The sequence below is a fragment of the Equus caballus genome, chromosome 22, assembly GCF_041296265.1.
Source record: "Equus caballus isolate H_3958 breed thoroughbred chromosome 22, TB-T2T, whole genome shotgun sequence".
Classification (NCBI taxonomy): Eukaryota; Metazoa; Chordata; class Mammalia; order Perissodactyla; family Equidae; genus Equus; species Equus caballus.
Window position 1 is genome coordinate 1,416,269 of NC_091705.1, and position 119,225 is coordinate 1,535,493.

General features: G+C 49.0%; 2 protein-coding genes and 1 pseudogene across 8 annotated transcripts; 2 read left to right on the top strand and 1 right to left on the bottom strand.

The window, feature by feature from the left end:
• Positions 1-3,107: 3,107 nt before the first annotated feature.
• On the bottom strand, positions 3,108-55,760 carry LOC111769928 (disks large-associated protein 5-like). 7 transcript variants are annotated; one of them, XR_011430657.1, is made up of 9 exons: positions 38,713-39,022; positions 36,410-37,564; positions 35,523-35,575; positions 32,627-32,787; positions 30,721-30,945; positions 11,871-11,963; positions 6,731-6,947; positions 3,983-4,164; positions 3,108-3,339 (listed from the first exon to the last, which is right to left on the bottom strand). XR_011430657.1 is itself a non-coding variant. In XM_070246998.1 (8 exons), the coding sequence occupies exons 5-8, from the start codon at positions 30,904-30,906 to the stop codon at positions 3,293-3,295; spliced, it is 543 nt and encodes a 180-aa protein (XP_070103099.1). In that variant the 5' UTR covers positions 30,907-30,945; positions 32,627-32,787; positions 35,523-35,575; positions 36,410-37,564; positions 38,713-39,022; the 3' UTR covers positions 3,108-3,292. The 7 variants fall into 7 exon arrangements, 2 of the variants coding, with proteins under 2 accessions (XP_070103099.1, XP_070103100.1); XR_011430659.1 differs by lacking the exon at positions 3,983-4,164 and adding an exon at positions 5,275-5,321; XM_070246998.1 differs by lacking the exon at positions 3,983-4,164.
• Positions 7,224-9,616, top strand: LOC100147162 (PWWP domain-containing protein 2A-like; annotated as a pseudogene).
• On the top strand, positions 54,604-108,456 carry ACSS1 (acyl-CoA synthetase short chain family member 1). Its single transcript, XM_005604714.4, has 14 exons — positions 54,604-54,999; positions 63,447-63,543; positions 81,460-81,659; positions 89,060-89,235; positions 89,633-89,785; positions 93,322-93,469; positions 94,731-94,868; positions 99,016-99,108; positions 100,275-100,387; positions 100,788-100,914; positions 101,662-101,789; positions 101,930-101,993; positions 105,476-105,594; positions 106,794-108,456. Exons 1-14 carry the CDS (start codon positions 54,672-54,674, stop codon positions 106,971-106,973), a joined length of 2,064 nt encoding a protein of 687 aa, XP_005604771.2. The 5' UTR covers positions 54,604-54,671; the 3' UTR covers positions 106,974-108,456.
• The last annotated feature ends 10,769 nt before the right edge of the window (positions 108,457-119,225 follow it).

Below are 119,225 nucleotides of genomic sequence, written 5' to 3' on the forward strand. Positions count from 1 at the left end.
ATGGAAAAAGAAATATGTAGCAATATTAATACTGTGTTGGAGTCTCCCAAAGCTTTCTATACTTCCTAAAATATTTTTTAAGACAAGAAATAGAAGTAAATACTATCCTCAAATTAACCTCTCTCTTCCTGGGTTTCATAAAAACCAGGAGATGCCACAAGGAAATCATTCTCCCATTTTCTTACTTCAGGAAATAAAATATATTCAGGAAATGAGAAAAGCAGAAAGAGTTTACCCATAGATGACCCTTGACCCATAGGCAATTACTGTTAGCATTCTATTTCTTTTGACTCCTTTTAAATCCTATTTTGTCTTTAAACTATACTTCACTGCTTTCAAATCAGTATTGGAGACCGACATGAGACTATCTCCCCATAGGTTTTCTTGGTTTTTATGAAGTCTCTAAATTTGTAGAGGGGAAAAAAGTCATTTCTTAATTAAATGTATATCAGATTCAAAAGTTTAATAGTTCCCATTGTCAACATTCTTAACTATGCCTTTCTGCCCTTCCTTTCTCCCAGCAAGCCCAAAGAATAATAAAATTTCAAAACTAGGTTGTGGTCACACGACTTCATTTTATAGAAAACCAAAATATTATTGTATCTATTATTGTCTCTACAATACCATCTTCTCAAGTACTTTAAATTGCTCATTGTCACAGGCTGGTTTCCCCGGGAAGCAAAGAGATCAGAATGCAAGTGGTTTATGAGGGAGCGCTGTTGTGATCAACTGCTGTAGGGACAAGAAGGTACAGGATTGAGCAGAGGAGGACACGGGGCATGGATGCCTCAGCCCACCCTGCAGGTGAGCTGAAGCTGGGATGATCCTTTAGAGTAGTCAAGAGGGGGACAGGTCCTTATAGCTGAACTCTAGTCAACAAGTACCGGCCACCTGGGAAACAGGGCAGAAACGTGGTTGAAGGGTCTGTCTTCACCTGAGGCCGTTCTCAAATGGGATGATAACTGCGGGCTGTCTGTGCTTCTGATGACTAGAGGAGTTCATTCTTCAGTCCTTCAGAGGGATTGGGCAGCACATCACAGCACATTGTAAAAACTACATAAATCCCTTACCCTAACATCTGGTCTGGACCGCCCTTCTCCTATGGTTAAATGGAAGAACATAAGCTTTGGAGAAAAGAGGGAACTATGTTTACACAAAATAACTCCTCTGAGCCTCAGTTCCTTTGTCTATAAAATGGGCAGTATAGTACATCTTTTGTAGGGTTACTGTGGTTGCTAAATATTGTTTGCAAAGGGGTCGTCATGTAGTAGATCTTCAATAAATGGAAATGCCCTTTCTTTTTGATTTTGGAAAGGCTCTTGTTCTACTCAAGCAGTTTCCTTCCATTTGGTCTTTAAAGAGTTTTCTCATGCCTCATGATTCTAGAGTCCAATAGCCCAGGAACACTCTTTCTAGTTGTAGGAGACACTGATGGCTGCCTTCCCATTTATTCCCCATTTCCCATCCCCTACTGACTCCTGTTGATCTGCAGATGGGCAAGTGGCATCAGTTGGCCCAACCAAAGGGAAAGACACAGTTCTGCTGACCACCCACAGCCATCTTATGACCCTGAAAGGACCCCGCCTTGGAGAAGTCGACCACGAGGGTGACCAAATGAACTACGGACCGAATGTGGACCTTGATGCCATCACTGAGCTGCTGATAGTAAAGTGCCTCGAATCATCCTGATGACTTACTGTTAAGCCAGTTTGAGTTCACTTTACTGCTACTTAACAGCCAAAAGCTTTCTGAACGATTCAGTAGTAGATCTTATTAAACCTACCACAGAGAAAAACCTTGCTTACAGACTCTGTCTTACTCTCATCTACTTTATCCTCGAGGGCAAATATTATTTTATGTTGCATATTGTTACTTTGTACTCACCTCTTTTACATGTTCCTGGCTCTGCACCCTTAGTAAACCCTAACTTCTATATATATTTCTTTGTTCTGCATGTCTTGCTTGAATTATTCATTGACAGACTTAATGAATAAAAGCTACCTTAATCTCGGGTAAGACTGGGCATTCTGGGAACATTCCTCACACAGCCTCCCAACTGCTCACATGGACTTGATAATAAACACCGTCTCCCCCACAAGCCGAACACACCTTCCTTTGACAACAGAAGTGGATGCGTTTTCTTTTCTTGTTTGCAAACCCCTAATCTTGAGGGGTTATCCATCAAGTTCCTGCTTGTTTGGTCAACACCTCCAACCCTCAGCCCATTTGCTGACAGAAACAACTGGACCCAGGTCTGGTCACAAGCTTTAGCTACTCCGAGTCTTCTTGCTGCTCCATTATTCTGACGGTCCTGTCTTCTACAATCTCATAGGTGAGAGTCTTATAAAAGAACATTTCAAACCCATCGTGATTGATCTAATTTTCTTCAAAGGAAGAAGGCATTTCCTTCAAAGGTTGTCAGTAATGTCAAAGGAAAAAGGCAAAACTTTAATGGGCACCTCTAATAATTTGACCATTTGAAACAGCAGCATGTAAACTGAGTTCAGAATCCAGATAGCTCACCTAAAGAAACGCAGTACACCTGGAAAATGCAGCCTGCAAAGCTGCTCAACACCAGCAAATTTAAGAGTTCAAACTAAGAATAGCATACGAAAGGATGTAAATATTTCTGTCAAAGTTTAACATATTTTGATTAAACTGAAGAATGTTCATAAGCTGTGAACATACTTAGCTTAAAGTTTTGTTTTTTTTTAAAGATTGTCAACAGTTGTTATCTCAGTTGCCAATGTTTTTCTTTTTTCTTTCTCTATTTCTCCCCAAATCCCCCCATTACATAGTTGTATATTTTTAGTTGTGGTCCTTCTAGTTGTGACACATGGGACACTGCCTCAGCGTGGCCTGATGAGCGGTGCCATGTCCGAACGAGTGAAACCCTGGGCCACCACAGAGTAGCGCACGAACTTAACCCCTCGGCCATGGGGCCGGCCCTAAGCTTAAAACATTTTAAACAAGAGAGGCTAGGCACAGTGCATTTTTTATTCTGCATAAAGTAAAAAATATCTCCACTTCCTCTGAAAAACAGTATCATAGCTAAAATACACTATAGTAAATATTAACTATTAAGACATTACATAACACTATATACATGAACATGAATCCATATTCTTTAACTTTTCAGTATTCGAAGAATACACTGCAGCATGGAGATTATGAAAACAATGTTTTGCTTTTTTTTAATTCACAGTTCTTCTGGTTGATTTCCATTAGGAGGCGTTCGAGGTGAAAAGGCAATTAAGCCCCCACCAAAGGAAGAGTGTCTGGTGTGCTCCTGTCACCTCTCCTCCACCTGCGTGAAGGGATACTGCACCCCGGGCGTGGCTAGAGAACAAAGTCAGAGAAGTCACTAAAGTAACATTCAAGTTTCACCAACTTAGTCTGCAACATTGCAAGTTAATAGTGGATTAATTAATAACATAACATTTTTGTACCTAATAAAATTATTAACATAATGATTATGCTACTTTCCAGCAGATATAATGTCGAAACTATAGCTTTTTTCATTGAAAGGGTGATTAACACGTAAATGGACTCAGCAGCACATGCAGAATGAATAAAACTGAGGTCACATCTTAAGCCACTTATGTAGAGTCCACAAATCCTAACCCATAGAGCCGCACTTAATATGCCTTTTACTAGTCGGATCCTGTGGGATCCTTTGCTCTGTTCCCCCTCCAGCCCCAGTTCAGGCTCAAGTGAGGCCATGGAGCAAGTCATAATTTGGGTGTGAAAGGGACAGTGGGACCAACAAAAAACATATCAAAAAATCAAAATTCTAATATATACAGAAGTAGAAAAGAATTCACAAGGAGAGTAAATTATAAGGTACTAAGATTTATCAGCAAGATAATGTATAGATAACTGTGAAGTACTTGTAATCATATTACTAATATATGAAAAACAGAATATTGTGATTCATTAGCTTCCAGATTTACTTATAAGATCATATATTATCAGAACCTACCATTCTGAGTTCAGCTCTAGGAACAAGATGAAGTCAAGTTTCTATAAATGGGCCTTATGCCAAAATGCCTGACCCTCTGGTCTCAGCCTGCGATTAAAGGCAGCTGGAACCAAGAAGGACCAGAGTGTGGGTCATAGTAACACACTTCTTTCTGCCTCGGAGACACCAGGCCACCCAGAAGCCTGAAAACCAAGAAGGCATCTTTGAGAGCCAATGAAAGCCAAGATAACAGAGGTCCTGAAGGAACTGGTGGCTTCAGGAAGCCAAGCATTGGCCAGGCTTCATGAGGTTAACAACAGCTGCTGCTGTTTGATCCCACACTTGCCATAATGAATTGTTTACATTCTGAAATCAAAGATCAACAAACCAAGGCCATTCCCTGAGCCATTTTAGCAATTGCCCTGGAAAATTTCAAGGTAAGGCTGTACACCAGAGTTTCAGCCGGGCTACACATTAAAATGACCTGGCACAGGTCTACCCCAGATCGCTGAACTACAACCACGTGGAAGGGCAGAAAACCAGGGCAGCAAACACTCAGTGGGCAAGACAGCACTGCTGCATCGTGTCCGTGCCAGTGGCCCTGAACACGAGGCAGACGCTCTGCCTGAGACAGGCCCAGGGTGGATCAGGGAAATGGAGCCCTGAAGTTACAACATGCTTTAGGAACATAACATTCATATCCCCCTCCTCATGAGAGATTAAACGTGTGCCCCTGTGCCTGGACATGAGGCAACACGGGAGAGACGAGAGCGTCCACGGGAAGGCTGCCCAGAGGGCTGATGCTGGAGCTGGAGTTAGAGGCAAGAGGTCACCAAAAGTAAAGGCTGGGGGCTTCCAAATAAAATGGAACATAATTAGAGTAATCTAAGCAAATTAGAATGAAAACAGCCAATGACACCTGAAGCTAGGCTAGACATCGTGTCCCCAAGCGCATGCTTCAGATGGGTGGAAACCTTGCCTTACACTTTCCTGCATCACTTAGAAACACCTGCATAACCCGGGCCACATGTTAGATATTCATGTACTCAACCGACTCGTCACAGCACATTTGACACATAAGTCACATAAGGAAATACACCTTCAGAGCTTAATACTAAAACAAACTATATTTTAAAGTATGTAAACACGAAATTTTGTTCACATTTTGATAAAAATGAATAACAAATGGTTTCAGATAAAAAAAACAAGATGTAAATTTTAAACTGCATTTCAATTAAAAACTGAGTAATATTCATTTTATAAAACAAATCTAGAATATAAAAGAACTTTTCAGATTAAGTTGGAAAACTTACTGAATCAAGAAGATGGCATTCAGTCATGAGATTTTTATTATCAAATACTGCTGAAAAAAAGAATTTTTAACTTTTTAAATATTCTCACAGTCAAGGGTTATTAGAAATGGACAAAGCTTTGAAAGATATGAGAAGTTCCATATATCAAATGCTAAGACAAAAATATAGATTATCTTATGCTATAACAGTTTTTCAATGTTGTTAAATTTTTTTTAGTAAAATTCTCATCCTTAATTTCAGCATAAAAAGGGACTTCTACAAACAAATCTCATGCTTGTAACATTAAAGGTGCCCAAAACAATCTCAATGAAGAACCCAGCTGGGGAAGATGAAATGTCCGGCCAAGGTGATGTTTATTTTGCGTTAGGCACCAGCCAGAAGAGCACCACAGAGCAGCAGAAGAGAGGAGGCAGAACTATCACACGCTATATTATAACAGAAACGCAAGAGCCCTTTCCTAATGCATGACAATCACAACAAAGTAGGTAGGAGTAGGCATTAGGGAAGAAAAATTGGTCATTTGGAAGAAAGGTTTGACGATGTGTGTTGAAAAGGAGGAGAACTAAAAAAACTTCAGGGAATTTCTCTAATTCTGAGTCTTCACAAACAACGAAGGATCCCAAATAGTTTGGTCTAATGTAAAATGCTACTTATATCCAACATGGATTAGTATCTGCTGTTGATTTTTTTTTTTTTTTTGGTGAGGAAGATGGCCGCTGAGCCAACATCTGTGGCAATCTTCCTCCATTTTGTATATGGGATACCACTGCAGCATGGCTTGATGAACAGTGTGTAGGTCCGTGCCCAGGTTTCAAACCTGCAAACCCTGGGCCACCGAAGCGTAGTGCAGAAGCCCAGCCACTACGCCACCAGGAAGGCCCAGCCCCTGTTGTTGATTTTTAATAGGTCTACCACAACTGGGCTCTACCTCAGCTGATTTCCTTGGAATATTTTGAAATTAGCACATTTACTGTGTTTCAAAAGTTCTGGGCAAAAGTTTTGATACAAATGAAAATAAAACCACATCCACCTTCCATAAGCATCATTTTTTAAGCACAGCCAGAGAAGTGTGATGGTTTGGTGCCTAAGCTTCCTTTGCATCTGAAATTCTCATCCAGCCTGGCACCAACCTGAAGGAAATCACCTCACTCCTCATCATCTCCCTTCCCTCTTGGGACCTGTGACCTTCCTCCCAGGACCGTGGGGTTAGGGGCTAATAACAGAAGTGAAGTCACTTAGCAAACACAGAAAAGCAACTTTAGGAGATTTGTCACTTCAAGTAATCGAATCCCATCCATCAAACGAAATCTGCAAGTGTTTGGTGGTGAGGATGTGGTCTATTTTCCAGAAATCACAGACAGCTTATATCACTTCCTGTGAAAATTTTTTCACCTCCTGTACAAGCTCCTATCCAAGCCAAATACTTTTCTTAAGTAGTCTCAGCAGAAAAACTAACCTGAGAACGATTTAACGGGACTTTCGATTCTAAAAGATCCAGCGTCAAACATTATATGATCAACTTCCTTCGGCACCGCAGAGCCCACGGCCTCAGCACGCTCTCCCGGCTGCATCCTCTCTCTCACTGCCTTCTTCACAGCAGCGAGGCGACCCCCATCTGCGATCCCAGCACCATCCTGTTTTGGTTCACTCGCTATACCTGAAACAAATTTGTCCTACAAAGAGAAATTATGACATTTACTAAAGCAACTCGTTACCATCTTATAAGAAAAATAAATAAAGCATACCTGAAGTATTTCACACATCCGTCTTATACTTATCAAGTTCCTAGTATGTGCTAAACGTGCTGGGGGTCAAAGGTAAAGGACAAAGTTCCTGCCCTCAAGGAGTTAGTCTAGGCTGTTGTCATTTAATGTAAACAAAGACAAGACCCCTCAACATGTCTAAAAACTGATGGAAACTAGAGAACGAGGCTAACTGATGGGAGGAGAGGTCAATGAATAAGAGGTCTGAGGGAATGGTTTCAAAGTACAGATAAAAGATTAGTTTGATTTTACTTGTTCAGTAATCTTAACAGTGGCCTATAAAGTAAAGTAGGAGAGGACCAGGAGGAGGGAGAAGCCAGGAAGAAATGGCGGCAGCGCCTGCAGCGTCCCCCGGGGAGGCTGAGCCGGAGATGGAGCCCGTCCCCGCAGCGAGGCCGGCACGGACCCCCTCCCGGTCACGGCCACTGAGGCCGACGGCCAGCAGTCCTCTCCTCAGGCCGAGCCGCCGCCGCCGCCGGGGGAGCTCGCCCGCAGCCCGGAGGCGGCGGGGCCGGGGCTGGAGGCCGAGGAGAAGCCGCCCGCCCGCCGGGTGCTGGAGCCGCGGCAGCCGCGCTCAGGAAGGGCCGACCCTCGCCTTCCCCTGCCCGCCGCCCGAGAGCCCCCGGCCCCCGAGGAGCGCCCGGAGCCGCCGCGGCCCCAGCCCGCAGCCCCGCGCTCGTGCCGCCGGCGGGCGGGACTCCGCGCTGTCGCAACTCATCCCCGCTCGGAGGTGCGGGTCACGCTGCACCCCGTCATTGAGGACGCGCGTCGTGTCGTTCCGCCTCGGGGAGAAGCTCTTCTCCGGGGTCCTCACGGATCTGTCCAAAAGATAGGAAGTGCAGAGACTCCCTTTCACGGCTCTCCATTCTGTTTCCTGTAGCAGCACACACTCCGATGGTTTGGGCCCCGTGGGACCCTTGTGACAGTATTTCCCAAAAGGGAATAGAAGGATAAACCCGAAGCTATGCAGCTTCAAAGTAACACATTCCAAGAAGGGACAGAAGTCCAGCGAGAAGTGAGTGGTGCTGTTCCTGGGGATCCCCCTCCTGTCCCACCTCCTGAGCCGAGCTTGGCTGAAAGCCTATGGACTTCCAAACCACCTCCTCTCTTCCACGAAGGAGCACCTATCCTCCCCCTTTGTTTATCAGGGACACATATAACCAATCAAGACCTCAGCCACCTCCTCGGAAAATTAAGGGACCCAAACGAAAGATGTACAGGGAAGAACCTACTTCAGTAATGAATGCTATTGAACTACAGCCCAGGCAAGTCCTGTGTGACAAATGTAAAAACAGTGTTGTTGCTGAAAAAAAGGAAATTAGAAAAGGTAGTAGTGCAAGTGACTCTTCTAAATATGAAGATAAAAAACGGAGAAATGAAAGCATAACTACTGTGAACAAAAAACTGAAAACTGACCATAAAGTGGATGGGAAAAACCAAAATGAAAGCCAGAAAAGAAACGCTGTGGTTAAGGTTTCAAATATTGCTCACAGCAGAGGCAGAGTAGTCAAAGTTTCTGCTCAGACCAACACATGAAAAGCTCAGTTAAGTACTAAAAAAGTGCTCCAGAGTAAGAACATGGATCACGCAAAAGCTCGGGAAGTGTTGAAAATTGCCAAAGCAAAGGCACAAAAGAAGCAAAGTGAAACCTCTATGTCCAAAAATGCACATTCAAAAGTCCCTTTCACACGCCGCTATCAGAATCCTAGCTCAGGTTCCCTTCCACCCTGGGTTCGTCTAAAGCCACAAAGGTACAGGAATGAAGAAAATGACTCCTCTCTGAAGACAGGACTTGAGAAAATGCGGAGTGGCAAGATGGCACCCAAGCCCGAGGCTCGCTGCACCTCTACCCGCTCAGCAGGTGAGGCCCCTTCAGAAAATCAGAGCCCCTCAGACGGCCCTGAAGAGGCCAGCTGTGCGGTTCAGGACACAAACGAAGTGCTTGTGCCTGATGAGTAGGAGGAACCACAGACACTGGGCAAAAAGGGCAGCAAAAGCAATATCTCTGTTTACATGACCCTAAATCAAAGAAATCTGACTCTTCCGGTGCGTCAGTGTGTAGCATTGATAGCACGGATGAGCTGAAATCCTCCAACTCTGAGTGTAGTTCTTCTGAAAGCTTTGATTTTCCTCCAGGCAGTATGCACGCACCTTCCACCTCCTCCACTTCCTCCTCTTCAAAGGAAGAGAAAAAGCTCAGTAATTCCTTGAAAATGAAAGTCTTTTCCAAAAACGTCTCTAAATATGTCACAGCAGATGGCAGGACCATATGTGTAGGGGACATTGTTTGGGCCAAGATATATGGCTTCCCTTGGTGGCCAGCCCGTATTCTTACCATAACTGTGAGCTGGAAAGATAACGGCCTTTTAGTTCGACAGGAGGCCCGTATTTCATGGTTTGGGTCTCCAACAACATCTTTCCTTGCTCTTTCACAACTCTACCCCTTTTTAGAAAACTTCCAGTCATGCTTTAATAAGAAGAGAAAGGCCCTGTATCGCAAGGCTATCACAGAGGCAGCTAAGGCTGCCAAGCAGCTGACCCCTGAAGTGCGGGCTCTGTCGACATAGTTTGAAACGTGAACATGGACAGGAAGGTAGGCAAGAACCATTGGAAGGCACCACAGATCTCCTAATTTAGTTAGGAGTAACTTCTATGAAATAGCCTGGCCAAATCGGAGAGAGAAATTGCACTCAGTTGGCTGCTTTTTTTATACTTACCTTATAGCCATTTTTAGACTGAGAAGCTTAAACTGAACAAGCAATCAAATTTTGTCTTAAGGAAGTGAGATTTTAGCAGTATTTTTCAGTTTTGACGTCTAAAACCATACCAAGGCATAGGAGCCATAGCCTCAACTGAAAATGAATTTTTGCAGGGACTGTTAATTGCCATTTGTACCTAGCACTGTGTGTATGTGTATATATATATACAGACACGTACATATATGTGTGTGTATATACACATATATATATAAAATATAGCCTGTCACTATGTGACACAGGTTGCATATTCGGGATTGCAGTAAGGCTGGTGAGCTGGGGGGAATATTGTGGATATTTAATGACTACTTGCTTTTTAATTAACGAACACTTAGCCTTTCTATGTGCATAATGGTGCAAGAATGGCGCATAGGTGTCTGAAAAACTGAGATGCTTGCTATTCAGTTGCAGACTGGGTACCTAGCCCAGTATTTGAGACTGAGTCTGTCACAGCTGGCTAGGTTTGAATCATCACTCTCTCTCTTTCATCCAATGGTAATTTAACAAAAACTTTCAAACTTCTGGTTTGGGAATTTAGATAGCTTTGTCTTTGGATATGTAAATAGTCGATTGCTGAATTTGGTCAGATTTCCTGACTGGCTGTTCCTAAATTCCTAGGATACGTCCTAGTAAATTACACTTTATGAATTAATTGTCATATGTGTAATTGTTGCATTTTGGACGTACCTAATTTGATAATTTTTAAAAAATATTTTCATTTAAGGTATCTGTTTGCAGGTCAGAAAATGAGAAAATGTAATTGTGTAATGCTCTGAAATGTAAAAAAACAAGCTGTAAATAAAATCAACTAAATCCAAAATAAAATAAAATAAAATAAAGTAGGAGAGAAACACTGGGGGTAAGGGGCAGAATTACAAGGCTCTGATATAATGCTATCTTGACACAGCCATTATCTGCGTCGCTGGTGGTGTTATGTTCCCAGGACTAAGCACCAGATAAAAAATGCCCACAGGAGGTCCAAATGTCCCAGCATCCTTCCTGCTTAACAGACTTGAAATTCATTCAGTCAATCTCGTCACTGTCCTCAGGGCCTTTGTCATTAGTAAGACATTACCAATGTCTTACTAAGACATTACTTCATTAGTAAAATAAGGAGACTTCATTAGTAAAATAATCCTACCATAATCCTTTAATACTCTAACATCTTAAACTCCTAAGACAGAATTCAAAACACAGTTTTTATTTGGATTACACAGCGTAATAAAGTACCAGTTTAGAAACCTGATTTTACAACCACAGGCGTTCTTCTAAAATCCAAAAGAAAAAGTGGCAGGGCTCCAAGGTGGCTTGAGAAGTAGCAATCTGAACCAAAAGCTTGGAGTTAAAATATTTTAGGAAAAAAATTACTACAAATAGATAAGAATGGAATCTATCATGTCAACAAAGCCAATTTTACAGAGAAAACAGGAACTTTTCCATGATAAAATTTGGGAAGAAGAGAGAGAGTCTAAGAGTCATTGTTCCTCTTTTCTCCTTAGAAAGTTCCTTCATTTTGAAATACATCACACACAAGAGTATATAAAGCAGAGAGATGGCATAGCCTGTGGGTTAAGAACATGGGTTCTGGAGTGAGAAACCCAGCTCCACCTTGGGCACGTGCTCGAGTCTTCCTGGCCTCAGATTCCCCACCCGAGGATAACGGCACCCACCTCACAGGACTGCTGTGAGGATTAACTGAGTCCATGTGTATAAGGGCCTGGGAAGCATAGTTGGCACATACTAAGCATTATATAAATTATTTACTACTGCTATTATTACTACAAAACAATGGATAGGTACAGTCTAGAGAATAAAACACACTGGTACATACCACTCCTTAGCAACTCAGAAGCTCTCAGGGGGACCAAATCCAATCTCAGCCCCCGCCCCCCCCCCCGCCCCAGAAATGACCATCCTGAATTTTGTGTTGACCTTTCCTCACTCTTTCAAGACAATCAGGACATTGTAAGTAATAGATGACACGTTTTGTGAAATGATGAAAAACCTGAAGTTAAATGTTTCTAAAGCTTAAATTCATTAAAGTAAAAGAGTCTATATTAGAAATCCACAAATTTACCTGAAACACATCTTTGCTCGTATTGCTGGCTTTCTCCCATCCACACTCCTCAAGTATGGTCAGACTGTTGAATTTGTGGCGCAGATCCTGTATCTGTTAATAAATACAGCACAAGTTTATCAGATTAATGCTAACCATATTAAATTTACAAACTAATGAACAAAAGTTTCAAAAAAATTGACAATGACTTGGACTGGTGACATAAATTTAGACTGTCATTTTCAATTTAGTATTCAAATCACTTCTTATGGTAAAATTATTCATTGTTACTTTATGTTATAAACCTCAAAAATCTACATAAAGGATGTCATATGTGAATAACTCTCCTAAATTATTTTGATGACTAAAATGGTAGGAGAGATATCCTAAATTATACAGTGTGAACACAATCTCTCTCCCTTTTGTTGTTCTTGTTGTTGTTTTTTACAGTTTATGTATCCCTTCTCCTACTGAGGAACATATTCGTTGCTTCCAAGTCTTGGCAATTATGAACAAAGCCGCTATAAACATCTGTGCACATTTTTGTGTGGACACAGGTTTTCAGGTCATTTGGGTAAACACCAAGGAGCGTGTCTGCAGCATCGTATGGTAAGACTGTTTAGTTTTGTAAGAAACTGCCAAACTGTCTTCCAAAGTGGCTGCTCCATTTTGCATTCCCAACAGCAATGAATGAGCGCTCCTGTTGGAGCAGAAATCAATGAAATTGAAAATAGGAAATCAAGAGAGAAAAATCAATAAAACCAAGAGCTGGTTCTTTGAAAAGATCAATAAAATTGATAAACCTTTAGCCAGGCTAACTAAAAAAGTCAGCCATCACTGCTGATGCTATGAACATTAAAAATATAATAAGGAAATACTATAAACAACTCTATACCCACAAATTTGATAACTTAGATGAAATGGATCCAATTTCTTGAATGATATCAACTGCCAAAACTCATATAAAGAAAAATATATACTCTGAATAGGCCCATATCTACTAAAAACATCAAATCAATAATTAATAACCCTCAATGAAAGAAAGGACAAGGCCTAGATGATTTCACTGGATCATTTCTACCAAACTTTCAAGGAAGAAATACCAGTCTATAATCTTTTCTAGAAGATAGATGCAGAGGGAACACTTCCTAACTCATTCTGTGAGGCCAGAATCACCTTAATACCATACCAGATAAAAACATTATAAGAAAGGAAAACTAAATATCAATATTTCTTATGATCGTAGATGTAAAAATGCTCAGCAAAATATTAGCAAATCAATTCAACAATGTATAAAAAGAATTACACACCATGACCAAGCGGAATTTACCCCAGGTGTGCAAGGCTGGTTCAACATTTGAAAATCAGTTAATGTAATCCATCACATCAACAAGCTAAAGAAAAAAAATCATACTGTCTTATCAATAGATGCAGAGAAATCTAACACCCATTCATAATAAAAACTCTCAGCAAACTAGGAATGAAAAGGAACTTCTGCAACTTAATAGAAAATGTTTACAAAAAACCTACAGCTAACATCATACATAATGGTGAGAAACTAGAAACCTTTCCACTAAGATCAGGAACAGGACAATGATGTGCCCTCTCGCCGCTCCTTTAGAACATCGTACTGGAAGTACCAGCTAATGCAATAAGATAATAAAAGGATATATACAAGGCAAACAGATTGAGAAGGAAGAAATAAAACTGTCTTTGTTCCAAGATGACACAACTATCTATGTAGAAAATCCTAAAGATCAACATATAAACTCCTGGAGCAAATACATAGCCTTGTATCCTACAGGGTACAAGGTTAACATGCAAAAATCAGTTTCTTTCTTATATACCAGCAATGAACAATTGGAATTGGAAATTAAAAATACAATACCACTTACATTAGCACAAAAATTGAAATACTTAGGTAGAAATATAACAAAATGTGTACAGGATACACATGCAGAAAACTAGAAAGTTCTGATGAAAAAAATCAAAGATCCAAATAAATGAAGATGTATCCATTGTTCATGAATAAGAAGACTCTGTTGTTAAAATGTCAGTCCTGCCCAACTTAATCAACACCATCACAATCAAAACCCCAAAAAGTTATTTTGTGGATATCAACAGAATGATTCTAAAGTGTATGTGGAAAGGCAAAAGATAGTGAATGTACTATACTGACTGAGAAGAACCAAGTTGGCGAACTGACATTACCTGACTTTAAGACTTACGATAAAGCTACAGCAAGAAGACAGTGTAGTTCATGAAAGGACAGATAAACAGGTCAATGGATTAGAATAGAGAGCCCAGAAATACACCTATATAGTCAACTGTAAATAGTCCTTTAGTAATGTGATGATGAAGTGGGGGTGTGTGGGAAGAGGAAGTGTTCTATAGTCCTGTGATTAGGTCTCAGTATTTTAGTAAGCCTGTGCCTCAGCCATGAACTTGACAAGTGCTTCTCAGGACTATTTACAGTAGCTCCTTTTACTCAGTTCATCATGTCTGCTAACAAGATACAGCTACAAGGCATACCAACAGGCAAAAAATAAAATTTGATGAGACAGAGTAAACAATAGGACAAGATGTGGCAGGGATGTTGGAATTATCAGATTAGGAATTTAAAGTAACTATGATTAATATGCTACGGGCTCTAATGGATAAAGCAGACAGCTTGCAAGAATGATGGGGAACATAAGCACAGAGATGGAAATCCTAAGAAAGAACCAAAAAGAAATGCTAGAGATAAAGAAACACTGTAACAGAAATGAAGACTATCTTTGATGAGCTTATTAGTAGACTGAACATGGCAGAGGAAAGAATCTCTGAGCGTGAGGGTATCCCAATGGAAACGTCCAAAATTGAAAAGCAAAGAATCAGACTTAAAAATACAGAACAGAAAATCCAAGAACTGTGGGACAACTACAAAATAGGTGACATATGCATAATGGCAATACCAGAAGGAGAGGAAAGGGACAGAAGAAATATTTGAAACAATAATGATTGCAAATTTCACCAAAATAATATTAGACACCAAACCACAGAAGCAGGAAGCTCAGAGAATACCAATAGGATAATAGCCAATAAAACCTATGCCCAGGTATGTCATTTCAAATTACAGAAAATCACAGGTAGAGAAAAAGTCCTGAAGAACCCAGAGGGAATAAACACCTTACCTATAGAGGAGCAAAGACAAGATTTACATCCCGCTTCTCCTCAGAAACCATGCAAGCAGGAAGAGAGTGGAGTGAAACACGTAAGGTGCTGAGAGAAAAAACCTACCAACCTAGAATTCTGTACCCCGTGAAATTACCCTTCAAAAGTGAAGGAGAAATAAAGACTTCCTCAGACAAACACAAATTTAGGGAATTTATCACCAGTAGGCCTGCCTTGCAGGAAATGTTAAAAGAAGTTCTTTAGAGAGAAGGAAGATGATACAGATCAGCAACTTGGATCCATACAAGGAAAAGAGGGTCAGAGAAGGAGCAAGTGAAGGTAAGATAACAACTTTTATTTTTTAATTACTAATTTCTTTTAAAGATTTTATTTTTTCCTTTTTCTCCCCAAAGCCCCCCCAGTACGTAGTTGTATATTCTTCGTTGTGGGTCCTTCTAGTTGTGGCATGTGGGACGCTGCCTCAGCATGGCTTGACGAGCAGTGCCATCGCCGCAGCCAGGATTCGAACCAACGAAACACTGGGCCGCCTGCAGGGGAGTGCGCGAACTTAACCACTCGGCCACGGGGCCAGCCCCTTTTAATTACTAATTGATCCAACAAATACGTTTGTTCAAAATAATAATAGCAACAATGTATTCAATTATGTATGCTTATGTATACATAATATGTACACATATAAATATATGCTTATATATGCTTATATATAAGTTAAGTGAATGACAGCAATGATGCAAGGGAAAGGAGGGAGGAATGGGGGTTATTTTGAAGTGGGACAGTGTTATTGGAAAGTGGACTTGGATTAGTTGTAAGCATTGTAAAGCTGAGTGAAACATTAGTTGTAAAGTTGAAAACTCTAGGGCAACAACTGAAAAAAGTAAAAAGGAGAGAAAGTACAATTGTGTAAAATGCTCAATTAAAATCACAAAAGACAGGAAAAGAGTGGAAGACAAAACTAGGACAAAGAACAAGGGTAAAAAAATTTTTAAAGTAACAAATATGGTAGATATTAACCCAACTATATCAATAATTACTTTGAATGTCAATCGTTTAAACATATCAATCAAAAAACAGAGATTGGCAAAGTGGATCAAAAAACACAACCCAACTATATGTTGTATGTAAGAAACCCAGTTTAACATAAAGATACATATAGGTTAAAAGCAAGTGGATGGAGAAAAATATACCATGTTAATAATAATCGAAAGAAAGCGGGAGCAGCTATATTAATTTCAGACAGCATATTTCAAAGCAAGGAAACTTATCAGGGATAACGAGAGGTATTACATAATGATAAAGAAGTCCATACCCTAAGAAGACATAACAATCCTTAATGTATGTGCAGCTAACAAGAGAACATCAAACTATGTGAGGCAAAAGCTGATAGAACAGCACAGAGAGGTAGATGAATCCACTATCATAGCTGGAGACTTCCACACCCCTATATCAGAAAAAGACAGATCTCACAGGCTGAAAATCAGTGAGGACATAATTAAATTCAACAACACCATCACATCAACTGGATATCATTGATATCTATAAACTACTTTATCCAACAGTGGCAGAATACACATTCATCTCAAGCTCACATGGGACATTCACCAAGATAGGCCACATTCTGGGCCATAAAACACACCTTAAAATTTCTGAAAGAAAAGAAACAATACAATGTCTGCTCTCAGGCCACAATGGAATTAAGCTAGGAATCAATAACAGAAAGACAGCTGGAAAATCCCAAAGTATTAAATAAAACAACACACTTCTAAATAACACTTGGATGACAGAAGAAATCTCCAGAGAAATTAAAAAATATTTTGGATTAAATGAAAACTAAAACACAACTCATCAAAATTTGTGAGATGTAGTGAATGTAGTGTTTAGAGGGAAAGTTATAGCATCGAATATGTATACTGGAAAAGAAGAAAGATCTAAAATCTATAATATAAACTTCTATCTTAGGAAACTAGAAAAAGAACATCACATTAAACGCAAGATAAACAGAAGGAAAAGAATAAGAATTAAAGCAGAAATCAATGAAATTGAAAACAGGAAATCAATAGGGAAAACCAATGAACCCCAAAGGCAGTTCTTTAAAAAGATCAATAAACTTGATAAGCTTCTAGCCAGGTTAACTAAAAAAAAGAGAGAGGACACAAATTACTAATATCAAAAATAAAAGAGAGACCATCACTACAGTTCCCTTGGATATTAAAAGATAATAAAGGAATACTACGGCAATTCTGTGCTCACAATTTTGATAGTCTAGATAAAATTAATCAATTTTTTGAAAGAAGCAATCTGCCAAAACTCACACAAGAAGAAATAGACAATCTGAATGAGTCTGTATCTGTCAAAGAAATTGAATCAATAATTCATAACCTTCCAAAACAGAAAGCACCAGGCCCAGATAGGTTCACAGGTGATTTCTATCAAACATTTAAGGAAGAGTTTATACCAATTCTCTACAATCTCTTTCAGAAGATAGAAGCAGAGAGAATACTTTCTAACTCATTCTATGAGGTCAGCATTACCCTAATATCATAACCAAATAAAGACATTACAAGAGAGGATTACTACAAATCAGTATCTCTCATGAATATAGATGAAAAAATGCTCATCAAAATATTAGCAAATAGAATTTGATGGTATATAAAAAGAATTATACACCATGATGAAAGTGGGATTTATCCCAGGTGTGAAAGGCTGGTTCAACATATGAAAGTCAATTAATGTAATCCATCACATCAATAAAATACAACAGAAAAGCACATGATCATATCAATAGATGCAGAAAAAAAATGTTTGAAAAAATCCAATACCCATTCATGAGAAAAACTCTCAGCAAACTAGGAAAGGAAAGGAACTTCAACTTGATAATCAAGAACAGCTACAAAAACCTTCAGCTAACATCATACTTAATGATGAGAAAGTAAAAGCTTTCCCACCAAGATGAGGAACAAGGCAAAGATGTCTCCTGTCACCATTCCTTTTCAACATCATACTGAAAGTCCTTGCTATGCAATAAGGAAATAAAAGGTATAGTATTGGAAGGAAGAAATAAAGCCATCTTTGTTTGTAGATGACACAATAGTTCATGTCAGAAATCCTAAACAATTAACTAAAAAGCTCCTGGTACTAATAAGTAATTATAGTAAAGCTACAGAATACAAGGTTGATATTGCTTACCTATATGCCTGCAGTGAACAACCAGAATTTGAAATTAAAAACACAAGACTGTTTACATTAGCACCCCAAAAATGAAATAGTTAGGTATAAATCTAACATAGTATGTACAAGATTTGTATGAGGAAAACTACAAACCTCTGATGAAAGAAATAAAAAAACTAAACAAATGGAGAGATGTTCCATGTTCATGAATAGGAAGACTCAATGTTGGTTCTTCCCAACTTTATCTATAGATTGAATGCAATCGCAATCAAAATCTCAGCAAATTATTTTGCAAATATTGATAAACTGATTATAATGTTTATATGGAGAGACAAAAGACCTAGGACAGCCAACACTACTGAAGAAGAAAAAGTTGGAGGACTGACACTACTCAACTTCAAGACTCAGTAGGCTACAGTAATCAAGACAGTGTGTTATTGGCGAAAGAATAAACAAATAAATCAATGGAATAGAACAGAGAGCCCAGAAATAGATCCTCATATAGTCATCTGATCTTTGACAAAGGAGTAAATGCAATACAATGGAGCAGGAATTTGACAATTGGAGCTGGAACAACTGACATCCACGTGCAAAAGAAAAGAATCTAGAAACAGACATTACACCTTTCCCAAAAATTAACTTAAAATAAATTATAGAGCTAAATGTAAAACACAAATTATAAAACTTCTAGAAGATAACAAAGGAGAAACCTTGGGTATGGTGATGACTTTTTAGATACAAAGGCACAATCCATGAAAGAAATAATTGATAAGCTGAACTTCATTAATATTCAAAAATCTGCTCTCTGCTAAGCACAATGTCGGGAGAATGAGAAGACAAGCCACAGACTGGCAGAAAATATTTGCAAAAGGCATATCTGATAAAGGACTGTTATTCAAAATGGGCAAAGAACTGTTAAAATTCAGCACTAAGATAACAATCTGATTAAGAAATGGGCCAAAGACCTTGAGAGACACTCACCAAAGCAGATACATAGATGGCAAATAAGCATATGAAAAGATGTGCTACATTGTACGTCATCAGGGAATTGCAAATTAAAACAGCAATGAGATACTACCACACATCTATTAGAATGGCCAAAATCCAGAACACCGACAACACCAAATGCTGGTGAAAATGTAGAGCAACAGGAACTCTCATTCGTTGCTGGCGGGAATGCAAAGTGGTATAGCTACTTTGAAAGACAGTTTGGAGGTTTCTTACAAAGCTAAACATAGCCTTACTACATGATCTGGTAATTACACTCCTTGCTATTTACCTATGGGAGCTGAAGACTTACGTCCACACAAAAACCTGCACACAGATGTTTATAGTAGATTTACTCATAGTTGCCAAAACTTAAGAAGAAACCAAGATGTTCTTCAGGAAGTGAATGGATAAGTCAACTGCGGTTCACCCAGACAATGGAATACTATTCAGTACTAAAAAGAAATGAGCTTTCAAGCCATGAAAAGACCCAGAGGAAACTTAATGATGTATATTGCTAAGTGACAGAAGCCACTCTGAAAAGGCTACGTGCTGTATGATTCCAACTATGTGATATTCTGGAAAAGGTAAGACTATGGAGACAGTAAAAGATCAGTGGTTCGGCGGGGAGATGAATAGCCAGAGCACAAACAGAGGATTATTAAGGCAGCGAAAATACTCTGTATACTACTATAAGGGTAGATACATGTCATCATACATTTGTCCAAACTCATAGAATGTACAACACGAACAGTGGGCCCTAATGTAAACTATGGACTCCGAGAGTTAATGATGTGTCAATACAGGCTCATCAGTTGCAACAAATGTACCACCTGGTGGAGGATGCTGATGGTGGGGGAGACTGTGCATATGTGGCGGCAGGAGGTATATGGGAGATCTCTATACTTTCTGCTCAATTTCGCTGTGAATCTAAAACTGCTCTAAAAAAATAGTCAATAAAAACAAACAAAAACCTACTATGAGAAGGAGTCAGCAGAAACTACAAATGGCAGAATTTGCCCTCTGAATGCTTCAGATACCAAACCGTGTTCAGTGTGACTCTAAAATGAGTGCGTTTAAATCAAACAGAAATGAGAAACACCGCCACTGAACTTAAAAAACAATAGACTGTTTATAAAGCAGATTAGGCACAGTTTATGGGAGAATTAGGGAACGTCAAGTTAGAGCTGAGGCAAAAGACAGGAAGATGGAAAATATGAAAGAGAGGGCTAAGAGTCATGGAGGAGAGAACGCAAACGTCCCACCGAGGAATCTTTGGAGCTCAAGAAGGAATGGAGGAGCGGCAATATTAAAAAGGATAAAATCTGATAATTTCTCTGAATAAATGAAATGCAGGAGACCTCAGGCCAGGAATCAGTGAGCGCCCAGCAATGTGAGGAGTATGCAACGAAAGTCCCTCTAAGCAGAGAGGACCAAGGATATAAACCATCTCCGAAGACCTTTCCCCTTTGGCAGATGAAAGACTTGCTTATAACTGTGGCTTTAGTGATAAAATGTCTCAGTGTTTGCCATTTCCTCTCTCTCTAGGGAGCTGCCCTTTGAATAGAGGCATCTTTGTTGTGCTGAGGAAAGGCTGATTCAACGCATATGGCAGCCAGTGGATTTTCACTGTCATACCTTCTCCTTTTCCGCTTCCTCCTCTGTAATGAGGATTTGTCTAGTTGGTTTGAGGCTGTCTCATTAATTAGTGTGTTTGGGGGAGTGAGTTAGAATGAGTGAGGTTCCTCAATCAGACACGCATGCTGCAGGCCTTTGCTCGGGCTCATGGAGCGGATAGTCTGGGCCGTGCACCGATGGCTTGCTCCAGCCCCATCCTGCCCAGAGCCTGGGTCAATGCAAGTGCACACACCCGCCCGGGCCTCAGCTGTCATTTCTCTTAGGCTTCATGAGCAAAAACCCAACACGAACGAAAACACGGTTGCAGGGTGGATGCTTACTGCGACCCATTTCCAAACCTTTGTTGGAAGCAGTGAATAAAACAGCTTTGTAAAAGAGGCATTAGGCAGGAATAAAGCACACAGCCTGTCCCGGGGTGGGGTGGGAGGGCCAGTCTGAGGCTGGGCTGTGACAGCTCTGACGTGGGGCTCCTTTCTGCTCCCTCTAGTGCTAAGATTACCATAGAGGAGGCGTGCTTACAGCCCATCTTCCTTGGGCCAGGCTTTGAGTGCAGGCACAGGATTGGGGAAGGGGACTCTTGAGAAGGAGTATTGAGTGAATGAAGAGCAACTCAAGTTCTGCCAACAGGCACACAGTTCCTGTCTGTCCACCCATGGATTCGTTCACTCCGTAAATCTTGGCTGAGCCGCACTCTGTGCCAACCATGTGCTGGGCGTCAGGCACACAGAGCTGCCAGGCTGGCCCAGCCCTGCTCTTCTGAAGCTTACTGACTGTCTAGGTTTTGGTCTTCCCAAAGCTGACCTTGAGACAGGGATTAGGGTGAAATAGCTCATCCGGAAGGTGAAACTAGGCAGCCCCGGTAGGGAAGGGGGCAGGAGACAATGAAGGCTGTGTGGGGTTTTCTGGGGCTCCATCCTGATGGGGCCCTTGGAGTGACTGTGCAGAGCCCACCTCAGCCTTGTTGCCCTGATTAGCAAGGATGCTGGGGTAATCGTCCTTCACGGGGTGCTACTGGGGGCAGTCCCTCCCCACGATATCAGGCCTGGCCAGTTTACTCCTGGGGCCTGAGAACGTGATCAGAGAGTTGCAGTTGCTGAGGTAGGAGGCCATGCATGTGTTTGGGAACTGTCTACAGATGCTGCAGGTGCCCTAGATGGGCTGGTGGGCAGCCCACAGACAGTGCCAGCTACAGCATCTGGTAAGGGGAACAGGTAAAATGCAGTAAACCAGCAGGCAAATGAACAGTTACAATGGTGGGAGGTGCCTTGGAGGGAACCATCAGGGAGCTGGATTCAGTAGGAGAAGCAAGGATCTCCTTCAAATGGGGGGTGTCTGTGTCTGGGAGGGGTCCCCAGTGAGCAAGCAGGAACCTGCAGTCATACCTCCCTGGGAGACTCATTCTTGCCTTTGCCCAGAGCCTCAGTGGTGACGTGTGAGCCAGGACTGTGATCATACATGTCTTCACTTCTGCTAGCAATTGTTTAAAAGCACATTATCATTTGACATCAGATAGTTTTTTCAATTGCCAGTAGATGACCTAATGCTTATTGCTGGAAACGAAACTCACCAAGAGCTCCTGCTTGCCCTTAGTGATCGCTCCCATGATCTTTTGGCTGACATGGCCTGCATCATTGACCCTCACCCCACTCCATGCCCCAGCAGCGCACCTGCTCCGCCTGCCAGTGTCTGCCCCGCCACCTGAGGAGACCACGTAGACTCTCTCTGGTTTCTCCTCTCTGCCCCAGGGATCCCAGCACAGGTGCTGGATGCTGTGCCCTCTCGAGTTTAATTTGGTCCTGGTCTTTGACTTACAAATGGCAGGGTGGCCATGAGCCCTTTTGATGGGCTGAAGTGAGAGGAGCTGAGGAGGAAGAGGGGAGGGAAAAAAGAGGAGAGAGGAGAGAGACAGGTATAAGCTTGCAGAAGGGGGAGGAGAAATACATTCCTTGGGGCCAAAATGTTACCTGGATTCCTACCTGGGATTTCCCTATTATCTCAGGACCTAAAGAGAAGAGACCAACCAGGGGTGCTTGAGCGCCTCTAACAGAAAGCTGCCTCCAGCCCACAACACCATTGCTTGGCAGCAATTGGAGCAGTGCACAATTAAGACCTTTACAAGCCCTAAGCACTTGGAACAAAAAGAGAAAACAAAAGCAATACTAAACCCTAGACAAGTGTAAGGAACCCCTTGACATTGTCATTTTCCCCATCATGACTTTACTACTTCAGGCCTGACAGTCAGGGTTTGGATCCTGACCTCCCCACTTCCTGCCAGACTAGTCACAGCTCTGTGCCTTGCTTTTCTCATCCACAAAATGGAGATGATGATAGGACCTCCCTCATTATGGCTGTCACAAGTGTTAAGTGAATTGATATGTGTGAAACACAGCACAGCGCCCAGCACAGAGCAGGTGCTCCACTGTTGGGGCCAATTAGTTTTATTACTAATATATTTTTTGATATGTAACATTTTAAAATAAAATTTTCTCTCTTCTGTTTTTGGTGCCCTGATTTATCGGTTCCCTAACGTCACATCTGGCTGCTAACCACTCTCCTCGCACTGACCTTGAGCACTCCTCATGGTTCCTCAGAGCAGCTGAGAGTAACGGGGCGTTGTCTCCCACCACATTCATTAAACAAACGAGGACATGTGGTTCATGAAGCATTGCTAGAAGACCCTGGCTGTCAAACCTGAGTGGTCAGGATAGTACCCTGCAGGACTTGTAATCACATAGATTGCTGGTCCCACCCCCAGAGGCTCTGAGTCAGTGGGTCTGGCTGGTGTCCACAGTTTGTATTTCTACCATGTTCCCAGGTGCTGCTTCTGCTGCTGCTGCTCCAGGGCCCACACTCTGAGAGCCACTGGTCTCGAGTGAGGAGACCAGTCCAGAAGCCAGCTGAAATGCACTGTCTTGGAAGGTAAAGAGCATTTTTCTGGGGGATGTGATAATTAGTAAGACTTGGTCCTGGGTACCTGAAGCCAAGTGAAGGATGACAACAGATTCAGAAGAACTGGAGGGCAGGACAAGATGGCATAAGGAGCATCAAGTCCTGTAGGAGTTCGGAAGAGAGTTTCCAGCTGGGTGAGAGGATCTGGACTGGGCCTCCGCGGCCAGTGAGTGCGGTCCAGCACCTGGCCTTCAAGTGCAGTGTGGTGGTCTTCAAACACGTGCTCTTGCTGTAGAGAGGTGTCTCCTGTGGTCTGTCCCTGAAACCAGGTGTGCTGTGGCTGCTTAGACCACAGCAGGGCCCACTTGTCGATTTGGCACAGCAGGCATGGTGCCCAGGGCCCATACTTTTAGGGCTCATGAACATGTTTTAATTTCTTTTAAAATCAAAGGAAAGAAGAATTTGACAATAATGAATCCAGACTGGATTACATTTAAATAACATAGTCATAAAACGTAATCTTAATATTTCTTTGGAGGAAGGGGCCCATGAAGGCAAGAATTCCGAGGACCCTAAAAAGTCATGAGGTGGTCCTGCCAAGTGAGTGTGATGGGAGCGATGCCCTGTGACTTCTGAAGCTGGGTCAGCAAAGGCCACACAGCTTCCGCATGGTTCTCTTAGGACGCTCCCAACTGCCCCGAGTTGGCCTTGCTGGAGAGGCATGAGGCCCATCAGTTGTGGGCATGGGAGCCAGCCACCTCGGACATCCAGCTCAGCTCAGCCCTCAGAGGACCAAAGACAGATGGCAACCACACAAGGGGCTCCAAGCCAGAACAGTCCAGTGGAACTCTCCGCAAATTTCTGGTCCACAAAACAGTGACCAAAATAAATGGTTTATTTGAAGCAGGTACATTTTGGGCTAATTTTTTGCAACATAATTCTAACCAGAACGTTCAGCCAGGGAAGGGAGCTCAGAGGCTGGTGCTCTCGCAGGGTGACGAACAGATCGGTAGGTCCTGATCCCAGCAACTCCCGCAGTTTGGGTGAGTTTTATAAGAAACTGGGTCACTGACTCCTGATAGCCCATCTAGTCATTGAGAGCCCGGTGCGCAGAAGGAAGGAGACAGGAGTGTGCACTGCCTGTGGCAGTGGGGTGCTGCTGGGAATTTGAAGTTAGGAGCAACAGAGCTGTGCTTTACAGGGATTACTGTGGTGTGGAATAAAGATGGATTGGTGGGGGTTTGGGGAGGGGCACGGAGAAGGTGGGGAGACATCAGCAGTGGAAGCCAGTGCCTAGGACAGAGTTCTTGGGTGCAAACCACAGAAACGACATCCAGCCAATTTACGCAGCAAAGGAGTTTACTGAATGGCATCGTTTTTTTTTTTTTTCCCAACTGATGCAAGGCTGGAGAAAAAGAGCAGGGCCATGGTGGGCCAGGCATCTGTGAACGAGGCCGGATCCTGCCAGGGAACAGTGGGGAGGGTGCCAGGGTATGCAGAGCAGCCACTGGACACTCACCACTGCTACTGTACAAAAATCTCCACCTCCCCCTCGCTCCCTGGGTGGTGGCCATAGGGGACAACTGAATTGCCAGGGAGTGGGAAGAGAAAGCATCTGCTCCCTTGTTTTTGTAGGGACCATCTCTGTAGGACACCCCAAAACTGAGGTTTGGATACTGAGTAGCCCAGACTGAAACATAAGTTCTACTCCAGCAAGTGAGAGCTTGGCCTGGTCCCAGTATGGCGATGGGCAGGGAGAGGGGACAGTGGCTATGCGAGGATTTGAGGAGGGACTTGGGGTAGCTGGTGGCCCAGAGTCAGGCTTTAGCCCCACAGTGTTTGGGTTCAAATCCTGGCTCTGCCACTTGGCAGTGGGGCTGGCAGTCGGCACTTTATGTGACTATTTGACTTCCCTAGGTCTTTGCTTCCTCGCCTGGAAGACATGGACACTAACTGTATCTACCCTACTGTTGTGGTCAGGAAGAATCGTGGGCATTTTGATAAGGTGTTACAAAGGTAGCTGTCCACAGGAAGACTCCCAGAGGTGTCAGCTGTTGTTTTACTCATTATTTTCAGTAACTGGAGGTAGACCTGGGGCGGGGGGGACTGAGGAGTCAAGGATAACACGTGGGATTCTGTTTGGGCCGCTGGGAGTGGAGGTAAAGAAGACTTGGGGAGATGCAGACCTGAGGGGGAAGAGGATGCTTTCGGCACTGGTGGCTGCGTTTCCGTGCTTCTGGGAGACTCTGGGACAGATGTCCAGGAGGCCATAGGAGCTATGGGCCTGGGCTTCAGAAGCACATCCCAGGCTGGATCCAGGTTTGGGAGTTCTTGGCAGGCAAATGGTGACTGCACCATGGGATTCCATGTGAGGGAGAGAGAAGGGTGCTTCAAGGGAGCCCGGAAAACACCATGTGTCAGTCTGGGTTTCCTCAGAAGACTCTGAGTCTAGCACTCCAGGATCAGTTGTTTATCTGGGAGATGATTTTGGGCGACACCAGTACGGGTGTGGGGAAGCAAGATGGGAACAGGTCCCTAGAAACAGCAGAGACAGGGTCTGGATGCATGAGCTTTATTGGGGTAGAGAGGGCTCAGGGGTGAAAGAGGCCAGAGAGGAGGGGAGGAGGTGCGCAAGGATCTGCCCGTAAGGCCAGTTGAGCCTTGGCCTCATCCATGAACAGAGAGGGGTTTGGAGCAGAAATGGCTCTGCAGAGTGTAGCTGTTGAGGCAAGGGAGCAGCCCCCTCTCATGCCTCATGTACCAGCAGATGAACCATGTGTGTGGGTGGTGTGGCCCGGGTTAGGGGCTTCTGTTAGCAGAGGGTAATTCTCCAGGTTAGGGGAAAAGGTGAGCTGTTAGCAGCCTACATTGAGGTGGTCGGCCAGAACCCAGGAAACGGGGTCTGAGCAGGCTGCCCACAGCACTTAGGAAGAAAGCAGTATGGGATGTGATAATCAGCATCTAATTGATGCACAACCCTGCTGGGGGCCTCTGAGAGGAAGACAGGAATGCATGCCCAAGTTAGTCCACTCCAGACCTGGGCTGGGGTATTTATACTCCAGCTCCTGCCAGTCTCTTGTCCAGGGCTTCTCGGACGTGTTTATCCTTAGCAACCCTTGCTAGTGGGCAATGTGAACTCTGGAGACCAGAGAAAGTTCCAAGGCGAAGATGTGCAGGTGTGGACACTGGAGGCCAGGCAAGCCCGGCAGTGGCACGGTCAGAGTAGGAGACGTGGACAGGGCAAAATAGCATCAGCTACAGCCACCTTTAAATGGCCACAAAAGCAGCGGAGAAGGAGCAGAGAGGAGGGAGGAAAATCAGAAGAGGAATGGAGCCACAGGACTCCTTTGTGCAGAAACGGCGATACATTCTATTCACGCGTGTGCATCCCACTGCTATTGTATCTGTAATTTCTAGGGCCAGTCTGGCTAGGGGAGACTCCGAAAAGCCCAAGGCGGGTCTCTGCTGAGCCGCTCAAACCCGGTCCAGTCTCAGTCTGGCTCAGCGAAGAGCTGGGAGGCGCGAGGGGCTGGGGCGAGTGGAGCGCATATGCGTGGTTGGCGACAGAGAGGGCCTGGAAACCTTCCCTGGAAAATAATGAGCGGAGAAAGCCTCACTGATTAGTTAAACCCCGGATAATCCTGGCTGATGAAGGCAGATCCGGACCCCTTAACGGATTTAGGGTTCCAAACGGGTCCGGGTGGTGACTTGGGGCGGGGCCGCTCTCGAGGGCTGGCTCTGGTGCAGACTTGTCTGTGGGGGGCGGGGGGGGGGGGGAGGGCTGGGAAGAGCCTGCCTCCCCCCTGCCCGGGCGTGGAGGACTTGCCCAAACGTGGGCGCCCACTGCATGGTCCAGGCATCTGCCGGGCGCAGGTGACGCGCGAGCGGTGGCTGGCTCCGGGGCCCGCTTCCTCGCTCCTTCTCAAGTCTCCTGAGCGGCTGGAAGCCCTTCCCCGACCTGGGCCAACGCTAAGAGAAGCGCTTCGTCCTGCCCGCGCCGATGCGTCCCATCCGTCTGAGCCGAGGATCTGAGCTGATCCCGCAAAGTCCGGCGCTGGAGTGGACGCTCGACCCCCGCAGCAGCGGGGGGTGGGGGTGGGGGCATGGACTGGCGCGGCGGGGGTGGGATGGTGGAGGAGAGGCGCTTCTCACTGGGGAGGGGCAGTGAAAGTGCCTGCGCTCCCGCCGCCGGAAGAGGCCCCAGGGTTCAGCTCTCCCCGCACCCTGGTCTTGCCAGCGCCTTCCTGAAGATGGGGCGGGAGGAGGTGTTAGGAACTCCTCTAAACAGGAATTGCAGAGTCCCCTTAGAGCTCCAACCCGGGCTCCTTCTCTCCGGTCTCTGCTTCGCTTTCCTGGTTTCTCTCTCCCTGTCCGGTGTGAGCGGGTTAATAAGCTTCAGTTTCTTTCATCTGCAAAATAGGTTTTGTAAGATCCCTCCGAAAGGTTTGGAAAGCTGTGTGTTCTTGGCTCTGCGCGGCGCTCACCGTGTGGGGTGGCCCAAGTGGGGCTCCTCTCGCCTGGCCTTTCGGTACCTCAGGGTCCCTGGCCATCTATTTGCGGGCTGTCCTCTCGGTGAGCTGCTGCCTCCACTGGCACAGGCTAGGGGACGGAGTCTCCAAGACCCTGCCCAGGTGTGGGGGCGCCGTCTGCGTTCGGCCGCGAAAGCCGGTGAACCGCCTCTGAGACCCTCCGCTTGCGAATGACCCGGGTTGGGCCACCTTAGGGCCAATTGTCCTGCCTGCCCTGGATTCGGTCGGTAAATGTGTGGATCGCTAGGTTTCCTCCTTAACTGCAGCCCCAATTCTCATCTACAAACGACTACTCCGCCCGGCAAAGAGCCGGAGCACGTAGGCGGGTCCTGTGCTCCCCACGCCTTCGCCTGAACTCAGAGAGAAATTTGGGGAGAAATTCCTGGCGGAGCCAAAAACGACGCCAGCGTCTAAAGCCGCCCCCGACCCGGAGCAATTCACAGAGCAATTATCCCAAAGGAAAGTTATTGTTTTGCTAATCCCGAGAACAGCTTGCGAGGGGAGATTTGAGTCTTCCTCTAATAATGGAAAGTTAAGACCTAGCCTTGCAATTATCTTTATCGGAAGCCCCTCGTTTAATCTGCGTGGGTAGCAGAGGGCCGGCTCCAAGGCGCCGCGAGCCGGAGACCCGCTTGCTGAGTCGGGCTCCGGCCGGGCGTGCGCGCCGCTGGCGGCGCGGCTGGCCTGGGCGAGCGGCCGCCTCCCGCGGGGTGACCTCAAACTGCTGGGCCGTCAGGAGCTGCGACCGAAGAGATTCTGCTTCGGGGGCTCTGTGTTTGAGAAGGGTGGGCTCAGGGCTCCGGGCGATTCGGGTTGGGCGGGCTCAAATTTGCCGCACGCGAGCCCAGGGCGGCTCACCCCCGTGCTTGGGCGCCAACATTAACAAATATGGGCTTTTCACGTGAAAATCAGGCTCTCTTTAAATAATCGTTAAATCGGACAATAATTTGTTAGCCTCCGTGAAGAGAGGTGGGTCCCAGCAGACAGGCCCTTAATTTCCAGTTTACTGCCCTCCTCCCCTTTAGGGTTGCCAGATAAAATAGTGATACATATCATACTAAAATTGTATGTTTATCTGAAATTCAAAGTTCACTGGACCTCCTGTAATTTAGTTTGCTAAATCGGGCGCCCTTTCCCATCACTCTCCTCCCGTCTCTCTCTCTCCTCGTTCTTCCCCCGGCTGGTGTGGATTTTGCGACCCCCTACAGACCCGCCGTTAGAGCCCTGGGGGATGGACTTGGCTGGAGGTGGAGTGGGCACGGATTAAATAAACGGGGATTTTCGGGGAGGGCCCTCGTGGCTCCGCAGGTGGAGTTGGAGGTCTGGCGAGGGTCATACTGGTGGTAGCAGTGGGAGTGTGGCTGGGAGTGGGGCCCTAGATCTTAATGCGCGGCTGGAGGGTGGGAGGGAGGCTTCAGGGCAGCTGCGAGCCGGGCTGCCACCCAGAGAATATGGAAGGGAATCTGGAACCTGCGGCTTTTAGCTGACCGGCAGATAGCGAGGTCGCTGTCTCCTCCCTGCTTGGCTCCCACCGAAAACCGGGGTGGGGGTGGGCGGGGGGACAGCTGGAGAGGAGAGGGGAGAAGGAGGAGACTGCAGCTGGGAGGGCGGCAACCGAAGGGAGGGGAAGTGGTGGCGTCCCCATCTCGCGGGGTCCGGAGCAACGACGCGTCCGCGCCGGGCTGATTGGAGCCCTCCTGGCCTTCCGGGCCCGACGGGAGGTCCAGTCGTATAAAGCGCCCTCTGAGCTGAGCTCCCTCTGCAAAGGTGACCTAGGGAGGGTCAAGCCTAGCCGACTAAGAAGCCATGACGGGCCGGGACGCGCTTTCCGACGGGCGCTCCAGGAGCAGGGCGCTGGTGCCTGGTGGCTCCCCCATCGGTCCGCGCCCCCGAGGCTTCGCCATCACTGACCTGCTGGGCCTGGAGGCTGACCTGCCGTCGCCTGCCGGCCCCGGGCCGGGATCGGGCTGCGAGGGCCCGGCGGCCGCGCCCTGCCCGGGTCCAGGGCTCGGCGGCCCCTGCCTGGCGCGTGGGGCCCTCCCGCTGGGGCTCGGCCTCCTCTGCGGCTTCAGCGCGCGGCTGCCCGTGGCCGCTCGGGCGCCCTGCCTGCTCCTAGCCGATGTGCCGTTCCTGCCGCCCGAGGGGCCGGAGCCTGCTGCCCCGCAAGCCCCGAGCCGCCCGCCTCCCGCGCTGGGCCGCCAGAAGCGCAGCGAGAGCGTCTCGACGTCCGGTAATCAGGCCAGGCCAGCCCATCCCGCCCCTGCCCCTGTTCCCTCGGCCTTGGGCCGTGCAGGGGTAACACGCCGTCGCCCCCACCCCCAGCATCCCAGATCTAAAGGCAGCCGGGACCCTGGAGCCTGGCCCCGTCGGGGGAGGCGTGTTCTCGCAGCAGCATCCCCTGCCCCTTGCCTCTGCCCATCCCTCCCTCTCCTCCGGGATCTGGTCGCCGCAGCCTTGCGGATAACAGCGTCACCCGGCCCCGGACCTACCTGGGGATCTCGGCGACCAGCAGCAGTTACCCGAGGGCCTTTCCGCCAGCGCCCCGCGCGACTCTCGGCCTCTGGGAACGGCGTAGGTCGGAGGCCTGGGCCGGTCTTGTTGGCCAGCAGCACAGAACCCTGTATTGGCCGGCGCTCAGACGTTTTCTGAAGTGATTGAATGATTGACAGGTCCATGGAGGTCGGGAGGCCTGGAACTGTCCGTCTCCCGGGGTGCTGAAAAGGGAGTCCGGGTACCGTGCTTTTCTCCTCGCGCCGCCCTCGCTCCTCCCCACACGTGAGAAACAACCTCGCCAATTTCACTGTAATTATGCTCAGTGTTTTGTCGTGAGCCCGCCTATTTCCTCAAAGAAGTCGAGGTGGATTATGGGGAGACAGAAGGAAGCAATGAAATTCCGTAAAGGACAAGGGCCAAGAAATCAAGAGTTTTGGGTGTGGGGAAGAAAATGGAGAATTACGCAAGAAAACGTGAACTGAGAGAAACTATGTAGTAGAACCTAGAGCCTAGCATCCAGACAGCCAAGGCAAAAAGAGTCCGCGAGGCCTCCACTAATAATACGAGGGTGCATGCCAGAGCATCAGGCAAGCGGGCTTTCATCCTTTTGGAGGACTTTATTTCACGAGTCTTCGTGGAAGATAAAATGGATCCCCCTATTAGTTGTCTCACTAAAAATGCAGACCCACCTTCATAGGATGGGTTCTTTCCTTTGTGAGCACTGATTAAATGAAAGGCAAAATGCAACTACATCCTAGTCTGTGAGGCCATTTCTGGGAGATCAAGAGCAACACTATCCAATAGAAATATCACGCAGTTGTGAGTGCAATGAAAATTTCTCAAAGCCATATTAAAAAGGAAAAATAAACAGGTGAAATTAATTTAAATACTATATTTTATTTAATCCAATACATATAAAACATTATCATTTTACATGTAATCAATATAAAAAGTATGAATATTTTACTTTTGGGGACGTCCTAAGTCTTCTAAGTGCACTGACTATTCTCCAGTTGCAGTCGGGCTCAGTTTGGACGGGCCACATTTCACCTGCTCAATAACCTTATGTGTCTAATGGCACCAGCCTGGACAGCACGGATATTACAATATTATAATCCAAGCATACAGTTTTCTAGTGAGCTAACCGATGTAGGAGAAAAACTAATAGTGTCTTATTATTTTTGCCTTTATTAATTTTTTTTTTTTTTGTATTTTGAAGCACATATACTTTTTAACAGTGAATCTGACAAGAGTTTAGTCTTCTAACCTTCTGGCCTGTGATATAATGAATATCGAAGGACAAAGCATAGTGGAGCAAGGCTCCTAAACATTTCCAAGTGCGTCTATGAGTCATCTGGGTGCACTTGTCGAGAATGAGGCCCTGCACTCTGTGCCCAGAGATTCGGAATTGGTACAGAGGGGCAGGAAGTGCAGTTCTGAGAGAGGTTCTGATGTCACAAACCTCAACCCTCCCTTTGAGAAATGCTGGTATATTGGCTAAGAGGAGGACGTTGGAGGCAGAAGGTAGCAGATGAATTTGGGAGCCCAGTGGGATTAGGAAATGCAATTAGCGGCCAAGTAGCCTTGACTTCACACAGTCTGGGGTTTGAATCCCAACTTCATCATTTACTACCCACGTGATTTGGGGAAAGTTACTTAATCTCTCTGTGCCTCGGTTTTCTCCTCTGCAAAAATATAATAATAATAGCAGCTACCTTGGAGTTCTTTTAATTTATGAAGAATAACTGCAGTAATGCATGGACAGTGCTGAGCACCATACCTGTAATATAGTGAGTGCTGCAAATGCTAGCTTGTATGGGTCAATACTCACATTTCCTGACAGGTCCATAGCTTCAATCCTCAAATGAAAAATCCAGAAAATAAAAGGAAAAGTGTGCTCACCTTTAAAGTCCTCTCTTTCTCCTTGTGCTAACAGATGAGGACAGTCCGTCTGAAGACAGGAGTGAACTGAAGGCGTCCCCCACCCCAAGCAGGAGGAAGAGGCGGCGGCACAGGTATGGGGCCAGGCTGTCTTCCCTGACCCCTTCCTCGGGACTCAGCATCTGAAAATGCGTGGCTCTGCGTTACGGCAGGCCTAGCGGCCAACTGGTTGGCAGTGGGAAGGGAACAGTAGCCATTTAAGAACATATTTCTGTAGTTCCTGGGAGGCTGCAGGACAGTCTTTGTAGCGCTTTATAGACACAATTTTGTGTCTTTAAATGGGTCTTAGAATGAGTTGATGGAATTCATTGAGGAGAAAAAAAGAGCTAAAGAACTCTGTATTGTTTGAACTGAACTTCTGTACTTTCTAGAGGCTAACCAAAGGTAGGATGCTCAGCTATTAGGAGGTGGCCTTTTGGGGTGTGGACAATGGGAGAGGCAGGCACAGGGGTCCTCTAGGCTAGGAAGCCTGTGGCCTCCTGTGGACATGTGCCCACGTGTGTTTTGGGCCTCCCTGCAGTACTGTTTTCACTGCCCACCAGCTGGAAGAGCTGGAGAAGGCATTCAGCGAGGCCCACTACCCTGACGTGTATGCCCGGGAAAGGCTTGCTGTGAAAACTGAGCTCCCTGAAGACCGAATACAGGTGTCTTGGGTCCCCTTTCTCCTTTCCAAAGACATCACAGAGAACATCTTACCCTCACGTGCAGTGAGTCAACCCACAGCCACCTCTGAACAGCTCAACACATTCCCCTTCACAGCAAACTGAGGGTCATCTAGATGCAAGCACCGCACTGCTAGAACCTTCCTTTATGTTTATTCCCAGAGGATATCCCCGGTAACTCTCACGCCTTTTTTCCTTTTGTTAAATCATTCTTAAAAACTACACAATAATGGGTGCTGCAACTAGAAACTATATAAAGATATATCAGTGAAAAAAAATGACTATCCTAACACTACAAACCCTTAAAGAAACCAATGTAGACATGCTGATGTCACCTTTCTACATACCATCTCCATGTCAGACATTTATCTGCCCCCCAAAATGGATATATACATAAATACACACACACATGTAGAATTTTGTTCTTTGTTTTTACAAAAAGGAGTATCACATGTTACTCCTTAGTCTCTTCACTGACAACACATCTTAGACATTTGTCCGGGTCAGAAGATATGCCACTAGAGTAACTCACTCTTTTTTAACAGCTGAACAATATTCGATGCTACTCTTTAATGAAGATAATGCAATCCAATAACCTGAGATTAGAAGGGCCCGTTGCCAGGTGAACTGTTTCCCATCAGTGTGGAAAATGGGCTTCTTTACACAATGTAGGAATATTTAGATTTGATTTTTGTCATTCCTGACTCTGTGGACAACCTCAGTGGAAAGTGGCCACGCATTACCCCACCCTGTGACTTTTGAGTGAACGGTGGCACAGCTCCTGAAAGGTCTGGGTCATAGATGCCACCCCGAGCAGATGGTCGGCCCTTTGTAGAGCCCTGAGCTACAGACACCTCTAAGCATCCTTCTTCACTCTGTCTTCTCCTGTGTGCCTCTCTGCTTCCCTCTTGCCTCAAACCAGGTCTGGTTTCAAAACCAGAGGGCCAAGTGGCGCAAATGGGAGAAACGCTGGGGTGGCAGCAGCGTGATGGCGGAGTACGGGCTCTATGGGGCAATGGTGCGACACTGCATCCCGCTGCCTGACTCTGTCCTCAACTCCACTGACGGTGGCCTGGTTGGCTCCTGTGCACCCTGGCTCCTGGGTAAGGAAGAGGACCCTGCAGCAAGCATGAGGGCCAGAGAAGTAGGGGGCGTACCCATGTAGGGCACTCATTTGTAAAGCAAAGCAATGTAAATTTACTCAGATTCAGGCTCAGAATATCACGTCTGATTTTTAATTAATTACGAGGCTTGGAGTATCTGGTCAGTTGCCTTATTTTTCACTGGAACCGTGTAGACTGTGGAAAGGTCACATCAGGCCATGGTTTTAGGAAAGGAATGATATACTTTAATTATGTGAAATGAGTTTCCCAAATGTCGAATGCAATTAGCACTTGTGGAAACCATACCACTCAGAGGTCACGGTAATAGGAATCAGCACCGTGCAGGGCATGGAACCTGCAGTCAATGAAGCCCCTGCACACCGGAGTCAGAGGGCAGGTTCCTGGTCCTGGTCCTGCCCTTAACCACCTGAAGCGTAGCTCTTCTGTTCCTTAGGTTTTTGGTGCTAGAGCTGTCTACACTGGTGAGGTCCGAGCTTCAGGGCTGGGTGTTCTGAGGAGGCGGCACCCTTATTGGTCTGTTTGCTGTTACCAGAGACCAATGGGCTTGGAGAAATGAGTCACAAGACAGCACCCCAAGCAGGGAGGGAGGCTGCAGTTAGGGAGCTGGGGCAGCATCTTAGGTGGGGGAGGGGGAGGGTTTTGTTTGGCAAACATTTTCTGAGCCCCCTCCCACCTGACACTGTGCTGGGACTGGAGAGTCCAGTCATAAATATGGTGTCGACTTTGCCCTCAAGGATGGAAGAGACTGAGGGAGAGAGTTGGGCAGGGGGCCGAGCCCACCCTCTGAACCTACACAAGCAGGTGGGTGGCAGGGTGGGGGCCGATTGGGGGGCTAACTGGCACGAGGTCTGTGGCCATACAAGAAAGAGGGCCCAGTGCTGCCAGACACTGACTTTTTGAAAGAAGCTGGAAGTCTGGTTTTTGATGTGCAATCTCCAATTTTAAAATGTTGGTAACGAATTTTAAAACAAAATTTAAAAAATCGTCGTGTCATCAAAACAAGGCACCTTTACTGGCTGCACAGGACTGGCAGACACTAGTTTTCAACCCCTCATGGTGGGAGTTACCTACCTTACTCTCCCGGAGGCCCCGGAGACTGGCACCAAGGGCAACTCTAATGGCATCTGGAGAACAATGACAAGGAGGAAATTTACTTAGTTGTTTTATTTAGAGATATCTATTTTTATTTTTTTCTTTTCTTTTTTTGCAAGGGATGCATAAAAAATCCATAGGGATGATAAGGAAACCAGGAAGTGGAGAAAAGATGGCAGGACTCTGGGACTCTGACCACTTCAAGGAAGGTTCTAGCCCAAGTCAGGCAGGACCCCAGAAATGCTCAGACGAAGGCAGCCCTGAGAACGGCTTGGAAGATGTGGCCATTGACCTCTCCAGCTCCGCCCGGCAGAAGACCAAGAGAGCATACCAGGGGGCCAGCTCCCAAGGATGCTCAGACTCCGAGGCGCTGGAGGCGCTCCTGCCCGGGAGGGTGGGGGCTCTCTGAGGCCCACAGGTCCACCCTCGAAGGCTGGAAATGGGTGCCTTCCTCCCTGGTATTGTTCAAGTTGTCTAAGATGAATCATCTCAGTTGGATTTTCTTCTTATAGTGTCAGGATAAAACGCAATGCCACTTGCTTAAAGAAGACAAACAGGTGACTTAGGGAAAATTCTATTTCACTCTAGAATGGAAACAAATCCTTAAACACACTTGAACCAATTAATTTGGTGTAAAATTTTGCTTCTCGTTTGTAGAACTCGAGGAGGGAGGATTTAAAGTCCGAAAAGCCTATTTACCACTGGCGTCATGCGAGAGTGGGTTCAACACACTGTGCAGATTAATAGTTTAGGTCTGATTCGCACCCTGAATTTGAAACTATGGTTATTTAACCCCCAGAGAATCAGATGTCTTTATAAATAGTGAAGACCCCGCAGAGACATATTGAATGAATTATTATCTTTACCTTGAACTTAGCTTTGGATATTGCAGTTTCCTTGTTTGGCAACAATTTTGTGTTCTGCTGAGTGTCACTTGATAGGCTCTGCACAATGGAACTCAAACAAAGCAAGCCATACTTCCCTCCCTTCTGGGATAGCACGGGGCCACACTGCAACAGCTGCTGAGCGTGCAGAAACAGTGTTTGAAGGGCAGATGAGGCTTCTTGCTCTTTTAAAATTTCCGTCTGACAGCACTGTGGTGGCCGGGACTGCATGCATGTTTCCTTCCCTGTATTTCCTCTGCTGCTCATTTAACAATAAATGTCGTGTGCTGTGTTTGCTTCTCAAGGCACTCTTTCTGTTACACACATACACACCTGTCACCACTGAGCCCCTGACACGGGCTCCCCTCTCTCACTCCTTTTCAATCTCAGAACGTCTCAGGCTGTCATTCTTCAGCCTGCAGCTCTAATCATGTGTAGCTCTGTAAACGTCTATGGGGCAGCAGCCACGTCAAATTCACCCTCCAGAGTTCGGAGTCCGGAGAGAGCTTACATCTCATCGAGGGGGAAATGTGGACGTTCATGAAGAAGGCAGAGCAAAGAAGGAAAGCGGGGAAGCGCACTTTCGAGGCTTCCTCTGGAAATCAGCACGTCGTAAGGCTGGGCCTGTTCTCCCTTTCTCCAGATGAGAAAACAGAGGCTCCCTTCGTTTGGCCTCTTTTTCATCATCCTAGGCTAGTTCCATACTATTGTGAGAACTAAGTGTCACCTGTTCCTTACTGCAGAATCGGAAAACGAGGAGCCCTAGCTGCTTCTCTTCATTCTGGCCAGTAGGGATCATGGCTGCCGCCCGAGCCTGAACGGTGAAAGAGCAGGTGCTGGTGAAGAACTCTCAAGTCATGTTCTATCTGTCCTGTCTAGAGGCAGCAGACCAGGCTCAGAGCTACGCAGCCACACTTGTTCTGGACCGTCTTTGCCTACCAGCTGGCTCTCAGGTTCTCGCTTCCATCTCTCTGCCTTAGTTTATTCAGGGTTGAGTTTTGAGGAGGGAGCCAGTAACCTGTGCAACTTATATACATCACACTCATAAAATACAATAGTTTGCAGCCACTAAATAACAACAAAGCATATTTATTTATGTGGAATGATGTTCCTGAAATATTGTTGAGTGAAAAACCCCTAAATAAAAGGAAAAAAGAGACAAGTAGAAATAAACAAATATGTAAAGCAGAACAAAAATGAAATAAAGAAATTTAACTGGTTCTGCATAGAAAACATACAAATATTGGACAAATTTCTATGTAATATTATAAAGAAAAAGGAGAAAACAGGAAGAGGCAAAGAGAAAGGGACCAGAGCGAGTAACATAGACCGTTTTAAATGAGTCTGAAAATACTATTCACACCTGAAATGTAGATTAATACGTTTTAAAACCCTTCCACAAATGCATACATTTTCTGGAAAAATACGTATTACTAACATTGACTCCAGAATAAGCATGACATAGGAAAGATCAATAACCAAGAAAGTCATAAAACAATTATACCATAAACTGGCTCTAGACCCAGATGGCGCTCCACTAAATTCTAGAAGGTTTTCAAGGAAGAGTTCATTTGTATGGTAAAGTTGTCCCGAACAGGACACGGGTGGAAACGGTTCTAATGTGAACATAACCCCGGTTCTAAAACCCAACAGAGATAGTGCAACCCCTCCCCACAAAACTCTCTACTTAGCTCCATTAATGGGAATGTGAAAGTCCTAAATAAAGTACTGATGTTTAGAATTCAATGGTATACTGAAAATGATCTTGGAGTACAGAAGGTCCCCAGGAATGCAAAGATAATTTAATTTTGTGAAAGGAAATTATTTATACATTTTATTAACAGCTCAAAGAGTTTATCTTAATAGATGTTGAAAAGTATTCAATAAATGCCTATTTCTTCAAAAAAAAACCTTAAAAAGTAGGAATAGAAAGATGCTTTCTTAACATAAGAGAACTTATTTCAAAACGGCATCTTAATATTTTATAATGTATATGTAGATACTTATGGATATATATATATGCACAGTTTCTGAGCTCTGTCACATTCTAGCTGTGTGACCTTGGATGAGTTACATAACCTCTCTGACCTCTCAGTTTTCTCAGTCATAAAATGGGGATAATAATGAAACACTCTCATTTTCCCGAAGATTAAATGAGAGGACACGAGTAATGTACTTAACGCAGTTTCTGGCATGGCAGAGAAAGAGCAAAATAAATACTGACTTTTTGTTACTACTCTTACTGGCATTCCTATTAATATCAAGACTCAAATAAGAATACTTACTATCATCATTATTAAACAATCTGGGATCCACCAAGTGAATCTTGGAATAACAACTGGCTGGAACGCTCTCTGTAAACAACGTTTAAGAAGAGCTCCAGGAACACAGCAGACACCCCCCTAAGCGGGGCAGGTGTGTCAGCCGGGGGCGCTCCGTCCCAGGAGCTCAACAAGCTGTGCCCATGCAGGAGAACCGTTCACTGTCTCGTATGACTTGAATGTGAACACGGGGTCTGTCAGCGGCGCAGGCTCATCACCGGGAACCCGGGAAGCTTCCGTCCTTCCCGTCTGCCATTTTCAGCCTTTCCGCCTCAAGCTCGTCCTTGCAAGGGCGCAGGACGCCCCCGCAGACCGCCTCTCCCTCCTCATTGATCAGCACTGCTTGTCACGCTCAGGCCTAAACCAATCACCAGGCAAGGGGCCAGCGTTCTTTGTTTGGCTTAGACCAATCAAAATTCACTTCTGGCGTCGTGCTGTGGTCCCGCCTCCTGCAAGAGTTGCCCTAAATCTAAATCTAATTGGGCTCCTTTAAGGGAAGAAGGCGAGCGATTGCTGACGAGCCAAGCAAGAGGCCGGCCACGGGCAGGATGCAGACTAGCGCGTGTTACATTAAAAGAGAAAAAAAGAAACCTGTGCGTAAAGACAAGAAAGCAGATGACAATCCTTTAAAATGTTCGTAGCATTTAGCTTTGGATCATGGATAAATGAATACTTTTTAAAAATATTTTCTAAGTTTTGTAAAATTAGTATGTAAAAGTAAAACAGCTATTATTCGTATTAATGAAGCAGTGATGCCTCTCTCTCAACTTAGGGTTAAGTTCACAGAGGATAAAAACTCTTTTGAAGGTACGGTGTGAAAACTTTTTATGATGAAGAGTCCATGCTTTGCCTGCGTCTCCGGTCTGGTTCTCACAAGGGCCAATTTGATAAAGAGGAAAGGACCAGGCGTTTTCCACGTGGTCCTATTAAATCCTTGCTCAAATCATGCAACAGGTCAAACTGGAATCTGACCACAGACTGACAGCAGGACTGAATTATTTCCAGCTTTCAAAACTGTTGGCCAGCTGAAATGTGGCTGTAAAAGTTCAAAAGGAGATTAAAAAAAATTACAGTTTTAGCAAGGCCAATTTGGGAGGAGTCCTAATATGAACCAGGGTCGCACATCCAGCTGTCAGTAACAGGAGCCGGCCGTCAGTCCTGGAAAACACTTGCGAATTCAGGAGATGTTTCAGAACTGACAGAAAAACAGGCTATGGAGATCAACATTGTTTGCTTAGGTTTAGCAATATAAATACAATAAACTAAAACTCTGTTGTTCCCGGGACTCTACAAATTGTGTCCATATTTATTGTCTTTTTCAATTCTTCCAGCAGATGAGAAACTGGGCTGCAGAGAAATTAAGCCAACTTGCTAAGCTGATTCTCACATTTATAAGACTCAGAGTCAGGAAAGCTAAAACACCCTCGAAGATCAAGGTGGAGGGCCTGCTGTACCACATATCGATACTTTGATAAAGCTGTGATGATTACATCTGTATAGTTTTGGCTTGGAGGAGGCAGACAGATCAGTGCATCAGAATAAAGAGCAGGAATCCCACACACGTGTGGGTACAGAGGTTGGCCACCAAGGAAAGGGTTGACTTTTTGATGTTATTGGGACAATTACCTGTGTATATGGGGGAAATTGACATTGAACCTTGACTTCACACTTTACAGGAAAACACTTCTGGGTGGATCAGACATAAATGTGAAAGGCAAAACTATAAAGCTTGTAGATATTTGAGTTTAGAAGATGCTTTGGTTATCCCAAATTTGTGGCTTGAAACAATCATTTTATTTTGTTTGCAATTTTTTCAGCTAGGTTCATCAAGCCAGAGCACCTCGTTTCTTTATGTCTATCTACACATTATACATTTCTATATATTTTATAATTTTATAAATATATTTTATATATTTCTATATTTTTCTGAACCATTTGCAAGGAAGTTGCTTACATAATCTGCTCCTTTATCTTTTTTTCCCAGCCTTATTGAGACATAAACCACTGTGTACGTTTAAGGTGTACAAAGTGGTGATTTGATAAACGTATATGTCTTGAAATGTTACCACAATAAGGTTAGTTAACACATCCTTCACCTCACGGAATTACCATTTTGTTGTTGTTCTTGTGGTGAGAATATTAAAGCTCTGTTCTCATAGCAACTTTCAAGTGTTACAGCACAGTATTGGTAACTGGAGTCACCGTGCTGTACCTTGGACCCCAATTACTTACTCCTCTTATAGCTAAAAGTTTGTCCCCTTTGACCAACATCTCCCCATCTCCCCCACCCCTCAGCCCCTGGCAACCACCATCTGCTCTCCGTTTCTGTGAGTGTGATGTTTTCAGATTCCACAGGTAAGTGAGATCATACAGCATTTGTCTTTCTCTGTCTGGCTTATTTAACTCAGCATAATGCGCTCAAGGTCCATCCAGGTGGTTGCAAATGGCAGGATTTTCTCCTCCTTTTATGAGTGAATAATATTCCTGTGTATGTGTGTGTACACGTGCACGCACGTGTGTACGTCACCTTTTCTTCATCCATTCATCTGCTGTGGACGCTTAGGTCGTCTCCCTGTCTTGGCTGTTGTGAATAATGCTGCAGTGAACGTGGGGTGCAGATGTCTCCTCAAGACAGTGATTTCACCTCCTGCAGATGGATGCCCAGAAGTGGGGTTGCTGGATCAGATGGTAGTTCTATTTTTAACTTTTTGAGGAACTTCCATGCTGTTTTCCATAGTCACTGTATCTGCCTCTTTATATCTTAATACTGTGTGTATTTCCTAAGAATAAGGACATCTTGTTACATAACCTGAGTAGTTATCAACTTCAGAAAATCTGAATCAATACTTTAATTTAAATCTGAGTACCATATTCTAAACCTGAATAGAATATGGTATTCTAAATTGGAATACTATACTTTTATCTAATACAATATGGTATCAATCAGGTACAATATCTAATACTGAATTAAATACAGTATTCTAACCTGAATGTAACACTTTCATCTAATAAAACACTGTATTGACTACAACATTCTAAAAGTGAAAACAATACAGAATTCTAAATCTGAATAAAAGACTCTTTATCTAATCCACCATTTACATTCCAATTTTGCCAAGTGACTCAATAATGTTCTTTACTGCAATTTTCTTTTTCCACACAGGATCCAGTCTAGAGTCACATATTGCATTTCTAGAAGCACACTTTGCTTCAATGTAGAACATTCCTCAACCTTTGTCTTTCCTGACACTGACATTTTTGAAGAACACACATCAATTATTTTATAAAATTCCCCCTCAAATTGGGTGTGCCTAGTGTATCTTCATGATTAGATTTCAGGTTATACTTTTTTTTTTTTTTTTTTTTGCTAAAGAAGATTTGCCCGGAGCTAACATCCATTGCCAGTCCTCTTCTTTTTTTGCTTTAGGAAGATTAGCCCTGAGCGAACATCTGTGCCAATATTTCTCTATTTTTTGGATGTGGGACACTGCCACAGCATGGCTGATGAGTGGAGTAGGTCTGCACCCAGGATCTGAACCTGTGAACCTGAGCCACCAGTGCAGAGTGTGCAGAACTTTAACCACTTGGCCATAGGGCCAGCCCTAGGTTATACATTTTTGGTGGGAATACCACTGAAGTGAGCAGCTAAAAGGATGAAAAGGTTGACTCTGCGTGGAGAGGCTGGGGTGGGAGACAGGAGGGCAGGGGCTCCTATTATCTGCTGTACATCCTCCTGTGTTATTTGAGTTTTTAATGGGGACATATCATTATTTGATACAATTTTTTAAAAAAATGGATGCCTTGTTGGAAGGCACATATTTTGGAAGTAAGCAGGCATGCTAGTTGTGTTCCAAATCCTTTGAGTAGGCCAAAGGGGTTGCCAAGGCTGTGCATGATTGGGGACGGAATTCTGTCTGTCCAGGAGAGTGTCTCTCTCCTGTATTCTGGTGCTCACAAGCTCTTCCAGCAGGTGGCTAGGGATCCGCGTTGTCAGTGCTCTGAGGGTTGAGAGACCCGGTCTTCTTTCTGCTCTGTGTTTCCATGTTGCTGAGCTCATGCTGGGCCTGGAATGGTAGCTAATGAACTCTGGGCATTGATTCTGATATTGCTTTTGAGATTCTTCGGGCCACACTTTGGAAGCTGAGTAGGGGCTGCAAAGGTTTTCAGAATCCTGGGATTGTGACCAAGGGTCTTGTCGTGGGTACAGCAATTTCCCCAGTAGTCCCAGAGAGACCTGCCTTTCCAAGAATTGTTGCGAAATACTCTATTTTCCAGTTTTAGCTTCTGCTTATTCAGGCCCCTATTTACATGATTTTGTCAGAGGACAGGCTGCTTCAAACCCTGTTTCGGTGCATGACCACCTGCAGCTACACCCTCTCACGCTGCTGAAGTTTTCTCCTCGGGGAGTTTCTCATGCAGCTTTGTTCTGCCTACATAAGCATGCCCATATCCCTGTGTCATTGCTGGGAGCCCTGCTGCTGGACTTCCCTCTTGCAGGACCCCCAGACATGCAGACGGCCCAGCGACCTTGGAACTGGAAGCACTGGTCTCCCAGGTTTATTATATTCCTCCCCATATCTGCTACCTAGTTGATGAGAGTAAAACCACATTCATGACATCTAGGTCCAAGTTACAGATGTAGAAAGCTTTCTTACAGAAACACCTCTCTGTATTAAAGGGCTTTGACCATCGCTCTGAGGTCCTTCCACACAAGCCTCCTGTCGAGAGGGAACTGTAGATAGCCATGGCATAGTTCTGAGTCTTTTGGTTCCCCCTCCTTAAAAGTTCATCCAAGGCTGGCTGCCTTTTCTCTCCTCTTTCGAAAGAAAGAATGAAAGAGGGAGGGAGAGAGAGAGAAAGGGAAAGAAATATCATAAATAACACATAATCACAAATAACACATTGGTGCCACCTGCTGGCAGGCATGTTGATATGCTTTTGCCTTGCCTTGTAGCACAGCATCCATCTGAACGCACAGCCTGACCGTTTGTATGTAGAGGAATTTCCGTTCTTCTACGCCATCCTAACAACTCACCCTCTAAATCACCAGCTGCGTTCGTCTCCTCTTTGACTGCTGATCTTCGAAATGTCTTCGTTCACATAACGGCCCCATGAGCCACCCTTCTGGCCACTTGTTCAGTCTCATATTACCATTTCAGGACTTCTCTTTTGCTCCCTTCCACCGAAGACCGCCTACACCACCTCTTTCTCTTTCCCTCTTCACCACACGGTCAGTGACTAAAGCTGCGTTCAGTCCTGAGCAGACGCATGATGAATTCCCTTGAGATGGGGAGATTCTGGGATTTGTTAACATCATGTGTAGGGAGCCCCTGGAGGGCCAGGGATTCCATAATAATGCCCAGTGTAGGACCAATATCGCAGGGGAATAGGCACATGTGTGTGTGATGGGGGTGTGCAGAAATCCATTTACTTTACCAAGTAATACAATGAAAAGTCCTCCAAGAGATTTCTGATCGGGACGCTCCTGTGCCCCACGTCACACCTTCTCAAACATCTCTTATTCCAGCTTCAGCAACTGGCTTTGCAAGTCGGGCCACTGCATTGGGTACCTCTTGTTTCTGCCTGGGCTTCTCAGCCATTGAGGTGTGGATGCTTCTGGGAGCTGCCTGGTCCTCTCACCTGGGAAACATGGGTGTGCAAGGCAGTCCACAGCACATAAGGGCACTTGGGTCCAGCGGGGTGGGATCCCTGTGGGTGATGCTCCCTTTCCACTTCCACAATGGACGAGCCCACAGTGCAGGCTACAAAGCAATTTGAAGGGATTCAGGGGACCCAGCCCCAGTGGCCACAGGGGTGACAAACCGGAGAAATGAACCCTTGCTTTGGTGTTCCCTCCTTCTCTGTCTCACGCTCCCCAGTTCCCCACTCCTCTCCTTTCCCTGGATCACCTCCCAAACCAGGCCACCCGCTCACTCACCTTTAAGGGTCTCAGGTCGTATACAGGGTGGGGCAACATTCCTAGCCACGACAGAAGCATCATGGAATCTGAAAGAACTATTATGACCTAAAATCCCTTCTGCACACACAAACCGGTTTTACTGAATTCAGTTTTGTAACCAAAGCTTGAATCCAGCGAAACAGCCACTTTTGTAAATCTAAGTGATATCCAGTCACTCTTCTGATTTTTATGAGATGGTTTTTCGGGTTGTGTATACATGGCCTGAAAATATTATGAGGGTCGATGTGTCAGTTTCTCCTTCTATTTCTGTCAATTTTTGCTTTATGCTTTTGGAGTTATATTTTTAGGTGTTTGCAATTTAAGAATTCCTGGATCCTCTTGGTGACCATTTACCATATGTAATTTCCCTTTTTATCTCTCCTCTTGCATTTTGAATTACTGTCCATTTTGTCTGCTGTCTAACCGATATTTATTTGATAAACATTTCCATGCTTTCACTATCAATATTTCTGAATATTTACACTTTAGGTTTAGGTATGTCTCTTGAAGAAGTATCTAGTTGGGACTTTTTATCTATCCCAACAATCTTTGTCTTTAAAGAGAGAATTTACTCCATTTATGTAGAATATAACTATTGACATTTTGAAATTTATTTTCACTATTTTTGTATTTAAAAAGATTTCCCACCTTTTCTTTTCTTTCTTTTAAATTTGTTTCTCCTTTCTTTGCATCTCTCAGATTTTCAGACTTTCCTTATTCCATTTTCCTCACCGCTAGATTAAAAGTTACATATTCTGTTTTTATTTGTGGTTAATCTAGAAATTTTTTTTTTTTAAATAGGAATCTTTTATTTATTTATTTACTTATTTTTTTAAGATTTTATTTTTTTTTGCTTTTTCTCCCCAAAGCCCCCCGGTACATAGTTGTATATTTTAGTTGTGGGTCCTTCTAGTTGTAGCATGTGGGACGCCACCTCAGCGTGGCCTGACGAGCAGTGCCATGTCCACGCCCAGGATTCGAACCAATGAAACACTGGGCTGCCTGCTGTGGAGCGTGCGAACTTAACCACTCCGCCACAGGGCTGGCCCCTAATCTAGAAATTTTAACATGCGTACTTATTTATTTATTTTTGAGGAAGATTAGCCCTGAGCTAACATCTGCTGCCAATCCTCCTCTTTTTGCTGAGGAAGATTAGCCCTGAGCTAACTGCTGCCAGTCCTCCTCTTTTTGCTGAGGAAGACTGGCCCTGAGCCAACATCCGTGCCCTTCTTCCTCCATTTTATATGTGGGATGCCTACCACAGCATGGCTTGCCACGCGGTGCCATGTCCACACCGGCCAACCCCGGGCTGCTGAGGCAGAATGTGTGCACTTAACTGCTGCCCCACTGGGCCGGCCCATTAACATGCATATTTAAATTAAACTTAAAACTATCCCAAACATTGGAAGGTCCTCCCTGTCATCTTCTGTGCTCCTGTTGTTCAGGATTTTGCCTCTGTCTTGTTTCTTTTAGCTCCGTGATGAAGATATTATTGTCCTAATTTCATATCGCTAGTGTCTGTTTGGATTTACCCACAAGTGTAACCGTTTCCTTGGTCATTGTCCTACTTGCATTTCGGGTCTTCGTTTGGGGACGATTCCTCTTCCTCCTGGTCTAGAGGTCTAGAGTGGGGAACTCTACTGGTGTGTGTTTGCTGAAGTGTATTTTGCACTTGTTCTTGAAGGAGGATCTCACCAACTACTCTGTTCCTGGTAGACAGTTGCTTGTCTGTAACACTTCAGAGGTCCCCCACCTCCAGCTGTCGATGTGAGCACCATTCCTGGTCGGTGACCCTCCTTTTCTTTCTGTCTCTGAGCCCTCTGCTTCTCTGTGGTTTTCAACAGTTCCACTGTGACGTGTAGTAGTGCTGATTTCATCTATTTAACTTTGATTTTGTGTACTTTCTGAATCTGAGTATTGTCTTTCATTAATTCTGGAAAATCTGCAGCTTTTAACTCGGTAAATATTGCTTCTTCCCACTCTCTCCTTCTGGAACTCCAAATGTGTGTGCGTGCATGTGTGTGTGTGTGTACTCCACATCCCATGTCTTCTATCCTGTTTTCCAAATTTTCTGTCCCTTTGACTCTCTGCTACAATTCCTGTTTAATGGGGGGAATTTAATTAATTCCCAGCTATTACTGATATGATGTTTGGATCTAGCCCTTGACCTTATTTTCTATTTTCTAAGTTACCATCCTTGCTTGTTCCCTGCCCCACCTGACCCGTTCCTGCCTTTTTTTTGATTGACCAACCATTTCTGTCACCAATGGTTTTGAAGTTACATATTCTAGTTTTAGTTTTCTAAGAATTATCCGTACATTTTAAGAATATATAAACACGTTTCTATAAATATCTAGAGTTCACGGTGCTTATCTCATTCCCTCGGCCAGACATGAACTTTCGCGTGGTTTTCTCTCCTCTATCCTGACTTCTCCCTGACTCCCAACCAAACACCCGATGCTCCCCAGAGCGTCTTCCTGCCGCTCACGTCTCACCTCTCCAGGTCACTTCCAACTTCTCTGTGTGTTTTGGGCTGTAGCTTCTTCCCTTAATTCCATCCTGTCTGCCTCCCATCTGCCAGGAGCGCCTCCTCAGCATTTCTCTTCAACCAAGGTGTCAGGACTGAGTTTTTGTATCCCCTCAAAACTCAGGTTGAGATCCTAACCCCCAGTGGATGGCATTAGGAGGCGGGGCCTTTGGGAGGTGATTAGGTCATGAGAGAGGAGCCCCAGGAATGGGGTTAGTGCCCTTCTAACAGACCTCAGGGAGCTCCCTCGCTCTTTCGCCCCTCTGAGGACACAATGAAAAGCGTGCTGTCTGTTCACTGGGAAGTGAGTCCTCACCAGACACTGGATCTGCCGGTGCTTTGATCTGGGACTTCCCAGCCTCCAGAACTGTGAGAAGTAAATTTCTGTGTTTAAGTTGCCCAGTTTATGGTACCTTTTCTATAGCAGCCCAAACTGACTAAGACACAGGACTCCATCTTTTACCAGCTTACCAGATTTTTAAATAAATCTCGTCAGTTACTTCATATACCCAGGCCACCGCCTTGATCAACTCTCTCTCTGTCGTGTGTGCAAGAGCTCTCTCATTTGCTTAACGAGAGTGTCCCTCCCTTGAGTTCAGGACTGCCATGCTGCCTTGAACACAGTCGGTCTCCACTCTGTTGATGACTCACTGGAGACAAAGACTATTCCAAGGGCTTCACTGCTCAGGAAGCACTCCTGGACGTCCCTGGATGATGACTTGGTGAGGAGCATGTTGTGTTCGTCTCGTTGGCTTTCCTGTGGATTATACACGTTAGATCCCCAGACAGGATAGAAAGTAGCTTTAAAGGTAAGCGTGGAGTCCATCGCCAGGTGGCAGTGTTGGCCAGCTTTAAAATTTCTCAAACTCAGTGATGTAAGAAATTCAGGGGAGCCAGCCCCATGGTGTAGTGCTTAAGCCCGGCGCACTTTGCCTCAGCGGCCCAGGTCTGCAGGTTCGGATCCCGGGCGCAGACTTACACCTCTCATCAAGCCGCGGTGTGGGAGTGACCCACATGCATAATAGAGGAAGACTGGCACAGATGTTAATCCACGGCTGCTAATCTCAGAAACTCGTGGACATAATAGAGGAAGACTGGCACAGGGTGAATCTTCCTCACCAAAAAAAAATAAATAAATAAATAAATGAAAGAAAAGAAATCCAATTGATGATACTAGATTCCTTTTGTTTCCTATAACTCATCTTTCCATTCAATCAATCAATCAGTATTTATTGAGCTCCTGCTCAATCAATATATATTCTCTTGGATCCCCAGGGTGTACTCTTTGTCCCTGTTTAATCTCTTTTTAAGACTCACGGGGACTGGCCCCAGAGGGAGCAATGTCCCCAGAGGCGGTCAGCATGTTTGCTGGCTGACCCCTGTGCTGCCATGTTTTTTGTCTCAATGCCTTGCCCGGATCATAAACCCTCACACTTGGGTTGATTGAGCTGAGAGGCTGGGGAAGCCCAAGGGCTCCTGAGGTCACAGGCAGAGGCAGCAGCAGCAGTTTCAGCTGCCTTTGCCGCCTCGGGGCAGGAAGAGGGCACTGACAGCTCAGACCTGCTCACAGGCTGCTCCCTGGTTCTCGCCCTCCCCTTATAGCCTCTCAGGGAAGAGGCAGGCAGCCCTGGCGATCACAGCCATCAAACGCGGCAAGACAGCCCCTGGGCCGAGACCTCGCAGGGAACGCCACCGCTGCATTGGGACCTTTGGCTCAGACTGAGTGGACTGTATAGGCTCCTGCTGATGATGAACCCACAGGACAGACCATGAGGACAAGTGGCCACTGGGCTTTCTGGCACACGTGGGAAAGCCGCTTGCTGTTGAGGATGACTCAGTCTTGGTCTGGGAGTTTGCGTCTCTGAGCAGTGCTGAACTTGGCTGTCCCACCCCCTTTGCCGTCTGGAGTATAAGCATCCTCCTCCTGCTGTCACCTCCCCACTCTGAGTTGTCATTCGAACTCAAAGGAAACTCCGAGAACCAGCTGAGAGCACTGTTACTAGCTGCCCACTGCTCAATTTGTTATTTTATGTGAGTCAAAACCAAACCTTCCCAGCCAGAAACGGCTGCTAATCTCAGAAACTCGTGGACTAGAAATGCACCAGAACATTGATCCCTGGTTGCATGGAAGTCCGGGATGAAGTTGGTTGTAGTAGGGCCAGCTTTAAAAGAAAAACGCAAAGGTGTCCCTGACTCCACCACTCAGCTGCGAGCTCAGGTAGATACACGCCTCTGCTGGAGCCCGAAAGTAGTGTGAGAAACAGTGCTGCCTGGAGGAGGGGCAGTGCCCATCGGGCTGAGGGTGGGGGTGGAGGGCATTCTACTGAGATGGACACCAAAGAAAGACAAGGAGTGGGAAGAGGCGGGACCTGAGATCTCCAAAGCTGAGGTGCAACAGTCCTTAAATACATCTGCGGAGTCCCCCAGACATCTAGGGAGGCCCCTGCACATCCAGGAGTCACATTCAGGGAGTCCCTCCAACATCCAGTGAGTCCTCCCACATCAAGGAGGCCCAACATGTCAGAGAGTCCCTCACACGTCAGGGAGGCCCCCACACGCCAGGGACTCCCTCACACATCAGGGAGGCTCCCACACACCAGGGACTCCCTCACACGTCAGGGAGGCCCTCACACGTCAGGGAGGCCCTCACACGTCAGGGAGTCCCCCACACGTCAGGGAGGCCCCCACACGTCAGGGAGGCCTCCACACGTCAGGGACTCCCTCACACGTCAGGGAGGCCTCCACAAATCTGGGAAGCCCTCGCACGTCAGGGAGTCCCCCACATGTCAGGGAGGCCCCCACACATCTAGGGACTCCCCCACATGCCAGGGACTCCCTCACACGTCAGGGAGGCTCCCACACACCAGGGACTCCCTCACACGTCAGGGAGGCCCTCACATGTCAGGAAGTCCCCCAGACGTCAGGGAGTCCCCCACACGTCAGGGAGGCCCCCACACATCTAGGGACTCCCCCACACGCCAGGGACTCCCTCACACGTCAGGGAGGCCCCCACACGTCAGGGAGGCCCCCACACATCTAGGGACTCCCCCACATGCCAGGGAGGCCCTCACACGTCAGGGAGGACCTCACACGTCAGGGAGGCCCCCACTCATCAGGGAGTCCCCCACACGTCAGGGAGGCCCCCACCCATCAGGGAGGCCCCCACTCGTCAGGGAGGACCTCACACATCTAGGGAGGCCCCTACACTGGCAGAAGCTGTGATTTTATGGAAACAGAAGAAACTCTGGGTACTAAGTCTGGCATATCCTTATTGGGATGAATGTACCACTTGTAGTTTTAGAACTAAAGGATCCAGAATTTGGCTCCCATTTGTTCACTTTGCAGATGAGAAAACCAAGGCCTAGAGACGTGCGGAGACTTGCCACATGGTGGGCTGGGCTGATCCAAGGCTCTAGTCCAGGTCTCTTGGCTCCCTACCCAGTGCTCTCTGTCCACTAGGGTTCCTTGGGGGCTGACAAAGGAAGAAGCCAGGGTTTGATCCACAGTGACAGCAGCTATGGTTCAAAGTGCTTCCAGCTCGGCCCTCGGAGGGCCCCTCATGTGTCTGTGTGATCTTCACCAGTAATGCCAGCCTGGCCTTGAGCAGGGGCAGACTGTGCTGTTGCCCCAGCAAGGGTGTCCCCTCAGGAGAGGCAGCTTGGAGCCCGAGGAGACAGGGGCGTAGGCGGCGGTCCTTGCTCTGGCTCCCCTTGGCCCTGTGGCCTCGGGGAAGTTAGGGGACTGGTTCTTCCAGGTATCAATGACTACTAGTCATAGGAGATGGTCATTGTCTTCACCAGTGATGCTCTTGACCACTGTGGGTTGTGCGGGGTCTCACACAGGCCAGTAGTGAAGCCAAAAGTTAAGGTCCTTTGTGGGCTGTGGACGGCTGACCACCCCAGCCTTTCACGCGCAGGGAGGGTTAGAGCGCGTGAAGAGCCTCCAGGGTTTGGTGTTGCTGGAATGTGGTCAGTGTGTTGCTAGAGCTGACCGACAGCAGACCCCACCACAAAGCCTGGCTGCTCCACACTTGGCACCGCCCTCAGGTGGGGGGTCCCCCAGCTCCAGGAGGATGCCCTGTTGCCAACCCAGTGCCGTCTGAAGTCAGCGCTAGTTTTCATCTCCCGTCTTCCTGCTCTTTGGTGGTGAACCGTCTGGTCCTGGGGTTGCTGTGCGCTGTTGGGTCCGCCTCGCAGGGTGTGGGGTGGGGCATGCTCCTCCACAGGGATCTGGTGTGCCGCGGTGGGGGGACCATGGAGTCCTGCTGCTGAAGTAGGTGTACTCAAGCCTCCCTGCACGTCATCGTCACCAGTGAGGGCACGGGAACCACAGGGGAGGATGAGCCTGCCACCCTGTGATGCCACTCTCAGACTCCTGGCCAGTTGGGTCGTCGCCTTCTTCTGACCCGATTCAAGGTTCTGGTTATGGATTTTTTGTTTGCATTTCAGTTATTTGAACTGGCATGTCTTTCTGTACCACTCCCTCCCTCACCCCCAAACAGCGACCTTGAGCTCAGGAGCTGTGTCTGGTTCACCCTTGTCAAGCTGACAGCCCTCAGCACTGGGCCGCGCACATGGGGGGCTCCACAAAGGTCTTTGTGTGTCACTGAAGGGAAGAAGTGGGAGAATGACGGGAACAGGAAGGGCAGAGACGCAGGGACGAGGACACAGAGCGCTCTGTGGGTTCTCGGGGGCAGCCGACTTCACAGTGAATGGATGTGCGACTCAACGCGGGGTCTCGCGGTCTGGAGGCAGCTGGGTCTCCCAGGAGATTGGTTACCAATGAAGACTGTTTCTTAGGAGCATCCAAGTGCCACGAGTCTCCGAGTAACGTGGGTGGTAGGACCTACGAAGGCAACAGCAAAGGACTACACCCCTAAAGCTGTTAAAACTGTAAGCTCTGGAGGCAGGAGGCTAAGGCTCTTCCACTTGCTGGCTGTGTGGCCTTAGGTGGGTGTCTATCCTCTCTGTGCTTGTTTTCCCATGTGAGGTGAGGACCAGAGCATCTATCTCTAAGGATTGTGAGGCTCAGTAATCACAGCTGAATCACTGTCTCCAACTTGAGCATAAGGTAAGTCCCAGGCTCCTACTGGACACCTCCCAGTCCTTCCTACTCCTGCACCTGCCAACTACAGCTTTCAGCTCTGCTCACAGTAAGGCCAGGGGCTTCTTGGGGCGAAAATGTGACCAGCACTGCCTGGATGGCCCGCTGCTCGCTCAGAACTGCCAAGGCCCCATGGGCAGCAGCCCTGTGGACGTGGCTGGGGTGGGGGTGGGTGAGGTGTGGCTCCACCTGTGGCAGTTCCGGGAGATCTGTTTCCAAGACACAGCAGGGATGGCCCTGGCCTCAGGGGCTGTGACACTCAGGAGGGAGGTCCTCAGTAGCCTCTTAGGTAAGTCTCTTGGGCTGCAGGAAGTGCAGTTCTGTACCACCTGGCTGGTTCTGAAATGTTTCATGTACACATAATCAATTCTCTTTATCTAAACTAAAGGAAATGGGAGCTGTGTGCGTCTCGGTTTTAAAGTACAATGTACTGTGTGCTTTTTTCATTGTTCTCGCTGTGGGCTCTCTTCCTCCAGAAGGCTACACCTGCTCCCTTACAGCATGGTGCTGGGTTCCGAGAGAGCAGGGGCTGCAGCCTCGGGCCCGGGCCTGTCAGGGCAGCCCACTGCCACGGTCTACGGTGAAGCAATCCCGTCGGCCCAGATGCAAGGGGGAAGCAGGCCCCTCCTCTTGACAGAGCAGCAAGCTTTCGCACACACACAGGGGTGAGGTCTTGATGGCCATCTTTGGGACGCCCTGCCACAGCTGTGGTCCTTCTCCATGAACAATTTTCCATATTCTACTAAAAATGGGGATTCAGGCCAAGTGGTGAAGCATTCATGGAGGCGGGAGTGGGGTACCAGTGCTGCTCTTGCATCAGCCCGCCGCATGCTCTCCAGCCAGTCTACGTGTTTGGGCTCAGTTTTCTCATTTGTTCCACTAGGGGTTGATAATTGGTGAAGTTGATAGCGCTAGATAATTTTTAAACTAAGTAAAAAATGCAGGTCAAGCGCTTGGCACAGAGCAGGGCACATGTCCAGCGCTAGCTATGATCACTGGTTCTCCAGCCTCAAAACCCTCTCTCATCTGGCAGGAAAGAGGCACTCAACACCCACAGTGGCCTGGGGCGATGACTTCTCTGAACGCAGGGTCTCTCCCTCTGCAGATCTTTCAGCTAACGGGAAGGAATCTGTCCCAAACCCAAAGAACTCAACCAACCAGTTTTCCAAACCTCCCCCACGCAACTCCCTTGTTTATCATGTGTTTACCTCTTGGGTGTTGAAATGTTTAAGAATCTGGTGGAGACAGGTTTCCATCTATGCTTCCCGTCTTGATGGCAAAAACCTCCCTCCACTGTTGAGCTTGCCGTGCTCCATCCCAGGCCGGACGGCTCACAGACACCTCTCATTTGTTCTTCACTGTAGTTCCAGGGAGGGAGATACCACTCCCGTTTTCTAGAGAAAGAAAACGAGGCGCAGAGAGGTTAGGAGGCTGCCCAAGGTCACAGAGCTAGTACAGCCAGGGTTTGAGCCCAGGCTACAGATGCTGGAGCAATCGGAGAAAACGTACATGGTTCCAAATCAGCCGAGGTTAGTGTGGCAACTGCTTCTCTGTTACACTTCCCTCCAGGCAGGAGGCGACCCGGCGGGGCTGAGGGCGGCAGCTGGGTGCTAAGAGCACCGGACCCCAGACCACGCTCCAGATCCCCAGAGCCCCCTGGCCCGAGGGCCCCTGATCAGCCCGTTCAGCCCATGGGGGCTGTTTGTGTGTCTGGACCGTGGGCAGGCGGCCCGGCCGAGCGCGGGGTTCACGCTCAAGGGCGCACAGAGGGATGAACGCTTTGACTTCAGTCTCTGAGACGCCGAAGCGACGTAACTTCGGCAGTCCTCGGACCCCCTGTGCGCCTCGCTCCGCCGGCCGCTTACGTCCTGGGCCCGCTCCTTCCCGAATTTCCGACGGATCCCGGATCTCCGCCGGAGCCCGCGGCCCGCGACGCACGTGTCTCTGCTGTTCCTCGCGCCGCGCAGCCGTCGGAACTTGAAGACGCACAAACTGAAACCAAAACAGCCGGACGCCCAGCGTCAGGGCGGGAGCGCCGACAAGGGGGGCGCATAGCAGCCCCGCCAGGCCCGGGGACCCCGCTCCGCCCCGCGCTCCCCCGCGCCCCCTCCCTCGGCTGCTGCCCCTCCTCCCTCGCGGTCCCCTTCCCTACGGCGGGAGAAGAAGGGGTGGGGACCGGGGCGGGCTCCGGGAGGCAGCTGCAGAGCGGGAAGGGGCCCCCAGGAGTGGGTGGCGGCCGGAGGGCGGGGACGGGGCGGGGCCCGAGGAGACAGAAGGGGGCCCCTGCTCGCCGCCCGGCCTCGGGGAGCAGAGGGCCTCGGGGCTTCGGGCGAGATGGCGGCGCGCAGCGTGGGCCGCGGCGTCGGGAGGCTGCTGGGCAGCCTGCACGGGCGCTCGGGGCAGCCGGCACGGCCGCTGCGCGGGGGGAGTGTCCCGCGCCGGGCGGCCTCCGGGCTGTGGGACAGCGCCCCCGCCGCCCCAGCCGCGCAGCCCGGCTCCTACCAGGCGCTGAGCGCGCAGGCCGCCCGGGAGCCGGCCGCCTTTTGGGGGCCGCTGGCGCGGGACACGCTCGTGTGGGACACCCCCTACCACACGGTCTGGGACTGCGACTTCAGTAGCGGCAAGATCGGCTGGTTCCTGGGAGGCCAGTTAAACGTGTCTGGTGAGTAGGCTGCGTGGCCCCAGGTGCCCCTGAGGGGACTCACAGAACCCAGCTGGCGGCAGCCACCCCGGGGCAAGCGGGTGGGGGCCCCACCAGAGTCCCCTCCTCCAAGATTCTGCCTCTTGCGCTCTAAACCACGTCACCCTCGCCCGCATCCCGCCGGGTTCCAGAGGCCCCAGCCCCCCGCCCGCTGTAAACCCCCGTCCCGACTCCACCTTCCCAGCTCGGGCCGGTGTCAGCTTGGTCACCCAGCTGCTGGCCTTGCCCCAGCTGGCTCCTCGATCGGCCGACTCCTCCATCGATCGGTCGTCTCCGAAGTTTAACTACCGGCTTCCACCGCACCGCGGAGCGCAAGCCTGCGGGCAGCGGCGGGCGACACCTGGGCCAGGCTGAGGCGGAGGGTGCAGCGCCCCCAGGAGTCGGAACTTCCCCACTCCTGTCCCGGGACCGGAGACAAAACCCAAAAGCCTCTATCTGTTGTCTCCGCCAGCTGCCCTGCCGGCGAACCGCCTGGGGAAGAGAATCTGCCCACGTAAACAAATCGAGCTTCTGCCGGGGCCCGAGGGAGGAGAAAACCCCGGGCCAGCAGCGGCACTCAGTTATCTCCTTGCTCCAGGGCCTGTGTGCGGGAAGGAAGGAATGGCGAGGCCTCCCAGTTCTCAGTTTCAGCTGCAGCCCAAAGACCCACGGCTTGCTTTAGACCTGGTGGCCATTGAGGTCCCAGAAACCAGTTCCACTAGCCAGTCAGTCCTCTGGTATCTGCTGAGACTGAATCTACAACGGTTTTGCTAAGATTTGGGATTGGGGGGTGGGGAGAGTACACAGTGTCCCCACCAGCAAGGGGAGAATGCCCAAGAACTGGAGGCAGTGGGGCCAGACAGGATAGGCCTGGAGTTGGGGGGCCTGGGGAGGAGGGAACTTGCAGCCAGGGGTGGTGGTCAGCAGGGCTGTGATGTCAGGGACAACCAGTAACCCTGTAGGTGGGGTCTAGAGGGTGTGTAAGGGCAGGACCTGCAGATTTTCTTGGCAAGGTCATTCCCTGGCCACGCCCTAAACCTGAGGTCAGATCCGCCGGCTCACACAGCTCCACCATTTGCTGGCCCAGGTGTCCTCTCCTCTGAGCCTTGGGCTCCTCCTGTATGGACTGGGGGTAAGAAGCCCACCTGCTGGGCTGGTCGCGAGGATGAGTGCTAGAAGATATGGCACCTGCCCAGCACTTACTAGTGACCAATAAGTAGTAGCAATTTTAATTTATTATATTCAGAAATAGCCATAAAATTATAGGTAGTGTCTTGCAGTTACCTTTCAAACAAAGAAACTTAAGAGAACTTTGGACCGGATTTTTTTTTCATATTGTATATTACTTTGCTGGTTTAATCAAAATGAGTCATTACTAGATAAGGGTTTTCTCTAAAATTGAGTCAGCAGCAGGTGTCCTTGAACTAGTGGGAAAAAAAAACAAACCCTTCGGTTTGCAGAGTTGGTGGAATGTGCCCTTGAAAGAGAGGAGAGCGACTTGCAGCAGGAAGGGGGCAGACGGTGTGCAGCTCCTTTGGAAGCCGCCTGGGACTTAGGACACAGCCTGAGGCTGCTGTGGACGATCACATTGGCTCGCGCCCACTGCAATCTCTCTCTCAGATAAAACAGTGGGGTGGACCTCACGGGCTGGCAGCAAGGACCTTGTGAGCTGTGTGGGGTGTGGTCAGCAAGCAATTCTGCCTCCTTTTCCTTTCACTTATTCTCCTGAGGATGCAGCCTTTTTGGCTGCTTTAGCCAGAAACTGAGCTTCAGAAAACTGCCTTGTAGAAAAACAGCTTTTCAGCAGCATTCTCACTCCGGATGTGTATGCCCACCCGCTCACCTGTCAGGAATCTCTCTGCCCTTTCCCAGTGTCTGCACTGATGGCATGAACTACAGAACTGATGGCATGAAGAAGGACCTGGCCAGGTGCTGGCTGTCGTGGGAGCCCCTAGAATGTTGTGGAATGGGTGGGAGTGTTTTGGCCTGATCTGTCTGTGCGTGAGAGTGTGATGATGGCTTGCTCCGAAGGAGCGTCACTCTCGAAACTCCCATTATCCCTTCCGGAAGATCCGTACCAGTGGTTGTCACAGTGTGGTCCCTGGAATGGCAGCATCAGCATCACCTGGGAACTTTTTAGAAGCGCAAGTTCTCAGGCGCTATCCTAGACAGCCAGAACCAGAAACCCTGGGGTAGCCTGCTGCCGGTGTTGAGGACATCTTCCAGGCGCTCTGAGGCACACTTGAGGGGGAGAACCACTGACCTGGATACTCCAACGTAGGCAGATCAAGGCACTTCTAAAATGGGCAGAATTGGGATTAGTGAACTAGAGATGACTCTATGAAACAAACGAAAATGGTATGTGGGTGGTGTGGCACAGTTTAGTGGCTCCAGGTCTGTCTTTAGAGTCACACCTAGGTTTGAATCTTTGCTTTCCCCTTACCATTCCTTGCATGCATTCCCTCATCTGTAAAATAAGGTAATGTGTAACTGAATTCTGTTCTAGTTACTATTGTTGCATATCAAACAGCCCCCAGGCTTAGCGGCATTAAGACGACATCGGTTTTATTACTCACAGATCCTGTGGGTCAGGACTTTGGACAGGGCCTGACAGCTTGCCTCACATGGCTTGCTTCTGCTCCCGATTGATGTCTGGGGCGGGCGGTTGTCATCTGCCTCCTTCTCACTCCCAAGTCTGTGGCCTGGGCTGGGATAACTGCGGGCTGAGTTCAGCTGGAACTGTGGCCCAAAGCACCTACCCAGGGCTTCCCACAGCATGGCAACTGGGCCCAGGGGACGTCAGCGACCAGAGGTCCCAGAGACCAAGTCAGAAGCTGCTAGGCTTCTTCTGACCAGCAGTGTGTGACTTGGGGACACCCACGGCTGTCCTTAGCATCAAGTGAGAAATGCTCGTAAAGCACCCTGGACTGTCTTTAGCATGTACTCGCACCCAATCACTTGCCTTTGTTATTTATTAATGAATCGTGGGGGGAAGCTGTGACCTTGAGCCTGGCCTTCAGCAGTGCTGCTAAGAGCACTGCCTCCTCTGAACAGGACCACATGGGTTTGCATTTGATCAGCCTGGAATAGCTGAGAAGCAGGCTGGGGAGGGCATGCAGGTGGACGAACAGCATGGCTCTCGAAGCCCAGCCTGGAGCTCTGAGATAGCTGGGTCACCAGGTGTGGTCAGGGTGTCAGAGGTCCCCTGGGCAGGGGAGGTAGACCTCCAGCCCTTGCAGTGACTTGCTTCTATTATGTTTACATAAAACTGCTTTGCAGAGGTTCTTTGGAAAGCCAAGTTCTAAAAAGGATTCTTTCCAGTCTTTGCAGTTTGCCTGTGTCCTTCGCAGGGCTCAGCAGCTGTCTTTGCTCTGTGGTATGTAAACTCAAGATGTCAGGAAGTTGCAAGTACAGAACCGGAGGGTAACGACATGTGTTGCTTTCAAAACACGCCACTAAACTCTATTTTCTAAACACCAAGTTCTGAGTTGATTTTTTTAAAAGTGTATACATTCTTACTTTCAAGCAAGGGTGTAGAGAAACTATTTTTAACCAAGCATTGAACACAGAGGTTTCTTGGATGCTTTTTGGAACATTAGTTGCAGCAATGGAAACCGTTTTGCTGCACTCCTCTCTCCTCTCAGTGTGCCAGAAGGCAGACACAGTGAGAATGGCAAGGCGCTACTGGCCTGGCCTTCTTTTTTCTCTCAGTGGTTAAAGTAACTTGTCTAAGGTCTCTCAAGGAACTCTAAATGAAAATGTAACCCCAGGTCTTAGGAAGAGAGTCCTCCAAAAGAGTCTGAAACGTCCCCAGTTGTCAGAGGCATGACTGACTTTAAATAGCAAATGCTTCTGGAAAGTTGGCAAATACAATTTTTGTGGCTATGTAATATCTTAATGTGTGCCAGGGAGATTTTCTATTTAAAGAAAACCCATTGTGAGCCCTTTTGTGAATATTAAGTCCCTCATTTCTTTTGATTAAATTGAATTTCTGTATGAAGTTTCACTTAAAGTTGGAGAGGGGGAGGGCTGGATCTAAACCACCAACAAGAGTTCTTGAAAATTCCTACATACGTGAGCGCCACCTTTATAATGGAAAGGATAAGCCTTTGTAATCTTCATTAAAAACAACACCCCAAACCCCTGAACCACCAGCAGCGTTTGCTCAGCCGCTCGCAGGGCTGTGTCAGGGCTGGGGCGCAGACCTGCACTCCGGTGAACACAGTGGACTCTCATCTCCTCTCTTCCTCACGACTCCAGCGTGAAGTGGTTGGTGGTCCCATTGCACGGATGTGGAAATAAAGGCTCCAATTCATGGATAGTGACGAAGAGTGAGGAAATGCCCCAGTGCCACGGAGCCTGCATTCTAATGAGGAGATGGACCACAAATCAGTCAGGGAGCAAATCCATTCTGGGGTAACCTGTTCAAGGTTTTTACTGCCACAAGGGGAGAATTACGGTGTCATCCACCCCACCCCCATAATAAAGGAACCCTAGGGACGTGGTTCCTGCCCTCTGGAACCTCAGGGGAGGGTTTAGTAGAGCTCACCTTGTGTCCCAGAATGGGGACCACTGGGCAGAGGAAGCAGGCATTAAATAGTGTGAGCCACTGTTGATGAGTGATGGAGAGGGAGAGATCGTCATGTGCTGGGAATTTGGAAAAGGCTTGAAGCAGGAGGCAGGGCTTGAGCTGAGCCTTAAATTGTGCTTGGTCCTCGCCCAACTCTTCTTGGAAATGCTTGGAAATGGAATTTTCTTGTCCCACTGCCCAGTTCTTTGGTTGGAGCTATTTTTTAAATGGGGACATGTAAGAATTCCTTTCTTGCCTCCCTTCTTTTCTCCCTGCCATTGAGGCAATAGCAGGAACTATAAATATGTGTTTTTATACATACATGGCATTTTAGGGCCCTGTCACCCCACACCCTGCACTGTGCTTTCTCTAGGTGCCCGTATCATCTGAGTGTCATTCACGGAGCAGTGAACTGTTTCCCATGGGAACACTGCCACACCATCTGACCCCGTGACAAGAAACTCTCCAATGGTATCTAACTCTTACGGTCACTCCCAGAGTCAGGAGCCGTTACCCCCCACTATGGATTAGGAAAGTGAGATTTAGATTAAGTTACAAGTGCATTGTCTGTGGCTAGTGACTGGTTGGACAGGGGCCAGACTCAAGAGCGTGGTTTCCCCGTGACTCCAGGCTGCCATCCAGTGAAGGCGTGGCCAGATGTCCTACAGAGCAGGCAAGCATGTTTAATTACTTCTGTCCCCATAGGACAGGAGAGACCCTCTGGAATCTGGAGTGTACTTACAAAGGAGACGTGCGTGCAGACGTGTCTGTCCGTCAGCGTGGTCCTGCACCAGCAGCATGGTGTCGCATCAGGTCTTCTTCGAGGTGAAGATGCTCAGGCCCACTCCCACTGCTCATTTGGAGCCTCAGGGCAAGGCCTTTCCATCGCTGTGCTAACAAGCCCTCTGGGGGACTCTGGGGGCCTTAGAAGTGCTGATTTAGGCCAAGAAGAGACTTTCTTGAGGGACAAAGCCACAAAGAGAGGAAGAGGTCTATTCCCTCCCCTGGGCATGGGGTCAACCTATCGTCATTTGGACCCCAATGTCCCCCTCAGCTTGAGGACTGGAATGCTGTCTGTCATGCAGGCTTTGCCACTCTGTCTGCTCTGTTCTTTGGGCTACCTGCACTTGTACGACCGACCGTGAGCAGGACCTCTGGCCCTGCCCACGATGGCTGCAAGCTGTAAACATCTCAGGAGAGACAGAGGGAGGCATGAAGCGCTCAATGAGAGAGTGAGGACACGGAGGTGCAGACCCGCATGAGGGTGGGAACCAGGTGAGGGGCTGCAGTCAGGGAGTGGGACAGCATCTCTCAGGCAGGGAGAAACTGTGCAAAGGCCCTGAGGCAGGAAGGTGCTCACCCGAATGAGCAAGACCAGCGAAGAGAGGTAGTTCATTTGGGGCCTTGGTGGCCACTTGTCCAGCACCTTCTGTGTGAAGGAAGGCACCTAGCGGACACTGCACCTGGGGCTCAGTGCTGACCTGCCTGGATTCCTGCCATCTGTCGGCCCTGGGAAGAGATGACACACAGTCGGTCTCATTCTGGGTGCTGTCTGTTCTGTGGCAGGTCCTCTCCCTCCACCTGGCGCAGCTCTGCCCTCCTACTTGGTGTAAAGCAGGTGCAGGAGGCCCTGCTGGGCTCCAAGGCTGTGAGGGTCTTGCTCCAAGTCAGGCAGTCACTCTCAGAGTGAGAGGTATGGCCCGGGGCCCGGCTGCCCGGGAGCAGGCAATGAGGGGAGATGAGTCCTGGGTGAGGCGTCATGCATGTTCTGAGGCCCTTCCTGCCGCTTCCTGGCTGGACTTTGGGCGGGTCACCAGATCTCCTGGACACTGTTTCCTAAGCTGTATCTGAGTTGGCCACTTTCATGGTGACTCAGACGGTTCAGCGTAGAGTGGGAGAAGGTGTGCTGCAGCAGGCTTCTTGGATAAGCACGTGTGCACACATCTCCTGGGGTCTTCTTGGGGCAGGTCTGGGGTGAGGCCGAGTGTGTGCATCTGTAACCAGCTCTCCAGTGATGTTCATGTGCACGTGGGAGCGGCGCCTTCCTCCTGCAGGACCCCTGCTCAGTGCACGGCTGTAACCCAGTCTGTTGGTCCTCAGCTGGGCACTCCAAGGCTTGTCATGACCTGCTCAGGGGCACCACTTCCTGTTCTATCCATCAGGTCCTCCAGGGCCAGGCGGCAGGGGTAGGGGACAGGGTCTGCCCCTGCTGAGGGGTGGTCACCACCTCAGTTCTCAAGCGAGGGTGTGGACTTATCTGCTGATTGTTCCAGAGAAGCCAGAAATCCCTGGTTTTAGTGTGAACACTCTTGTTTTCTAAACTTGGGACCAGATTGACACACACACTGATGTCGGGTTTGTCACACAATCCAGGTTTGGCCACCCAGCTCCTTCTTGTCAGTTTGTCTTCTTGCTTTTCCTCTCTTCTATTTTTCGGGCATTCCTTCTCTTTTTCTAGTAATTCAAAGAAGTTTTCTGCATCAGTAAGTAGTACTGGTAATTTTTTCCATGACCTCTATCTTCCTTTATTAAATTTTTTGAGGTATAATTTGTACACCTGTTAGGAGCCATAAAGTGGAAATGAAATTTTTTAAATTATAAGAGTAAATGATAGATAAAATAACCCAAGAGGAAAAAAATGTAGTTCACACACACACACAAGCTAAAGTATGTAACTGTTTTCATGTGAGTCCCCTCAGGAATCGGGGGATCACGTGCTCTTTGTGGATAGGCTCTTCCATAACTTTGTCAGAAGGGCATTCCAGCAGGAAGTATTTACGGAAGTCTGTGCCTCACAGCAGGGAGCTCGCGCTGGTTACAGGACCTGTATTCACATAACAGCACTTTGACATCAGTCTTCCACTTGATCCTGATCATTGCCCTGGGAGGGATACGTGACAGAGATTACATCTCCCATTTATATAGTGGAGATTGATTTGGGGAAGATAAGTAACTGCCCTGAAAAGGAAAAAAGAAAAAAATTATATACTTGGACATGGGGGTGATCCTAAAGACCAGGGGGGCAGATAGCAGCTGGCCCCCAAAGCTATTCGTGGTATTTATTTTCCCCACTGATGGGGAAGTGGGTGATGAAAACCTGGCAGTGAGGGCTGGTTGGAAGGGGGCATGTGCTGGCATTAACCAGCCAGAGCTACGCTCCCTTTGAAATCAAAAGAGTAGTGAACAGGATGTTAGCAAGTGAACATGATCCCACTAATCTTCAGGTTTACAGTAAACTCGCAGAACTGACCTGTGTTTTGTGGGCAGTCATGTGATCTGAGCTTTGTTAGTGGAGGGGGAGAGGAGCAGAGCCTTCCGGAAAACCAGCGTGGCACTTCCCCATTGCTGCATGGCTTCTTGGAGCAGAGGCTGGTTTATAGGGTCTGTCTGGACACCTGAGAGCCTGTGTGGGTCCTTGTCCCAGGAGCTGCAGACTGAGTTGGGGGCGTGCTCTGTGCATGAAGTTTTCTCTCCAGCAGCTCAGGCTGCTTTGCTCAGCCCCAGCTGCCTAGTCCATCCCCAGGGAGCCTTGGAAACCAGGTGGCCAACTGGGTCTGGTTGCCCTGGGGTGGCCAGGCGATGCCAATGTGTGGCTGGGGTGGGACTACTGGCATGAAGCGCCTGCTTCACAGTGTTCACAGGATCACCCTGTATGTGTGAGGTCGTATTTGTATAGGATCGTCTCGTTTTCCCAGGCTCTGAAAATCACCCTTCTCCTGGCAAGGAAGTAGAACCTTGCCTTTCTCAAGGGAAAGGTCCACCTCTGGGGAGTGTAGCACGGGCCGCAGCAAACCAGGTCCTCCCCAACTCTGACTCGAAGAGCACCAAGTGTAATGTCCCTAAACCTATTTTTGTGCAGTCAATTGCCTGGACCAGCATGTTCAGAAGTCCCCGGAGAGCGTCGCTTTGATCTGGGAGCGAGACGAGCCTGGAACTGAAGTGAGGATCACCTACAGGTACCGTGTGTCCCCTGATGGCGGGCATGTCAGCGCCCAGCAGCGTCTCCTGGGCCTCCGCGTCTCTGAGGTAGACACTGGCGACAAAGCCCTCTGCCGGGCTGTGAATAGGAGCAGGATCGTCCAGCCTGGAGGAGGCCAGCCTTCTCGGTCACCTTGGCAATGCTTGGTGTCTTTAGATCCCCGCAGAAGGAACTGGGTCTTGGAAACAAGGATGAGGAGTGCTCACGGCACGGGGAGGCTTTGCACAGTCCTGTGTGCTGGGTTCGGTTCTGGGCGGGGGTTATCCGAGTATCCGGGGGCATGTTTCAGCTTTGGAAATGTTCTCTGGTCCCAGGAAAAGTAAACGTGAATGCAGGCTGAATAAAATACGTGCTGGAGTAATGACGGTCAGCCCTGCCTCCTACTTGTGGAGCACTTATGAGAGGAGGACAATAAATAAGACGGAGTCTTTTAAAGAGGGATACACCTGACATCTGTATTCTTTGATTCCTTAAACAAATTCTTCACATTCTCTGTGACAAGCGTGCTTCTGGATGTTGTGTGCATGTTGGGGGTTTGAATGAACGGCGAGTCCAGGAACAGTGGCCCTGGACTTCTGAAGCACTGTCCCCTGCCAGGACTGCCTTGCCCAGAGGTCCTTGTGGTCTGTCACTGTGGGCGTGGGTTCCCCTTCATCGAGGTGGAACCCCCTGCTCTTAAGCCTCAGCATACCTTTAGGACGCTATCTCAGACCCACCGTGAACCCAAGCTGTGTGTCCTATATCACCAGACCCCGCCTCCATGGAGAAGTCGTGAGCAGGATTACTCTCCTGCTGGGTGGCTTACAGCTTTTCAACAAGTTTCATTGAGTACCATTCTATCAGTCAGGACAGGCTCCGTTATGTTGTAGTGACAAACAATCGCCAAACACATGGCAGAGTGTGGCTGGGTGATCACTTTAGATTGCAGCAGTCAGAGAAGGCCTCCCTGAGGAGGTGACATTTAAGCTGAAGTCCTACTGACAAGAAGGAGCAGCCATGAGAACACTGGGGGAAGAACATCTGGGCTGTCCAGGGCCCTGAGAGGGTAGCACGGGTGTGCTGGGGACAGGGAGGAGGTGTGTGTGGTGGGGCCACAGGGGGTGGGGTCGGAGAAGGGGGTCCAGACCCTGGGACCTGAGAACAGCCATCAGCCTGTCACGAGTGACTTGGGGACCACTGGGCACCCCACGTTTCCTGTTTGTTTCTCAAACTCAGGTTTTATCACAGACCAAATTCACCAAACCTGGTAAAAGTGTATTCAAGTTGACTTTTGGATACAACAAAGTGACCTTGTTAACCTGCTGCCGCTTCTAGGGGGCACTGCCCTATTTCCCCTGCCCTCCCCAAACAACTTTGCCTCTCAAAGTCCATCACAGCCTTGACTGCCATTCATTGTATCCACCTCTCCTCCTGTGCATGTGACCTCCTGGCTCCGTGTGGCCCACAGACCCGCAGCATCGTTGCCTGGGAGCCTCGGGCCCCCAGGCGACGGAGGCAGAGCCCCAGGGGCCCTGTGCACACTGGAGTCTGAGGAGCGCTGCTCTAATAAACAAACTGGCTACACTGTTCTTTGCTATTATTGGCCCAACTTGGTTCATATGTGCTTCTTCAGTAAAAGATTAAGACGCTATGAGTTGGGGGTGGAGGAGCTAACCACTTGGATGCTGGAGATAGAGCAGGTCCGGCGATGGACTGACTTCCTCCCACAGCCCCTCCAGCATGCCTGGACCCTGGGGCGGGTGGGCCCTGTGCCATTCCGCCTTGGCCCTCGCTGGCCGCCGTGTGCATATGGAGCCAGTGTGCAGCTGCCTAGAGCAGTCTGAGCCCCTGTCGAGACATGTGGTTAAACATAAACCACGGGGGAGTTTCAGGGCTGCAGCGGAATGTTACAGCGAAGGACAAGGTTGGTCCCACAGCATCAAAGCAGCCCCAGGCAAGGGAGAGACTTAGAGCACAGGCAAAGGCTCTGCTATTTCTCTCCGAAGATAAGCAGCCTGAAGTGGTTTACAGACTTTAGCGGGGCTCGGGGCCAGATGACTATTTCCATCTACTGTGTGAGTAGAAAGAAAAGTCTGTGTACAGGTTGTCTGTAACTGCAGTGGGTTTTTGAGGGACTTGGGTTAATTATTTTCCTGGTCATTTTAGGTTTTTGACATGAGATTTTCTTCCTCTTCTCTCAGAGGAAAGCCACCTACACACTGCTGCTGGTTGTCCTGCCAGCACACAAGCCGCCACTAAAATAAGTGCTGTCCTGCCCCGTGTCTTGTGGTGGCACCCGAGGTGCCCCAGGACGGCCACAGGGCTTGTTGGCCTGAAGACCACATTCCGGACTTGTAGCCGGGGCCCTTAGGAAGCCCCGTGGGGTGCTGGCAGCAGTGCAGTTTCCTGGGGACCACGCCTGCCTTGTCTCTCTGAAGCTTGGGGTGCCCTGTCTCATTCCTCAGGTGCCACAGCCTCTCTGTGGGAGTCTGCTGAATTCGTTTGACGAGGCGCCTTTCTGAAGAGTCACTGTGGAGCTTGTAAGGTGGCCCAACGACCCCTCCCCCGATGACACTTGGTGGCACCTCCACCCCCTCACTGCAGTCGCCTCTGTGGCTGTGTCTAGGCAGACACACACGTGCACGCACACGTGGGCACACGTGTGTGCACCTAATGCAATCACACACGGACATTTTAAACGTGCTCATTCTCCAGACACATTTCTCCAGCTGCTCTTGTGTTGGAGGATCCGTCTTGGCAGTGTCTCCCAGGGTGCAGGGCGGCCCTGCCCGTCCTGGGAGCTGGGCCCGTCCTGGGAGCTGGGCCCTGTGATGACTTGGCTATGGCCTGTGGTGCACTCTTAGGTTGCCTTCAAGTGTCTGCTCTTCTGAATACTGGCGTGTATCTGTAACCTCACCTCCCTTGGGTGGGGGAGGCCTGGGAGGATCAGCTGTAGGAACCTTGCAGAGGCCCCAAGTCCCACCCTGTCCTCACCCCACCTGCCCCATCAGTTCTTTCCCTCTGCGACACCAGCTTCACCAGTTCCCAGGAGCCCCCTGCCAGACTGCCAAGGCTGTTGGGGTGCACTCACAGTGTGGTGGGCCTTGGGCTGGCGTGGCCACGTGGCCCCAGGGGTAGGAGAGCCTTGTCAGCAGTGGCTCTGTGCAGCTCTGTCCCGCAGAAGTGCGGTACTCACTTCCCACTGGGAAGCGAAGGGGCAGGAGCGCTTTGCCCGGCAGGGGTCAGCCTGGGATGGTCTGTGCACATCTCCCAGGGATGACGGCAGCCTGTGACCTCAGGCTGGAGCCAAGGCCAGAGGGCTGCCCCAGCCCGATTTCCAATCTCCCTCTGCCCATCGGTGCGTTCAGAGCTGGCCTGAGGAAACTGTTTCCTCATAGTGAACCAGCAGGACTGCAAACTGTGGGCCCCACTTGAACTGCCGGAGGCCTCCAAGGCCATGTGGGTGCAGATAACCCGGGTGGCTCCCCGGGCTGTGCAGCCAGATAGCACCCTGGGGACTGCTCCTTTCAACTGTCCACGTGAGCTTCTCTGGTATGGTGCCTATTTTACAGGATTGTCCTTCATGTCCAGTTGGAGTAGGCAGACTCTAGAGGCCCTGGGGATGGGGTGTGGAGAAACACGAATCCCTTTCCTTCAGGAAGGTGGAGGGGGTGGGTCTTGGGTAGATTCATGAAGCTTCAAGACCACTGCCTGCCTGTAGCCCAGGGGTCTGGGCCAGGCATTTTCAAGCTGGGGAGGGACACCAGGTGAGCAGAGCAGACTGAGGCCCTGTGTGCAGGGGTGTGGGGTGTGCATGGGTACCCTGAAACAGAGGACAGGGCAGGTAGTGGGTGCTGTGCTGGAAGTATTTACCAAAGCTCTGAACTAGCTCATCTTTTATCTGAGTTTCTCTGAAGACGGCCTGAATTTGAACCTGAGCCCAAATGTGACCCTTTTAATTAAGCTGGAACAGGTTTTAGCCCTGGCCAATTCTGTGACCCAGAGGCCCGCCAGCTGTGGGCCTCAGTGTCTTCATCTATAAAACAAGGGACCAGAGGAGACCAGCACTGCCCCAGCACAGCAGGCATGGCTCAGGGCGGTGGTCGCAACCAGCGCTGTGAAACACTGCAGTGGAGCTGGGCATCCGTGTGCTGTGCCAGGAAGGGCAGACGTTTTGCAGGCGCCTGCAACGTGAGCTGAGTGTAGTTTTCATTGTAGGTCGAGCCCCTGGGGGGGGGGCGCAGGGGGTGTGCGTGTGATTTCGCGGTTGTTCCATCTGGGCCTTCTTCCTGGGCAGGGGAGTTGTGCACAATGAGGGACCATGTCCAGAGGAGCAGAGGGGACGCCAGGACCCCTCCACCCGGCCTGACTCAGAGCCCCTCAGTATGCCAAGGGGGCAGCTTTCTCCCTGGGCATGCCAGGCCAGGCATTAGGTGTTGCTGAGACTCTATGTGGCCTGGTGCCTCATGTGTAGGGCCCACAGAGAATACAAGATGGGGCCTGGCCCTTTGGGGCACCCCTCTGGGGCAGCTAGACCAATACATGTGGGCTGAGGGAGCTGGGTGGGCCTGCAGCCTGGAGGCACCTACCCGGGAGGTTTGTTTGTGTCCTTGGTCCTGGGTGTCTTCGAACGTGGCCATTTGTTAAGGTCACAGATGTGGCCGGTCCCTGTGGGCTCCAGCGGTAGGAAGCAGGAAGCCTAACCAGGGACCCCCGGCTGGAGAAGGCCTTGGGGGAGTCCTGCGGAGGGCTGGGTTTGAGAGGCAGAGGAGGGGAAGGCATGCTGATGAAGGCAGAGGGGGTGATGGCAGGTGAGTGTGCCAAGGGCTGAGGCCGCCAGCTTTCGGGAAGGTGGAGGCCTGCGCTCTGCACCCGCTCTGCCCCTAGCTGTGGGACCCGCAGCAGACCCTCCACCTGTCTGACCTCAGTTTTCTCATCTGCAGAATGGAAACATGCTTCTCCTTCCCTGAGTGGCTGAGTGTTGAACAGCACATGGGCATGAAAGCCCAGAATAGTGTCTGGAGGGGCATCTGTTTTAGCTATAGGTCAGAGCCAGCTGAAGGGAGGCCAGCCGAGGATTTCAGATTTGATCAGGGGAAGGCATCAGAGTGGCCCTGTGGCTCCTGGGTTCCGGAGCGGATGGGGTGGCATGTTCAGGGTGAGGACTCCACCTGGGAGAACAATCGCCCGTCAGCTAAAAGGGGGCCCCTCCCCTTCTCGTGGGCCCAAACCTTGCACCTCGCTCTTTTCCTTACCCCCACATTAATTACTTTAGTGAGCAAACACCTTTATTAAAATATCAGGGCAATTGAGTGGGAGGGTCCTTAATAGGCATATAATGAGGTTGGGTGGGGTGCTTTGAGGTGAACCAGGGCCAGTGATCACCTGTCACACAGGGCAAAGTCGGCTTGTTCAGCGGGCTACCCTGGGCGAGGAGAGGCCAGTGACTCCTGGGCTCACGTGCGGTATCCCAGCTTCCCCGCCTAAGAGGAGGGCATGTCCTGGGCAGATCTCCTTCCCCTCTGACCTCTGAGTAACTCTGATCGCCAGACTTGGCTGGGAATCTGCATGCTGACTCCCAGAATCCGGTAGAAACCCTGGGTCACTTGGATGATGCTGGTTTTAAACCCGCATCTACCTTTCCTTAAGACTCTGCTCCAGATACTGAAGCTGGGAAGTGTTTTGAATCCTTCACTACGTGACCACACATTTTTGTTTGTCCTTTTGGGCAAGCTAAGGCTCTTGGAATTTCGTATTTTAGAATGGCCATATCTTGGGACTGCAGGAAGAATGACCCACGCCGAAAGAGTCTATCTTTATGTCCAGGGAAACCTTCTCGATGGGGACCTTTCTGAGAATTTTCTGGGGTCAAAAAGGGGTAGAGATTTACCTCAAGGAGCACACACAGGCAAACACCTCCTTGGGACTGGATCCCTGCTTTTGTGAACCCCTTTCTGCCATGTAGGGGTATTGGGGGGGCTGGGTTATGGGAGGTGGAGGGTGCAGCCTTGTAAGGGGGGATGCAGGCTGGGGGGGCTGCCAGCTGGGGGGGGCTGCCGGCTGGGGGGTGCGGGTTGCTGGCTGGGGTGGGTGCAGGCTTGGGGGGTGGTACAGGCTTGGGGGGTGCAACCCTGCAAGAGGAGGGTGCAGGCTGGGGGGGCTACAGGCTCGGGGGGGGGCCGGTGCAGGCTTGGTAGGCTCCCGGGGGTTTGCAGGTTCCCTGGGTGTGCAGGCTCATGGTGGGGGGCGGGGGGGGGGGAATGCAGCCCTGCAAGGGGAGGTTGCAGGCAGGCTCGGGGGTGGGGGGCGGGCAGTGCAGGCTTGGGGGAATGCAGCCCTGCAAGGGGAGGGTGCAGGCTTGGGGTCGGGGAGCAGGCTTGTGGGGGTGGGTGCAGGCTCTGGGGTGGTGCAGGCTTGGCGGGGGTGTAGGCTCAGGGGAGGCTGCAGGCTTGGGGGCCGGTGCAGGCTCGGGGGAGCGTGAAAGCTGGGGGGCAGTAGGCTGGGGCAAGGGGGTGGGGGGGAGTGCAGGTTCCAAGTCAGTGCAGGCTGCGGCTCCGGGCTCATGCAGCCCTGCAAGGGGACGGTGCAGGCTCAGGGGGATGCAGTCTCGGGGGTAGTGTAGGCTCAGGTGGGATGCAGCCCTGCAAGGGTAGGGTGTAGGCTCAGCGGGGAGGGTGCAGGCTCTGGGGCAGTATAGGCTTGGGGGTTGGTGCAGGCTCGAGGAGGGGTGGTGCAGGATGGGGGCTGGTGCAGGCTTGGGCAGGTGGGTGCAGGCTCTGGGGTGGGGGGTTGTAGCCCTTCAAGGGGAGGGTGCAGGCTCGGGGTGGGGGTGCAGGCTCGGGGGGGGGGAGGTTGTAGGCTTGTGGGGGTGGGTGCAGACTCAGGGAGGGTGCAGGCTCTGGGCGGAGGGGTGCAGGCTTGCCACTGGTTGCCTGGAGATGAATCTTCTAGAACAGGGTCTGTTGTTCCTGTTTTGTTTTCTTCCTTCTGCTTCTGGAGGGTCAAGACAGCAGGGTAAGCCTGACTCAAAGCTTTGCTGTGGGCTGTGCTGTGGTGTCACGTGGCCCTGCCCGATGTCCAGTCCCCATCAGGGCCTGCCTGGGACAAGGGGCACCAGGAACAAGTCCTGGGAAGGTTGTAGCAGCCATCCTGTAAGCTAGCTTGGGAATGGGGTGTCCCAGCTCTCTGTCCTCCTGAAGTCACACCTGACCCTGTGGCCTGAGGGCCAGCCTCTGGCTGATGAGGCAGGAGCTGATACAATGATCGTGGTTCATATTCACGGTCACCCCTTGTTTTAAAGCCCAGGACCTGATGCCCAGCCAGTTTCAGGAGCTCTCCTGCTCACCAGCTGGAAAGGCCAGAAATAGGGTTTGAATTCAGCTTAGCTTGGCTCTGGCAACGTGCTGAGGAACCTGAGTCTTTCATCCCCAGCCTGAGGGAGGAGGTGAGGTGTAAATGGAGCCCCAGTGCTCTGCAGCACTGACTTGATGACAGGCGCGAGGCTGGCGGTTCCTGGGGTTGTGTGCAGAGGCTGAACTCTGCTGTGTGCAGATGATATGCCCTTGCACTGACCAGGGCTATGTGTTCCAGATGTCGTCCCCCCACCCCCAGGAGAAGCAGACACACATTAAGTTTTTATGCCAGCTGGGGAGGAGGGGGTTCATCAGTGCCGGAGGGACAAGGGACAGCTGCAGGAGAAGGCGAGGCCAAGGGCTGTGGGGTCTTGGTGTGATTGTGGGACATCGAGGAGCAGGAAGTGCATGGGCTCGGGTGCCTTGGAGGCAAGGGGGGGTGTCACTGTGTGTGCCAGAGGAAGGGGTGGTGGATGGGTGCTGGCTGCTCTTCAGAACAGGGGCTGCCCAGCCTGGTGCTCCTGCACCCTTCATTCTTTCTCCTGACCCTCCCAGTGGCTGTCTTGGACCTCATCTGAATGTGGTAACAGTAGGGGGTAGGGCTGGGTGAGAGGCTTGACAGTTTCTCATCAGCACATCCAGTCAAATTTCCCCTGCGAAGCCTGGAGCAAGGTTTCTGGGCCGCTGGCAGACAGGGTGGATTTGTTTGCTCCCTGCCCGGGCCACCACAGCTTCATTCTCCCTGTTGGTTCTGCTTGGAAGGGGACTTGGGGAGAAAAGCCTTGAGCAAGTTGATGAAGCCTTGTGGACATGGAATTCAGAAGAGGCCATGCGGGGTCTTCACAGATGCAACCATCTTCAGAAATTCCCTGTGGTCTCCACACAGCCAGAGCTGGAGTGAGGTGTCACTGGTGGTATCAAAAGCAGTGACTTCCAGCTCTGGGGAGGTTTCTAACAACACAATACCCAGGCCCTGCTTGGGCCCTGCTGAGTCAGAATCTCCCAGTGGGGCCTAGGAATCTTTATTTGAAGATGCATCTCTGGTAATGAGGCTGCCTGCCCCAGTCAGCAGGAACGGATCCATCAGGATTCAGTTGCAGAAAAGGGAAGTCACTGCCGCTCTTTTAAGCAGAAAGGGTTTATACAGGGTGCTTACAAAGCCACTGCATGGAGGAGCAGCCTCTGGGCTGACTCCCAGCCCCAACCTCTGGCACAGTCAGAATGGACTCAGGAGACCCCACAGGCACTGCTGAATTTCCAAACTCGCTGCTGTAGCTTTGGTCCAGGGGTTGGGAAACCATGATTACTGCTGGTTCAGTGCCTCTCAACACCCTCGCAGCTGGTGGAACCTCTCCAGGAAAACCCCAGCATCGCCGGACCGTGCTGGCTAGCAGCAAGGCAGCAGCTTACCTTGCATCGCTCTTGCATGCAGCTACCTGGTGCAACCTGAGTCACATGTAGAAGCCCAGATGTGAGGTGTCTGATGTAGAGGATGCACCCTGGGGAGGCTCGACTAGACACCAAATGAGAGAACGCCATGGTGACCACAGGTAGGTCCAGTCCAGGATGGGTTTGTGGACCCATATTCTGCTTGATGCTTGACTGTTACATTATGGGGACTGGAGCTGTAGCTGCCCAGATCCTAGGCGGCTCCAGTGGGGCCTGGTGGTGATGAAACCCTCTGAGTCACTCCTGTGTGCAGGGGCCTTTGGTCACCGCAGCTGTTCAAGGTGTTCTCTAATGAATAGACTCTGGTTTTCACTCTGTAACTGAGTACTTCCACCCAGGGTGGGCCCGACTAGATGTAGATTCATTGCAGGCCAGGCCGTTTTCCAAAGGGATAGCCTTCAATTCTCACATTATAAGCCAATTGTTTTCCTGGACTTTACAACTAAACTGTAGACAGTTTTCCAGGCTGATGTTCTACATGAGGAGGTTTTTGGCATGTTATCAGTCTTGTGCAATTGGGGGCACTTTTGTGGAACTACAGAAGGGTGCCCCTTCTAAAGGGGTGTGAGCCCTACTGTGGACTTCAGCATCCTGGGGCCAGTGCCCTGGAGCAGGGTGGAGCTGCACAGCCATCTGCAGTGGCCCTGGTGACAGGGCTGCCACAGGGTGTGTGAGGGTGATCTCTGCCTTTGTCCCAGGCACGGGAGTGGAGCCTGTGGAAGCCCAGTTTCTGAACCTACACAGAACTCAGTGCCTTAACCCCAGGGTCAGGGGCCTGTGGCCTGGAGGAAGAGGTAACCTGGAGTGGAATAAGAGAGGTGAGCAGGGGCTCCTCGACCCTTCCTTCCAAGTGAATGATTTTCATTTTTATTAGCAATTATTTATTTATTATTAAATGAATGATTATTAAATAAAATGAATTAAATAATTAGTCAACAATTATTGTTTTTTATGAAGGAAAGAATTAGTTGAAGTGGCCTTTAAGGACAGCCTCATGGGTGTCACAGGCTGCTTTTGGGGTGCTGAAGGCCCCCAGGCAGGGTCTGGTGTCACTGGCTCCTCCTCCCGACCCCCTGCTCACTGCTCAGTGAGTCGTGTTGCAGCTGCAAGTGAGCATGGTCGGAGCACTGACACCACAATAACTGGCAAATGCTATACATCAGGCTTTTTTAACCTGAGAAAACTAGTTGTTAAACATTTGCCGGCACAACACTGGGCTCCTACCTCCTGTTCCTTTCAGCAGATTTCATGTTTCTCCGAGCTGCCACCAAGAGGCCAGGAAAGCAGTATGGGCCCGAGGCAGTCACACCAATTCTTGTACCCTCTGAATTCCCATGTTGTGGCCCTGTCTCCCTGCTTACTTTTCTCCAGGCACTAATTTGGAATGTGCCGTGGACTCACAGTAAAGCCTGAGAAATAGGGCAGCCCCCTCCTCACGTCTCATCTCAAAGTTTCCGTGTGATCTCGCCTGCCCTGTGTTTTGTTGTAGTCATTGCAGCCCCGTGGACTTGCGTGGAGCAATGCAGAGAGACCCACTTGATGACACGTGGGCATATAAACCTGGAGCAGGACCTGAAAAACATCCTGTGGTTTTTTTGGTTTAAACCACAGGGGAAAGTAAATGTTTTTAGAAAGTTAAAACCTACATCTTCTTCCAAATTCTGCCAGGGAAAGCACATCACTTCTGTGGCTTTCCCTGGGAGGTAAACAAGCCTGTCTGGTCCGTGGGTGAATGTCCTGCTAGGGCCCCAGCTGTTTTGGCGCTGGTCTCTAGGACTGGAGTCACCAGTGCACTCTTGCCTGGGGTGGCCAGCCTGCAGGAGCTTCTGGGGCTCCTGGTGCACTGGCTCCTGGCTCCCTCAATGATGCGAGCTGGGCTTTGGGTCTGGAAAGGAAGGAACTTCTTTTCCGGAGACAAGACTCAGGCTGAAGGCCAAGTGCTGAGGTCCAAGATGTTAATTAGGGAAGAGGACAGAGCTTTTCTCAAGTCTGACCCTTACTTCCATTCTGTGAGGGCTTGTTTGGAGGCCAGCTGCAGGCGGGCTGTGTTGGAGTCGGAGAGAAAGACTCAGGATTGGGGTTCGACCTGGACATGCCTAGGGAGACGAACCCTGGGGCAGGTGGTCCTGAGGGTGAAGGTCCTGAGTGTGAGTGATGAAGGAAAAGGCCATGCACTCCCTCTCCCCATTCTCCTCCATCCCAATTATCAGAAAGGCTCAATGTAACTACCAAGAGCCGGCTTTTAACTCTTCTCTTGCTAATTTCCCTTTTGAACAGGGTCAGCCTCAGAGCCTTTAGTTTATTCTTAAAGTAAATTTACATTAAAAAAATAAGCCAACCCCTGCCACCCCTAAATGTTACATAAATAACAAGAGAGTTAGTGGATGGCAAAAATCATGAAGTTTGGGAAGCTGTGCAATGGAAGATGGGCTGTTCTGATGCTGAGGGTTATGTGAGGAGCTGATTAAGAGCAAGACCCTTGGAGCCAGGCCTGGGATCAAATCCTGCCCTGACCCTTTCAGCTGAATAGTCTTGAGAAGTCACTTAACTTTTCTGTGCTTCAGTCTCCTCATCTGGAAAATGGGGGTGGCATGGTGATAATAGCTCATAGCCCCCTGGCTGTTGTGAGGGTTAAATGGGTGTTGAAGGATTCAGAGCAGGCCTGGGCACAGCACATTTGCTGAATCGCTGTTACTGTCATCCTTCCACAGGAGGGAAATGTGAATAGGAGTAGGGAGGCAGGAGGACAGCATTCTGGATAGTAACACGTTGGGGCTGGGGAAGGAACCAGCTCCCTTGACGCTGAGGAGGTAGGACACGGCGGGCCTGAAAGTGGCTGTGGCTGGCCTGAGGAGGAGGCTCCCTGTGCTCACATTGGGCAGCAAGTGTGGCTGGAGAAGGTGAGGCAGCTGGTAGAGATGGCAGGGTGACACAGTCGGTGACAGCCTGGTGGCATGCGCAGAGCATGTGGGTGGGCCTGCCTTCTTGCAGCCTCTCGGAACCACAGGCTAGGGGCCAGGTGGCTGGCCCTGCAAGCTGGTAACAGCCCCCTCCTGGAGGATGCGTCCTTCTTAGGTCCACCCCAACCCCAAGGCGAGGACTCCTCATCAGCACCTGCTGCGGGGCATGGAGCGGGTGGGCTGTGCAGGCAAGGGCTTCACGCAAGGCATTCAAATACACTCGTGAGTCTCTCTGCTGAGGTATCCAGTGACATGGATACCTGCGACTTACATGAATGTAAACTGGCATTTTCATTCTCCCTCCTGAGAAGCAGCACTGAGGTGCCAAACTTGTACTAAGGAATCACTGATTTTCACTAATTTTCTTTTTCTGCCCTTTTCTGCAATAATTATAGCTCCTGTTTGTAGGGTGCCTTTATATGCACCTGAGACTCCATATTTGGTCCTTGTCTTAAGTCTGTTCCAGCCGCTATAATCAAACACCACAGACTGGGTGCCTCATCCATAACAGATTCTTACTTCCCACGGTTGTGGAGGCTGGAAGTCCAAGATTGGGGTGCCAGCACGGTTGCATTCTGGTGAGGCCCTCCTCCCGGGTCAGAGCCAGTGCCTTCTCACTATGTCCTCACATGTGAAAGGGGCGAGAGGGCTCTGTGGGGTCCCTTTTAAAAGGGCACTAATCCATCTAAGGACCTCCCAAAGGCCCAGCTCCTAATGCTGTCATCCTTAGGGGTTAGGATTTCCACACATGAGTTTGGAGGGGACACAAATGTTCAGACCATATCAGTCCTCACAACTACCTTGGTAGTAGCTCCTATCATCAGGCTGTTCTATAGACGAGGTAATCAAGGCTCTAGGTGTGGGGACCTGGGGTGGGAGCCCCATCCCTCTGATCAAGGAGAGACTCTCCTGAGAGAATTCCTCCAAATCCAGTGCCATCCACAGAGGATAGCAGCATCTCAAGGAGAATATATTTCTGTAGGAAACTTAGAAAATATGCAGCTTTTGTGATCCCAAGTTCATGGGTTGACCTGGTGCCCTCAGTGGCAGTTCACCTTCTCTCCTGCGAAGCCTGACGTGCCTGTGCCCTCCTTGGCAAACAGAGCTTTGGGAGTTTTTTGGTTGTGTGTGCCTACTACTTTATATTCCACCGCAGCTTCTTTTTGCTAAAGATCATGGTCACGAAATCAAATAATGACGTGTGAGGAATTTCATACTTGGCTTATGCGCCCACTCAGCTGATTCCCTGGGCTTCTGTTCTCTCAGTGGCAACAAGTACCAGAGCGAGTAAATCTCATCACCATTAAATCGGATCTGGTGGGTGCAGTAACATGTGGGTCAGAGAAGGCTGCCTGAGGGCAGGAGTTTGTCCCTAGGCCTGGTTCTGAGACAGGATTCATGAGCCATCCATGTGCCCTGCCCAGCCCTCCACACTCTCCCTGTGGGAGAAAGAGTCCCTCCTGTTATGTTCTGCTTTCCTAAAGCTGATCCTTTCTTCTCTCACTACCTCCGACTTCCAGAAATGGTTTGCTGAAGAGACTATCAAATTCTAGAGACAGTGTACTGAGGACAGATGGGTGTCCCTTCACATTCTGCATCTGGACCATGGAGTGGACCCTCCTGTCAGCACCGAGGCTTGGAGGGGAGCAGTCACTCTGAAATGCTTTGTATCTGTCACTGGCCTTCCATTCACATATCAACACGATTACCTGGCTCTACTTCCCTTATTGGCAGAAGAAAATGAATAGAAAAGTAGCCAGGGGTTGGTTTATCAGTGGGGATGGTCCTTTCCATTTGCCTCTCAAAGGGTCAGGACATTTTCCTGCCAGTGTGATGCTGAGGTGACGGCAGCTTCGCTCTCTCTCTCTCTCTCGAGGAAGATGGAAGGCATCTGCAGAGTGGACACCTTGTGCCTGCCAGGGCTCTTCTCGTTTCACTTCCCTACTGTTCCCATTCATTCAACAGATATTTATGGAGCACCTTCTCTGAGCTGGGCTCTGCACCAGGCACTGGGAGGAAGGCAGTAAAGCCCCCAATTCCTGCCCAAGTAGAGCTTGTGGTCAGTGGGGCAGATGGCCAGTGAAGAAGGTCAGTCTGTCAGCTAGTGTTTATTTAATGAACACTAAGAGCTAGAGTTACTGTAGGAAGTGAGCAAATCACACACTCCCGATTTGTTTATTTCTTAAATACAACAACACACACACGTGGCTTATCTTATTTCCCCGGGCTGTCACTGGGAAACAGCTAGGAGAGAAAGAGACTTTCAAATAGTAACTGTGAAAAACAGCTCTGATTGGAAGATAGATAAATAAATAAATATGAATGTATTTCTTCCTCTTTTTTCTTCTGAACTCTGTTTCCAGCTATGTCCGGTTTTGGACTGAGCTGGGCCAGGGGGCCTCTATACCATCTGAGTCTGGGCAGGTGTCATGTTGGTTACAAATACTTGTGGTCAGATTATGTCTTTAGCATTGGATAAATGTTATTCCCAATTATGTTTAATAAGAGCTGGCTAGAGAAGGTCTCCTTCTTTCCGCCAAGGCCAGTCAGCATTTTACTGGTGTTAAGAAGCATGAATACAAGGCCAAATTTATATATTTGTGCACATTATTTGCATATGTCTACACTGAAAGGTTGGCCCTGAGGAGTCTATATTGCAAACTTAGATATCTTGCTCAGTGCCTGAACAGATGTTATATTTCTCTTTGCACTTGAAAACATAACTTTAACTCATCTTAGTGAGATCATTTCTCAGAAAGCTGCACGTCACTGTCCCTTGGAAAGATCCCACAGGCAAGGAGGAAGCCAGTGTTTCCTGTAGCGACAGCCCAAAGCACTGGTCACTGAATAGCTGCATTATCTTTTTGATACAGAAACAGCAGCATTTTAGTTTGTGGAAGTCTTTGAGAAGTCACCAAAGAACATGCTTTCGAACAGTTTTTGAGTACTTGGAATAACATTTATTTTTCAATGATTTGAAGACCTAGGTTTGCTAACTATTTTTTCCATTGGTAGAAGTCTGGAGGCAATTGCTAATGAAAAGCGAAAGTTTAAAATGAAAAATCCAAGTTTAACAAATAATGGGTTAGCTGGAAAGACGAGGAGAAACTGAGATAGACTTAAATAGGGACAAATGGAAAGGCTGCTTTAAAAAAATAATTCCCTGATCATAATATGGGAAAGCCCTGGTTAAAGAGCAGCTGTTCTGTGTTTTGGGGGATGAAGGTGGGGTTGGTGACCTCATGTTGAATTTGAGCCACCTGTATCAGGTATTAAAAAATTAACGTCCTCTTAATCTACAGGGTTAAATATAGAGTTGAAGTCAAGAGTCTGGGTGTGCCCATATTCTGCTTTGCACAGACACCATGGGAATGTGGGGACCATTTGGTAACCTGCAGGTGTCTAGAGTGGGGCCCCCGAGGGCTGGACCAGAACCTGGGAGTGGAAAGGGCTTGTGGGGCAGTGGGGGGAGGGGGCGGGTACCGAGGAATTTGAAGAGCTGTTGTCAAATGACAAATGAGATTTATACTGGGCAGCTTTAAAGGGCAGAGCTAGGATCAAGGGGTGGAATTTGAACAGCTACAAATCTTGGTCCAATGTTAGGAAGACTGTTTCTCTACTAAAGTGACAAAGACAAGGCAGCCCTGTGAGGTGGTGGCCTCCAGCAATGTGATGTTTAAGCAGAGGCTGGACTGCTGTGTGCAGCATTCTGGCAGACAGTGTAGCCTCCTGCCCTGTCTGACCTTCAGGGAGCCCTTCGACCTTGAGGTTTATGGCCTTGGCAGAGTGCAGAGGAAGCGGAGTGAGCTCAGAGATTTACCCGGATCAAATTCTTTATCAGAAATTTCTCCCATGGATGCAGCAGCAAGAGTGTGGGCCCCACCAGACACCCAGTTCCAGCTCGGGTGTACATGTCGAGGCCCCTCAGTCCTCCAGGGAACAACACATGGACTACCTTTGCTTGGTCTCCAGACCCTTCCCCAGGGCTGTAGGTACACTACCCAGCTCTGACATTCCGGTGACTTCTGATTGTGTAAGCAGAACTCACTCCTTTCCCTTTTGCTGCCTTGTTACCCTTCCTCATAGCCACCCTTTCCAGAAAGCTGCGCCTTCACTCCCTCGCATGTGCCTTCATCTCCCCAGTCCGAGCTGTGCTCCTGGAGGACACTCCCTCTCATTTCCTTTGTCTATGCCCACTCACCCCATGGTGCCTAAAACGGAATTTTTAACATCTTAGGAATTCACCAAAGTGAATTTTAGAAAATGATTCCAAATAAAGACATCTGATGGGAAACATAATACCTACTGAATGTTTGGGAGAGTCCTCGGTGGGTGACGCTTCTCATCAATACTTAGGACAGTTACCCAAGGTGACGGCGCCTTCTGTTTCTCAGGTGATCTCATGGCAGCTGAGACGGGTAAGCTTCCACGCCTACGCGGCTACTACACAAAGCCAACCAGGCCTCTGTCTGGACAGTTCACGTTTGTTTTCACTCCAAACTGCTGCCTTTGGCCTGCAGAATAAGGGCTGAATTTCACCACCAGTGATGGGACACACACACAAGCCTCTGTCTCCTACAGCGCTGCCCGGACGCACAGGTCCTTAGCGCTGAGAAATGGCGCCCACACTGGACCCGAGTTACTCTTCCGCATTATTGACCACAGCTGCCTCCTCAGCGGTCAGAGGCCATTCCAGCCGCCTCCTCAGCAGTAGGGGGAGTGTTTCTGGACCCAGGACTCTGCGGAGTTTGGTGCTGAGGGCTGTCGAGGGGGGCTGCTCTTCCTTTCATCATAAACTTAGGCGAGGGGTGGGTGGGGTGCCACTGAATAGCGCCTTTGTCCTGCTTCTGAAAGCTTTAAGGAGAAAAGGAGAACGCAGCAGCAGAGGCGCGCTGGAGCCAGCCTGGCAGGAGTCCCGGCGGCCGGCGCGCAGGCTGCACTGGCTCTCGGCTGGTCTCCACGCACGGTGGCTCTGGGCAGTGACGACGCCCGCCGAGGCCCCTGCCTGCGAGGCCGCGGCCTGCGGCGGCCCGTTCATTCCCTTCCGCGGCGGCTTCCGGGCGGCCTCTCGTCGAGCTCTGCCTCCGGGGAGCCCTCCCGGCCGGGCCTTCGCCCTCGCACCCCGGGAAAGGAGCCGACGGGCGGCGGGCGTCCCGGGGCCGGGGCCGGGGCTGGAGCGCGTGGAGGGCGGGCGCGGCCTTGGTTTCCCCTATTCTGTCCTTCCTTGCTACTTCTTTTTACTAAATAATAAATTTAAATCAAACTGTAGAGCAAAAATGGGAAAACGGTTATTAGCCGGGTCCACGTTCGTCAGAGCCGGGGCGAGCGTGGCTCCCGGCCGCTTCCCCGCTTCCGGCCACGCGGCAGCGGCCGCCGCGGACTTCCGGCTTTCGGGAGGGGCCTGTCGTGGGCTCTGGTTGGGCCGGGTTGGGTCCCGTGCCAACCTCTAAGCCAATCAGCTTGCTCAGGGAGCTGTGGGTTCTCACCGCTGGCGGAACCTCGCGACGTCCCGGGGAGGAGTAAGGGGTGGCGGGGGCGTGGGAGGCGCAGGCCGGGGTGTCTGCTGGGCCTGCCAGGCCCGGGTTCTCCGAGCGCCCAGCACGGAGAAAGGCGGGGTGTTCTCGCTCCCGACAGCCTTGCCCCGGCGCTGCACGGGGAGGCCATCCTGCGCCGCCCCCTGTGCCGACCCGCTGTGGCTTTGCAGCGTTGGGTCTGTCGCCTGAGTCCGGGGCCCTGCCTGGCAGGAGCTGGCTTGGTGCCACTGCAGGTGCTGATTCAGAAAATTGGGGCCTTACCTCCCCCACTAAATATCTTACTTCTGAGGTCTTTCGGAGGCGAATGTATTCAGAAGTCTCAGGATATGACCATCTAGGCTGTGGGCGCTGTGGTCTCTGGGAAGCCCTGCTCTAGATGATGCAAGGACCACCATTTTACCTCAGCAGCGTGGAGGGAATCTCTCAGTACCAGTCTACAAAGTTTAAAACACTGTTTCTGGAAAAGAACTTCCTATGCAATGAGTATTTGATTGCCCGCAACCCTCCAGGCAGTGGTTAGGTGTACAGAACTTGCAGTTTGCAGAATGGTTCTGCCCCCAGTTAGTCTGCGTTTTGGCCCTCCCCCATCTCTGATAGCCTTCTCTTCTCTGTGCCGCAGGGAACTGCTGGAGACCACATGCCGCCTGGCCAACACACTGAAGAGGCATGGGGTCTGTCGAGGGGACCGTGTGGCCATTTATATGCCTGTGTCTCCAGTGGCTGTGGCCGCAATGCTGGCCTGTGCCAGGATCGGAGCCGTCCACACGGTTGTCTTTGCTGGCTTCAGTGCGGAGTCCTTGGCTGGGAGAATCAATGATGGTGAGCTTGTGGGCAGGGTGAGGGAGGGAGGAACCCAGAATCCCCTGCTCTGTGTTCCTTGGGGTGTGGCCATCAGGGAGTGAGAGTGGAGACAGACATTAATGAAAGTCACACAGACAAATGACAGACACTACCAGGGACCGGCACATGGCTGAATGAGCATATGTTCTGTGAGCTGAGATCTGAGTGTATGTGTGGGATTTGACCAGATGAAGAAGGGAGGGAAGATTCTATGGAGGGAACAGCATAGGTGCCCGCTGAGCGGTGGGAGGAGCACAGTGAGTGTGAGGGCCTGCAGGAGGCTGGTATGGCTGCAGGGGAGGAGGGAAGAAACATGTAGGGTGAGGTGGGCCTGGGGATGTACAGGGAAGGTTGCATGGGTCAACAGCTGGAAGGCTTCCCTCGTGAAGGATGATAGGGACCATCTCTGGAGGCCTGGAGTCAGGTGTGGGGGCCTGTGATGTATTTAAGACTTTCTGTCCATAGGTGGGTCAGCGTCTCCTGGACAGTGTGCAGAACGATATCCTTCCTTTTTCAGGTGTCAGAGGGCCCAGTGTTTCAGTGGTGCCCCATGTCCATGCAGTCTGAACCCTGCTCCAGTGAGATTCTAAGAAGAGTCCCTGAGCTGGCTCCCCAAGGAGGGTGCCAAGGGGGCCACTGAGAGTTCTTTGTGTCTCATAGAAGACTTGCCTTTTGGTAGTGAACAGAGCTACAGGGTGGAGTTCTCAGACCCCTGCTGACCATGGGATTTTAGACAAGGCTGGGAAACCTTTTCCACTCCTTCGCCGTGTTTCTCCCTCCACTTTCAAGGGTTGGTGTTGCCATTCCTCTTTCTCTTTCTCTCTGTCAACTCTGTAGCACCTACTATGTGCCAGGCACTGTTCTAAGCACTTTGCAAAGGTCATCTCATTTAACTAACTTAGTCCTCGTAAGTGTTGTATGAGATAGTGTTCTCAATATCCCCCCCCCACTTTATTACCATTGTAACCATTTTTAAGTGTATACTTCAGTGGCATTAAATACATTCACAATGTTGTGCAACCATCATCACTGTATATTCCAGAACTTTTTCATTACACTAAACAGACATCTCATACCCATTAAGCAGGTGTTCCCCATTTCCCCCTCCACCTAGCCTCTGGCAACCACTAACCTGCTTTCTGTCTCTATGGTTTACCTATTCTGGGTGTTTCATATGAATGAACTCATACAATATGTGGCCTTTTGTGTTCAGCTTCTTTTACTAAGCATAGTGCTTTCAAGGGTCAGTCATGTTATAGCATATATCAGTACTTCTTTTCTTTTTATAGCTCAATAATATTTCACTGTGTGGATATACCACATTTTGTTTATCCATTCATCTGTTGATGGACATTTGACTTGTTTCCATTTTTTGGCTCGTGTGAATAGAACTGCTATGAATGTTCGTGTGGAAGAACACCTGCTTTCAATGTGTTGGGTGTGTACCTAGGAGAGGAATTGTTGGCATATATGGTAATTCTGTGTTTAACTTCCTGAGGAATTGCAAAACTGTTTTCCAAAGGAGCTCCTCTGTTTTACATTCCCACGAGCAATGTATGAGGGTTCCAGTTTCTCTGAATCCTCATCAACATTTGTTTTCTTTAAAAAAAAAAGAAGAAAACTATAGCCATCCTAGTGGGTATGAATCTCATTGTGGTTTTGATATGCATTTTCATAATGACTAATGTCATTGAGCATCTTTTCATGTGCTTATTGTCCATTTGCATGTCTTCTTTGGAGAAATGTCTACTCAAGCTCTTTGCCCAATTTTTAATTGGTTGTTTGTCTTTTTGTTGTTGAGTTGTAAGTTCTCTATATATTCTGGCTGCTAGACATTTATCAGGTATATGATTTACGATTATTCTCTCCCATTCTATAGGTTGTCTTTTCATTCTCTTGATAGTGTCCTTTGATGCACAAAAGTTTTTAATTGTGATGAAGTGCAATTGATTGATTTTTTTCTTTTGCTGCTTGTGCTTTTGGTGTATTCTTTAAGAATCCGTTGCCAAACCCAACGTCATAAAGATTTGCCTCTATGTTTTCTTCTAAGAGTTTTACAGTTTTAGCTTGCACGTTTAGGTCCTTGATCCACGAGTTAATTTTTGTATGTAGTGTAAGGTAAGGGTCCATCTTCATTCTTTGGCCTGTGGATATCCAGTGGTATCAGCACCATTTGTTGAAAAGACTATTCTTTCCCCCGTTGAATGGTCTTGGCACCCTTGTGCAAAATAATTTGACTATATATACGAGGGCTTATTTCTGAGTTCTCTATTCTGTTATACTGATGTATACATCTGTCCTTGTGCCAGTACCAAACTGTTTTGACACTTTAGCTTTCTAGTAAGTTTTGAGATCAGGAACTGTGAGTCTTCCAACTTTGTTCTCCTTTTTTGAGATTGTTTTGGTTATTCTGGGTCTCTTGCATTTCCATATGAATTTTAGGATCAACTTTTCCATTTCTGCGAAAAAGGCCGTTGGGATTTTGATAGGGATTATATTGAATCTGTAAAACAATTTGGAGAGTATTGCCATATTGACAATATTAACTCTTCCAATCTATGAACACAGATGTCTTTTCATTTATTTATCTCTGCTTTAATTGTTTTCAGCAATGTTTTGTAGTTTGCAGTGTACAAGTCTTGCACCTCCTTGGTAAAATTTGTTCCTAAGTATTTTACTCTTTGTGAAGCTTTTGTAAATGGAATTGTTTTCTTAGTTTTTTGGTGGATTGTTTGTTGCTAGTATATAGAAATACAACTGACTTTTGTGTGTGGATCTTGTATCCTGCAAATTTGTAGAATTTGATAATTAGCTTTAGTAGTTTTTGTGGATTCCTTAGGATTTTCTACATATAGGATCATATGTGCATAGAGATAACTTCTTCCTTTCTAATTTGGATGCCTTTTCATCCTTTCTTTCCTTTCTTTTCGCTTAATTTCTCTGGTTAGAATTTCCTTCACAATGTTGAATACCAGCAGTGAAAGTGGGCATCCCTGTCTTGTTCCTGATCTTAGTGGGGGAACTTTCAGTCTTTCACTATTGAGTATGATGTTGTCTCTGGGTTTTCATAGATGATCTTTATCAGAGGAAGTTCCCTTCTCTTCCTAGTTTATTAAGTGGTTTTATCATGAAAGGGTGTTGGGTTTTGTTAAATGCCTTTTCTGCATCAGTTGAGATGTGGTTTTTGTCTATCATTTTATTAATGTGGTGTATTATATTAGTTGATTTCTGTATGTTGAACCATCTTTGCATTCGGGGAATAAATCCCCCTTGGTCATGATGTATAATCCTGTTAATATGCTGCTGGATACAGTTTGTTAGCATTTTCTTGAGGATTTTTGCATCAGTGTTCATAAGGGATATTGGTCTGTAGTTTTCTTGTGATGTGTTTGTCTGGCTTTGGTATCAGAGTAATGCTGGCTTCATAGAATGAGTTAGAAAGTGTTTCCTCCTCTGAAATTTTTGGGAAGAGTTTGAGAAGGGTTGATGTTAATTTCTCTTTAAATGTTGGGTAGAACTCACCAGTGAAGCCGTCTGATCCTGGACTTTTCTTCATTGGGAGGTTATACTCATTTTTTAAAGATAAGGAATCTGAGACACAGAGATGTTAAGTGACTTGCCCCATGCCACACTGTTAGTGACAGGCAGGATTTGAATGCAGGCATCCTGCCACCAGAGTTCATGGCTTTTATAGCATTACACTGGGCTGCCCCGTCCTCTCTTCCTGATGTGGCCACAGTGACCAAGTGTTTCTGTGAAGATCCTTTGAAACAAGCAACAGCAGTTGACTCTGGGGAATTTAGCATATGGGGATTTAGGAGCTGGATGCTGAGGTAGCTCCAAGTACTACAAACCTCAGAATCATAAACAACCAGGCCATCAGAGGGCAGGGGCCAGGTCAGCTCTGAGGGCCTCAGTTGGGGCACTCCTGTAACTTTTCTGTAGAACTTTGCCATTAAGAGGGCTCTTCCCCAACACCCTTCAGCCTCCATGTCCACCTGTTCAGGTGGCAGGTTCCTGGGGGCAAGACTGTGTTGGAACAGGGTCTGTGTCCTCTTCGCTCATTGAGGGGGTGGTTTGGTTGTCTACTGCTGTGTAACAAACTACTCCAAAATTTAGTGCTTAAAACAGTAATAAATGTATAATAATAAATAAAATATAACATATAAATATAATAAAATATAGTTATATAAATAATATAAAACTAATGAATTTTGCTGTTATATTTCATGATTCTCTGGGGTAGGAATCAGATGGGCAGAGTGGGAATGGCTTTTTTCCATTCCATGATGTCTAGGATATCAGCTGGGTTGGGTTGAATGATTGGAGGCTGGCCAGGCATCTCTTTCTCTTCATGTGGCCTCTCCACATGGCTAACTTGGGCTTCCTCACAGGATGGCAACCTCTGAGTCAGACTTGTTATGTGGTGGCTCATGGCTCCAACAGGAAGGAAGTGGAAATTGCTGGTTGTGTTAAAGGCCAGGCACAGAATACACATGGCATCATTTTCACTATACTGTATTGGTTAAACCAGCCAGCGGCCATTCCAGATTCAAGGGGAGGGGATCTAGACCCTATTTCTCCATGAGACCCCGTCAAAGAATTTGCACCTATCTTTAATCTGCCACTGGGGTGAGATTCTGAACAAGGCCACCAGGGGCTCACCAGGAGCCGGGCAGCCACCTCAGTTAGTATGTACTATTCTAGAGTTCCAATACCCTAGCATGGCCTCCAGGCTCTGACCACTTCTCTTCCCTTTATTTTCCCTCTTACTTTAGGCTGTGTGAGGAGTAGAGAGAGAGGGAGGTATGGTGGATATGGTGGGGGTCGGTCAGGAGAATGGCTCTGAGAGGCAGTGTAGGGACAGAATATGGCCCCCACGAATGTCCATGCTCTAATCCCCCAGAACCTGTGAATACGTTACCTTATAGCAAACAGGCTTTGCAGATGTGATGGACCTTAAAATGGGGAGATTATCTAAGTGGACCCAATCTAATCACATAAGCCTTTGAAAGTAGAGAACATCTCTGGCTGGAGGCAGAAGACATGTGGCAGGAGGGGAGGTCAGAGAGATTCAAAGCGTGAGAAGGACTTGACCTGCCACTGCTGGCTTTGAAGATACAGGAGATCATGAACCAGGGGACGTAGGTGGCTCTAGAGGCTGAGAATGGCCCCTGGCTGACAGTCAGCAAGGAAATGGGGACCTCAGTCCTACAGTCACATGGAACTGAGTTTTACCCACACTCTGAATAGCCTGGCAGCAGATTTTCCCCGAGGGCCTCCAGAGGAGACCCCAGGCCCTGACATCTTGACTTTGGCATTGAGACTTTGAGGAAAGAACCCTGCTGAGCTCACTTGGACTACAGAACTGTGAGCTAAAAATGAGTGTTCTGAGCCACTGAGTTTGTGGTGATTGGCTATGGGAATAGTAGAAGACTAATACAGATGCCAATACCTGCTCAAAAACCAGGGAGGTAAAATGGAATCCTCTCAGCCAAAGCATCAGGCTGATCCTGCCTGTGCCCTGATGCTGTGCACTTGCCCTGTAGCATCGCCCAGCCTCAGGGAACCACAGGCTGAGATGCGCTCCCCAAGCACCTCTCGGGCCAGGCGTGTGCACAGGTTCCTGCCCTTGAGAACTGCTCCAGTGGGAAGGTCTCAGACAAATGAGCACAAGGAATGAGGCATGTGCCATGGGAGGCCGCAGAGGAACTACAACCCACACCACATGATTCCAGCACCTGGGATGGGCTGGGGCTGCTGTTTTCTCCTGAGGGTTCCTGAGCTTTCTCAGTCATTTATCTGCTTGAGAAGAGTAACTTCTCCCTGCTGAATCATCTCCCTTCCTCCCTCACAGGGAACTTACCTGGACCAAACCCATCTCCAGGGCTGTTGGCCCAGAGCGTCTCAGACAGTGTCTGCCTACCTGACTTTGTTTCCTCAGGGCGACAGATTGCCAAGTCCCGAAGAGCAGTGTGTGCAATTGGGGGTCCCTGGTGTGCAGAGCTAGATAACACTTCTCTTGGTGTCCCAGGAAGTCTGGAGTATCTCTCTGACCCCTGATGACCCTCCTGAGTCATCCAGCTGCAAAGGCCTGTGCTAGAGAATTCTCAGGTCACATTAGACAATCCTCAAAGCCACGTCATCTCTAGGGCTCTGGGGAAGAAGAAAGGGTGTATGTATGTTGCTAGAAAGCACTTTCAAATTCAAAGGTTGAGGGCAATTGGTGCCTCGGTTAGGGCTTCCCCAGAGGCAGATGTTGAGTTGAGAGTTCAAGTGGAGGCAGTTCATTTGGGAGGTGGTCCCGGGAAGCGCCGTGGGCCTTAGGGAGTGAGGCTGGATGAGGAATCAAAGCAGACCAGCTTCCACAGTGGGTGCCTGGGGCTTAGTCCCACAGGGAGAAGCTGCAAGATGATGGAACCACATGCATCAGGATGACCCCCTAAGGGGTGAGGTCATTGGTTGAGGGCTGCTGTGGTTGGGGTAATCCCCCAGCACTTCTGCCTGTGGCTCCAGAAGAAGCCCTTGGTGCAGTGATTAAAGGTCTGAGGGATGTGTGTAGGGTCCTGCCAGTCGGTACCACAACTGAATATTTGTTTCAGGATCTTCCTTAGAGACCAGTTGTATTGATAACCCACAGCAGCCTTGATCTCTCCAGGTCATCCGAGGTTGGGGCATGGTGTGGAGGGTCATTCTTTTGTCTGTGGTCCTGTGGCTCAGTTTGTGTCTATACCTGATTCCCTGCTCTTGGCCTCGCCATAGGTTAGCGGTGGAAGCTCAGGTCTCCGGGCATTGCCCTGGGCCTGGCTGAGCCTAACTGGGTCGTTGAAGAGCAGGTGTGGAGCCTGGAGGGCCTTCCCCTGAAGGTGAGGGTGGGGCCTGGCAGCTCCTGCATCCCCCAGGGCTGTGGTCCCTGTTCTCTGGGCAGTGAAGGTTCTTGGCCCTGGACAGGGCGAGGACCACACAGGGCCTCTTGAGGCTTGGTCTCTGGCTGCCCAGCTGTCTTGGTCTCTACATCTTGGTGTTGCTCTGCCACCAGGGTGGCTGTGGCTGGGGGCAGTGTGATGGCATCTCACCTGGGAAAGTGCCCAGGGCAGGTGGGAGGGAATGGGTAGAAGTATGGAAGAGTTGAGCTTCAAAGTAACTTGCCTCCAGTCACTTCCCGCTCTTCCTCAGAGCTGGGAAAAGGGCTGGTGTGTGTGCACTGAGCACAGAGATTGCATAGCAGGCAGACCCCTCACTGTTTTGTCGACTCTTTGACCCAGGATTGGACTTTGTTGATCACACTCTTAGGCCTGGATGTGTGCCTGTTAGTCTGGGCTGTGAGGGTCACAATGGGGAGGAAACCTACCAGAAATGTCTGTGTTTGTTTCTGTTAGCCAAGTGTAAGGTGGTTATCACCTTCAACCAAGGACTCCGGGGAGGACGAGTGGTGGAGCTGAAGAAGATAGTGGACGAAGCTGTGAAGCAGTGCCCAACTGTCCAGTGCATCCTGGTGGCTCACAGGACGGAAAACAAGGTCCACATGGGGGATCTGGACATCCCCCTCGAGCAGGTGGGTTTACCTGACTTTGTACAGTTTGAGGAGGAGAGGTTATTATTGGGTTAACTGGGTCTGAGTCTTGTCAGATTTTGGTTCTCAATCTGGATCTCCCAGAGGTGCTCAGGGTTCCCCTGTGGTATTTGATGGGTTTATATCCTGGTTGGGAAGATGGAACTCAAAGACCACAAATATACTGAAACACTTAATGTAACAGAAATGATTAGATCCATCCTTTCATTTTGTGTCTTTTTCACATCTGGAATTGACCTAGGGCAGGCCAGAGAAGGTGAACTCTGAATCTGGTCTGCCGAGTCCTACAGCAGCTGAGGGAGAGCTGTTCTCAGGGAGGCTGAATGGAGGGGAGAGGCTAACTGCCCTGGATGGGGCTCTTTGTGTCTTCCCCTCACAGGAAATGGCCAAGGAGGACCCTGTGTGTGCCCCAGAGAGCATGGGCAGTGAGGACATGCTCTTCATGCTGTACACCTCTGGGAGCACCGGGATGCCCAAAGGACTCGTCCACACCCAGGCGGGCTACCTGCTGTATGCCGCCCTGACGCACAGGGTACGGGCCTCTGTGGAGGCTGGGGGGTGACGACACGTGGGGCCATGCCTCACTGGCAGGGCTCTGGGCAGGGGGCAAGTGGGGCTGGATTTAGGGCTATAACACAGTGCCCATGGGGGCTACTCTTCTCCTGTAGCGTGTTCATGAGCAGGGCTACTGTGAGTTGTGGCACTAGTGCAGTGGACTGGGTGGGCAGAGGGGCCATATTTCTGTCTACTTTGGAAGAGTCTGACTCCCAACCCTGAGTCTCAATGCTGGCCTTTAGCCCCCTCGCGCCTGTGCCTCTGCCGTCTGTCTGCTCGAAGGCCTGCAGGAACCAAGCCCTCACCTGGTCTGACATGCTCACTGGCAGGGCCACGTTCTGATGCTTGGGGGCCCGGGTGCTTTGGCCTTCCTGGGCCCCTTCCTCCATTAAAAAATGTCAAAAATTATATTTTACAACTGTGTTGGTATAAAGGTGAATATATTACTATTATATGTTAAAAGGCTTTCTTCCTCTTAAAGATCTTTTTTTTTTCTGATTTTAAAACAAAGTAAAACATTTTCTTGGGCCCCTAAAAGTATTGTGGCCTACAGGTCCTGCTCACTGGGGCCACATTTTAAAGTAAAATTAAAAAAATTTTGGGGCCTGCCCCGTGGCTGAGTGGTTAAGTTTGTGCACTCCACTTCGGCGGCCTGGGGTTTCACCAGTTCAGATCCTGGGTGTGGACATGGCACCACTTGTCCGGCCACACTGAGGTGGCTTCTCACATGCCACAACTAGACGGACCCACAGCTAAAATATACAACTACGTACTGGGGGGATTTGGGGAGAAAAAGCAGGAGAAAAAAAAGGAAAAGGAAAAAGAAGATAGGCAACAGTTGTTAGCTCAGGTGCCAATCTTTAAAAAAATAAAATAAAAGTAAAATTAAAAAAACTTTTAAAAGATCTACTTTTACAAGGAAGCTCAAATTTAGTACACGGAAATTGTATTATAGTGGACCACACTTTAGGGATTATAAAGCAAGTGATATGGCGCATTTTTTATTCCAATAAATGCATTTAAAAATCAGAACTCATTTAAATGTGATTGGGGGGATTGCAGTTGAATGTGGCATCCTTGCTCCCCTTGGGGAGTAGTGGACACTTCCCACTTGGGGAGTGGCATTGCCTTTTGAGATACCATCTGTGGACCATGCCGTCTTTGATGCAGAAGGCAAAACTAGCTCCAGCTGGTACAGCAGTAAAGGGAACTGACTGGCCAGGTGATAGGAAGGCCCAGGCCCATCCAAGCGGGGCTCAGACGCTGTCTTGGGTGGTGGTATCTTCCCTGCCTTGGCCCCCTTCCTCTGTGCCAACCAGGATCCCCACCAGGTTTGATTCCCCTGTTTGGCTGCCCCAGGGGCTGGAAGGAGCCTTGACAATCCCAGCAAAATCACTGGCCTGGTTAGGGTACAGGGCCCCATTCCGGCCCAGTCAGAGGCTGAGGGTGGGGGTGGAGTGTGTGGATTGGCCACTGGGTGGAATGGGAGGCGAACCTCTTGGAATGCGTGTGGATGAGGAGCAGGTGCTGGGAGGTGGAAACAGCAGGCATGCACGCTGCACCGGTCCTACTGGTGGCCACTCATGCCCAGCACTAAGGAAGTTGAAAGTGAGGCAGGAAGACAAACGTGGTACAGAACCAGGCTGAGCAGAACACAAATCTATATTAAAACGGTTGTCCTCTGGCCACTGGGTAACCTTGAGTATGTCACAGAGCTTTTCTAGATCTCACTGTTCTCATCTGGAAAACCCCACCCTCCCTCAGTTCTTGGTGGGGAAGTTACAAAGATTGATACATCTTGTAAGTAAAATGCTTTGGAAAACGTAATCACTGAGACGAGATATGAAGAAAGTCACAGAATGGATCAAATTGTTTCCGTCAACTTATGATAAAATTAACATTATGGAATCTGTAAATGTGCTGAGATTCTTAATTTTTTTGTGTTTTCAGAGTGTTTTGAGGACACTGTTTATATGAGCAAAAGAAGTGGGCATCTAGGATGGGGACCATCTTTTGAGTTTCTCTTCAATACATTGAGGTTTTTTTAAGCATTAGGAATAGAAACTTTCAGTTTTCTGTAGATGAGAGTATGTGCGTGTGCACACGTCTCTGTGTACACGTGTGTGTGCACATATACAGAGGGTATTAGGGATGTTGGCTTCTTCAGGGACGATGGCGTGTGAGCAGATTTTGGAGGTGGGCAGTGGGGTTAGGGCGCCAGCTGCCTGCTGGGCCCTTTGGAGAGTGGCTGGCCCCAGGCTCCTGCTCTCCATCCAAGAACTGCAGGAAGAGACATCTCCAGCCCCGGGAAGACTTGGCATTTCTGTTCCTGCGTGCCGTGGGGCTTTGGGATGTGGGCATCCTGCCTCACCAGTGTAGAGAAAGTGCAGTCTTCCTTGAAAGAACCCTCTTTACCCCTTGGGGACGTGGCCATCTAGAGACCACCACTGTGCTGTCTGGGAACTCCTGGAGAATCTCAGCGCTCGTGTACAGCAGCAGAAGTTTGGGGCCACTCACCCAAAGAATTAAAAAAAAATCCTTTTATTGCAAAATAGAACACAGATACAGAAAACCACCCAAATCAAATTTGTGCTTAATGAATTATTATAAGGAAAACCCTACTTCACTTGGGAAATGGAATGTTGCCAGCCTCACAGAAGCCCCTCCATGGCCCCTCCGACCACAGGCCCGCCCCCACATCCTGGCTTTTAGAGCGACACTGCCCTGTGTTTTCCTTTTCCTAATTGTCACCCAAATGTACATCCTTGGATACTGTAGCTTACTCTTGTCCACTGACATTTTTGGAATATGTTAAAAGGGGATCTTTTAAGCCTTTTTTAACCTGTAGGCTTCCCCCCATCCCCTCCATTTCCTTAAACTTTGCCTGGCTGTCTGCCCCTCTGTCCTCTGTGTTTCCTGCAATGGGGCAGCTGGATCCAGAGACGGAGTCAGGTTCAGGTTGGACCCTTTGGGAAGAATGCAGGAATGTCCCTCCTCTTAGGCTCTTAGAAGCTGGTGAGGTTTGAGGCATTTCTTGGTCTTTCTGGCTTTTATTTTTTGTAGTTTTTAAGAGATTTTTTAAAACTATGTCATAATGCAGACAGGTGCTCATATTTTAAACATACGACTAGATGAAGTTTCACCTGTGGGTATGCTTGTGGCCACCACCCCTATCAGGACATGGGGCATTTCCAGCTCCCAAAGGCCCTGGCCTGCCCCTCACAGGCAGTCCCCCAGCAGGCCAGCACTAGCGAGGCCTCCTGGACAGATCGGCTTTGTCTGGTTGGGGCGCATACCATATCCACTCTAGACTGCGAGAGTCAGCTGTTGTTGTGTGTAGCAGTAGCTCTGTCTTTTTACTGCCGAGGCTGCAGGAAGCCACCACTGTGCACTTACTCATCCCACTCTCAGTGGCCGCTGAACGACTGTGTCTCGCAATTAGAGCTCACTTTTAGTGACATGTGGGAACGTGGGGCAACAGGCTCCTGATGGCCTCTCCTCCTGTTTCTGCAGCTTGTGTTTGATTACCGGCCAGGCGACATCTTTGGCTGTGTGGCTGACATCGGTTGGATCACAGGACACAGCTACGTAGTGTACGGGCCCCTCTGCAATGGAGCGACCAGCGTCCTTTTTGAGAGCACCCCGGTTTACCCTGATGCTGGTGAGGACTGGGGACCCAAACAGGGTCCCCAGAAGGGAGCTTGAGAAAGGAGGAGAGGTTCATAGGAGGGTAGAGTGGAGGCCTGTGCTCTGGCCTGGCTGTGGTTCTCGTGGTCCCATGGCATAGCTGCTTGGTCTTTCACCCTGTCGGGTGGGCTGAAGCCAGGTGTGCAATAGAAGGGGGTCTAATTTGGTGCTGGAAGCAGTCTCAGGACCACCCACTCCAGCGTTCCTATCCCTCTGATATAGCTGCCTGCCTTGGGCCCTCTCCTTAGCACTGTCTCTCTCACTTCCATGGCCATTTGACCAGATCCAGCCCTTCTGGATCTGCCAGCCTCCCCAGGTCTCCACAGATGGAGGGGGCTTTCCCTGCCATCTGTGCTTTCAGGGCCATTCTGTCAGAGCACGTTGTATGTGGCCTGGAGCCACCTCCATGAACTGAGATCATTTCGAGGGCATGGCCATGTCTTGCTCACCTTGGCATCTTCCTCTCACACAGCACAGTGTCCCCAAGTATTTGTTTTAATGTAGCTAAATGGTGGTGGCTCTGCCAGAAGGCTCTTGCCCATACTTGCCACAGTGCTGCCAATTATGTCCATGGAGCTTGTCACCTCTCCTTGCTGCTCTCCAGCCTCCCAATAGGACTGGTTGCACTCTAGGCAGAATGTTCGGGGGCATAGCTAGGCAGTAAGAGTCATGTCTTAGGTGTGATCTTAGACACGTTACTTCAGCCACGCTAAGCTCAGCTTCCCGTGTGTAGAGGGGTGGTGGTGAGTTGTGGGGGTTTATGGGAAATCAGGTGTGTGCTGGGCAGTTGCCCTGCTCCCTGGGGTCATGCAGTGGTGGCCACTGCTGCACCAGTCACCACTTTAGAGACCATTTAAGTGTGACTAAATGAAAGTTCTATGTTAATGCCACATGAGTTATTTTTAAGATCACGGCACTAGCCCTTTGAACTGATTTCCTGCTATATCATGTGGGATACACCACGTGGCTGCAGCCGTCCGGAGCCAGGTAAAGGCTGGTTCCAAGTGGGCCAGCCACAGGTCGGGGTGTGCTGGGAGGTGACTGCCCTGCAGAGTCCTGTCCCAGAACACCCCCCTCCCCTTTCAGTGGTGGAAGTTGAACCCCAGTTCGTGAACACATGCAGTTTTTTGCATGTATTCAGCACACAGCATCTGCTGACTGCTCTCTAAAAAGGTTTAAAATAGATAATGTCTGTTGGGCTCTCAGACCGATAGGGAATTTGGGCCTTTTTGTAGGTCGGTATTGGGAGACAGTACAGAGGTTAAAAATCAATCAGTTCTACGGCGCCCCGACGGCGGTGCGGCTGCTGCTGAAGTACGGCGATGCCTGGGTGCGGAAGTACGACCGCTCCTCCCTGCGGACCCTGGGGTCAGGTGAGCGGCCTGTCCCGCTGCGCGAGAGGGTGTCGTGCCGTGTCAGAGCAATGCAGGCCTCAGATAGTTTTAACCATGGAAGCTATGCATGTGGCTGCGTCTGTGGTGGATTCAAACAATGCCAGGCGCATGGAGTAGAAGCAGAGGTCCTGCCTGTGAGCCCCTCCCAGGGGCCCACTGCATTAATGGGCTGGGGCACAACTGTCCAGATATTTTCTGTGCCTGAGTTCTACGCTTTGTCTCTGTTATGAATCCTTACCAACTCCTTAAGGTAAGGCCAAGCCCTTTCCTTCACGGCTGTCCAGGATTGCGCGATGGTAGTCAGTTCACTGAGCATTCCCCTGTGGCTAGGTGTCACCATGGCCGAGTACTGTCATGAATGTCATTCTGCCCTTGTGTGCTGCCTTTACTGTAGACATTTCCAGCAGAGAGTTGTGAGATCAGAGGTTATCTCTGTTTGTAATTTTGATAGCTGCCACCAAGTCACATGATGGTAGGGTGACGTGGGGTTAGTTCAGACAGTACCAGGAGGCGGAGGGTACCCAGGCCTGTTCTCTCTCCTTTTCCCTTCTGTGTTTCATTTCTGCCCCTATGCGTGTTGTCACGTGTGGTCAGCAGGGAAAACAAGGTGGGGAGGCTCCTGGGGTGAATACACAGTTCCTCTTGGTGGTTTTTCATGGGGAAGCACGTGGGGCAGGTAGCACTTGGGCTGTCTTTCTGCCAAACATGTCCAGGGAAAAGGGAGGTGGGTGACGGTGTGCGCATTACTCGGTGATGTGGCATGTGGTGCTGGGACAGGTCTTAGGGTCCTGGTTGGCTCTGCTCCCCTTGCCTGCAGTGCCCTGCTGTCCCCTCCCTGCCTCTTAGGATTCTGACTGTCCCTCAAGGACCTTCTCTGTGCCTCGTCTATCCATGGATATCCTTGGCTGCTCTGGACCTCAGGCTCTTGGATGAGCCTGTGCTCCAGTCACAGATATCTGTCCTCATGTTGACCAACTTGCTGGGTGGCGAGCTCCCAGTTGCAGCCATCTGTCTCCTCGGCACCCCTGTGACCACACACAGGGGAAATGTAGAAGGTCAGGCGAGGGTTGACTGCTCATTGTGAAGCTGAGCGGCTGACCCTGGAGCAGGAGGCCCAGACAGTGCCCTGAGGGCTCCAAACGAGACTCTGGCTTCTGGAGGGCACTGCTGCCTCCCTGTCCAGGACGGGCCAGGGCCCCTCCCTGGGAGACACATTTTCATGCTCCCAGCTCCTCCCTCCTCAGGGCCTGCCTCATGGTTTAGGTCAGTTTGTGTCTGGATGACCAAGTACTTTGAATTTTCCAGGTGGGGTGAGCAGAAAGAGTGTTGGGCTCCTTTCTAGATGGTGGTGAGTCTGAGATGCCTCTCTTGGCATGTTGGAGCTTGGAGGGTGAGGCCTGTGTGTTCCTGACTGGGGGCCAGTGTAGCTGGAGAGGACTTGCCCTCCACAGCACAGGGGCCCCGCAGTGTGCCCCTGCACTCTGGGCCAGGCAGTGCTGGGGCATCAAGAGAAGTGAAGGGGTGGCCAGGGCCACAGAAACCATCTCAGGTCCTCTGGGTATCATCTGCAAGGCCACTTGAGTGGACCTAGGGAGCTAGGAGGGGACAGGGGTAAAGGGTGAGGTTTGATTTTCCAAATGCACTCGTGGGATTTGGTTGCTAAAGAAGGCTCACAAGGACCTGAATGACAAGGCGCATGCTCTGAGCATGTCAGGAGAAGGAGGCGCTGTGTGGCTCATTCGAGTGGGCACCCCAGCTGAAAGCAGGCTCAGCCAGGGGTTCCCCGGGGCCCAGTACAGGCTCCTCTGGTACCCCCTCCATAAGGGCTGTGGCCACATACACTTGCTGTCTTGGACCAGGCACCACCATGTGCACAAAAACCTCTGCACCAGGGAGCTGACACGGGGGTTCGGCTGGGCTCTTTGTATTTTGCGGGTCTTGTGGGCATACTCTTGTCATGTAATCAGAACCAACAAGAGAGCCCTGCATGGGTTTCCCTGGGCCCAAGTTATTGATAAACAGTACTGGCAGGCAGGTAGAAAGCACCTGGTGACTCCTCGAATTGGGGCTCCAAGCAGCACTGTGGAGCAGTATGCTTCCTGCCTTGGCCAGAGTCAGCGTGGTGCTGGTCTCCTGCTTCGGTGCCATAGCTCAGGCCCATCCAAGGTGGCTCGATTAGCCCTCACAGCACACCAGGCTTTGGGTGTTTTGACTTCTTTTAATCTTCCCAGTCAGCAGAATCGAGCTCACTCAAGACTTTTACCCCAAGAGTAGTATTTCTTAAAAAAATTTCTTTTTAGCTTTCTGTTTCACAAATAACACAGATATATTATTTTGAAACGAAAAAAATGGAACGTGGAAATGAAAGCTGACATCCTCTGTGAGCACTGTTCCTGGGGACCCTGCTGCTTGTGCACCTTCCGGAGTCTTCTTTGCAGTTGTATTCTTGTGCAAAAGACACAGCTTGGTTCTGAGACGATTTCTTTAATGTGAACGTGTTCACACTGTACTATTATCCTGTAATGGTTATTTTAACTCAACAGTATGCAAAGTTTTCCATATGGTTCTGCCTGCTTGTTCGAAAACTTGCTCATACCCTCCTGTGGGGATTGCTGTGGTCCATGCAGTCACATCCCTGTGGTTGGATATTCGGGCTGTTGGCAGTTTCCCAGCCTATCAACCAGTGCTGCAGTTTTTACCTCCTTGCGGTGTGTGTGAATGCAGGGGTGAGACACCCAACACCCAGCCACCCTGCCAGGACCGGCCTTGGTTAGCTTCTGCATGGTGGGTGGTCCTGAGCAAGAGGCAACCAGTATTTCACCCTTTAGCAAAAGTGTATCTAAATTGTTACATTCTGGCTGAATGCCAGTCTAGTATGGGTATTAGGATAGTGTCTTAGCTGTTCAGGCTGCTGTAACAAAACGCCACAGACTAGGTGGCTTATAAACAACAGGACTTAGTTCGCAGAGCTGTGGAGGCTGGGAGTCCCAGGTCAAGGCGTCAGCATGGTCGCGTTCTGGGGAGGGCCCTCTTCCTGGCTCACAGATGGTGCCTTCTTGCTGTGTCCTCATGTGGTGGAAGGGGTGAGAGAGCTCTTTGTGGTCTCTTTTGGGAGAATAATAATCCCGTTCCTGAGGGCTCCACTCTCATGATCTAATCATCTCCCAGAGGCCCCACCTCCTAATACCATCATGTTTGAGGGTTAGGATTTCAGCATATGAATTTTGGGGGCACACAAACATTCAGATCATGGCTTGACACTGAGAAGTCAGGCTACAGAGTCAGAGGCCATAAGCACATTTGTGTATATGTATATACGTGTATATAACTACCACCCAGCTCAAGCCATGGAAATTGCCAGTCCCCAGAAGGCTCCTTCTGCCCCCTCCCTGGCAGTTACCCCCAACCACGACCACTGTTTGACTGCTCTCACCGTGGATTCATTGGCTTGTTCCTGAACTTCATCAACATGGGCTCGTGCAGCGTGTGCTTCTCTTGTGCCTGCTACCTTCGCTGGGGCTGTGACTCTAAGGTGTATCCCTGTTGGGTGTGGCAGCCGTTTGCTCATTTTCATGCTGGGTGGTATTCCACTGCATGAAGGTACCACCATTTGTTTCTCCATTCTACTCCTGACAGACAGTTTTAGCTTTCGGTTGCTGTAAACATCTTTGTTCGTGTCCACTTTTGGTGGAGATATGCTCTTATTTCTGTGGGGTATATGCCAGGAGTGGCATTTTTGAGTAATAGGGTAAACATATATTTAGATTCCATCCCAAACAGTTGTCCAAAGTAGTTGTATCGGGTGTATGCACTTTTAAATATTAAAACATGCAAATTGCTCCCCAAAATTCCTGTACTAAATTCTACTCCCACTGTGCATGTGACACTCTGTTTCTCCCACATTCTTGCCCTCTCTTGGACTTTTGAGCCTCTAATGATGAAAATACCTCATAGTAATTTGTATTTCTTTGATGACCTTAACGTGAGGGATCTCACTGCTTTTTCAAGTCTTCTTGTATGTCCTTCAGGAAAATGATAGAGCTGTTTTCCCCTTAAAAATCTATTTTTTTGGTTTCTGGTTTACTGAGGTCTAGTAATATCTTTTTTCTTTCATGTGTGGTTTCAGTGGGAGAGCCAATCAACCTCGAGGCCTGGGAGTGGCTCCACAAGGTGGTGGGGGACAGCAGATGTACGCTGGTGGACACCTGGTGGCAGACAGGTGAGAGCGTCCCTCAGGAGGAGGGTCAGGGCGTGCCTGGAGGAGCAGGTGCAGGCTCGCTCAGCAGGCACCTCCTGTGACAGCTGTGCTCTCACATTAGTGAGCTGAGAAGGTGCAGCTAACTGCCCAGTGTGGAGGGTCAGTTGTGAGGCTATGTGAATGCAATCCAGCTGCCCCTCAGCCTGTGTGATTGCTGAAAACCTGGTGTCTGGAGTGAGAAAGCTCAGAGGTGTAAGACTTGGGATGTGTCGTGACCACGCTGAGCCTTGGCTTCCTCATGTATGAAGAGGGGGTGTTCGCTTATAGGCCTTGGCTGAGGATGGGATAAGATGGTGCAACTAATGCATGTTGCCCCAGGACTGACGGCTAGTTGGTGCTGAGCTGAATGCCCATCTTCCTTGTAGGGCCGCCTTGTGAACACAGGCACACTGGATGAGCATGGGCCCTGCTGTTTACAAGACCATGAGTCTCATTCAAGTTTTAGTGGGAAAGGAGTTTTTCTGTGCCATTTTGTTTTGATTTGCCCACTCTTCTCTTGGGTATCTGACTTTGGATGTTTAGGGCAAGAGACCACCACAGATGTAGTAATTGTAGCTCTCTGAGGTCTCCTCCTTCAAGAAGCCAGAAAGTGAGAAATTCCATGTAGCTCAATTCTCATCCATTCAGGAAGGCACAGGACAGAGACCCTTGACAGCTGAGTCTCATGAGGCATTTCCACTCAGGCAGCTGGAGCAAAGTGTTTGGGCCATGTGGAATGGGCACTGGCCCAGAAGCAGTTCTTTTCTTCCCTCTTCCTCTGCAAATAGCTGGGCTCTGCCCTTTCCCACCAACACAAGAAATCGACAGGCAGGGACCTCAGATGAGGGGGAGGCAGCAGCCACCCCGCTGGGGAGCACCACAGCTTCTGGAACTGAACCCTCCACCTTGGGCCCCATTCTTATTTCCAAAGTGGAGGGGACCAGAACCTGAGTCTGGTTTTGCCTCAGACAAAGGTCCTCACATCACTGAGGGCCTGTTTCTTTGCCCCAAACAGGGGCAGTTCCACCCACCTCCCTCTCTGGGAGAGGACCTGTGTGTCCGTCATGGGCTTGCTGATGGCATGGCCTGGATAAATGTGTCACTGGTCCCTCGGCCCATCTGGCGTTTCTTCCCCTTCCTCCCTGCAGAAACAGGTGGCATCTGCATAGCGCCGCGGCCCTCAGAAGAAGGGGCAGAAATCCTCCCCGGTATGGCAATGAGGCCCTTTTTTGGCATCATCCCGGTTCTCATGGATGAGAAGGTGAGTAAGGGCCTCGCAGAGGCATCTCCCTCCTCTGCGTGTGCCCTTCTGAGCTGCCTGGTGCTCCCTTCCCCCTTCCTGGCCTCCTTTGCCCCTCTCCCACGTCGTGCCTGCCCAGGTCTGGCAGGTGGTGGAAAGGCAGGCGTCCTCATGCAGCGTTCACTGCGCAGGCTCCTCTCAGAGACCCTGGATAAAACTGCCTTGTGGGTAAGCCCAGGGTCCTCCTCAGAAACCCTCATGGGCAGCTTCCTTGAAGAGGAGAAAGCTCTGGGCAGTGCCTTTTGGGACACGCTCATCATTTTTCTGCCTCAGGCCCAGCAGTTAGGAGAACTATGCTGACCGTCAGTTTTCGTTTCTCATTTCGCCTGTTCTCTCACACATGTGTCTCCCGGGTCTGCAGGGGAATGTCGTGGAGGGTGGCGATGTCTCTGGAGCTCTGTGCCTCTCCCAGGCCTGGCCGGGCATGGCCAGGACCATCTATGGAGACCACCAGAGATTCCTGGATAACTACTTCAAGGCTTATCCAGGTGAGCCGGCTGCAGTGGATCAGATCGTGCCTTCTTCACACACTGCTGGGATCATGGTCTCAGAGAAACGTCTGGAAGGTCGCAGTGACGGTACTGTAGGGCAGCCACGAGAACAGGCTCTTTGGAGGACAAGTTTGAATCCTGCCCCCTCCCCTTTACCTCTCTGACTTTCCAGTTCTCTGAAGTGGGAACAGTCCCACCTCAGGGACCTCCCTGGGGTCAGCAGGAGTGCTCGCAGAGCCCTTAGCACCTGGCCTGTCGGGTGTGCGCTCCTCGGGCTATTAGGAAAGAAGAGGGAAGACTACTCCCATGGCTGTGAGTTTTCTTCCGGTTTACTTTTGATTTTTTTCCCAGTTTGCTTTCGTATCACTGAGGTGAAGTTCATTTACACAGTGTGCCTGCTGGAACCAATCATCTTCAGTCTCAAGCTTGTAAACGAGACTCACTTTTTGAGGAGTTCAAGTGTGCTCCCTGTCTATCTTCTTCTCTCTGGACAGATGCAGTCTTGAATCCTCATGTTCTGCTGTTTCTGAGCCATCTGCCCTGTCACTAGCACACACCAGACAGCACCAACTAGAGAGTGTCCCCACGAGGGGGCAAGGAGGGCCACAGGGCACAGGCTTCAGTGCTTTCTTCTGTAGAGTGAGGTTAGGACGTGGGTCCTGTTGTGTCCCTCGTGGAACAATGGGAGCCCCGCTGCGTCCTGGTTCAGAGGTACTGGTCCTGAAATCCCTTGCTGTGGTGCAGGCTACTACTTTACTGGAGATGGTGCTTACCGAACCGAGGGCGGCTATTACCAGATCACAGGGCGGATAGATGACGTCATCAACATCAGCGGCCACCGGCTGGGCACTGCAGAGATCGAGGATGCGATGGTGAGCACAGGCCAGGCCTTCTCCTTCGCTCCTGTACCTCCATGAGGCCTTGTTGGCCTCAGATTTGGAGTGATAATTTGCATGCTGTGTCAGGTGTCTCACCTCCCACATATTTTGCCTTGTCGTTCTGTCGTGCACAGGCTAACCACCCTGCAGTGCCAGAGACTGCTGTCATTGGCTATCCCCATGACATCAAAGGAGAAGGTGAGCATCCACAAAAGGAACTCCTCTAATTCCTGGTCTTAGACCCATCAAGGCGCCTCTGTAAAAAGAACAGACTCCAGAGGATGGACAGGTGGTAGGGTTTTTTATGAGTCAAGCTGTTGGTTTTCTTCTCTCTCAAGTGGGGATTTTGGGTGGGAAGGCTGAACAGCACGCATGTTAGACTAGAGCCAGATTTCTGAAATGCCCTAGCTCTGCTGTCGTTCAAGGACACGCATCTCTGAGCAGCCGTGACCTGTCTGGCGCCCAGCTGAGCTTAAGGAGTTTCCTCCTCTGTCCATAGCGCCTCTGGCGGCCCTGTTACAGAGGACTTATAATGAAATGCCCTGCCCTGCCCTCAGTGTCTCCTTGTGCGTGCTCGGTCCCAGCAGCTGGTGCCAACTCTGCAGCTGTCACACTGCCAGCAGATGGGAGTGTGCCCTGGAGCAGCCCGTTTGCCGCTCTGGGACTCTTTGTGGAGGAATTTGACCCACGGTTCCCACAGCACAGTGACGCGCCAGGGAAGGGCAGAATGAGTGAGAATGGTCTTTATTGGGGACACACTGTTCCAAAGCCTGCCCTTCCTAAGCGGGTGGGGCAGGATCACCTGAGTGTTATAATACCAGGTGCACGGTGGCCACACTAGCTTGGCTGGTGTGATCTGGACACTTGCTGACCCTATGCTGCACTGCTGGGCAGACTGACCTCTAATGCCCCGCCGAGTGGTGTGCAATTGCACGCTCTCCTTCCTGCTGTCAGGGACATCCTGTGTCAAAGTATGTCCCAAATGTCACTTGGCTCCCTGCCACGTTTGTGTGGCATTGTTTCATTATTTATTCAAACACTTTCTCTAAATTGATCTATTGTAAAATTTAACATTTATTTAAGTGCTTTAAAAAAGCATTTTCAGTTGCCATGAGAAGGATGAGCCCAGGATGGGGCTGTCCATTTGTTAACAGGAGACTCGGATGTGTGGGAGAGCTGTTAGGGATCGGAAAGGGCCAGAGGCAGGAACAGGTCCTCACGTGTGACTCTCAGTCGCCTAGGGCTGCTTCACGCTCCCGTCAGCAGCTCTCAGCACCTCTTCCTGCATCCTCAGCGACTCTGGTATTGCCAGGTCTTAATGTCTGCCAGGCTGGTGGGGGAGAATGTGTATATCATGGGTATGATGATATGCATTTTCCTAATTTCTAACAAATTTGAGCATCTATCCATTTTAACACATGAAAAACCCATCAACAGTTCTTGGTGACCTCTGAAGCCATCTGCAAAGGCTGTTGTGTATTTATTTGTCCTCGCTCCCTGTTTGCACTTGATCTGACCAGTGTGCTGCACCTGTGCCATCGGCCTGTCTCAGCAGTCCCTGAGCTCAGCCTTGTGCACCAGATCCTAGCTCTCAGCCGGCTCCTCCTCCCATGTTGAGGCTTTCCTGACCCATCTCTGCTCTCAGCACTCAACAGTCCAGGCCCACTTCCAGTCTCATCTCACTAGAGATACAAGTGATTGCAGGGAAGGGCACCAGCTAGAGACGGGTGGCTGGGGGGACACGGCAGGGCATGTCCACTGTGATCCCACTAGGGTTTAAAAGTTGGTTGTATATACCTAGAAATTAATTTTAAATTTGGGTCTGGGGACAGCAGCCAGCAGCCCCCGAGAACCTGCTCAGTGTGGGCTCCATGCAGGGGCTGTCACCATTCAATCCTGACATGCAGCTGTGAGGCAGCTACTGTTAGCTCCCCATCTTACAAATAGAAAACTGGGCATAGAGTGGTTAAGTGGCTTTCCCAAGGCCACACAGCTAGCAGTGGCAGAGCCAGGATTTGGAGCCAGAGCAGTCTCTCCTGATTATCATACCGCACGGCCTCTGAGGGGAAGGATGAAAGGAGAGAGGCAGGGAGGGAAGGCATATTTTTGTTTTATATACTTCTATAGTGTTTTAATTTTTGGTAGTCAATATGTGTTGCTTTGGTGGTTTTTACATTTTAATTAAAGTCGGTTAGACCCTAGCAGACCTCTCTTGGTTGGCCTTCCCAGCCAGCTCAGGTGTTGGCTTTGCCCTCTTCCTCTGAGCCCCTGTGGTGTGGACCTAGACTGCGTGGCCTCTCAACTCCCAAGGTGAACAAATGCAGCTCTTTCCCTCAAAGATCTCACAACCTAGTGGAGCATGAGGGGACCAACAGTCATTCACACAGCAAGTGCCCAGCCCGAGGCAGGGACAGAGTCAGGAAAGGTAGCTGAACACAGAGTGTTAAAATGTGTTAAATGGAACACACAGAACTGGGCCTTGAGGGATGAATAGGAGTTGGCCAGGTGGAAATCAGGGGGCCTTCAGGCAAAGGTTCTAGGTCTTTACAGACTGTAGGTTATTCAGGAAACACTCATGTACTGATGCATTTAGCTGATGCTTGTTGAGCACATACTCTGTTGCAGGCACAGTTCTGGATGCTGGAGACACAGCAGTGAGTGAAACAGACAAAAGTCCCTGCTCCGTAGGGCTGACATGCTGGAGGGTCAGGGAGTAGAGGGGAGAGACAGACAATCAACCATAAACATGGTCAGTGAGGAAACTACCTAGTGTGTTAGGTGATATGTGCCAAGTTAAGATGGGGTGGAGCTAGTGCAGGAGTAAAGAGGCTAATGAACAACGGGAGGGCTGCACATAGAGGAAAACTTCATGATGAGAGAGGGGAGACATTGCAGGTCAGTGGGAAAGGGACAGGCTGTCCAAAATGGTGCTGGGACAGGTGACTCTCATATGGAGAAAACATGAAATTAGATCCCTGTGTCACACCACATACCAGATTATTCCAGGTGGATGGAAAAGCACTGTATTTAGAGACCTGTGGGAGCCACTGTAAATCCTTTCTGGAACGTGGTAGGATATCAACAAACAAAACATAGTGTCTGTGCTAAAATATGAGTGAGCCAGCTCTGCCTAGCAGAGCTCCCTGCCATGACGGAGCTGGTCTTCATCTGTGCTGTCCAGTACAGTAGCCACTAGCTATGGCTCATACAACTGAGGAACTGCACTTTTAACTCGATTTCAATTTAAATAGCCACTGTGGCTAGTGCTTACCGTGTTGGACACAGGCCCACGAGGTTAATGCCATGTGCCGTATTCCCATGCACTGTCTCATGGGAGCTTCTAGTAAATCTCCCATCAGCCCACGTTCTGGGCTATTTCACAGGTGTGGGGACAGTTAGAGAGGTCACATGCACAGCCGGTCAAGACCACAGGGGTGGTGCCAAGCTCTCAACCGCACATGCTTACCCACCTAGGATGTTCAGAGGAGCTGTGAGAATTGCTTCCAGTTTGATGAAAATGATAATGCATCTTTAGGGCTACAACTAAAGAAACCAGCTGCTACAAGGTCACCAACAGGTGATGGCAAAGTCCTTTGGATTTGTGGTGATTTGTGTACAGCACTCTGCCTCAGGACGTGGTTTGGAGTCTGATACATCCCAAACCTCTGCTTTCCTTCCAGCTGCATTTGCCTTTATCGTGTTGAGGGACGATGCAGGTGACTCTGACGTGGTGGTGAATGAGCTCCGGTCAGCAGTGGCCACCAAGATTGCCAAATACGCCGTGCCTGATGAGATCCTGGTGAGTGGAGCTTCCGCCGTAGGTGCAACTGTGCTGCTCGTTTTAAGTCTCCTTTTCTGATTCCCGCAATGAACAAGTAACCATGATCCCTTCCATCAACAGCAAAACTGACGTTAGTGTTTGGTTTTCTGGGTGGTGGGCAAGGATGGCAGGTTGCTACATCCTCAGAGAGACAGGGAGTGGGGCAGAGCGACAGCAGCAAGAGTTTACACAGCTTACCTGTTTAGGGGATAGTGCTGGGCAAGAGGAGGTGCTGTCTTACTTTGGTATATGGAGGCTAGTTACAGGAACAGGAAGACAATTAGGGGTTTTATAGAGAGAAATATGTGGAAAGGACTAGAGTTCTCGAGCCCCTGTGTGCTTTCTGAACACATTTCCTGGTGCCAGTGAGGGAGCTACCGCCAGACCCCTGTCTGAGGGAGTCGGTGTCCGAGTCAGTTCCAGGGAAGAATTGGGCCACCTTTTCAGCCCTGCTAGCGTTTTACTCCTTCCTTTGTTAACGTTTCCCTCACAGTGTTCTTTGGTTTGGAGATGGTCCTCCGAGGCAGGAGAGGCCCCAGCTTCACTTGTTGTCATAGGGGGTCAGACTGTCAGCCTGGTGACCAGAGTTTCAGGGAAACCTGAACTCCCCTTAGGTCACTATTAAAGACCCCCAACACAGCTTTTAATGTATTGCCCTTGCCACTGAATGGGCTGTGGTTGTTTGAAAAGGTTAAATGCTAAATTTTAAACACTAAGCAAGACAACATTTTTCTCTTAAGTAGCTCTCACCTCTTATGTAAGATAAAAGTAGCTGCGGCCTGCACCACGGGGTGCCGACGAGGTGCCAAGTCGCCTGCTGGGTTTGGTTGCTGCCTGGGAGCCCTCGCTGCAGTAACTGAGGAGAGGAGCAGATGTAGTGGCAGTGAGGGAGACCCAGGTAGCGGTAGACTGCTGCCTCCGGAGGGCTTCAGCATGACACATGATTGATTCTTTCGGTTTGATAACAGTTTTCGGTCCAGATTATAGGAGGATAAAACCAGAGACCATGGGCCTGCACCATTCTCTGGGGCGGGATCCTACATATCAGGCATTCATTATTGATTCCCCAGGGAGGGGGTCATCCCTGAGCAGAGCCCCTCTTATCACAATGCCGTCTGACGCTGGCTGGGCGTGAGGGCGCCACCCCAGACTCTAATGCTGCACCCCTTCTTTACCAGGTAGTGAAACGTCTTCCAAAAACTCGGTCTGGAAAAGTCATGCGGAGGCTCCTGAGGAAGATAATCACGGGCGGAGTTCAGGATCTGGGGGACATCACCACCCTGGAGGACCCCAGTGTCATCACAGAAATACTGAGTGCCTACCAGAAGTACAAAGACAAGAGGGCTGCTGCTCATTGATGGGCTCTTTGACCAAGACCCAGTGCCCAAGCCCCTAACTTGTCCTTCTAGAACACAGCTCTCAAGTTGGTTTATTCCTAGATGTCCCAGAAGCAGTCCTTTCCCAGCACATAAGCTACACTGTCCCTAATGTGAAGTCTGTGCCTAAATCTCTTCCTTCTTTCTGTTGGAGAACCCGTGAAGAGGTACTCTCAGACATGGTCAGGATTGGTTCCACTTGTCCCGAATTTGGTTTCCTGGAATGAAAAGTCATTGTCAGCTGTTTTGGTGTTCTCTGCAGACAGCACAGGAAGGTGAAAAACCTGCTAACGTGTGCCTCCTCAGATGACTGAGAATTAGAAATAACCACATTTTCCCCAAAAGTTTCTAGATACAAAAGGCAGAGGTTTTATTTTTATATTTTGGAAAGATAATGTGCAAACACACACAAGTAATGAGTGGATTTACTTGTACATGCTTTTTTCAACATTTAGAGATATGAAAATCACTTTTTTTTTTTTTTTTTGCCTCTGCTCATGGGGAAATGTGGAGAGGATCAGAAGGTGCACTTTTAATTATTGTTTGATGTATTTGGAAGTCTGAATTGGAAATGTTTGTACCTCTGTCTAAACACAGCTATCTTGAGAACTTTCAAGCTTGCAGCATCCTTTTTTGGTGTACATTTCTACTTGCCTTGGTTTGTGTATAATGAAACTAACTCCTAAAAGTGATGGCATGAATGTGTCCACCTCTTCTCACGCTCCTCCAGTTGTGTGCTCTGTTCCTCAAGCTTGGATCCGGAAGGATTCCCCTCCCCACTGTAGATGCCTCTTGGTAGGAGTTCAACATGCTCCAAATATGTGGAGTCGTTCAGGGAAGCTAATGAAAACTCAGGTGACTTGTGAGAGCATTAATTCGGCTAGAACTGGGTCCTTGTAAACTCTGCCTGTCCTTCATTCTGTGGCTGGGGTAGTAAGAACCACTGAGACTTGGAGCTCTCGATCAAGTCTCTCTCTCTTTTTTTCAATGTGCCTTAATATTCTGAACATTAGCAAGATGATGTGAATCATTAGGTTACAAAGTGCTTATTTATTAGCCAAGTATACGAGGACCCTTGGGTCCTTGAGGACAGAGAAAGATTGTCTTTATCTTTATGCCACAGTATATGGTGCCCTGCAGCTGTGTAGATGTTCAAGGGGTGTCTGGGGTACTGAACACCTACCGCGGACAGTAGCTGTGCTGGCCTCTCAGTGAATAGGCAAGTACGCCTGTGACGCCCAATAGGGTGGCCACTGCTGTAGCACACAGATACAGAGTGATCATCTGTTGTTCCAGCACTGAGCAGCAGAGAACCACGCACATGGACCTGTCACATTTGTGCTGGACTTGGTGGACGGTAGTTATGGTGCTGTTTGTAAAATGGCTTAGATATAAACTTGGACAGTGACCAGAGCCTCAGAATGATCTACAGGGAAGTTCAAATAAAGCTTTATTTTGTTCATTCTCTTCTGTGTGGTGATGTTTTTGATCAAATAATACCATTCTTTGTTGCTGAATATAATCCTGAGGGCAAAACTGGAAGGGGCCTATTCACTCAGAAGAGAACACTTAAAAAAAATCCATCATCTTACAGGGAGGAAATATACAATAAGAAGTCACCTATCTTAGACTATTACTTGGTAAATTTACCTGCCTCTAGATTGTTGTGCTGTCCAATACACTAATCACATGTGGCTATTTAGAAATAAGTAAAAAAAATAGGATAGAGTAAAATAAATAAAATACTCAGTTCTTAGGTCGCAGGAGCCACACGTGGCCAATAGCTACGAGATTGGACCGCACGGGTAAGACCATTCCTAGCATCACACGTAGCTCTGGTGATGAGTGCTGGCCCAGAACACAGATGAGAACAAGGAAGCAAAAAAGATCTCCAGGCAGCCAGAATCGGTATCAGACTACATCCATGAGGAGCACAAGCTCGCCTGTGAGAGACATCCCAGGACCCAGGTTGTCCTTACTGCAGACGTGGGTGGATGAGGTTTTCTGTCTCCACTGAATGAAGAAGCAGATTTTAGGAGAACACATTGGACTGGGTCCATGACAGGTGGGATCCGAAGGCTCACGTCAGCTTGTACCAAAGCCTAGACCAACTGCTGCTTCCCAAGCAGGAGCAGGGCAGCTGTTCCTGGGGACAACATCTGTTCTTGGGCCCCAGGGATGAGGGGAGAGAGGCTGGGGAGGATTCCCAGAGGCCTGTCTGAGGTAGATTCTGAATGCAGGGAGAGGCAACTCATTGGGAAAAGACATGTTTTTGCACTTCTGGATGCTGTGGGAAGTCACAGCAGGATTGCTGTCTTTCTGGAATAGTGTAGCCGCACACCCTTCCCTGGGGCAGGGCACCACGAGAGGGTTACAGACAGACTTACAACAAGTCATGTTGTCCTGGCCACCCCTCTTCTGGTAAAGCCACCCTGACTTCAGTTGGGGACCATCCCGTCCCCTACTTTGTCAGCAACCCACCCCCGGCTGCTTGGGGGTTATGATGGCCATTCCAAGCATCACAGTCTCTGGCCTAAGTAACATTACAGGTCCAGGCCTGGCCGTGTGATGCTGTCAGGGCCACCAAGAAACAGACACAAAGACAGCTTTGGGAAAGAAGCCATTGCCCATCCACCACTGGATAAGTCAGGATGTGGATTTGAGCGACAGCAACCTCCTGGCTGCCATGGGCAGGGCCTGACTGAGAGGGGAGAAGCACAGGAGAAATGGAGCCCCCAGGGGAGACACACAGAGACCTGGTCCACCCTACACCAGCCTTCACTTCCTGCTTGAAATGTCCTGACAAAGACCCAAGTCAGTGCCACTGAGAAGCACAGAAAAGATCAGGCAGCTACAGTGAAAGCAGAGGTGAGACCATCTCCTGGTGTGGAAACACAGAGGGATCAGACCGAGATTCAGAGACAGCTCATTTGAACATTAAGTACATCTCCAGCCTAGCGTGATACATTACATTCCTAATAACGATAAGTCCTGAAGACAAATTATATTCAGATTTAGAAAGAAGCAGTACGCAGTACCTTTTACGAATAATTCCCATATAAAGTTACTAAAACAAAAGTTCTCCTTAGGGGGCCAGCCCGGTGGTGCAGCGGCTCACGTGTTCCGCTTCGGTGGCCTGGGGTTCGCGGGTTTGGATCCCAGGTGCCGAGACAGCACCGCTTGTCAAGCCATGCTGTGGCAGGCATCCCACATATAAAGTAGAGGAAGATGGGCACGGATGTTAGCTCAGGGCCAGTCTTCCTCAGGAAAAAGAGGAGGACTGGCAGCAGATGTTAGCTCAGGGCTAATCTTCCTCAAAAAGGAAACAAACAAAAGTTCTCCTCAAAGGGAAAATTCAGTTTTTCAACATGATTAATCCCCAAAGGGAAATATATCCCTGTTAAATACAAAAATAGAAAAAAGAAATCACGGCGAACGTTCATGATCTGATTGCACAACATTTAACTAAAAGTTAAGATGAGATGATTGAGGAACACACTCATCCCTGGTTCTCCCGTGGCAATTGAGTTTATGGCGAAGAAAAGGTGGTGTGAACTCTTACCACATTCCCTCGGCCTGACAGAAGAGTGGAGATTTGGCTGTGGACTTAACAGCCTTTAGTCCTTGCAGAGCTGACGTGCACCTGCTGCGTCACTGTCCTCGTGATTCCCAACACTGGAACAATGACAGGAACACTTACATAGCTGAGCACCCTGTGCCGGGAGGCTCTGAGCAGGTTCTCGAGTCCATCACCCCCGTTTGTCCTCATGTCGCCTTCCAAGACAGACACTGCACTTTGCAAAAGAGCTGTCAAAACTGGCAGAGCTGGGGTTTGGGTGGAGCCCGTGTGACCGCAGAGCCTACACCCTGGACCCCCCCGTGCTCAAATTAAAGGCGGGGCCCCTTTGTGAGAGAGCTTTTGAGGAATATCAACAGCACTGCATTTTGCTTTTTTTAAAATTATTTTTTTAAGGCACTTTACTGTTGACCTTTGAGCAGCTCTGTGAAAATTACCATCTTGGATAGGGGTGAACAGCAGCCTAAAGCCAGGCCAAGAGGAAGGCTTCCTGGAGATGGCGATTTTGGCGGCGAGGAGAGGTGGTGATGCCAACTTGAGTTTTCGTGACCTCTAATCTGAGTTATACATGTTTTTCCTTTATCATTGTTTGGGGATTTTGGTGCATAACAGGACTGAAGTAAATATATCATCTCTGGGCCTGTAAGTAACAATTGTCTTTGCAGTATTATTTTTTGTTGACTATTTATTCTGCTTGGGCTCTGTAGGGCTTCTAGGATCTGTGGCTTTATGTCAATCTTAATCAGTTTTGGCAGTATCTCAGGTTTTTGCCTATTCTCTCCTCTTTTTTGAGGACCCCAAACTTCTCATATGTTGGAACTTCTCATATTCTATTTTCTCTCTTACTGCCTTAGTCTTGATTGCTCTGAAAGCAGAGCCAGATATAAAGGCTCGCATACAGGTAATTTACCTAGGACTGTAATTCCAGAAACAAGTGTTTCTGGAACTGGGGGTGGGAGTGGGTGTGAGACGGGAAGGAGGAAAAACCAACAGAAGCACGTTACTGAGCTGGTGAGCGCTGTGGGCAACTGCTGCTCCATCTTGTTGCCGGACTCACAAGGAATCTTATCAAATGTGTCTCTGAACCAGCTAACTCAGAACTGGCTGTCAGAAATGTGGCTTGGCCTCTCAACTTTCTCCTCTGAAACCAGCAAACGCACTCAAGGCAAAAGTGACTCCCAACATTGGGCGCAAGCCCTCCTGGATCCTGGCCCAGTAATTCCTCACCATATTCAGGCTCTCCAACATCTTCAAGCAAATGTTCTAAATGTTTGCTTCATCACTGTGCCCACTGACAGTGTGAGTCTCAGTTATCTAATTTGCCATCACATGAAAAGAACGTCTTACATAGTATTCCTAAAATGTGGAAGATTCTGAAGTCCAACATACATTTCACCCAAGCCTGTCCCATAAGTTATCAAGGACCTGTATACATTACTTTGTACTTGGTTTTTTCCCTCCGAATATAACATGAATATCTTCCCCCTCAGTACACGGGGACCCGTCTTCTTTATTGTAATGACTGCATATGGCAAGCCATTGAATTTAGTTAATCATTTTTAATGGATATTTAAGGTGATTCCAATTTGTCTACATTAGAAACAAGACTGAAATGGATATCCATGCACATCTTAGTAGCATGGATCAAAAGGTATACTTGACCACTGCAAAGGACTGAATGTTTGTGTCTCCCCGAAATTCCTATATTGAAATCCTAACTCCTAAGGTGATGGAATTAGGAGATGGGGCCTTTGGGAGGTAACTAGGTCATGAAGGTGGAGCCCTCATGAATGGGATTAGTGTCCTTATGAAAGAGGCCTCAGAGAGCTCTCTTGCTCCTTCCGCCACACTGGGACACAAGACAGCTATCTAAGAACCAGGAAGCGGGCCCTCAGCAGACACCAGATGTGCTGGCTTCTTGATCTTGGACTTCTCAGCCCCCAGAGCTGAAAGAAAGAAACTTCTGTTGTTTATAAGCCCCTAGTCCATGGTATTTTGTTATAGCAGGCTGAACAGACTACGACAACTGCTAACCTACAAATGTGGATATTCTTGTGGACAAAACCCAAGAACTACAGACTGTACATAGATTCTTATGCAGTATAGGTGAGAAATGTAGCACAAACAGGAGGACCATTATAATACAAATAAATAAAATCTTGTATGAGATTATCTCGATTCTGAAGCTTAAAGAGCTGGAAATTACTGATAGGGTGTATTATAAATCAGTCATTAGCTGTTGAGGTAGATATTAGTCAGTGACCAAATGTAACAGAATAATTTTCAAATTGTGACTTTTCTAGCCATTCCCTTTTTGGGGAACATTTTCTCTAGAGGGTTGCAGTTAATAATGTAACCTTGAGATTTGCCTCCATGTAGAACTTCGGTTCAGAAATAGCTGTTATGATTTGGTCATATGAAGACAGTTTGTATTACTTTCATATTCAAGGCACAAGAGAGACATTTTATTATGAAATTCTCTTCTAAAAAATCATGTTTTGGAAGCAACTTATTATGTTAACATTTTATTTCCAAACTCCTGGGCTGGATGGAGATTTCTGCTTTCTTGAGTTCAAGTAATTAAGACACCAATAAAAATAAATTCTATTTTCTCTCAAAACTGGCTCTAAACCAGTTGCATGCCAATTGCTATTCCCAGAATTGTGGATTCTTCGGGTCCAGAGGGCTCTCAACGTCCACACGCCCTGCCTGGCCTCTGTTCATGAGGCGCTGTTGTCCATGGAGGGCGTGGTGGTCACCAGGCAAAGCTTCCAAGGGCCAGCACCAGGCTCACCCGGCTGGCTGCTTGATGAAAACACAGATTCCTGGGCCCACCTCAGAATTGCCCAGCTTGAATCTCAGGAGGCGGGGGTCTGGAGAACTGGACTTTCAACAATTCCCAGGTGTTTTACGTAGTCGGCCACACCCTGGTGACCAGCTTTCAGGGATCACTGATGAAGCCCAACACCAACTGTATTTTCTTCTATTTCAATTTAAGAAAGCAACCTGGATAAAGAGAGCTTTCAAGCCAGGCAATAGCTTCTTTTAGACTTTTTTGGTGAAATAAAACAAACAAATAAAAATGTATACAAAACATAAATGTACACAAAACATAAATGTACAGCTTAACAATTTGATGTAAAATAACAACCCAGGTAACCCCCAGCATGTCAGAAGCCACTCCCCGCCCATTCCTCCTCCTAACTTGTGTTCCCACTGCCAGATCACAGCCCTTCAGGGGCCCAGCCCAGAGCAGGGAGTTTCATCCAGTCCCCCCAGCCCCTCTCAGTCAGGAGGTGCCTCTCAGATGCTTCCTGCGGGCAGGCAGTCCTTCAGGCTGGTGGGGGATGATTCTCTGGGTCTCCAGTCTTAGGGGCACTGGACTCAGACCCATGTCCCTCCCTCAAACTGGAGTGTCAGATATATTTCCCTGTTTCCCATTTCCCCTCTAAGCAGTGATGCTCAACTTTGGCTTTTACAAGTATCTGGAGAGCTTTAAAACTCCCAATGGCCAAGCCACACCCCAGACCCATTACATCAGGATTTCTGGGGTGGGATGCTGGCATCAGTGTATTTTAAAGCTTCCCAGATGATTCTAATGTGCAGCCAAAGTTGGGAACCACTGTCTTAAAATTCAGCACCATGCGTGACAGAATTCACGATGACCAGTAGAGGCACGAGCCACCACTGCCTAGCATACGTGTTTATTTTTACCTTCACGTGATGTCTTGACTCCAGTTGCTGACACTGTGAAGGCCACAACACTCCAATTATGGCGTCTAACCTCTAGGATGGTTCTTGTGGCACAGGTGACTTAAGAGGAAGCAAACTAGGAAAACAGCACCATGAAGGGGGAAGGCAAGGAAGAATTGCCCATCTGCTTAGTGGTGTCTCTGGTGTGTAAACGCTAGACAAGGAGCAGAACAAGAAAATGCCCCAGAGAAAATGTAAATACTTAGAATCAGTTTATGGGTTCAGGAAACCTTCCTTCTGTGAATTCATAAATGCCTTGCATTCCAGACTCCTTCCCTGTAAGGACTTTGTGGCACTGAGTGAAATGAAAGTAGAGTGTGTCTGCAGTCACACACTGGTAAACAGTGCAAATAACACCAACACCAGAGCCAGCAGAGTGATCTTCCCACTCCAAGGCAGCACAGGACCTCGGGAAGCGTTACTCACAACTTAGCGTCCATTGCTTCGCCCTTTCCACCCAATGCCCAACAGCAGCTTCCAAACTCCCCGCCCTCCTCCCCGTCATGAAGCATGTGTGCATTTACAGTGACCTTCCTCACGTGGAGGGAAGCTCCCTGAGGGCAGGATTCACCTCCTGTCCCCAGTGCCCAGGTCGGGGCCTGACACACGGCAAGGGCTCTGTATCTGCTGAATGAGTCCACAGACGTCACACCTGCCTAGCAGCGTGTGAAGAATGGGGCTTTGGATTGTGCGGTGGAGTCAGGCACTCGAACTCTACCGTGGAATGAGGGGAGTGGGCCCTGTGAAAAAACGGCACAGGCCTGGGAAGAACGCAACGGTTTTGACCAAACCCCTGTGGGCCACCTGCGTGACACAAAAACCCTCCTGCCTGCTGCCTAGGTTTACAAGTATCAGAGCAGGGGGATAATTTTGTTCTCACCCTCTTTGTTCTCTGGAGGGAAAAGAGGAGGAGGGAAAAAAAAGCTAGGCCTCTATTTCTACATTTGGGGTGGGGAAAAGGGTCACTCTTTTGCTCATCTGCCCAGATTCCTCTTCTCCCTCTCTTAAGGACATGGGGAGACTGGGGACACCTCATGCCAGAGGCAAGCTGTGACCCTCCAAACACACCACGTGAGGGCTCCATCATGGTGGCTGTTGCTCATATGAAGCTGAAGCCCCTGCCTGCACCAGTCTTTGTTCCAAGTAGTGGAGAAGGAGTTGGTTAGTGCCCCCAGGACCCGCACCAAAGGGTGCCAGCCGTGGCCAAGGAGGTGATAATACAGAGGGCGAGACTCCTGCTCTAAATGAACCCAGAAGTAGAAAAGGGAAGAAAGCTGGATGTTGGCTGTCCTAGTACATTACTAACCAATCTTAAGTACTAAGGAGCTTAGAAAACCTGTTGGAACAGTCAGCCTGCCAAGTTCTCTTGCAACAAGGTGGGATTTTCTTGGTAAGAGCCACCAACTGGGTAACCCTGGGCTGTCAAGTCCCCCTGCTCCTGAAGGCCCACACTTCTGCCAAGCAGCCTCCTGGACGAGCAGACACACCTTGGGCTGATTCCCTTCTCAAAGAAGGACATCACCTCACCCAACCACATATCTCTTTATTCCTGAGAGTCAAGGAAACACTTAACGCTGATAAGTATGTACACGTTTGTTCAAAAAGGCAGAGCAGGAATCACCCAAAGAGAAATGATTAGTTGCTTTCAAGAAATAGTTTCTGGGTGTAATGAAACAAGAGGTTAATGAGTGACCCAAGCCAACCATGAAATGTCAGTGTTAAGAGTCCCCAGGGAATAGTGGAGCTGGCAAGTTCACTTTTCAACAGAGAGAACAATTACAAACGTCCACGCACATGGCAGACACTGACCGCCGCATGTCTTCCCTACTGAGTCTGGGTTGACCTTAAGAATTCTCCTCATTAGGGCAATTAAGGTAGTTTTCTCCAGTCAACCTATGTATAATCCTTACCTCTATCCCTACCTGCTTTTCGCTGGGGCAGACATCATTCAATGTGCTGGTCCTGCCCTGCTCACACTGATACTGCCTAGTCTCCTGTCTTGGTGAATGTTCAGCGGTCCATGGGATCTTGTCGTCTAACACAGATAATCAGTCAGGCTTGGGCACTTTACCAAAGTGGGGAAAACCAGATTCTCAGTCCAGGCATTTGGACTTGGGACAAACAGACGGTAGTTACTTGGTGTGGGAAACTTGAAATGGAAAGTAATGGAGAGCTGGGCTTGAGGCAGTCATTTTCTGCCATGCGCATGTCAAGCAGAGAATGCTGGCATATCATTATGGAACGTATTCAGGTGCAAGCACAAACTGCTCAGTTGACAGTGGCTCAAATGCACAAGGGACTGTTTCCCTCATGTAACAAGAAGCCCGGGTAGGTGGCTGCTGGCAGTGGGTCAGCAGCTCAATGGTCCCACCAAGGACCTAAGGTTTTCGGTTCTGTGTGTTCTGTTAGGCATCAAGTGCCACCACAGTCATCAGACACTGCTGCCACTCTAAGCATAACTCTGCAGTTCAAGGCAGGAGAAGAAAGGGCAGGGCCAGTACCATCTCTCTCTTTTACAGGAAAAGCAAAAACTTTCCTAGAGGTCAAAAGATTTCCTAGATTCCTACTTTTATCTCACTGCCCCAGAACCCTGCCTGTGACCACCTTAGCTTTAAAAGCTGGAAAAGTGACCATCTATCTTTTCTGGCTCTACAGCGGGGGGCAACAAAAGAGAAGGGGCCAGTCAAATACCAGGGATTGCGGCAGAATCACGGAAAGAATGCAGAGACAAAACGCTACAAGGCATCAGGCAGGTGGAGAGGAACTTTGCTCCTGTTTCTCTAGGCCCTCGCCCCAGTTCCTGCGAGGCCTGGCTATCCTTTCTGCACCGGAGTTCCATAAGATATCCCCATGTCTTTCCAATAAATCCCTCCCTCATCTTAAACTGGCTTTTGCGGATGCGTTTTTGGCAAATGAATGATCTCTGGGATGCTCATTCTACTGTGAACAAGCTAGTCTACATTCTTTTTTTTTTGAGGAAGATTAGCCCTGAGCTAACTGCTGCCAATCCTCCTCTTTTTGCTGAGGAAGACTGGCCCTGAGCTAACATCCATGCCCGTCTTCCTCTACCATTTTATACGTGGGATGCCTACCACAGCATGGCTTGCCAAGTGGTGCCATGTCTGCACCTGGGATCGGAACCAGCGAACCCCGGGCCACCAAAGCCGAATGGGCGAACTTAACTGCTGTGCCACCAGGCCGGCCCCTAGTCCACATTCTTTAACTTTCTTCTTTCCACTGTCCCACCTGAGCTGAAATCAGAGCTTCCCATCACAGCTTAGCTTGACACCCTGTTCAGAGCAAGCCCCTCCTTCTCCCGCTTTCCCGGATTCGGGGCAGGGAGGCCGGCTCAGCCTAGCTCTGCTCCTCTTTGGCCCTTTCAGACGATTCTTCTTCCTTGATTACTCATAACCTTGCAGTTTACCGGATCACCACCCCTCGTTGACCAATTCCTGGGCACCCCACATTTCCCTCTTAGCCTGTTGCTTCTCCTTCCCCATCCCCTCAATCTGTCCCTTATAATCTTACTTGTCTAAGACCTGGTTCACTGGTCACTCCCACCTAACGGGACTCTTTCCTCACAGCCCCCAAGGCACTGTTTTGTGGCACTGTTTTATATTGATTATTCTGCTTCTTATCCCCCCTCCCAGACTGTAAAGTGCCTGCAGGCTGGCGCACTTTATCTCACCTTTGTTTTGTCACAGCACTTAGCTGAGTACCTGGAAGGCTTTCAGGAGATACCTGCTGAAGAAACAGCAACAGCATGGGATTGGGAAAAAGCACTGGTTTCTGGTTTTAGTGGTGAGGGCTTCCCAGCATCACTGTCTCTTCTTCCATGCTGTCAGAACCCTGATTTTGTTGGGAATAAATGCCCTCTGTGTGGGCCAGAGTTTCAATGGAAACCTGCCTGATCACCAGTCTCGAGGTGGGGGTTGGGGGGGTGCGCATGGGTTCTGGTTGGTCCAACCCAGTGGCTCTCAATCAGTGGTTATTTTGCCCCCCTGGGGACACTCGGCAATGTCTGGAGACATTATTGATTATCAAAACTAGGTGGGATACCACTGGCATCCAGTGGGTGGAGGCCAGGGATGTTGTTAAATATCTTACAATGCACAAGACAGCTCCTACCTGCCTCCCCCAACAAATAATTATCTGCCCCCAAATGTCAATAGCGCTGAGGTTGAGACACCTGGTCTAACCAATCATAGTGGTTCCACCCCCCTGCCAATAACTGGGTGGCAGCTAGGCTGGAGTGTGGGGTGGGGGTACTGAGAACTGGAACAAACCACAACTAGCAAAGCAGACCTCACCATAACTTGCAAACAGAAAAACAGTACTAAACCATGCCATACAACACAATGATCTAAATTCAGATCACTTAACCAGTTTAGTTCATTCAGACCATGTACTCAGAGATAAGACCACAAGCTGATCTCTAATAACTCCGCATGGACTCATGTGTTCCAGAGATAATAAGACCACTGACTCCTGTAGCTACTCTTCTAGTTTACAAATTGTGACCCATCTGGGCCAAGACCATCTATGACTAACTCCAGCCCCAAACCCCACAAGGAACCTTCCATAACTCCCCTATCTTGAGGAGCCTTGTGGGTCCTCTGGGGCATTCCTTTGCTGCAGCAAGTTCAAAATACCTAACTTTATTATGATTATTTTCTTTTTGACATATATTCCTGGCTGTTTTCGGTTGGTGGGCTTTAACACTGGGCATGGAATAGCAATAGGCCCAATTCAATGTCCTAAGTCCTAGAATCGGGATGTGTTCATTAGGCTTTAGAAACAAAGACGTTCTGCTTGAGAAATTAGGAAAGTATTTTCAGCAGTGATACCTGAAGTGGGTCCCAAATGATAAAAATGGTTTTGGCCAAGCGGAGGTGAAGGGAGGC

What these genes read in the sequence shown, in the direction of transcription:
- LOC111769928 (XM_070246999.1), bottom strand. Translation starts at nt 30,906, where the DNA reads ATGGACCTGTCAATCATTCAATCACTTCAGAAAACGTCTGAGCGCCGG. An exon ending in CTGGTCGCCGAGATCCCCAG is followed by an intron (nt 11,964 to 30,720) that starts GTAGGTCCGGGG and finishes ATTTATTAACAG; the next exon opens with ATACAGGATCTGCGCCACAA. An exon ending in TCCCGTTAAATCGTTCTCAG is followed by an intron (nt 3,340 to 6,730) that starts GTTAGTTTTTCT and finishes TTTGTTCTCTAG; the next exon opens with CCACGCCCGGGGTGCAGTAT.
- ACSS1 (XM_005604714.4), top strand. Translation starts at nt 54,672, where the DNA reads ATGGCGGCGCGCAGCGTGGGCCGCGGCGTCGGGAGGCTGCTGGGCAGC. An exon ending in GGCTGGGAGAATCAATGATG is followed by an intron (nt 81,660 to 89,059) that starts GTGAGCTTGTGG and finishes TGTTTCTGTTAG; the next exon opens with CCAAGTGTAAGGTGGTTATC. An exon ending in CCGTGCCTGATGAGATCCTG is followed by an intron (nt 105,595 to 106,793) that starts GTGAGTGGAGCT and finishes CTTCTTTACCAG; the next exon opens with GTAGTGAAACGTCTTCCAAA.